This window comes from Antennarius striatus, chromosome 7, assembly GCF_040054535.1.
Source record: "Antennarius striatus isolate MH-2024 chromosome 7, ASM4005453v1, whole genome shotgun sequence".
NCBI classification, from domain to species: Eukaryota; Metazoa; Chordata; class Actinopteri; order Lophiiformes; family Antennariidae; genus Antennarius; species Antennarius striatus.
In genome coordinates this window covers 15,950,132-16,094,310 of record NC_090782.1, presented here as the reverse complement: position 1 = coordinate 16,094,310, position 144,179 = coordinate 15,950,132, and the positions used below count along the sequence as shown (strand labels likewise).

Sequence of the window (144,179 nt, the reverse complement as noted above, 5' to 3'; positions counted from 1 at the left end):
AATTATTAGTCCACTCTCAGTTTATTAGTTGCATGCATATACAGTATAGTGGGTATAGGCCAGTAACACACAGACACGGCGGGGGGGGGGGGGGGGTTAGGATGTAGGGCGGTGGCCAGCTCCTTTGTAGTGGACCCAAATGAGCAGCTTATAAAGGGGATGATGCCTTGCTCAAAGGCATTTCAGCAATGCTTAGGAGGAGAATTGACACCTCCCACCGCCAGTTCACACTCCGAAATTTTTTGCCTGTGACAGTCACAGGTCTTGAACTGGCGACCACCGGTCTACAGTCCAAGACCTCATTGACTGACTTATTGCTGCCCCAACGCTAATTAGATATGATGAATTGTTTGAAAGCTATTGTTTGAAAAGAAACATATTTCCCACTGCATTTTGATTGCTATTTTAGAATAAGGTTGTGCTTATGGTGGTCTCTGTTGTACATTTAATTGCTTACATCTACTTATTTACTTCATGTTTCTTTTTCATGGTGGGGGGGTGAGTAGTGGTCATAAAATTTATATGAGGATAAGGGTAATTCATTGGTAAGAGATGGCAATAAAAATATATTATAATTTGAAACAAGATATGGAATTGCAATTTTCTTTCCAAAGAAATATGAGTTAAGTCTCAAATTATCCCCATGGCTGCCATTTAAGGCACTTACTTTTCTTCTCTTAAGTCCACATAGACACTGATGTGATTTTAAACTCATTTGTGGTGGTCTGAGCTGCATCAGAAGTGATTAAGCATGCGTTTCTTCACCCGGCAGCTCCATGTGTTAAAGGTGTGTAAAGTGTTATTAGCAGTAGCGCTGCTTGACCTCCCTGGCACAGCTGCCTCTCCTTTAACCAACAGGGTCAGGAAGGGTCACAGCTTAGTGAACCATGTGACTGGGAGAGGATCAATGGGGAGAGGTTAAAAGATCAAGTCCACTTCCATAGAGGTCAGAGTTTATGTGTGCCACCTTGGAGAATTCAAGAAAGATATGTAAGTAATGGTTAATGGACATGCTGCTCCACAAACAATAGAAATTAGTTTGTGCATTGTGCATTTGGTTTTTATTATGAATTCAAATGAATGTTTCTCCCACTCTCTGTTCAAAAGTGTGTTCTTCTAGTAACTTATTGCTAAGTTCAGGCCTGTAAATGTACTTGATCCTCCTGAGTAAAGTACAAGACATGCATATACAAGAACACACCACAACATTACAAAGAAACTCTTGTAAGTATATCAACATAAAAACAATTTCGACCTTCCCATTATTCTTTTGGGCAACTTCATAATCACCTATACCCATTTTAAATAGTCATACACACACACACACACACACACACACACACACACACACACACACACACACACACACACACACACACACACACACACACACATATGGGGCACACACTTAAGTACAGTATTACTGTACTGCATTCACATTCATGGGTCGATGTAAATAGTGCATACAAAAAAAAGTGTAATTTTGTGAGACAGATTGATCACTGCCACCTCAATTCTTCAGTCATACAGTCTAACTTATGCATTGATTTCCTGATGTCTGCTTTTGAAATTATATTTCCTGCTCATTTAATTAAGCTTCAGTGATATATCGCAGACAGTCAAACACTGTGCACTCAGATAAGAAGTTTCCAAGATAAATATTGATCATTAGACTTTAGGCTCATTTATACTCAATGTTAAATGTATATGAATGGATATGCAAACAGTTGGAGCTTTCAATCTGTACTCTGCATTCATTGTGTCGTTGTCTGTTATCGGTGGTAATAGTTAAGCCGCAACTCAAATAAGACAGAATTCTGAAAAAAAGGACACAATGGATACTTCTGAAAAAAAAAAAAAAACATCATGTTTCATGATGGATTTTATGGCCTGGCAGACCACACTGTTTGTAATATATTAAAGTCATGGCTTGAAGAGCTGCTGATTTATTCAGGTCCTATGGCTTTGTGAAATAGGCAACAATATACTGTCCATCAGAAGAAAGGTCTTCAGGCTTCATCGCCACATACATAAGTTTCATTCAACATGGTTTTTGTTTGTGGGTAGAGAGCAACATCATTGTAGTCAAAAGTAAGACGCAATGATGATATTCACATGACCTGGTTCTCATCCAAGATAGAGCAAAAGCAGCATTTTATAAATTACTCACTACTGGAACATTTCATACTTCCTAAGTGGATAACATTTATCTTAGTGTAAATAAAAGAAAATTGTTCACTTTTGGAATACTGGAGTATTGGAGGTGATGCATTGTTAGTAATCATGTCAATCTTGTGAGAAATATACTCGGGTTTAATTCAGTGAAAATTGACATATTGGTTTTAGATTCCACCTATCACTTAAGACATAACCACACACACCACTGGTCTTCCTGCAGTCTCATGCTTTACTTTGTTCCCCCTGTCCACCCACTAAACACCCACTCACTAATCTCCATGCCTCATTGATGGCAATCACTTGGTGTGACTTTTGGCTGATGAAGTAGCCCTCAGATCCTCCCCCATTGCTGCACTGCTTCCCTATTCCTTCCTGTTGATTTCATCTCTTCCTGGCCATCCAACCATTGTACATTTAGCAGCCAGCTCACGATGGGAGGCCAAGTGCTTCAACCATGTCAAGATTAAACTGTTATCTAGGGTGTGACAAGTAGGAGAGGTGCTGTCTTTGAAATGCAAAGAAAAAGAAATGTAAGTAATAACCATGGTGTATTTTTTTTTCTCATCTTCATATAAATGTGAATTTGATTATGGCAAGGATTAAATTCACTGCTATATATCAACTCTATTCAGAAGACTGTTCACTAAGTCTCAGAAGCCCTAGGGTCTTTTCTGACTTTGGTGTTGCTCCAAAGAAATCCAGCAGCATTTTTTAAGCCCTGCGAAATAATAAAATGACCATAGCTAGAGAATGAAATTACTTGGCTGTTACATTTCTATTCATCACACTGTATGAAAGGAATGTAATGAATAAAAAAACACAAGGGGATGGAGTTGAATAATCCCTTACCATACTCAAACTCCAGCTAGTTTTTTTTCTCTTTAACTACAAACGAACCAGGTCGCTTTTAAAGGATGGTGGACATGTAAGAAAATTGCTCACATCTTGTCACGTCTAACTTTTTAAAGATTTAACCATACACACAATGCATCTGGTATGTCTCACCTCTTGGGGACAAAAAAACACAGATGGTCAGGGGTGAGAAGTTTTACAATACCATATTACTTTGTGCTGTGAACAAGACTAGTGTAATGGGAAGTGGGCCCTAAAACCAGAGGTGGCAGATGAGGTGGGAGTGTGGGCCACTTGGCTGCCAGGATATCCTGAATGACTCATTTTAAAAGGGATGGTGGCCAAACTGTTTTTGGCTGCCTGGTCATCCTAGGAGTCTGTGTGCAGGTGTCCATTAGCACCCATTACATCTAAAGCAGCCAAATTTCAAGTAGTTACTCTGTAAGACACCAAAAGGCCCCATGCCAATGCAAGACATGACTGAATAAAGCAATTATGAAGTCCACATGCAAAAAACATGAATAATGAATGACTGCATGCTGAATAAAAACATCTCCAATCCTCCAATGTTCACAAATGCACCAATTTTACGTGCTGAAAATCAAAATTTATGTTAATTTCCATCTCTTAGTATACAGCACTGCGAGCAAAATGGTTTGCATTTCAATGAAAAATCCTCATTTAGCTTCCACTCAGACATTTAAATCCAAACTTGGAATATCAATTGGAAAATTTTCCATTCAGGTTCCTTCATCTCCCCCACGCTGTTGGCACCTTACTTTCCATCTGGATGACACCCAGTCTTACTGTCTGTAGTTTACTTGATGAAATGGATGTGCATTTTACTAACATTCACATCATGGGACTGACTGCTGTTTATTTTCAACATGGTGAAATTATTCCAATGCCAGTGGAAATCCCAGATCATCTTTTAGTTGAGATGAGGACCAGCCCTTATTAAGGGCGAAGATGCTGCTGAGAGTCGAACGAGTCAAACATTGTCCCCAGAAAAAAGATAGTTACAATAAAAGCATATTAGAGAGCGATCAAACTTAGCGATAATATGTCTGCTGTAATATATGACCAATGTGTAAGGGAAACTTGGAAGAGACCCTATTTTGTATGTCAATCCTCTTTGTTGCCTTTTCCAAAAATGCTCCATTAACATGTTGTGAGCTTAGGCTCTGCTATACAGTATAAGGATAATAAGGCAGGTTGACCCTTCCAATAACAAGTCAGTGCCAAATGTTTTTTTTTAACTCCTGAGAGTGGTTTTTTATATAATTACATGAGCTCTTTTAGTTCGAAGCCTGAAACTTACTTTTCACATATACAGTACATCAATGCATTTTCAATGCAAATTGTAATTAAATCAAACAATATAGATTTTTTTCCCTAACGCAACATATTCTAGACACTACAAGAAGAAGAGGATAGAGTTATAGACAGAGGAAAGGGAATGAAACTGAAATGAATTCAGAAGGGCAGAGGTCTTGAAGAAATGTCTGCCACAGAGATTTGGAATTACTAGCCATGTTTATTCAGAAGACACTCTGCATTGTGGTCAAAGATAGATGACATTGTAATCCAGCTGGACATAAACCACATTCTCATCAGACATCGTACTGACCTGAAAAAAATATTTGATTTTGTGTCTTATGTGCGAGTGCCAGATGAAGGTTCTTCAGGTTCTGGTTTCCTCAATGCTAGTACTGTAAATACTTAAAGAACTTTAAGGTCTGGCATGCTATTTTATTTATGTCAATTCTTCAGTACTCCATCACAGACTTTTTGCATTGTGTACATGAAAAGTTTGTAAGGTGCGTCTCCCACATTCTGCTTCACTATGCTGTTGTCTGTCTATCGAACATTGTTCATTTTTGTGCAATATATTTTTAGTTTCAGGAGAAAAATAAAGTTTGACTGACAAATTCCATTCAGCCATGAGTCTTGCTGAAACATTGTTGTTTAGAGGATATTCAGTATCACAGCCAGCAAAAGCATTCTGATAATGAAACCTACAGCAAACTAATGCTGTAAAACTTTGTAATATATTTATTTTCTCTGAGCTGTGCCTTTACCACTGGGGAAGGTCTCTGCAGGTTTAAGATCAGTTATGTTCCGACATTGTGTCATCATTAAAAGTGTCTTCTCACATCATGCTTATACCCACCTTTGAAACTCAAGAACATCACTGAATCTCTTCCTGGCAGTCAAACCGACAAACGGATCCAATCCATCAAAGCTTTCCTCAGACCTTAGAGGTAATCCGTCCTCGTCACAGCACAACAACAGCTCGGCTATCTCCTTTCTTATTCATTATCCAGCTACTTGAATGGACACTCATATGTCAAGACTGTCACAATTAAGATTGTGGATTCAATTTGCCAGTCAATCATTTCTTTTCTTTTTTGCCATTATGGTAGAGGAAAAACATCTCTTTCTGATAAGAAGCAAATAATTGTAACTAATTTGACACTGGCCACAGGCAAAGATAAGCCTGTCTTTTTGTTTGGAGCCGTCAGAAATGCAACCAGAATAGATACCTCTCTAGGGCGATAATGAACTTATCAAACAGGTGCCTCATTAAAGATCTTTTTTTTTTTTTTCTGAATGTATCCTCATAGTTTAACCCATAAAAGGGGGTCAACTTTTTATGAAATCAATGCTCATTGTAGTCTTGCAGTTAGTATTCTTTGTCATGTTAAATGCATTTCGACAAATCTATGTCCACAGTCTAAAGATACGGTTAAATCTTTTTTCCCACTTTGCAGTTGGTGGATGTATCGAGACAGTTTTTGAGAGTAACCTATATTTCTTTGAGAGATTTTTCTTAATTTTTTGGGACAGCTTTATAATGTATTTGATGAATTCAGGTAGCTGTAAATCAGGTGGAGATGAGGTTTGCTGAAACTTCGGAAAGCTTTTCATGATGGTCTTCTTTATCTGCCGATAGTAGAGAAAATTTCCATTTCTTATTTCAAATGTGTCAAACAGGTTTGTATATGTCATTAGTCTCTTATCTTTGAAAAGGTGATGGAGGTGGGTGACCCCTTCCTCTGCCCATGTGCTAATATATATATATATATATATATATATATATATATATATATATATATATATATATATATATATATATATATATATATAAGCAAAGCCCGGGTTGTGCCATTGGGGAGAGTATACAACGTTGTAATTGAGACCTTGTAGTATCAAGGGTTTTCCACCAAGCAGACAGGGTGGAGGCAATCAAAGGATTATTGAAGCATGGATGTTGTCCAAGGGTTGAGGTTATAAAGAGAAGATCAGAGAGATTGATGTGATTAATCTCTCTGCAGGTTAGGGTGATTAAGGATAGGGATGGAAGTCCATTGACAGGAGCCAGTAGTGTGATGGGAAGATGGAAAGAGTACTTTGAAGAGTTGATGAATGTGGAAAATGAGAGGGAACAAAGACTAGAAGAGGTGACTGTTGTGGACCAGGAAGTAGCAAATATTAGTCAGGATGAAGTGAGGAGGGCATTGAAGAGGATGAAGAGTGGAAAGGCACTCGGTCCTGATGATATACCTGTGGAGGTATGGAAGGGTCTAGGAGAGGTGGCAGTAGAGTTTCTGACTGGGTTGTTCAACAGGATCTTAGATAGTGAGAAGATGCCTGAGGAATGGAGAAGATGGTGCCCGTTTTCAACAACAAGGGAGATATGCAGAGTTGTGGTAACTACAGAGGAATAAAGCTGATGAGCCATACAATGAAGTTATGAGAAAGAGTAGTGGAAGCTAGACTAAGGGCAGAAGTGAGCATTTGTAAGCAGCATAATGGTTTCATGCGAAAAAAGGGTACTACAGATGCAGTATTTGCTTTGAGGATGTTGACAGAGAAGTACAGTCAGTCAGTCATCTGCAGATTACCACCGCTGTATCCGCCGCAGCGGGTCACGGGGAGCCGGAGCCTATCCCGGGTCGGCCGTGTTGTGAGGCCGCAGCGCTAACCACTGCACCACTGTGCCTCCCAGAGAAGTACAGAGAAGGCCAAATGGAGCTGCATTGTGTTTTTGTAGATCTGGAGAAAGCTTATGACAGGGTGCCCAGAGAGGAACTGTGGTATTGTATGAGGAAGTCTGGAGTGGCAGAGAAGTATGTTAGAGCAGTGCAGGACATGTATGAGGACTGTAAGACAGTGGTGAGGTGTGCTGTAGGTGTGACAGGAGTTCAAGGTGGAGGTGGGACTGCATCAGGGATCAACTCTAAGCCCCTTCTTGTTCGCTATGGTGATGGACAGGCTGACAGATGAGGTTAGACAAGAATCTCCATGGACTATGATGTTTGCAGATGACATTGTGATCTGCAGTGAGAGCAGGGAACAGGTGGAGGAGAAGCTAGAGAGGTGGATGTTTGTCCTGGAAAAGAGAGGAATGAAGGTTAGCCGCAGTAAGACAGAGTACATGTGTGTGAATGAGAGGGACCCAAGTGGAAGAGTGAGGTTACAGGGAGAAGAGATCAAGAGGTTGGAGGATTTTAAGTACTTAGGGTCAACAGTCCAGAGCAATGGAGAGTGTGGAAAAGAGGTGAAGAAGTGTGTACAGGCGGGATGCTACAGGTGGAGGAAAGTGTCAGGTGTACAAAACTGTGGTGAGACCAGCGATGTTGTTTGGTCTAGAGACAGTGTCACTGAGGAAATACAGGAGACAGAGCTGGAGGTAGCAGAGATGAAGATGCTGAGGTTCTCTTTGGGAGTGACCAGGATAGATAGGATCAGGAATGAGTTACATCAGAGGGACAGCACATGTTAGAGGTTTTGGAGATAAAGTCAGAGAGGCCAGACTGAGATGGTTTGGACATGTCCAAAGGAGAAATTAAAAGATTAAGATTAAAGACACTTTATTCATCCACACAATGGGGAAATTATCTTTTCCACTCCAGTTTTGTACATATATGTACACACACACACACACACACACACACACACACACACACACACACACACACACACACACACACACACATATATATATATATATATATATATATATATATATATATATATAGTGTGTGTGTGTGTGTGTGTGTGTGTGTGTGTGTGTGTTAGTCAGAGAACACACAAACATCGTATGCAGGCCCCTGAACAAGCACAACACACACTAGGGGCCTGTAGGCATCCAATTGTTAACAATCAGTACAGGAGAGGTGGAGGGACGGGTCGCAACTTCGGGGTGCGCCCCAATGAGCAGCTTGTGAGGGGGACGGCGCCTTGCTCAAGGGCACCTCGGCAGTGGCTGGGAGGTGAGCTGACACCTCTCACTGTCAGTTCACACTCCGAAGATGTCTGGCAGGAGTGGGAATTGAACCCAGCCGATGGCTGGGCAATGTCTGGTCCCAAGGCATCCCCTCTACCGCTGGGCCACTGCCACTATAGCCACCATATAGTGAATATATTGGTAGAAGGATGCTGAGTTTTGAACTGTCAGGCAGGAGACCTAGTGGAAGACCAAAGAGGAGGTTTATGGATGTAGTGAAAGAGGACATGAAGGTAGTTGGTGTGATTGAAGAGGATGCAGAAGACAGGGTTAGATGGAGGCAACTGATTCGCTGTGGTGACCCCTGAAGGGAAAAGCCGAAAGGAAAAGAAGAAGTCTCTCTATTCTACTTCCGGCCAGGAGTTATAATCCTCATGTGGATGGACCCACTTGATCAGCTACTGTAATTGGTTCTTTAAGTAATACTGCATGAAGTTGCGTGCCTCCATACCACCTTCAGATTTATTTTTTGAAGGGTTGTCAGGCTAATGTCACCAATGGCAGAGTCTAAGGATTGGAACAAATTTGATGTCGGTTTAAATGGGATCATGGAAAAAAAGTTGTTGATTTGAGATAATATTTTCATTTTTACAACAACTATTTGTCCCAGGAGGGTGACAGGAAGGTTATTCCAACATCTTAGATCACAAAATGATAAGCTGCCTTCATAAATGAAACTTTGAGCTTGATAAGTATTGATTATTGTTAAATGACACAGTTATTATGCTTAAAGTTGCAGATTGGGCTTCTGTGGCTATTGGAGCACTTTTTGAATAAACAGCATCTACTGCATTAAGGCTACTTCGACAAAAGGTAAATGTTCTGACCTGGGTTATGGTCGATTTTTCTGCATTTTCTTTACTTATTCCACATATTAAACAAAATGTCACTATTAATGTCACTATGTTGCGGAAATAAACACACTTGAACATAATTTCTCTCTCTTACTCGTGAAATTACACCTTGGTTTGTCCACAAGGCACAAATTCAATCAAAGGAATAAGTGCTGGTGGATGGGGTGCTATTCTGAGGCTTCACAAATTAAATTTGTATTTCTCATTTTAGGGACAGAAGCCCAAGTGCCACTCCCATACCCGCACCCCTCCCAGCAAGCACCTTTCCATTTGCCAGATTAGCACCCCTGTTGTTCCTCTGGCATGTGTCCGAGACATGCTGCAACACAGCAGCCCCCTCCAAAACACTATCAGAGTCCCCACTCCACCACCATAACTTTGAACACGCCCCATCTCCCAAATCGTATTAAGCTAATTAACTATTTCCCCCTCTTCCAAATTCATTCTATCTCGTTTAGTTGCTGCCATTTCAGATCTCTTCATTAATCACATTTAAGGTAAACTTAAACTTACTGCACCTCTTCAAGGAACCTTATTGTAAGGGCATTTGTGTGAGCAGGGAGTGAGCTCGCTATTGTGTGTTCATTCAAACTCTATGTCTTAAAAAGGATTTTTTTAAAAATCAGAATAAAAAAAAAATCTGTTTCCATGGCAATATGGTCTCAGTCAGGCGTCAACTACCATGCCACATGAATGCTTTAGTTTTGACTTTTTCTCAAGCAAGGGGACCAGGGGACAATGCGACTGCCTGATAAAATTAAGTAGTACCTGTAAATTTTGCATGTAATGATACAATTAAATAGTTTTAGATTTCATTCTTTGTAAAATAATTTATACTCCAAAACCTTAACTAAACTGTCAAACTTGTAATATAAAAGCAAATGGTACTCTAAAGAAAAATAAATTTGTTTGTTTCCAGTTTCCAATTCTATGCACATTTTTGTTGAAAACTTTATTTTGCATCACATTTTCCTCTTTTTACAAATGAACCAACTCACTACTCATGGTTATCTGTATAATATATAATTTCCAAAGAAATTATAGCAATTCAGTCATATTGATGCCTGTGAAATCCTTTCTACCCTTAAGATGACAGTGCTGATATACTGTATCTAAACACATGTAGGGCTAATCATTGTGGATCTCTTCCCCCTGTCTGTCCCATGCACGACCCCTCAACTGAACCAAACAAAACCGATAGGTGAGAATGCATGTCAGACATTCATATTTGTTGTACTACTCGGCACAATGGATGAAACTGACCACATGTTGATATCGCATTGATTTAATCTGAAGAAATAGCTTTAGACATACAGTACAACGTTCAGCTGTATACAGTGATTATCATGTTTCATTTTGGAAAATAGCATAAAAGTAGTGCAGCAGTGAAAAATTCTGTATGTTTTACACTGGAAAGACTTTCAAAATTGCTGCACTTTGCTGTTTGAAAGATTTTAGTGTCTATCACAACCCAAAAGAATCAGATCTTGAATTTAACTTACCTTGAAGTCTCTGTTGATCACATCACATATCATTGGTTTCTTCACGAAATTTCAAATAAGCGTCTGTATTTAATTCTCTTAGTCCTTTTGTTTACACTAACACATAAACACACAGAGGAGACACTCCCTCCCTCACAACCCCATATCAACAGAAGGGTGTGACCTTTCTTTTTTTTGAAGTAACACTTATGTGTGATGAGAGACATTTTTTTTTTTTTTTTTTAATTTTATATACTGGTTTGATCCCCGAAGGGAAATTAAGAAAGCACACTCTAGCTACTGATTACAAACGCATGCATACATATTTGTGAGTACAGGCCCCTGTATCACACACACACACACAAAGGGGCCTGTAGGCATGCAGGGGAGGTAGAGTGGCAGGCAGCTCCTTCTTGGTGCGCCTCAAATGAGCAATTTGTAAAGGGGACGGCACCTTGCTCAAGGGTGCCTCGGCAGTGCTCCGGAGATGAGCTGACACCTCCCACTGTTAGCTCACCTCCGGGTATTTTTGGGGGGGCGGGAGCGGGAATCGAACCGCCGATCTTAAATCATAGGACGACCCGCTCTACCGCCTGCTTTACCACTGAGCCACTGCCGCCCCAGACATGTTATGTCAGGACCCATCTACACGATGATGGATTTTTTTGAAAATGCAACTTTTTGAAAACACATCGAAAAAGATTTGCGTCCACAGGACAGCGTTTTCAAAAAAATCTCCGTCCACACGTAAATGCATCAGTGCGTTTTCGAAGACGGCTATAAGCATGCCAAACCATGTGGTGGCAGTATTGAGTCAGATTTTATCCAATAGGAATCCTCCGTGTTTTGTTGTCACAACACACGGGCCCATAAATATGACGTCACAGAGGTTTTCGTCGCAGGCACGACGTCAGCGTTTTTAAAAAGATGCGGATACACCGTCCACATGACAACGCAGACCCAGCGTTTTTAAAAAAAATCCACCTAGGCCAGCGTTTTCAAAAAGTTGCATTTTCGTTCCGGATATTGTCGTGTGGACGGAAAGTGTAAATGCAACAAAAAAGTTGCGTTTTCAAAATGTTCCGGCATCATGTGGACGGGGCCTTAGTCAAGGGATATATGCTGTCTGTCTAGAACAGGGGTTGGCAATCTAAACGTTCAAAGAGCCAAGTTGGACCAAAAAAAATAAAATCAAACCTGTCAGGAGCTGCAAAAAAATTATAAGCCTTATATGAAGGCAACACAGGCTGTGTCTATATTGGCTATATTAGCCTTCTATCAAGTTGACTACCTAGTCTACAAATGCATAATGGGATTCATGATTAAATGTTTATTTTCCATTTAGCGCATCCTGGAGAGAATGACGCACCACATGACTACTCTGTTCTACCATATTTGGTGCTTTAAGTTCAACATCCATTACTACATTAATGTATTATGTTTTTTGTTACATTGATGAAGTCCTTAAATCTGCTCCCAAATAAAGCTCGCATAGCAACGATCACTCTTAAATAATCCCCATTCAGTTTGTGATAGTGATTAATGTATCTGGACTCTTTCAGGTGAGAGAGCCTCGCTGTTCATCCTTGATGAATACAGTCAGCTTGAGCTCCAATGACAAAACAGTGTTTCCGCTCCTGGAGACTTTTTTTGAGCATGCTTAGGTGATGTATTCTAAATGAGCAATGCTATTTATTTGATCATTTTTTCTTGCGGCTCATCAGAGTTTACATTCCTGCACAACAGCACTGTCTGTTCAGTATCGATCACATCACACGAATCATCATGTTTAATTGATAATGCTGGAATTGAATTAATGTTCTTGATTTGTTAATTGGTGATGTTGCGTGTCCTTTCCTTCACTGTCTGCAGAGACAAGCATGGCTTTAAATTTCTGTATTGTCAAAAAAATAAAGAAAACAATACAGAGACAATACAGAAAATTAAAGCCATGCTTGTCTCCTTTGTGTATATACCATATATTGCAGATCTAGTCAAGGGGACTTTGTTTGCTGTGCCACCTTAGCCACAGCAGTAACTCTGGTCAGACAGTAGGCACTACAAAGGGAACAGTTCAGATTTCTAGTATTTAATTAATAACTTGCAGGATTACAAAACTTAACTTTGTGAAGAACTCTATTTTTGTACGGGAAAACAGCCTCCGTAAATCATATTGGTAACTAGCTCTATCGGTAACTCAGCACACATACACAAAAATATCATCTAGGACCCCACGGGGTGTCTGAGGTGTCTTAAAAGGTGCCTGACTAAAAATAAACACGGTAACGTATAAAAAGGGAATTTAAAGCACAGTCTGGGAATGGTTTTGCACGTTTTATTATCTCTTAGGTCCATTCTTCTTTGAATCCTCTGTTCTCATCAGCTTTTGTTCTCTGTTTTCCTTTGGGATCCATGGTCCAGCACACATCCGCGGGTTTTCTTTACAACAGCCACCCACCTAGCAAAGCGTCGCGCTGCAACGTGTGTCACAGGCTATGACACAATCTTGTGTTGACAGAAATGTTGATATGTAGTCCCAACGTACTCATATTCAAGAAAGAATGCCACTACAAAGTGTTTTATAAGTACTGAATATGGACTTGGGGGGACTGCTTTCTGTGTTGTAACCACCTTATCTACAGCGGTAACTTTGGTCAGAGAGCAGGCGCCATACAGGGAACAGTTCAGATTTCTGGTATATAATCAGTAACTTGCAGCATTACTGAACCTAATTTCGTGAATGACTCAGTTTTGTACAGGATGACAGCCTCTGTAAATCATATCGGTAACTAGCTCTATCACTAACTCGCGGCACATACACGAAAATATCGTCTAGGATCCCACGGCGCATCTGAGCTGTCCTAAAAGGAGCCTGACTAAATTTTTAAATGTCACAATAACGTCTTTGCTTGCAATGAGTTTTAGCTATTAGTAGAATATCTGTCTGTTTTTTTTTCTTTTAAGGATTATTTTTTTAATTTGTGATTAATCTCCAGGGAGCCGCAAGGGAGGCACTAAAGGGCCACATGCGGTTCCGGAGCTGCGGGTTGCTGACACCCGGTCTAGAATAACAACTGTGCAGAAAGGATTATTTAGGTATGTTTTATTGCTTTAACAAACACATATAAAAGAGACTAAACTGTGAAAAATTGTCGTTGGACTCTTTGCATTGGACTTATTGGAAAGGCACTTATTGACTCTCTGAAGATTGTCACTTTATACGTCAGTTTTTAGTCAGGAATCTCTAGCTAAAACATAAAAAAACTAACAACTATTATCCTTCCAGTGAATTCTAGCATTCCTGACCTCCAGGGATTTAGCATTTCACCTTGTTTTAGTGATGCCGAGGTTGACTTCAGGGCTCATAACTGCTGGGTGTGGTTGCAAGTGCAACGAAGCATATTTGTAACCACACCTTTCTGTGATCCTAAATTAAATCAGAGGTAATCCAGGTTTAAAGCATTCACACACAAGATGCTTTTACACATGTTGTGGTAAAGTCACTCTAAATATCGTACTATCTCTTCCTAGAAAATCCTACGGTTATTGTCCATGCAATTTTAGATTTCATAGGATCAAGAAAGGAGAGACGCCAAATACTGTTATATACTATTAATGGTGCACAAATTAGTTGTGAATAATTGTAGGCTTTACTAGAAAGATTTAAAATCCTTTTCAGCCATGTTGATTGTTTTCAAAACAAGTTATTTCCTCTCTGTAAAATCATATGACTTCTGATTTTGTCTGTTTTCGACACTAAACAATGTTCTCCTCCAAGTAATTCAGCAGAGCAGCTTGGAAGATAAGCCATGCCCCAACCACACGTTCCAGAAAAATCATTGACCCTTGAATTTAAAGTCCAGATCCTGCACTTTATTTTAACAAGCTGTAAGGCAGAACCCCATTGAAGGATTAAACTAAGGCAGAGAGAGTGAGACAGAAGGGGCAACAAGAGACAGAAGAAAGGATGAGCCCTTGGTAATGGGTGCAGGAGCGGCAGCTGACAGAAGCCACATTGTCAATAGGGTGTGAAATTCCTGCTTGTGATGGGACCTCCGTCTGCTGAATAGTTGAAGGGATGAAGGGTGGGGGGAAATGCGTCAGTCTGTCTGCCCACACTGAACCCATGAGCCTTCCCATCGTGCCCTGGAAGAGAGGAGGATTTGTCTGCGGTTGCCGAAGCCCAACCAATCTCTTCACGGACCTCTTTTGGCAACATGCAGGGGGACTACCAGAAAGGCCAACAACACTGGGTGAAGAGGCCCTTCTGGCTTGGTGGATGCCAGATGGAAATAACCTAGTGTTTGAGTGTTTCGGACCAATCTTTTTTTTAAATTAAGAAAAAGCATCACCTGCACTAAACTAAGCTCACAAAATTCAAATACACGTATTGCCTCAGATCATCCCTTTAATTTCTAAGTTTATGTAATGCAAGAAAACACATCCATTTACACATGGGTGGAATAAGACTTTGCTGTCAAATCAAATGCACAGCTGTTATGGTTTTTCGACAGTTCAGATACTTCACAATTGCCACCATAATACAAAGAAATTCAACGTTGTCATTTAAAAGAAGGAACTATAGGAGTAAAATTATTTCTTGTTTTCTGTCTAAGGTGCCAATAAGGATGACTGATACGAAACATGACGATCATCACCACAAAAGTGGTTTCAAAACTATGATTCGCTAAAGAAATCTGATTTCATTCCCGACCTGATTTCATTCCATCAGCAAAGACCTCGACCTTTATTGGGATGGGGTCTCACAACTCTACACTGCTTTACCTCAAACTCTGTGACACATTTCTTCAATAACAGTCAAGTAATTAATTGAAGGCATTACACTGTTCAGAGGTGGGGCAGTTTGTTGCCTAGAGCTGGCCACTGTCTCCGGTGGATAGACACATGCAAATCTGTTTGTTTCATGGAGTGTGAATTTAATTTGCAAGATTCTTTTTAATCTAGAGCACCTTTGCCCCAAGCGCAAAGGAGGAGAAAAGAGAGCTCCCATTCTGCTGAAGTTTTTAAGGAAAAGGAAGGTCAGAGGGAGGAGAGGAAGATAGAGAGTAGTAATGAAAGGCAAAGGTGGGCTGTTGTGCAGGAGGATGTAAGACAGAGGGTTGTAGGACCTTGGAAAGATCTTTATTTCCTATAAGCCCCGAATGGAATCTGAACATCCACACATAACAAAAGAATACACCTCAAACAAAATGCAATGACAGATACTCATCCCTTTAGTTCTTAATGGAGAAAAAAGAGGACAGATGATGTTATGAGCATTTCTTTACCTGCACTCTATGTTTATAGTCAGATTTGTTTGTGTCCTTTTTATGCTTGTCTGCAGACTGTGTTTCGTTTCCTCAGTGGATGTAGTCACTTGAGAAAAAGAGGGATGTGCTACTGAGGCAAAACACCAGTTTTGTATTAGAATGAAGAGGGAAAAGAGCCTTCGAGTTCCTTGTGAAAAGGTTCCAGAAAACATGAGGGGAGAAGTGTGGCTGATTTGTTCACTGGGATGTGTCAAAATACTAGTATCTGTACAAGAATGCGCGCGCGTGCACACACACACACACACATACACACACACACACACACACACACACACACACACACACACACACACACATACACACTTTCGCTCTCTCTCTCTCTCTCTCTCTCTCTCTCTCTCTCTCTCACACACACACACACACACACACACACACACACACACACACCAAAAAACACATGCTTAAAAACAAACTTTAATCTATGATCTCACAATGAAAACACTGCTCCAACAAAAAGTTTCACATGCAGCTACTCTAGCTAATTTTTTTCACCATCCAGTTGTGTAAAAAAACAAAAAAAAAACAAAAACAAAACATGAATGCACAAATAAATAATACACACACTTATAGTCTAAACTGGTTCCTGTGATTAAGTGCAATGGAATGTGTTTGGTGTAAAAAGTAGACATGTTACTTTCTAGTCATGATGCGTCAGGTATGAGTGGGTGTGGACCAGGACGTATCAGTATAAACTGATGACAGACAGCCAGTGTCTGCTCTATACTGTCAATGTCCGAGCATGCAGCGGCATGACATAGTCTGTTATCACATGAATGTGAATCAGCCCCAAGAGCAACAAACCGCAAATCACATTAGTGAAAGCAACAAGACAATATTTTCCATTTTAGGAAGAAGGAAAGGGAATGAGCACAAGGCTGTTTGTGTATATATTTTTGTGGCAGGCCACAGGGTTGTAAAAAGAATGTTTACATTTTATGAAGCATTGTGGGTGCACAAAATGATATAATTACTCTTCACTCATTTTTCTTCAGCACCAGAGATGCTATACTTGTTATTTGTATTCTATTTTCATATAAGAGCAATTAGGGGGCAGTACAGTGGCACAGTGGGTAGCACTGTTGCCTAATAGCAAGTAGGTTCCATGTTCAATTCCTTTTTGTGCAGAGTTTGTATGGTTTGCGCAGGTTCTGTCTCAGTTCTCTGTCTTCCTCTCACCACCAAAAGGTGAATTGGTCATACCAAATTGTCCGCAGGTGTGAGTGTGAGTGTGCATGGTTGTTTGTCTTACATGTTGTCCCACAATGAGTTGGCATCTCGTCATAGGCGTGCCTAGCCTCTCCAGCAGATCTGTGACGTGTGGATAAGCAGCTGGAGATTAGATGATTGCAATTGTCTTGTCTACATGAATGTCTACATATCTAAAATGAATGAATGTATGATTGAACCAAATGAGTCTCCACAAGAGTCATAACAAAATGTTTAATAAAAGCAATAATAATCTTAATTCTGTATATTATTTTTATATATGAATTCGCTCAAGAATCTACACTTTATCAGCATCAACAATACAAAACACAGTGAGTGAATTACACCAAAGGGGATTGTGTCCTTCATTGTATAACAGGAAACTATCTTCAAGTCAAACACCGCACCTTCTATCAATTTGGACTCTTGAAGATGTCCAGCACCATAGCAAAGATTTAACCAAGTGGAACAAAAGGTAACTACATGAAAAACAGTAGATAGGAGGCTGTCTGGCGAGGAAATATTGTAGCAGGTGTGAAAAAGACTGTATATATGTAAATATATAACTGATATGGTCTCATACATAATGGATTTTAGCTTAGGCTGATATTTTTCAATCATAAACATATGAACAATTTATTCATTTTTCCTCTATTTTTGCTCATTACATTCATTTATCTGGGGGAGCTATGAAATATAATTGTGACATCTTATCATATGAATGGCTGTGGTTTAACAAAATTTGGCTTACTTCACATGAGGTTTTGCAACAGCATGAAGCCGCAAGGACGGACAATCTTGACACATACCATACCACAGTATGCATCACCTCAGAAGGTCAAAGTAATCCTACCATATTCCATTACACTTGGTATAGACTAAACATAATTCCAGGTGAGAGTATGATGGAGTGTAGTGCATGTGATTGTGTGTGAACAAACAGTGTGCAATGTCCAAAGCATGCTTTTTATTAGTTAAAGTAGTTGTGTCACTATGTCTGCATGTGTGTGTGTTTGTGGGGGGGGGGCTGGTCTGTCTCACCCTGTGTCTCCGCTCCCACTATACATTTGTGGTGAACAACAGTGAGTGTGCGTGCAAGCAGGCCTATGTGTATGTCTACATAATGCAGAACAGCCTTACTTCCCACCCTAGCTTGAAAAAAAAGTCACAGCCAGGAGGCCACTTTGAAATACCAGGTGCTCATTTGGCAAATCCAGGCAACTGGGGTGTTTACATTTCAACGACTGAGAAAGGAGAAAGACCAGATGCCCCTTGAGCTCCTCAGCAGCGTCCATACAGAGATCACTCACATCGCCATGGGTGACAGACCTGTGTGTGTGTGTGAGGGCTAGAGGTATAGCGGGAGCACTGGGAAAAGTCACTAAACACCCCCTGATGACTTGCAGCCAGGCGACATGATATAACGCTACAGTGCTGAAAATTAGCTGCTTTGGTGAGGTTTATTTGTTTGTAAAACACCCCTTTTCTGTCCCCACAAACTGCATGCACAGAGGCACGCACACACACACACACACACACACACACACACACACACACACACACACACACACACACACACATACACACATACATAAACACACGCGTTCATGGTTTCCATTCTGTTTCCCTGCCCTTCTCTCCTCCTTATTACCCCATTCTCCTTCTCCGTTGCATTTGAATACCTCTATTGTCCTCAGCCATTGAAACACTGTTTGCACACAGCTCAAGTACTTCCTTATCTGTTAAGAAAACAATGGCAGTTGAAGGAGAGCATATTAAGTGGAGGGTTGGTGAACTACAAGGCACTGAATCTGCCTCTCTCATACACACACCATGTGGAGATATGTATGCATAGATATATGCTAAACCAGAGCACCTTGCCCCAGTAGGCACTGCAAATATGTTTTATTGTTTCATTATGTCTACTATCAATTTACTGGCAGTAAATCCATTCTGTCTTGATACAACATTGCCCATCAATTTCCTTCACAGCACCTGCTCATAACAAATCACCAAGGCACTGTTTATGACTGATTGCTTCTTGGCAGAGCATTCTGTGCTGTCTGTTTGTATCAGCAGCCAGCATAAGGCGGCTGACTGGTGGTTATGGGTTGGTGTGTGGGCAGTCAGTGGCAGTGCAACTTTGTCCTTGTGTGTGTGTGTGTGTGTGTGTGTGTGTGTGTGTGTGTGTGTGTGTGTGTGTGTGTGTGTGTGCGTGTGTGTGTGTGTGTGTGTGTGTGTGTGTGTGTGTGTGTGTGTATGCCATAAAAGTGGGTGGGGCATCTTGAGAAGAAGAAAAAAAAACATTTCTACTCATTCACAATCCATCTCTGTCTATGCATGTGCACGTGCAAGCATACATATTTATCATAGGTTGTAAATGCTGAAATGATTTTTAAATGAGGGACTACATCCATTTAAATATAAAACAAACAAACTGATGTCCGTGCATGTTCTCTGTTCACGCTACAAAGCTCTATAAATCATAAATTACATACCACTATTATGTCAGGTCTAAACATTTCACTAGGCTGCTCTAGTATTTTCATGGAGTCACTCTCTGCGTCATGTAAATGTCACTGGGATTTTTGGAAATGGTTGAACTTGGCCACCTACTGCATGTTGCTGTCTGTCAAATCCTTGCTGGGTACAGTCATGTTTGTGTGTATGTGTATAAATGCCTTCACAACTAGATACATGCATTCCTCCTGCCATGCGCATGCTGTGCAAGCTTGACTGTACATGGGTGGGTGCTCTTGAATTACATATCCGCTTTACTAAATTACCTACTTTGCTAGGGATCTTGTCTTTCTCTTGCTCTACCAGTTGTCTGTCACATGCATGAATAGAAAAAGTGAGAGCAATATGCTGTACTATTATACAAAGCAGTACAGTCCAATACTTTCTCCACCAAGCTTTCATTCATTGTAGAGTAGATAGCAAATATTTTTAGATTTAAGGGAGGCAGAAACATATTCCTGTATGTATAAATATAGATAGATAGATAGATAGATAGATAGATAGATAGATAGATAGATAGATAGATAGATAGATAGATAGATAGATAGATAGATAGATAGATAGATAGATAGATAGATAGAGACAGACAGACAGACAGACAGACAGAGACAGACAGACAGACAGACACACTAACAGACAGACAGACAGACAGACAGACAGACAGACAGATAGGTAGATAGATACTTTAGATACCCACAGTGCATTCAATTGTCTAATCACTAACATACTCTTAGAAAGATGTTTAACCCATATTCAAATGACTAAAAATAATTGAGTAAACCTCAAACAGCATGAGCAATAACACAACTTTGCCACGTCACCTGCAGTCAGTCCGTGCTCAGTGTGACTGCTTTCTCTGACAACAGACTAGACAGTGACTTTGTGTGAAATGCTTCCCGTGTAACTATGGCAGTGTAACTTATTTTGACTCAGGCAGGTGAAATAATGTGAGTTACAGTCCAGCAGTTCTAGTTACATATGTTGCCGCTGAACGATGATGTAATCATGTGCAATTGTTTGGACAAGTCAGACACCAGAGGCAAAACAATAATGTTGTTTGTCTAGGGTGCAGTGGAGGCTGAGAAAAGCACAAAACTACAAGAAAGCAATTTATTTATTTATTTATTCATTTATTTCGACTCCAACTGGACCTTAAAATATTGTCGTACCTATTCTGACAGAATTTTTGAAAAGCAGAAAAAAGCTCCAGTACAATACAGTCATATTTAAATAGAACCACAGGTCTAAATCCTACTCTTGTGTGGAGTTTCTATGCCCCCCCCCCCAATGGGCTTTCTCCGGTTTCCTCCCATCTCCAAAGACATGCACTTAAGTTGTTCATTTTATCCTTGTACTTATTATTATCTGATATTCACATTAGTTTGGCATACATGCCTTAATACTATTTTATACAGCATCATTCAAATAACGTAAATAAAGAGTAAAATTTCTACATGTAAATTGTAATCTGTTAAAATTGTAATTGTAATCTGTTGTTTCAAATGACAGATTAATACCTTTAAACTTCAGTTAAACGTAATTGATAAAAAATTGTCAAAAGAATATTTGGACTAATTTTTACGAAATACTGCTAACCATCAGATGAACAAATAACACCCATAGACTCACACACACACACACACACACACACACACACACACACACACACACACACACACACACACACACACACACACACACACACACACACACACACACACACACACACACACAGTTTCATGGAAATCATATCACAATGAGTTGGTTCTGACTCGGGCTCTTACCCTTCTACCAATTTTGCTAGAATACGTCTGGAAGTTTTTTTATTATATTGCTTGAAAAAAAAAAACCAAGCATACCAACCTTCTATAGGGAAAACATAATATCCTTGTTGGAAGTAAAAAAAAAACATGTTTTATGACTGTGTATCATGACAAATAAGGTAAATTATGCAATAAGGTAAACTATGTATTTTCTTAATATTTGCCACACTCCTGCCAGGTCTGGCTTCCTTCTGTTGCTTTGCATGCTAAGCAGTGCTCAGGGAGTATCTGCTACTGAGGAAGGAACTAATAGGAACAAACACATGCACACACACACGTAATGCCATGCCAAAGTAATGAGTACCTTGGTTACATTACACATATGCTAAGGTAATAAGCGCTTAGAACACATACACACATTCACAGACCACCTCACACTCATCCAAACTGAGGTAATAAGGGCTTGGCATACACATAAACACATTCACTCAGACATACACACTGGATGACTACAGTCATGCAACATCTTTCCTTGTCTGCTTTCTCACCACATGCCCATACCTAACTGGCAAACACAAAGACCAGCCAATCAGGTGACCAGATGCATATTGTGCCAGTACTACCTCTTCAAAACTAGACTGATCCTTTGTACCTTCTTATAAGAAATATTACAAGCATTTACTCTAAGATGTGGATGACATTTCCTATTGGGTGCTCAGATTCGGGGTTGGTTGTGGTTAAAACTCTCTGCTTCCAATAATTCAGCTTTTGGGTCATGGTACTGTATGTCATACTTGAGTGGTGTGATTATGCAGAGAGAAAGCGCGGCTGGATGGTAGCCACGCTGAAGAGTAGCGAGGGCTAAACTGAAACCATGTGCTTTTGTGGTTAGAAACTTTGTCATGACAAACTACCACTGGGAGAGCAGGAACAGAACTGGAGCATGAAGAAAATCCCTTTTCACCTGACTGACAGTAACTAGACTAGTATGATTTGTTGTCATTTGATAGTCATAAAAAGTGGATACCAAAGCTTTTGACCTTTGCTTCACTGAAGTGCGTCAAGTAACTCTTCTCTATGAGCTATGACTGTAGCGGTAACTACACTGTTACTGATCTAGGTTTTCTTTCAATATCCTGGCTTTGCAGGGTGATGTTTGACCTCCAATAGACTATATTCACAACTGTTCAAAACAAATAGGGTCACTGGCTGCACAGAAGATTGTATTTTGCAGCTGGACATACTGAAAAGTCAAGGGTCAACAGCAGGTTTCTGGGTATGTAGGAAGAATTGCGCCAGTGAGGGAGGCACAGTGTTGACATTGCATTTGGACACTTTGAACAATGTTATCTCAGACAGTGTGGTGTTCTGGGCCAATCAATCAGTCTGTTATTGGACCAGCAATGGTGATTATTCACTCTGGACCTTTGATATTGGCCGATGTCAAATGATTTCTGAACGAAACTCACTTTTCTTTTCACTACAAGATGCTGTCCTTGGGAATTCTTCATGGCTATATTTTCTTCAAAATATTTAGTTGTTGAACTAAATTAAGTGTTCTTTTCTCAATCCAACATGAAAGCAATTCGCTGCCGCGATGGAAATGTGCAGAATATTTATGAATCAAAAGTAATTTTTTTGGCACGTATTAAAGTCAAGATATTTCAAGCTCCGCGGTGGACGTAAGGAGACAGCGTATAAATCAGGAATGTATGAGCAAGCATACTTCAGGAGCAGTGAAGGACCAGGTTGTGCATTGGGGAAGGGATGCATTTACAACAGTCATGATAGTACCAATGCTCAGCCCACAGGATTTTTCCACCGTGTTAATGGGAAAAGCTCTGAAGCGTACAGTAGTGTTTCTGCTGTTTTCTGCTCGTGACCTCCCCTACATAGCCAGTCCAGATAAAATGATATATTCAATATGATATTGTAATAGGGGAAAAAAAGACAGGGAAAGAGTGGGCAGAGAGAGAGAGACAAAGAGAGAAATAGAGATATTATTTCATATGTTAGAATTTTTACTTTTACGAGAGTATTTGAATTAAACCATATCTATTTTGGAAAGAGGCTTGACCTCCCTCAACTAAACAGTCGTTAATAGTTAAGATCATGCATCGTTTTAAAAGTGAAATGTTTAAAACCATGAAACGAGTAAATTATTTGTGAGTTAACAGATTTAAAATTCTTGGGATAAAAATTATACTTAGTTTTGGAAAAGAGAATAATATTTTGAGAAGTGTATTTTTTTTAAAATATACAGATTCATCCAGTTGACTAAAGCAGACACAAAAGACAAAAGTGTATGTGTTATTGTCAAGCCATGGTTAGGTTGAAGTTACTAGTGACATTTCTTTGTGCCTTAAGCCATATATTTATAGTTACCAGAATCTCTTGAAATCAGGAACTGAACTTCAGATGCAAGCATGGAAAGAAAAGATAATCACTCAACCACTAACTCGACCTCAATACCTGAAACTGTCTTCTTTACGTCATCCTGTCATATGATATTTCCTTCATTTTTTTCCAGGTGTAATATTCTGTACATGCTTGGGCTGGACGTCATCTATGCATACATGAGCCTGTGTAATGTGGTGATCCTCTTATGAGTGTGACTGCATTTATCTATGACTGCCTGTCTGCCTAAAAGCCTTCCTGTCTGTCTGTCAGCACAAAGACAGCGAGGTCGGGTGATGGGAGATTGAGTCATAAATCTACAGTCAGATGAGACAGGCGTGTATATTTTTTTCCCGGTTTAGTTGATAAGGTGCTGAAAGGTCATAGATACTTACCAGATACAGACGGTAGCTGGTTTAGAGGACGCTGGAGTGTTGATGATGGTAAGGGGAGATGGAAGTGGGGGGTGGGGCGCGGGTGGCAAGGCAACGTTGTGTTGATTTACAATGTCAGGCCCTTAGCTGGAGCTGAGATGGTAGGTGTGGTGTTGGGCACATGTGTTTGTGCTTATTTGTGTAAAGGATGGTCGATGATGGCGGCCTTGATGATGTTTGGTTGGTGCTGCATTTGTGATTGTGTGTTAAGTGCTCGTTCAGTGGTTAAGGCCTTTTGGATTAGATCCCAACCTTCCTCACACCCAAAACTTCGTAACCCCCCCAGCATGCAAACACACGCTCACACACACACACACACACACACACACACACACACACACACACACACACACACACACACACACACACACACACACACACACACACACACACACCTCCTCGCCGCCTGGATTCCAGCTTTGAGCCCCTGTGAGATTGTCCAGAGCCACCCACCAATTCCTCCTCCACCAGCAATACCAGTACTCTTGCCTGTACACTCTTTGACTCACACACACACACACACACACACACACACACACACACACACACACACACACACACACACACACACACACACACACACACACACACACACACACACACACACACACACACACACACACACACTTATGCACAACACACATGTCAAAAAAGACCCTTACATACCAGTTTGCCATTCTCTTGTCCAGAGTAAAGTGATCCCCTCACACTCACATCACATTAGTGCTGCTATTAGACCATACCCAGACAAAGAGTTTGTGTGTGTGTGTGTGTGTGTGTGTGTGTGTGTGTGTGTGTGTGTGTGTGTGTGTGTGTGTGTGTGTGTGTGCGTGCGTGCGTACATGCATGCATGTATGTGCACGTGTATGCTTCTGCCAGCATATTACACATGCAAGAAAATGTGTCTGTTTGTGTTTGTATTTGCATCCAGGCATGTGATTTGTGAGGGAGGAAAGGTTAGAGATGTTGTTTGTGTGTTAGAAAAGTCTGGATGTTTGAGAAAGAATGAAGGGACATTCATATCATGGCACAAGACGAGTGGGAGGAAGGATGGATGAGGTTAACAAAGGTCTGGAGAGGGTGCAGTAGTTTTAAGCATGAGAAATTCACAAATGGTAGTAAAATGTCTACAACTTCAACTTTCTTGTGTTCAAGACGGCTGTCTTGAGTTTCAGTAGACCTTTACTCCATGTCTGCACTGTGTCTGTATTTGTATTTGTTCTAAGTTACATTTGGAACAAATTGTTGAATCCAAACAAGACACTGAATTTTTTTTCTCAAAGCAGCTGAAATATCCTCTCCTCCTAATTTAAGTTAGATTATAGGGCAAATGTAAAGACAGTGGTTAGGATCAGGCTTGTTTTGGTTATGGCTAATGGTTACAGTTTGTCTCCAGGAAAAGAAAAAACGAAAACGAACAAAAAACATCATTGCAGTGTCTCCAGAAATATAAGTTGTGTGTGCATTGGTGGATTTTTGGCATAGAACTTCAGCAGTCATTTTATAAAAGCAAGGCTAAAAGTATCATTTTGCTGCTGCCATCCATAGATCAAAAACAACCAAACTGTCAAACATTATAAAATATAAAAAGGAAACTTTCACCATGCATTTGTGTAAAAAGCGAGTCTCAGCCTTTATGTATGTGAGCATTGATTTATTAAGGTAGACACCCATTCATTGGAAAACACAACCCACCTTCTCCCACCTTCCCCCACCTCCCAGAGTGTCTGAGTATATCAAGACTTTATTTATGGTTTGACACAATTTTTCTAAAATTGGCAAACAGTTTGAGATCCACCCATACAAATTATTTGTTTATCAAGGACCGTTAGATTATAGTCTACTAAACCTTCAAGGTTTAGTAGACTGACCAAAAACCAGGAGAATTCTGTGCTTTCATTTCTTCCAAAAATAGTTTGAAAGTCTGTCTTTGTCTTTTCATTTTCAGGGCAAGTATGAGCGAATAGAAGCAACAGAGTGGCAGTCGAGAACTCGCTGTGCTTCAGGTTGCCCTTTAATGATGACCAGGCAGGAGACCTGGGGCTTCAGTGGCTTTGGCAACAAATGAAACAGTCCTCTTTGAAGCTGCCACAGATCCTCTTACCCACTTTGCTTCACTTGTAAATTGATTTTCCTGTCAATTGGACAATGTCATTGTAAGGTATACAGGGATTCATATGGAAATCTAAAAAAAATTGTGTCCAAGAGACCTACCCACCAAAATACTTTGCCGAAGTATGAGGAGACATTCAACACATTTTTCTTCTCTGGTTTAGGTTTCTGAGTATTCTAACACATTACGTCTAAAAATTATAAAGAAAAACAAGCAATGAGTAATTTTTTGCACAACTATTCCAATTTTTTTCTGAAATACAGTACAGTTAAAATCAATTGCCATCCACGTCCAAAAACAAAATGAATGTTTGTTTTGAATGTGACAGTAAAGAATTGGTAATGACACAGTTGTGTATTTAAAATGTCAGGAAATATGTGCAGTCTGTCAGCCTTCTGTGTACAATATAAATGAAAATTGTTAGTGATACATTTATATTACTGGAAAAAAATAGGACATTCTCTAACCAACCAAGGACTGTGGTAATTAGCTCCTTTCTAAAATAAACATTGTTTCATTATATTTTTATTGTTAGTTTTTGCAGTATAGTTTTAAAGGTTAATATTTTCATTGATTTTTTTTTAATCATTCAAATATCATATTCAGCATTGTATTACACACACACACACACACACACACACACACACACACACACACACACACACACACACACACACACACACACACACACACACACACACACCAAAGGATGTTTTGACTGTGGGGGAACACAAGGCAAAACGTTCCTTTGACAAACTAGCCTTTAACACCTGGTTGGTTTCCCATAGATCCAAACGTTCCAACCTTCCTGAGCCAAATTCAGATAAGTCAAAAAGATTTTTAGTGGTTGTACAAGTGTTGAAACGTTGTTGCCAGACTTAACACACTGAAAGTAAAATTGCAACATATCAACACAACTTCAAAAGTGCAAGTCCGGTTTTACTTGTGTTGTAACGTCTTGACAGCATAATGAGTGTCTAAAAGCATTTAATGCTGTGAAATCATGCTCGAGGTTATAATCATGTTCTGAACACTAAAGGTACAGATACAAGATTTTTCTGCGTTGAACAAAAACATTGCATGCAAATGTACAATATATATATATATATATATATATATATATATATATATATATATATATATATATATATATATATATATATATATATATTACAATTGCAAAATATAATAATACATATGTGAATATGTTGTTTTGTTCAATGACAAAAGGCAACAGCTTTGCTGGTCCCTGAGATGTGAAATAAAGTCAGAGGAGCCAGCCAAGTAGAATGAGATTATAACGTTTAAACTATTTATGACCAGTCAACTCTGTGCAAGTGGTAACACTGACACATAAAACAGAGACACACAACAGACCAAATGGTCACGTCTATGCTGGCACCTCTCAGGAAATGACATCCAATAACCTTTCAACTCCCGTCTTGCAAGCAGGTCATATGGCTTCCCATCGATAGTCCACATGTCTAGTATCACTGTCACTAAATATTCCTTTAAAGACTTAACTTGAACTACAGTTGACAAATTACTACCTCGACATACAACTTGTCACAAAAATCACTCCCGGTCTGTTTCGTATTTTCCATTCAATTTTTAATCATTAAATGGTTCATTCATAATGACTCACTCATTTAAACAAAAGAGAAAGAACAGATGATACTCATCGTTTAAGACTGGGTTTCATTGACGTGCAGTATTCCCCATAATTAGGAGGCACGTAGATCATCTTCCCTGTTACTTTTGTTTAACCAGTCCTCCAGTTCCAGAGTTTATCACGGGATTGCATTTGAGCGATTAAATTCAAACTCGATGACTTAAACCTGAAGAAAGTGAGGCAAACATATTTTTGTTCATAAAAAGTTACTTGTATATGCGTTTGTACATAAACTTTTCTTCGGTAAATTCCTCATCTATAGTTTCTGCTGATTGGAGAAAAGACCATACCATAAAACGAGTGTATAAAAGCAACGATTGAGGAGAAATACTGTAAAAGTTTAGTCGTGACTGACTCTCCATTCTCCAACACACCCAACTAGAGGAAAGTAAATTGGAGTCTATAATCCTGCAGGAAAAAAAAAAAAAAAGGCTTCTGCCTTTTGCCCGGTAGACTGGGTTTAAATGTTTCAATATACTGTATTAGAACCTGAAACGAGCAACTACAAAAAAAAAAAAAAAAAAAAAATCCCAACTCAGAATGTTTCTCAGTTTAATTTGAACTGATTTGTCTGATGGTGGGTGCTTTTCCTGAATTCACATCAAGTGTTGATGTAATCTTTATGAAATTACACGTGTAATTCACCCATTAATAATAATTAATACTTAATCTATTTGCCAGTGAAGAAGAAGATGTCGCTTTCATACTCATAAAAAAAAAAAAAAATCAGCTGGGGGGGGGTTTAAATGGAGTTTAATTCATCGGAGCGTCGAAATGTTTTGGATGTTTTGCAGCTGAAAACGATTTTTTTTTTCAATCAAAGCAAAAACTCAGCAGAAACTTCCCTTCTCCACCACATCGAAACGTGGCGACCCGCAGGGAGGCGCTGTGCGTCCATGTCTGCACATGTACTTGGAAGTCCCAGTGAAGTAAAGACAGGGACACAAAGAACCAAAACAGAGTAATAAAACAAACTTGAAAATTAAACCATCGACTTCAGTCATTTGAATGATTAAAATACAAAATGAGAACGTCGGGATGACGTCCAAAACGCTGTGTCAATTATTCCAAAAATACACATATGCAGATACACTGTTCTATTTTTTGTCTTAGAAATGTGAATCAAGTGTCTGGAGGAGAAAAAAAAAAAGCGTTTGGTATATGCTCCTTTAATTGTCCTGAAAGCAGTTGCGACAAACAAAGACTCGTCCGGGTAAAATGCGAATTTTTCAAAAATCCACCTCTGTTAAAAATATACAATGAATTTATTTCCGATGAAGGTACTTTTTCTATGCAGCTGCTCTAACCATAACCCCTCCTCCTGGTGGTGCCCCCCGGGCGCTCTCTCTCTCTCTCTCTCTCTCTCTCTCTCTCTCTCTCTCTCTCTCTCTCTCTCTCTCTCTCTCTCTCTCTCCTCTCTCTCTCTCTCTCTCCACCTCTCGTCTTTCCTCCACAATCGCATGCTTCATTCCAGTGCACAAGCCTAGCGAAGCAGAAGGTTTAAGCAACGACCGAAGATGATAAATTCGCTCAGGGAATAATAATCTACCAAGCCCTCGGCTGTGTCTTTACAGGAATACCACTTGATCGCAGACGCATGTCGCGCTCACATGCTACACGCTGGGACTGTACACCATTTTTTTGACACAAGTGCGTCTACTTCTGTGTCTCTGGCCACAGAGAAAGTATTTGGATCTCATCGAGAAGGTTTTTGTTTTCCTCCATACTTTCATTGACTCTTAACGAAACACTGCTGGAAATATTTTTGGATGGTGACCACGGACTGGACTACCTGTTTACTGCTGTTTCACTCCATGAGAGGGCAAGGAACTGGGAGAATTGCGCCCGTTGCCTTTTCTCTGATTTAATACGGCACGTTGGAGACCTGTGAAAGGGGAGCAGTGCAGCTATATTCACACACCAAGGGTGTTATTTCTTCCAACCACTCACCTTAACGTGTTTTGGTGAATGGGGGTGCGCTAAATTCTATTCGTGGAGGTTTGACACAGCGAGGAGTGGAACGGGACTCTGTGCGAGGCGCGTCGGATCACCCAGGATTGTATATTCCCTCCTCTCTTTCGTAGGTCTATTTACATGTCCGACCTGACTGCTTTATGACAATGGATTACTTTCTGCTTTTATGCAGCGTCTTGCTGCCTGTGGTGTCCGCTGTTGAAGGTAAGGAATCCAATCTCAGTTGCTGTTTTCATTCTTAAGCGTATTTCTCTCCCCTTCAAATCAAGTGAGCCAGCACCCATTATCTGTGGACTGGGCGCCGCAGCGGGAGAGGCTCCCGCATACCCAAATTCTTACCGTTGTCCCATTCACGAATTAGTCCCTATCTTTGACTTCCAAAGTGGCCACCTGGCTTCATTTTAGGGAGCACTAATATCACTGCTGGCTTTACACAGCCAAGCACGGTGGCCTGCAGGTTTCAGCACCCAACACTATTGTTATGCGCGTCAACGAAAGCTCATCCATTACAATTGCACTTGTGTATTGCTTTTGTTAAATCCGCCAGTGCCGGCTGTTGCTGTTTTCTACCTTGTTTAAATTAAATAATAAACGCCACGTTTCATGTCCTCACGCTGCGAGCTCCGAAAGACACTTCCCGGGTCGACTGCGTTTATTTTAGGGCTGTGGCCTTTTGACATGTAGACTATTAGTTCGGGGTCAACAATTAACTAAACATAAAACGACAAAGGCATACTTTAAAACTCAGTTCAATTGTAAATATATGAAATTTATGTATTTATGTTATACATAATTATTTTGAAATATGCCATTTGTTAGTCTAAATTGAGTTAAATCTGTTTTTTTTAATTTCTAAACGTAGATTGTTCCGCGGCTGATGGTGATTTGAATATACAAGATTATTTAATGTTATTATGTACTGATTATTTACAATCTTTTTTGTTAGCTACTTAGTGAAATCTGTTTAATTGTTGATGAGTGATGATGTTTGCCGTGCGTAAAATCGTTGGGAACGTTCACCTCCCTTGCGCGCCACTAAAAGAGACAGCTTCCAACTCATCTATTCCTTTTCCACGCTTTGTAGTGTTTTGTCCGTTCAATCTGGTGGAAAAGGAGAGAGTAGTAGTGAGAATGATACTGAAAAGGAACAAAGACATGGATGCTACAACCCAGTCGAGGTTTCTGCCTGGGTTGTGACTCTAGCAGGAAAGTAGGACTCAGTAAACGGCTTTCTGTCGCTCAGCTTGTTGCCGGACTTGTCTGAAGGATTCCTTTAAAGGTTCCTTTTTTCAGCAAAGGAAATAAAACACAATTTTCATGGTTTTAAAATGGTTTACGAAATTTTTCTAATCAAGTCAAATTTTGTATACTTTTTGTACCTGGATTCAATCATTTCACGTTGAGAAACTGAATTTTAATAACGTGGAAAGATTGTCTATATATCGTAAACATATAATTTCCACGGGGATTTTTTTTTTTTAAAACACTGACAGTTTGGTCAAATGTTAATTTGACTCACTCTAATGGAAGATTGTTGTTACGTTCTGAACATTTGTAAAAACTTCACAAAGAATGAGTTTTTGTCGTCTGGCTCTTCTGTATTTTGACATGATGTCATGACCCTAATCTGAGACAACTCACTCAGTCCTGTTACAAACGAGGTGAAAAAGATCTCACTGCTGCTTAAAAGTCACTATTTGATGCAATTGGTTTTAAGTTTGTTTCCTCCAAGCAGGCCAGGGACAGAGAAAGGACAGTCAGGGTCCACGGTGAAAATAGCTTATAGACAAACTTATCTGGAATAGTTTGTAGCTGTCACCTCTAAATAACACAAAATCACCAAATTAAGTATGGCAAAACACACACACACACACACACACACACACACACACACACACACACACACACACACACACACACACACACACACACACACACACACACACACACACACACACACACACACTATGTTATTCATTAGATTCATATTAGATTCATCCATCAACCTTAAACGTAGTTTTGACATTTGTTAATTAAATCTTCAATCAATTTTTGTCCTTTACGAATAGGCATGGCTCACATTAGGCTAGGGTTTCAGCATGCCAGTTTCTCCAAAACACAAGTTATTTTGAAATTGTAGTTCTTTATTTTGCTCCCAAGCCCCCTCGGACATATCGCAGTGACCCCTGCAGGTCACCGGACTCCAGTGGGGGACCACTGACTGAAAACACATGGTTTGAACGGATGAGTGGATTCTTATTGTGCAGACGTTACGGCCTTCAGATGTAGATAGAGAAAATGATTGATCAATAGACAGATAGATCAATAGACAGATAGATAGAGAGAGAGAGAGAGAGAGAGAGAGAGAGAGAGAGAGAGAGAGAGAGAGAGAGAGAGAGAGAGAGAGAGATTTGCCAAAATTAAGGAGTTGGCTGCACATAGTGTGATGTATTTAGTCAGAAAAATGTATTCTCTATATTTGTGATAACAGGAATTTTATACAACACCCATGAGCTTTAAAACTTTTAGATGATGTACGGTAGCTGTTGGGATGTTTTTAATCATATCTGTCTTAACAGAAATTTTGGGAGATATAAACGGAGTGGTGGGAAAGTTTTCCTCGGCCACTCGGTCATGTTGTGCGTGTCTCCGGATCTTGGGGGTCAAGCAGTCTGGAGGAAGACTTAATAATTTTTTCTTCTTTATTTCCCTCTCTGTCTTTCTCTTTGTTTTAACACACTCATTAACATTTCTTCTTTAAAATGACATTTTGAAGTTTAACGTATGTGTACGTATGCACTTATTTACACTTCAAAATGTTATTTTCTTTTAATAATTCAATAGTGGACTTCAATTATGAGCCTGATCCAAATCTCCGTTTGTATATTCTCGGCCACAAACATGAGTGCTTAACAATAACCTGAAAATGTTTACACAGCTCAGTTAACTGAATGGGGTTGACTCAAATGAGCTCCTTAAAATAATGACCAGTCTGTTTGCGCATGATTACATATTCCTGTCGTGGCTGTTTTATTGCTTACCATCTAATGAATTCGTGGGGCTCGAGTTGAAATTTGTTTTTTTTTTTTTGCGTTCGATTTCTCACACAAAACCACTTTCTGTCTGAAATTTATTTAGCTTTTTTTTTTCTTTTTGAAAATACATTTTTCTCTTGCATAGCCAAAATCTGACTATTCGGTGGCCTCAGCGGGTAAAAAGGGCACTGACTGATCAACGTACAGCTGCTATCAATGTGCTCAGGAGACAAATTGCGTCGATGACAGTCCTCTGTGGCGCACAGGCGGTGAGGTTACTCCTCGGTGTAAATTACTTGTGATGCAGAGAGGACGCACAAAGTCACTATAATGACACTCAGACCAGACCAATGAATAGTAGCATCCACCAACCTCGATGTTGTTTATCTGGGTTGTCTTATTGTATAGGCTTTTAAATTATGTATTGAGATAAATTACTGTTTGTGGGACCCGTTCAGCACCTAAGCAACATAAAGCAATAAAGTGTTAGAGGTGAGCAAACTTACTGCTGGTCCGATTTTACATAACACAAATTAGGAGATTCGTGTTCATTTAAAATCGTTTGTGTATATCTCTATGGTTCAAGTCCTCTTTCTGCAACTTGCAGTTGAACAACTCTCACCTGGAATCGTTTTCTGTTTAAACTGAGACAAGTGGCTCTTTGTAGCGGCAGCACAAGGTTCCCCATCTAACTCTCAGCGCTTTTCTTTTCTATTTGTGGTGGCGTATATTTCGTGGAGCGATTACGCAAAAACAGGTCCTTTAGTGCACGCATGTTTGTGTTCATTTGAGTGAGATCACACCTCCACATGAGCTATACGTGCCCGTTTGCAGTCGCATTTCTCATCCTACTCTAACTTTTTAGCCCATGATCTTTCTTTTTGTCGACCAGATGTCCTCGTAATCATTATTGTCATTATTGTTAAACATTACCGACAGTGAATCACCTGGGATTATAGAATGTAAGAAGAAAAGAAGTATCTATCTATCTATCTATCTATCTATCTATCTATCTATCTATCTATCTATCTATCTATCTATCTATCTATCTATCTATCTATCTATCTATCTATCTATCTATCTATCTATGCAGCATTTAGTTAATTCGTATTGATGACATTGTTAAACGTGTATTAATTTTGCTTTACCATATAAAATGGGATATTGATGGCTGAGATGTAAATCGCTTAGGCACACACACATCACATGAGCGCACAGGGTGTCAATTGATGCGGTCTTATTGATCGGGTAAGACTGCGCTGCTCGGCCTTTTAAAACCGCAGAATCAGGCTGGATCCGGGAGACTGTCTAGCTGTCTTATTGATAGCAGCAATTACCAATTCATAGGGATACAGTATTTATCAATGCGTGCTGAATCAATTGACTGGCCAAACGATAGTGTCTCGTTTGCAAATGTCAGTGGTGCACTTTGCACAATGAAATAATACAAAACAATTATTATTAATTATTATTATTATTATTATTATTATTATTATTATTATTATTATTAATAATAATAATAATAATAATAATAATAATAATAATAATATAGGTATTTAAGAATTCAGAGAATAAATTACATGAACTATATTTAGGGGAATTCTGAAAAATATTAGGAAATGAAGTATCACTACTGCTCTTATTAATCATTAGTCAGTAAATCATTATTTTAAGTTTATTTTTAGTATTAATATTATTGGAGGTGATATTATTGATATCAGTGTAACATTGCTACCACTGCTCTCGGTTAGTCAACTCAAAACTGAACTAAATTCAGAAAGTTTCCTTATTTCCTATTTTTCTTTTATTTGTTTTTTTATCTAGTTTTTTTTTCTTTCTTTTTTTACTGTGCTCATTCAATTAATAAAAATTTTATCAGGTTGAAAATTTAATCAAGGAGTACAGATAAACCTCAATGCTAACTTGCATAAAATGGTAAACACACCCAGAGAAAACAACAGTATAATTAATTTATTCACAACATAATTGTTATATTGATGTCGATGTAGGCATAATGCATATATGACTTACGGACAGCCAGTCGGTAGGTCATTTGCTTCTCAGCCGCCATGTTGAACAGATGTACAGTGACTTAGGTTGAGATTGGTGTAAGGCGCTCAGGAAGAAGGGGGAGTGGATAACGACATGTTGGGAGCTGGGATGTAGGAACGCATGGGGGAGCAGCGAGGTGGTAGCAAGATTATGGGGTGGTTTTGCAAGAGAGATCCAGGGAGCAGCAGAGTCGACAGACTTTGCAGGTGCAACTGGCCCGCAGGAGTATCGATGGATGGTTCATGACTCAATGGTGGTGTGTAAAGATTCATCGAAGTGGAATTTCACATGCGTGCAAACAACATCCGTGTCAGGTCTACTGGGGCCTTCACACATCAGGAAATGGATGCAGCAGGATGAAGGATGAAAATAGGACTGGGGGATGTTATCAAATCAATTTTGATTTTGTATTATTGCGGTTTTTATTTAATGCTAAATATGACAGTCGTCCATTTTTTATTTATTTTTTGTTTAAATCTTTGCTTTTTGACTTAAGACTTAGCTTTTGGAGCTTATGAAACAGGATCAAGACATACAGACTTTAAACTGTTTGGGATAGACTATTATTTTATTTTTGTAGATTATACTGTTGTTATAAAATATAAAAAAATGTTATTTGTTATTAATTATAATATAAAATAACACCCACATTAATTACATTTCATTCACTTTTTGAAATGGAAATATACTTTCGTTAACTCTTGAGTACTTAGCCTGCAATTCAGCCATTTAAAAAAAACCTAATTCTATAACTGCCATAAATATTTACACCCCATTAATATTATAAATTATGTGTAGTACATATTTAAAAATGTATCTTTAAAATGATGTTTTGAGGGTAGCACATTTTAAGGACTTCTTCTTTGAACCTTTCCAAAGCTGCGTGTGTGTGTGTGAATGTGTGTGTGTGTATGTTCTGTCTGTCTGTCTGTCTGCCTGGCTGTTTGTCTGGCTGTCTGGCTGTGTCTGTGTCTGTGTTTCTCACACGCATGTCATTTTATGGATGACATCTAAATTTTATCCATCCTGGCATCTAACAGTGGAGCATTGTGGGTTGGATCTTTGACACCCACTGTTGAGTTAAACAAAAGAACGGCAAATGTATTGTGTTCTCCCTCCAGCAACAAACATGCTGCCGGTGTCTGTAATCAACTAAAAAGCATAACAGATAATGTACAGTCTCAGAGATATGAGGATAGATAAAGAGCAAGCAAGACCAGGTAGTTTGATTATGTATTTATAAAGTTAAACTGGTCAGGGTGTGCTTGTGTGCATATTGTTGTATGTACAGTATGTACTGTATGTTTACCCTTTCAGTCATTCAAAGGTAGCATGATAGACTGACACTGCTAAACCTAAGGTGCAATTCTAACATGTCACCAAATGTTTCTCTAATAATTGTAAACCACGCAGTTAGAAGATAAAGAAAAATAACCGACAGCCAGCATTGTTCACAGAACCCTTTTATATATTGTCATAGGAAACTTCATCATTTGGAAGTTTTACAGCAGTTGTGCATATATATGTGATCGTGCATATGCAGGATGGGTATTACACAGGGCTTGGCTCACTCAGATATGCCCCCCTTCTTTGGTCCATACTGAACAATATTAATGGATTTCAAAATACTGATGAAAAATTTGACATACCATTAATGGCCAGCAGAGTTTTCTTTTTATGGCTGCTGTCGACACCAGATGTCCATAAAGTGTAGCTGAAATTACCATGTGTCAAAATGTCCAGGTTATAAGCGAGTAAGGCCCTGCTGTGCTTTCCACCCACTCTCAAACCATGTTCCATGATCCCTATCTAGAGGTCACAAGGGGTCTGTTTGCTCTCAGCAATAGTTGTCCTAAACTAATCAATTGCCAGGGGTTATTCTTTTCCAGTGGTGAATTTAAGAAAAAAAACAGTGAAGGAGGATGTGTACATTCCGAGGGTTTGACTGTACAACTTTCCTCAGCTTGATGACCTACATAAACAGTCACACAAACCTCAGAAACAGTTGCAGTGTTTGCATGAGGGATCTGGATCGCATGTGACAGTCATTATGCTTCTCTTCACTTGGCAAGGAGGAGGCAAGGCTATTGAACACATCGTGGAGGTTAGATTTCTCCTTGCAGCAGTTTGATCCACTTCAGAGCCTCCTCCTATTTCTTTGTGAGCTATAGAATCTTGTGATAAATTTTGTTGATGGTGCAGGATTAAAGATCTTTGATATTTTTCTTTAAAAAAAAAAAAAAGAACAGCTACATCTGTGTGGCTAGTGGATGCTGCTGTATAACAGTGTGCCTTGAAGAGGGAGACATACTAAATCATATGGTTTCAGCCTCTTGTGAACTAAGAAGAAAAGAGGAGTGGGGGAAGTTTCTTTACTGAGTTTGTATTTAGTTTGGGAAGTTGATGGTCGGCCTTTCCAAGGTACAAGACCTAAATTGAAAGTTTGTTCTCTTCAAGTGGAGGAAAACAGAGTTTCAGAGTTGACTAAGAATATGCATAATGACAGGAAGGACTGTTCAGGGAAAACCTTGTTCATAGCTGATGTGGGTCCACATTTCTAATTTAAGTCATCATAATATATACTGTATTTGCGAAGAATAATGATGTTAACAGAGTGTATTTTGCCTGGTAAGGGGTCTGTTAAGTGCCGCTACATCAGGCCACCATTACACCTTATTGTAATCCCCTTTCATTCTTGATATAAAAAACAAAACAAAAAACAAAACAGAACACCTCACCTCCTGCACTCCATTTGCCCTATGTGAGAGTGGAGGGCTCCCTACTTCTCTTACTTTTTTGTCATCTGCAAAACAGAAGCAGGTCCAACCAGACCCTTGCTCTGTAATCAACAGAGTCCTGAATCATTCTGAATATCTGAAAGACACTCTACTCTACCACTTACACACCGTGAATCCAACTTATTCCAGTGACAGTAGCGCCAATCACAGGTGACCTTTTGTAGAGATATTTACATAATCCCCATGGTTCCAGAATGCATCTTCTCAGCTCCAGGGAGTATTTATTTAACCTAGGCTCAAGCTCAAATGGAGTTTTGGTGACAATGTGACTCTAATGTCAGAGTGAGTGCAGTATTTAGAAGAGAAGCAAAGAAAGGTCACCAAGTGTAACTGGCTGTTATTAAGACAAACAACTCATAGGGGCAATCTAGCAAATGTGGTGGTGCTGCTTTTGGTCTTTTGTTGTCCAGATGTCCCAAACACCTGTCCATTTGGTAAGACTGTAGATGATAGAGAGCCATAAAATGGTGTATGTGTGAGACACTCACATGAATGCTTTCAGCGGGAGACAGAAGAGAGGAATGGAGGCCACCCTGTGGATTTCCCATTAGCTTCAGTCAGTTTACAGGGCTGTTGTTCCGTGGTTAAAAGAATTGCTGTTCTATGCCAGATTTTATTTATTTCATTAAGGTATTCTTTCTTTCTGTCTTTCTTATTCTTTATTTCTTTATTTATTCTTTATTTTCTTTATTTCTGTCTTTATTACTTAATTTCCCGCTAATTTCCCTGTGGGGATTAAAATCAGCATATATAAAATTATTCTTTTTTTTTCTTCTTCTGCCGCTTCATCCGCCGTAGCGGGTCACGGGGAGCTGGAGCCCATCTCAGCTGGCATAGGGCGTGAGGTAGTTGATACTCCAGGCACGATGCCAGTGTACTGCAGAGCCACACACAATGACAGACAACCATGCACACACACACAATCACTCGTACGGTCAACTTGGGACCAGCCAATCAACCTGAAGCGCATGCTTTTGGAGGTGGGAGGAAGCTGGAGAACCCGGAGAGAACCCACGTAGAGAACATGCAAACTCCACACAGAGCGGGACTCGAAGTCTGAACCGCCGTGTTGTGAGGTGACCACTGCACCACCGTGCCGCCATATAAAATATAGAATTAAATAAAAAATAAACAAAATGAAATCTAGCATACTAATTTTAGTGGTATTTTACATGAAAAATGACAGCTGTTCTTAGCTGAATACCTTACATTTACTACACTTTCCACACTCAATTGTGGATAAAAACATTAACTCAGGAATATTGTGCATTTTGAAATGCACAGACGTGTTTGCATGTCTGTTTGACATGGTGGTTAACTCTGCTTTTAACAGGGATTTGACACTGAGTGCTGTGAAAGACTAATTGCAATGAGCCAGATGAAAGAACCAGGCAATACAGCCTGACCCCCTCCCTCTGTGCTAAGTCAGGCAATATATGGCTACCTATTCCTCTCTCACACCCAATGGAAATCCTTTCTGACCTCTCAACTTTTCAAACACAAACACTTAACACACATGGATGGTGACAGTTGCTTAATAACACTTTCATACATTACCTCTGTCCAACACAGATGCACACAAGCACCCAAAAAATCCCACTCATGCACTCCTCTTCAAGCCACAGCTCTCATCCACATGCACTCACCCCTCTGCTAATGAATCAATCAGCTGGTTCCATTCATTTTAATGCTGTCAGTCCTCATTGATCAGCCCCTTTCTAGCCATCCAAACAGAGCAGCAGGGGAGCTCAGAGAGGAGGGGTCTTGAAACATCCAGACAGTTCAAAGACCCCTAATTTCTTATCCATTTCCGTTCCGTAAAAGTATGGTGTTTTAATGGTGTGTGGTGTTGTATGAAAAGGAGGGGAAGGGGTTTTAAAAAAAAGGATCAAGAAGGTGAGGCATCTTCTCCTGAAGTTTTTACATTGCAGCTGATCTTCCTTTGACATCTGTGAAACTGGCAAAGGTTGCACTATATATTCAAACATCACAGGAAAGATGAACATAGCAGGTGGTGGTTTTCTATCAGTTGAAAGAGGTGTAAATTCCCTTGCTCTACTCTGGCGTTTGAGCATCTACGATAGTTAGCTGACAATGTGTATGTTGAGTCTAACTCTTGCCATGCCCTGCTGCCCCTCAAAGTCAGAGAGGTTATCAGTTATTTAAGCTCCACAAAGTGGGAGTTGTGTGTGTGTGTTTGGTAATGTGTAATAGTAAAGAGAGACAGAAGAAAAGAAAGAGGGATTTCATTTACAAATGACACTTAGTTGTATTTACTGGCCAGTCACTTCATTTCTAAAGATGTTGAAAGAAGCAACTATGCAAGAGGTTGCTGAGAGGATGCTGGGAGCCTTGGACAAATTCTGCTACGACTGCAAGGAAAGAATGGTCAGGTAGGAAGGAAATGACATTTTGGCAGGGGCAAGTAACTAACAGAGACCGTTCTGAGATTCATCTAACTGTAATATGCTTATTTGGATGATTTCCAATAGATAATTGTCTACTTTCAAAACATACAGCTTGCTCTAAGATGCAGGACTATGCCATTGGTTTCAACTTTTCACAATCTTTTTATCTGCTCTATTTCTCTGAGAGATGCAGTCACATTGGTCCCAGATGAGAAGTCCAGGCATTGATTAATTCCAAAAATAATCTGCTAGCATTTTTTTATTACTGAATCTGACAAGCAAACCAGTGTAGATCAATGAAAACTTTGTGTGATGAGTTCAGGATGCAGTCTCCAATAATGTCAGGATGGACGAGACACTAGTGGATGGAATTTAATAATTAGAGTTGGATAAAAGGCCAAGGGAGCAAATTAGTAAACACAAATCTTACATGAGCTATGATTATGATGAGCTAGGATTATGATGAGCTAAGTGACTTGGTTTTGTATAACTCTTCAACACCTGGTTCCTGCTTATATTACTGTTAAATATTTGCGTCAGATGGGCATTGTCTTATAAGGACTAATATATTTTATTTCCTCTTGATTAGAGGATGTCTGAGGTTGTATAACTCAGGAGCAGTGATTAGCTCAAATTTTTCAGGTACTACCAACTTCAAGGTCTCCCTTTATGTTTTGTGCCAGCCAGACAGCATGGCGCTCTGGCTTGCCAAAGAGGGAGACACAAAAGGTTCAAGGCTTTCCACCAAAAAGGTGGGCATTAAGCAAAATCCTCTGCAGACAAAGCATCCCTTTATTTGCTGTTTACCTTTCATTTCTTCAACTCCCTGTCAGTCTTTTTGGCCTTTTCTGTTCTCAGCCTTGTTCTCAGCCTATGATCTTTCCCTCACCTTTCTTAAACTATCATTCTTGTCCTTTCTTCATTCAGTCTACCCTTTTTGTCCAGCATTGTGTCCTCTTCCTGTCTTCAGATCAGTTTTTGTGTGACCACAGCTTCTCACAATTAAATTGGAGTCTAACTGCAGTATTATTTTCCTTCGCCTGTTATCTCACACCCTGAGGGTATCAAAATCCCAACAGTGACAGTAAGGAGCTGGAAGACAGATGTTATTTACTACTCAGAGACCCTTTGTTGTTGGATAGCACTTGATAAGGTCTTGACTGACTAACCCTACCGTGTGATGATAGAGGAATAGCTGCTGTTCAATCCAAGGAAAAATCTCATCGTCTGTCCTGCGTGACAGATCTGACATACACTTCTTTTCAGCATGTCAAATATACCCTTGGCTTTTTAGACAAAACATGTTCCTTCCAGTCAGCCTGGACAATAAAAAGATTAACACAGGAGGAGCAACTACAGAAAATAAAGACACAAGTGCTTCAATGGGTTGTAACGCAATATGTTGCTATAGGTGGCAGAGGGTGTCTAAGTAGAAGCTGTGTGAGGTGTCCGGGCTTTAAATACGCCAGCCAAACAGCTTAGAGTGTGAAAACAATCAGCAGAGACATGGAAGTCTGAGTGAGGACACACACAGAGGTCAGATCACCCCTGGCCAGATGGGGATAGCTAAGTGAGCAGGAGAACGGTTGGGGGGGGGGGGGTTACAATGTGTGTGCCACTAGTGTCAGGAAATGGATACAACAGCAGTACCCTCTGTGCCACTTTTGGCCTCTGTAAATTCCCAGGAGGGTGGATATAAAAGTGTGGTGATGATTGGAGATTCAATTTGGCTTGCCATCAATCAATGCCACCAAGATAGACAGAATTGCTGCCGATAGTCCATCTTTGAAACCAGATTGTTTGTGCCTCATGGGATTCACGCCTTTTTTTCATGCTTTGTTAATTAAGCAACCAAGCTGCCCCTTCACTTACTTATTTATGAATCTTGGCTTCAGCCAATACAGGAGACCACTTGGTCTCCCCTAATTAGTCCTTCACTAATAGCCTTTCTTCCAGACAATCCATAAAGTCTCAATCAAAACTGTTTACCCTTCTGTCAATGCACACAGTACCATAGCACCCGTATGACCTTGACGTTACACTACCCACATTAGCTTTTTTTTTTTTCCCTATGGTACTGGATCAAGTGCCCCAAGTGGGATAATGAGACAACACTTTAAAAAAATCAATCTCCTGCCCTGCCTGTTTTAGCAATTCCTCACCTGCTCATTAACCCAAGAGCATAGGAGTCTGAATGTGTTAAAAACTCAACAGTCATTAGGTATGGAAGAGAGACAAGAGAAACAAAACATAAATGGTTCATGTTGCTGAATATAAGATTTTCCCAGAGCAGCCGAGCTTTACAGATTTAACGCTGCCATGATTTATTGATTTGGATATTGTCAATTTAACAGGGGCTTGTTAAAGTCAGAAAATAACAACATGTATATACTGTTGATTTTATAACACCTTTTCTAATTAGTTATTCCAGTAACCCCAATTTTAATATTTTTCTTGCTATCAATCAGTCTTACAAACAATCTGCCCCATGCACATCTCCCTTCTTTTAAATGAAGTCACTGTTCAGGATCAGTAAACACATCTGCTTTGGCCTTGTGCGGCATGGTTTGAATCCCATAAACACTGGTCTTGAGTCAGATTTACTAGCCAGCAGCCCTGGGGATTCATTTGTATTCAATCCACTTTGGCTGGTTCAGGGTCAGGGCTGATGACTAATCAGGTCAGTGCTGATCCACACCCTGCGGTTGGAGAACTAGCAACCCCACCTAGCTTTCTTGGACCATCAAAAGGCCTGACATGAAGTTTGGTCTGTGAAGGCATTTGGAACACATTTGAGCCGCACGGAAACATACTGTTTTTGTACATTTAATTTCCTCCTGTGTCCACTCGGGGAGGAAAAGCAAGCTCACACCTTCTTTTTGTTTATTCATGTTAGACTGAATTGTCACAGGCCACTAGAGAACTAGCAAATTGATTAGTTTAGGCATAAACATTGAGATTGTTATTTTTTAACTAGCTAAGTTAACCAGAGGCTGTTTTATTAAGGTGAGGCAGGTAGGGAAAGTTTGAGGCAAGGAATGAAAAAGTTTACCATTGCAAGCCTCTGAGCCAGCAGTTACCTGCTAAAAAAAGAGAATCAAAGACAATGAATAGAAAAAAAAATCAGCGTGTGCCATGCATGTATACGGCTATTTTTAACAGCCAGATCTAGTGTTGTTCTGGTTTTGTTACATTACTGTACATATTAATGAGGCAAGGTTTAACAATGTGGATATCAGTAAAATATTCACTTAGATCCAATTAATCAGTTTGAACAGAAAATCAACAATGTTTTTTTTCTAATTTTAGGGTAATTAAAGTACTTTTGTCGTTAACTAACAATCCCAAGAGTAGAGTACTGCACTTTGTATGACAGTCATATATATCTCCCATCACCATGAGAGGAGATACACATCAATGCACACTAAAGTTGTGGCCCACTGCTGCACAACATGTGGTTTGCCTGTTTATTCAAAGTTCATTGAAGCTCGACTCAGTCCACAAAACCATAAACTGAAGCATTTAATGTGTTGGATTTATGTAACAACTCTAGTATGCAGCTAAAATGTTTTTACATAAGTTGGGGTAAAAAAACAACAACTACAATTTAAGTCATTTCCTCATGCAAACAGGACTGTTCAACTAACAAGAACACATAATGTGATACCATGATGTATTTGATGCAATGGGACATTTCCAGTTTACAGAGCTTACAATAAACCACAATGATGGATCCACTTTTTAAACAAAAGTAGAGCAGTCGTACTGCTGTGAAAAAACAAAAACATAACAACAAGGCAGACCATAACAGTTCACTCTCAGTTTAAAATATTCCTGTTCTTAAAATGTTTGAAGATGAGGATTGTTAGCAATGACCTGTCCAAAACCTTTTGTCTTTTTTATCCCTGGTTTTATCAGTTAATTTTATTTTCTAGAAACTTATATATAACAAATGTGTGGACACCCAACCACCAACCTATCCATGCACACACACCCACACACACACACACACACACACACACACACACACACACACACACACACACACACACACACACACACACACACACACACACACACACACACACACACACACACACACACACACAAATACATTTACACGTAAACACACACACACACACACACACTCTTTGCTGGTGGTGATAATATATCACCTCTATGATACGTTTGTGGTCCTGTTGAAATTCCCAGATGAACTGATTGTCTCTGTAAATACACATATGTGCTCACAGATGCACATTAATTCATGCTGGAAATCCATGTTTTCATTTTCCTTCAGCAAAATGCATGTGTGCATATCTGTGTATGTGCAGACATACCCTGTGTGGTATCACATAAATCAATTGGTGTCTGGTGGGCCTTGTGGCTAGAGCAGAGTGGCTACAGTGTTCGTATGTGTGTGAGGTGCACAGTGGTGGTGTGGGGGTAATTGGTGACACCCTGCTCCCTCCCAACTGCCAACTTTAGTTACACATCAATGAAGGGTGAATAATACATTAGCCAGGGTAGCCCATATTCCTCTGACATGTCCTAAGAGAAAGGCACAGGGATGGAGAAGTAAATAACATGACAAAATACAAACTGTCTGTAATATGTATCTAATATATAATATATGAACATAAAATATAGATAACAATATATTTAAAAAAAAGTTTAAAGTGGAAGATATTTAACCCAGAGCTCACTGATTTCTCTCTGGTCTGCAATGTTTCCTCATCAATCAGCCAAGCGGTCAAATTTATTTCCATAGTCCTCCTCTTCTCTTGTCATGATGTATGGCCATGTTCCTTCTTTTAGATTTATACAGCTTTTTCACTGTTTTAATGGCAACTGGGCAACTTCAGAGTCGAGGTATTAATTCTAGGCCAGTCAGCTAGCATCATAGCATAACTTGATAAAGTGCATGTGGGTTCTTGAGTGTGGATCGATGATGCAAGCTGTTCTGTTTTTATGGTGCAATTCTTTACTGATCCATCTTACTAGTACAATGACAGGACAAGTTTCCTTCACCAAATGTGTAAAGAAAGATATGTGGCTGTCTCAACCTCTAAAAGCCCCCTACCATGTGGAGTTCAGCTTTTGGGATGTCCGTAAATTAATTTTAATTGGTCTAAATCATAATTCTGAAACTATTAAGTGTTTCTCTATAGGTTAAATACATTAATGTGTAATAAAGTTTGGGGCCTCACCAATCTCTGACCATGAGTTTGAACAGATAATGTTGAGCCTGGCTGAAAAGAGAAGTGCTGTGGAAAGGCTCTAGTCTGATTTTAACTTTCCCTATCATTTAGTTGTCATTCCCATTTAGATTCGAATTGACTGTACTCAATTTGTACATAAAAGTGACATTTGAAGTTCATAGTGTTTTTCAAAGCCAGAAAACTTTCCTATGTCAACTATGTACTGCTATTTCCTTCTTCCATGGAAGAAATACTGTATATACCAAACACATTCCTTCGTTATTTAAGCCATTCTGTTAAAATTGGTGGACTTATTTTTCTTTTTTGTTTTCTTTTTGCTGTTACACTTTGTTTCTATTTATTGACATATCTTGTGTGCCATAAAGGTATAAAAGTTAGATTGATGGAATCCATATAGAATTAAACCTTTCAAGAAAATTTCGTAAGCTAGGTGCTGTTACCAATATTCACAACCGGTATTCTTTTAAAGCATTCAAAATAACGCCTTTATGAAGAAGCAGTAATGATTTATTGAGGCAATAAAACAACTGATATCTGCAGCAGCCAGAAGTTTTATTGTCTTACTTCTTATTTCCTTTGAATTACATCATACCTCTAGTCACATGAGGACTTTGTTGCATCTGTTTTCAGGATACTAAAGCTGGTAATTGAATTTTCTCACATCAACTTGCAATGCTGGCAATTTACAAATTGGAGCTTGTTTCACGGTACAGATACCCTGACACGATGCCGCTTTGGTGGGATGACAGCTAAGTGGCATCTACATGTAATTTTTAGCTGATAATAGGATTGAACTACCCTGTTTGAACTTTTTTTTTTCAAACTCCTATTGCTTTGTCTCTCTCTGCCTGTCCAGTCCTGTCTATTCATTACTGGTGCTTTTAGCAGCTAAGGAGGCAAAGTCCATTTTCCCACAAGAGGTCTAACAAGTCAAGTTGTTACAGGAGCCTAGTGTGAGATTAATTAAGTCAGTGATGATCAGGAGTGTGTGTCCGACCGGAATCTCTGCAGTGAGAGGAGGAGAGGTTGAGATAGCGGCTCACTGATATAAAGTTCTCTCATAGACATTATTGCTTGGCTTGGCTTCAATAGAGAGGGACTATCGTGGTTTGTCTGCAATCGGTAAAACATCACTAGAACTTGCTTGTATTTGGGGCTCACTCAAGAAGTATTCCATGTTGTGCAATGTCAAATGACTCAGTGCAACAAAACAGGTAATGGAAACTGATATCAGTCCAGCGTTGCTTGATTCCCATTCATATGTAGCCATTTGTGGATACAAGCTATTAATGATTATGTCTATAGTTAATATTGAAATTAATAAAGGCATTTATCTGCCACCACTCATATCAAAAAAGAAGTAATAGCCTTCCTGACTATTACTTCTTTTCAGAATTTTTTCATTTTTTTTCCTGTAATCCATCTGCATGTTTGCCATCTTAGATTTTAACCATAGTTCTCATTGCAAAGACTGTAGACTGACAGTTATTCAGTTGTACCCAACTCTCAGGTGAGAGAGCAATGCTGTTGGTGAAGCTCTGCAAACTTGAACTACTTCATCAGGAATAGAAAATGACAGACAGGAAGGGGAGTGGTTGTTGGACACATGAAGAGGAGACTATCATAAAGGTACAGACAAAAGACAAACAGAAGTGACAGGAAGGAAGGATTTCTGTGGGAAGGAGAAACAACTACATCATCTGACTTGCCAAGTTTACCTTGTCTGGTGTATCATATAAACAGCATCCAGCTTGTGTGCGTACACGAATGTGTGTGTGTGTGTGTGTGTGTGTGTGTGTGTGTGTGTGTGTGTGTGTGTGTGTGTGTGTGTGTGTGTGTGTGTGTGTGTTCCTGTTTCTTGTTCATACAATGTTGCGTACATTGGATATTGAATACTTTTACTAAGCATGGTTTCCAAGCTTCATTTTATGTGAGGGTACAAAGACATGAAAGTTTGCCTTTTTACGTGGTTTTTGTGGTTCTGCCTTTGTGGCTGTAAGTAGTAGGGTGTATTTACATAAGAGTGTCTCAGTCACATAGACCTGAGGAGAACTGACCTGGCAGGTTGCATTCCTGACTTCACCTGCCTAAACTCCCTTTTGTTCTGAGTGTCTCTGGCCTGAATGCTTCAATGCTCCAACAGGTAAACTCTAGCAAAGGCAGGGTCTCTTTAATAAGCTGACGTGAGAAGGACCCACCTGCCCGTAAGGTTTGCACATCATCTGGTCCTCTTTATCCTTCCTTTTAGAAAAGAGAGGTTTGCTGAGTGATGTGTACATGTGGCATTGATGGGGGTAGAGTATAATTACTAATCTACTAAAATTCCCCATCTGCCATTTTTTCCGCCTTTCTCTTCCCTTCCCTTTTTTTCCTTTCCTCATAGGTAAATAAGGGCATACCTGAGAAATTAACATGACTGGAGGTGATAATTGACTGGATAATTACCTTAAACCTCTTCATAAATCATGAATACTTGCTTAATGAGGCAACAGATGGCTTTTAGTATATGTAGCTGGCATCTACACTAATAGGTCACCCCCCCCCCACTCCTCTTTTTTTTAATTCTGTCTCTGGAAGTTCTTGAAAGGAAGCATCAATGAAAAGAGCAAACCTCACACTTTTGGTCTCTACAAACCACTGCCATATCTTTTAAACTGCTTTCAAGTAATTGCCAGCCACCGGTATGCAGAAAATGCATTGAGGCTTTGCCCCCCACTGCAGACACAGAGGCATCCGTTCTGTGTGTAAAAGGGAGTACACATTTTTAATCAGATTCAGAAAAATCAGTTTATTCTTCTCTGGAAGGGAATTGTAAGGTGGTTACATATATTGCATATGATTGTTAAAAAAGATACTATATTAAGGCAAACGGTGGGAGAGAGATTGAAAAAGTGAGCAAAGAACAGAACAGCAAAAGTGGGTGCTAAGCCCTTTTCTTGTGGTCCATTCAAAAAGCCACAGCTTTTATTCAATGCCCAGTTCCAGTTCTTTCTAGGCTTTGCTCTCAGTGAACAAAAATATATATGTGTGTGTGTGAGTATCTGTGTGTGCTCATGTGTGTACAAGTCTTAATAGCGTGTCTCGTTTTCTGTTTGTATGTGTGTTATTATTGTTTAAATAATGTATTATGGAAAATGTGTGTGCATGAGCATTGTGTAAGTGTATGTAAGTATGGGTTTTTGTTCCCATGTGATTGAGCTAACTTTGTTGAGTCAGCCATTGCTGACACACAAAATTTCCTGAGACATGCTATTACAGCTATGAGGTTACTGCTCAGACACAATTCGAATGCACATGCAGCACAATAACCCATCTCTAGATGAACAAAGGAGTGTGTAAGTGGGTGTATTTGTGCATGTTTATGCTTTTAGTGTCTGTGAGACACTCAGATAATAATAAGCTTTCACCCATACAACTAAATATTCATTCATTCACACAGATGAGTGTTAGTGAGGGAGCACAATCGTCGTTCCCAGCACCATTGAAATGTTTTTATTGAAATTCAGAAAAAAAACCTCAAGGACAGGTTGTTGTTATCACATTTTCATATATTTGGTCTACGAATCTGTGCTGCTGTCTTCCACACAGTCTGTAATTTGAGTTATCAAGCCTGGTAAAGGAGCAGAGAAGCGAGACGAGATGAGTTTCTTTTTTTTTAAGGACTAGTAGTGAGAAGAGGATAGCAGTACAGCAGAGGGCAAAAAAACCCAGTCCCCATCAGTGTGAACGCAGACACTTAAAGCAGACACACAAACGTTCCCGGCACATTGTTGATGTTCACACACACATTCACTAACAGTCTCTGAAGGCAGCTTCATGTCAACATGCCAAAAAACAGAGGCAACGGATGAAGTGAAAGCCTGTGGGGAACACATGGGAGTGAATACCAGCCCTCAATCCTGTGCTCCCCCTGTGTTTCTCTTCTGTGTATTCACTTCTACCTCCTGCTCTCCCTTGTTACCTTTGTGGCCTTGCTCTCTCTCTGTTTTTCTCTCTCTCCCTCTCCTTCTCCCTCTTTCCATTTTATCTGTTGGCAGCTCTTTGGGAATCTCTGTTTTTTTGCACTTCCTCCTCTGCCTTACCCATTATCTTACCCATTTTTCTCTGGTTTCTACTATTCCAAAAACTACTAGGAGTACCAGGAGGAACAGTGGTATCAACGAGAAGCCACTTCCAAAGCAAGGAATCTCTTTTTTTCCTGAGCCCCCCACCCATGTAACAAATCCAACTATTTCATTTGTACCTTGGCTGTATGACACTACAATGTAATACATACATTTTGTGTATGTGTGTGTGTGTGTGTCTACACACACACACACACACACACACACACACACACACACACACACACACACACACACACACACACACACACACACACACACACACACACACAGGCAGTCCTCAACATAGGAACATTCAATTTACGATCATTCAGAAATACCAACAAATGTGCGCTGTCATATCGAACTATTGTCCTGCAGTTTCCCTTTCTGCCACAACCCCCACCGAGAAGCACTGCTGCGTTCACGCATTTCCAACACTTGTCTCTCCGGCTTGTTCTTGTCTGTTGTTGTCTCTCTGAGCATCTCAAAGTGCCAGGTGTCATACATCGGATACTTTACTGTTTATCATGAAAGACAAAGTAAAGGCTAGTGAAAATAATGGTAGTGGTGATGATCTCTGATGACAACTCTCCCTCTCACCAACAGAGAGGTAATAAGGCTACTGCAGTTGTAGTTAATACCTGGGGTATAATAAAATTATGTGCTTTCAACAGTTTTGTAGTGATTTTACAAATCCAAATTTTTTGGCACAAACAGATGCCAGCTCACACTCAAAACGTCTTTCGTCCACATGGGCCTTGAACCGGCCACCCTGTAGTCCCCAGCTCAAGATTTAGTGGCGTACCACCCAGGAGTAAAATGACACAAACTAGAGATTCATTTTGTCCATGCATTTTCTTCTTTTCTGTTTTTGTATTTTCTTTTTGAAAACAGATATATAATTGAGAACTAATTTACTCGAAATGACCCACACCTGTATTTTATTTCATTATGTGTTGTTTTTTGTCCTTTTTGTCAATTGTATATATATATATATATATATATATATATATATATATATATGCAATGCGCCCTCGCATATTCATGCATCAACAGTCGCAACTTGACCTCAAGGCGGATTAATGGTAGGCAGTCACGTGATACCGTACGTGTATTCTATTGGCTGATGGCATCCAGAAGTGTGCTACTTTCCATGGGTCTCGGACTTCCGTGAGACAGAGAAGTGCTTTAAACAGTGGGAAAGGGTAATGCAGATATAAGATGGTGTAATATCAGTATGGGGAGGGTTAATAAATGTTTAAATTGTCATAAATAATAAGATAGTTTGTCGCTATATCGCAAATTTGGAATTCACATATGGTACCTGGAACGCATTAATTGTGAGTAATGAGGGCGCACTGTGTGCATATACGTATATATCAGCTGCAAACTATCAGTTTAGGTTGATGCTCTTATTCAGTGATGATCACTCAGGAAAGAGTGGCTAATCTCTGTATCTGAAAGAGGTATTTACCAGTCCACTAATGGACAGACACTGACCTTGGTGCTCTGAATTGCCTCAGTTGCAGGACGGTCCCTCTAACCACAAGGTCAATCTCTCAAGAAGTCTTTGCTACCATAAATGGGTACATGGGATGTGCAGAAAAATGACAGTGGGGAGTTGACTGAAGTGTAATGTCAGAGCAGATTTTCAGGTGCCAAAGCTCACTGGCAGACTCGTGAAGTTGAATGAGACTTGGATAGAGTTAGCAAGTCCTGGCATTCACCTGTCACAATGTTAGCCTGCACTGCTATTACCCCAAATCCCCTGGAGAGGCAGAGGCACCAGGTAAATTTCTGCTCACAGACACAAGTGCAAAGACTACCATAAAGTTAAGAGGCAGGCTTCTTTGAATAAAGAAATAGACAGACAGATAACAACTGATGCTTATTTTGTACACATAATTTGTGTGTTATTTGATTGCAATTAATTAGACTTTTTGAAAACCCTATCATTTAAATGAAACAGTTGGTTGAGAATGTGGCTCATTTCACAACAAAATATAATCATAATTTATTTTTCATGCTTCTCATTTGACCTCTCAGGCGCTTTATTCTTGCAAGAAAGTGAGCTATCTCACATGATCCTTATCAGGTTTGCAGGCTACAGAGTACTACATTTTCATTAACCACATCCACTGAGGAGTCATAAGAGCAGTCTGCGGGTTTGGCTAGACAAAGCAACAAATCAAAGACCATCGGCACTGCTTATCTCAAGAGTAATTATTTCACTGTCTCCCTTTAGTGCCTCCCCCTTTTTAAATGAGCATGTAATGAAGAGGTAGTTGAACATCAAGTTATAAGTACAGGCCATAATTTGAAATAGATACAAATAATAAATATATTTATATTTAATAATTAATATATTGCATTTACAACATTTTTGCTATTCTGACTTCTTGCTGAGTGCTAGTCGCTTTAAATAATAAAAAAAATGTTTCAGCTGAAAGGAAAGCCTGAGAAAATGGTTTAAGGGGATTTTTCGCTTTTTCTCTCTTTCATTATATACGTTAACTTGTCTGTAAAACAACAGAATCTCCTTTTACGTAGCCTGTGTTTTGCACTTTTAAAATATTATTTTTCAGTGCAACAAATATTGTAGTGGGGATCTATTTCTTTATAATTCTGTTTTTGTTTCAGTGCTATCGTGCACTGTCTGAGAAAATAGGGGCTCCAGCTTGTTAACAGAAGAAACAACGAACAAACTGTTCATTGTATTGTTTGTTTGTTTTGTTTTTTTTGTTTTGTTTTTTGCCACAGTGCCCCTGAGCCAGGCTCTAAACTGCCACATACAAACGATGGTTTAGCTTGAAAAGATTACACTTTTGACAACATATGTTGTAGACAGTCATGGTTGAAAGCAGGGTAATGGGGGAGCTGATGTGAGGCGGTGGATCCGTTGTTATCTTTGTATTTCTGGATAAAGCATTTTCCTCAAAGTTGAAGATGCAGAAGTCGAGTGTGGGTTTAAGTATGTGTACTTGATTCATGTTTCCTATGCAAGTCAGACTAGTATATCAATCAGAGCTTGTTGTGTTGCAGTCACAAGGTACCGTGTGAATCATATTCCAGGTATTGCTTCCCCTACCCAGGGGGCGTGAGGTAAAATGGAATGAAATTAACAGCTGTAAACACAAACACTCACCCCTACTCACACACAAGCTTCTAACATAGTCTGTCCCGCTTCCTTTGTGGCTCTGGGACAAACTTCGATGTGCACATATACCCACAATCCTCAATGAGAAGATTTCCATATTCAGATTACTGGGGCAAAAGCAAACCTTCTCCTCATTTGCTTGTTTGCATTTTTCATTCGCAGTTGGCTGAGTCATTTGTCAGGAAATCAGATAATGTTATCGAGGCATCTCACACAGAGGTACACACTGCATAAGTCGCTCCGTGTTTGGATTCAGCAAATGAAATCACAACTTGAGTGTTATGCTTAAACAGTGTTTACTGTCAGCGTATGACATTGAATTTTATTGGAGAAAAAACAAAATCAAAAAACCTGAATCGTAAATGTTCTAAAACACAAACGGAACAGCATGGATAATTTCCAGGAAAGGTTGAAAGTGAAAAATCACTTCATTTATGGTAGAGTCTGAGGCAATAGTTTCCATGTTAGGTGATGTAAACATCTTGTGTTCTGACAAAAATCTGGTTCTGTGCCTATTTCCTGGTGGTGGTTATAGTTGGGGAGACCTGATGCTTTTAACATAATCATTTGCAAATGAACAACATGCCTCTCAAAATGAACTGTAAATGGCAAATGTGACACTAAACCCTTTGAAATAAGTGATATAAAGAAACAGTACATGGTGAACTATTACTGTGACTGATTTTGTGTGATTATTCAACTAATTAAAAAAGAATAGCGGGAGCTGGTGATGACAATATAGTCATTTTCTTTTTGAGTTAGATGTTCATTTCATATGACATCAGGATCAAATGTCTGACCCTGTATTTGGTTTCCAATTAGAACTGAGGTAAAACATGGGCAGCCTTAATTCAATTTCAACTGACAAGGCCAAACATCTCAGTGACATAAATAAGTAAAGTCTGGAGTGAATCAGAGAAATATTTTAGTGGGTACTAGGAAACCTAATAAACTGAAAGTGAGGCAGGAAGGTTGGCCTATTTAAACAAACAAGCAAACAAACAAACAAAATAGGCGTGGACAAAGCCCCACAACCTTGTGAATACATCAACAGAGTTGGCACAGACACAGCACACACGGTGATGTGTCCATGTTGTGTAAAGGTAAATGGACAGAAATAAAGGTGAGTGTGAAATGTTATGTAGGGTAAACAAAAGTTTCCTTTTGGAGCAACTGAATAAAGCTCTTGCAAAATGGAAAATGTAGCGATACCTAAATGTTTGGAGGTTAAGCAACATCAAGTGCTGGCTGGAAATACATCAGTCAGCTGTAAGTTAAACTGCATGGTTTGGAAAATCTGTATTCTCATTTAAAAGAGAACAAAGAAAAACAAAATGCTGATTAGTCAGAGGTGCACTAACAGGAGCAAAGATAGCAGACACAGACACACTGTGGACGATTCCCGTTGAACCTTTTCGGAATTGGATTTTGAATGTATTCTAAAGTTCTTGTGTCAGAGAGCAAGTACCCAATAAAACAAGTGGTAACGGCACATCCCTGACTGTGAATATGTGTGTTTGTGTGTGCATGTTCTGTATTGTCAGCACTGTTGATGAAGGGGCTGTGACTTTTTCAATAGCAACCGAGCACGGAGCCATTCAGTGAACCCATGGGACAATGTAGAGAGGTATGAATGCCTAGGTCTGGGAGTGAGGGGTTGGCTGATTAAGTGGAAATAGTAACAAAGCAGATGCTGTACTTTCAGCAGTTGATCATTTATGTATGTATCAGTGCCTTTAACAGGCATACGCACAATCATTCATGCAGCTCATTAAATACACCAGTTCCATAAAGCTGAACATGCACACACACAGCCAGTAAATACGCACACGCTGACGCACATGTATTCATTCTTACACACAGGCACACCTGGTTTTGTGGAGAGCTGCCCTCAGGGCTACCTGTTCAGATGCTATGTGCTTTGTAATTAGTGGAGTTAGTGAGAGAAGGGGATGGAGAGAGAGAGAGAAAGAAAGGGAGGGGTTCAAGACAAAGAGGCCCAGTCGATCAGCAGTACAGGAACTGGACGAGACTTCATGAGCCCTTGAAAAAAGGCAATAGACTCCTTGGTTGCGGCACAAGCTCACAATGATCCTTCTGTGATCAAAGATCTTTCTCCAGTTCAGCTCTTCTGCTCCCTCAAAACCTCAGAAGAGATTGTGGCATTTGTTGTTATTATTTATCCCACCCTCGGTGTCATCTGGTGAAGGCTACTTGTTAGAGATAACTTCTACAAAAGCAATGACCCAAGCAATCAATAATTGGCATGTGGTCATAATTCAAAGGCTTGTATTCATTAGGCCTCCTTGTGGGGAAAGATGAATTAAAAGTAAGACTGAAGAAAAACTGCTGCAAAAGTATAGAGAAAGAGGGAGATGGAGATGCAGAAAGAGTGAACTTTCTAAGTGTTGAAGATAAACCCAGTTTAAGTACCAACAGGACAAACCTCTTGTTTGACAGCCATTGTGGGATGACTGACAGTGAGTGGTAGCAGGGTAAAGTGTGTTTGTGAGCGCGCCCGCGTGTGTGTGTGCGTCTGTGTGTGTGTGTGTGTGTCTGTGTGTGTGTGTGTGTGTGTGTGTGTGTGTGTGTGTGTGTGTGTGTGTGTGTGTACATGTGCATGTACAACGACTGGAGACAGGGGTGTGTGTGAATTGCAGGGTGGTTGTCATGGGAGGCAAGCTAGCTCAGGATTTCCACAGGGGAATCACTTCCTTGGACTGTCCATGTCGCAGTGGCCAATTACTGTGACTGTGTGTGTGTGTGTGTGTGTGTGTGTGTGTGTGTGTGTGTGTGTGTGTGTGTGTGTGTGTGTGTGTGTGTGTGTGTGTGTGTGTGTGTGTGTGTGTGTCTGTGTGTCTGTGTGTCTCTGTGTGTGTGTGTGTGTGTGTGTGTGTGTGTGTGTGTGTGTGTTTAGGGGGTGCATAAAATGGAAGAGACTTCTAATCGTCGCACTCTGGCCCCAGACAAAAGCGAAAAGGCTGCTTGAACAATTTGAATTTGAATAGAATCTCCCTTCCTGCTCTCTTTTTCTGCATCTCTCTCTCTCTCTCTCTCTCTCTCTCTCTCTCTCTCTCTCTCTCTCTCTGCTTCTCATTGGAGGACAAAAGCTGAGCCAACAAAGATAGCACACAAAGAAATCAGGCTAATAGCACTAATAAGTTGAGCGTGGGGCCCTCGCTCTTAATGTTGACACATTTCACTGTTTCTGTGGCTAAACAGAATCTCAAGTGTTTGGCAACTAGGCATCATAGTGTTTTAGTGGAGTAGCAACTGCATGCCAGGTTGCCATGTACTTGGTCTGTTTGACTGTAGACGCACACCACAAAAGCAAGGGGATAAGAGGTGGGGAGAAGATAATTAACTATTGTGGAAAAGCCTAAGGGGCAGAAGTTAGGGGAAGGAGTCATTAGAACGTTTGAAGTTTTTATTTTCAGGTTGACAACAAAATCCTGCTGTCATCATGTTTCAATAATACAGCAGTTAATGCTATCGAGAGAAGCCATTTTGTTTTGCCCCTGAAGCAGGAAACAGGAAGTTGTTTCATCAACAAATAGCTCAGGGTTCATATTTCAAACGTTTCTGTAATACCTGTATTTTCAAAGTTGTCGAGACATCTTGTCTGCTTCACCACCCGAGGGCTTGGTTCAGTTATCTTTCAGTTGTCATCTAACAGGGTCACGCCAGCAAAGATGTGCATGCTAAAACGTTCAGAGTAGCTGCAGCAAGTTCCAAGTTAAATCCCTCACCTGTCTGCTCCATGCATCTCAGGGACTTAGCCCTTGAAAACAACCCCACATTCCTATCTCTCAATTATAGCCATTCTTCCCCTTTCCTCTTTATGTCCTTCTGTTTTTTTCTTGTTATAATGTGTGCTTGTTTAAAAAAAGAAATATTTTAAGAGGCTTGTAACTCAGGGCACTGCGTGTGCTTGTGTGTGCGTGTGAATGCGGCCAGGGGGACGAATGCTTCATTGCCCTCCCCTGTTATTAGGTCTGCCCTGTCATTACAGGATTAGACTGTAGGGCCTGGCTTTGCATATGTGTATGAATGTGCGTGCATGTGCGCACTGATTCAACTGTTTGCTATTTGATCTCTTTAAGACGGTTTATATTTCTGTAAATTTTCTCACACAGGTTAGCAGGGAAAAACAAAATATCATTGCTATTCATCCTCATGTTTCCGCTTTGGTACATCTGACCTCTATCATAAATAACACTTTGAGAAAGTGATCCTTGACATATTCAGTTACTCCTTAATGATCGGTCTTCGTAAACAATGTGAGGCTTAAGAAAATTCCCCTGCGCGCAGCAGGTTGCATCTATGACAGCACAACATGACGCAACATGAAAAGGAAGGAAGTGAAAAATGCAAAATGACAAGGGACACAAGGTCAAACCTATCACTTTCCAATGAGAGCGAGAAAAAGTTACATGACTGGGTGGAGATGACAATGACATGGATACAGGGAAACAATAGGGTGTTATATAGGTCATTCCATAAGGATCATGAGAGAGAATTTGAAACATAATGAGAAAAAGTGAGAGTACACGCAATGAAGATGGATTAAGCAACCTCGTACATTTGCCTATCATGATCCGACCGCACCTCCCTCCTCTGCATGCTTCATTCTTACTGTGTTTTAAGACACCATATGTGAACATTCATTTGCCCAATTTACAATGTTTGTTTTTCCCACTCTCTCTCTCTCTCTCTCTCTCTCTCTCTCTCTCTCTCTCTCTCTCTCTCTCTCTCTCTCTCTCTCTCTCTCTCTCTCTCTCTCTCTCTCTCTCTCTCGCTCTCTTTCTCTCTCTCTCTCTGAACTCATCCTTCAGGTTTTCCTTTTTTTTCTTCTGTCTCGACCAGCCCCATTAGGCAAGCAGTCAGCTTGGTCTAAGAAACTTTCAGAGGTTGTTTCAAGAAATACCTTTCTTTCACTAATTTTTATACTCTACCTCTCTCTCATCCTTTATTATCCATGAAGCAAGGGTCTGTCAGTTTCATTCATTTTTTTGATTTTGTATTGTATTGTTTTTTGTACAAGAGCAAACTGGTGTTTGTATGCATTTGTGTTTTCTGTGGTTGTACAGGTGCCCAAATTTGCTTTAGACTGCATTGTAATTCTATTGCCTGGTGCATTATTCTCTCACCCACAAAAACATGCACAGAGTCAAATTAACTAACCACATACACATGCGTACTGACAAAGAGTCCAGGTTAGTTTGGGGTCATTCAGGGTCTGTTCTCTGGCCCATTGACTCAGGATTGGTGCTCCACTTTGAGCACAATACATGGCTTTTCACCAAACACACACACACACACACACACACACACACACACACACACACACACACACACACACACACACACACACACACACACACACACACACACACACACACGCACAGAGAGATACACAATTGCCATCTCATCTACATATACCTATTCATACAGGCAAGCACAAAAGGTTAAACAATGCAGATGCATCGAGATAGGAAAGGTTAGTGCTGCAGATGCACTCCAGAACAACCCACTGTCTGATCTAGTATGAATGCACAGCTGTGTGTGTATGTGTATGTGTGTTTTGGATATCACTCTTTTTGCTCAATCATTCTTTCTTTCTCTCTCTCTCTCTCTCTGTCTCTCACCTCTGTCTACGCTTCTTCTCACGTCTGGCCTGTCATTGTGTTTCAACCTGTTGTTATTTTCAGCAAGGTCATCTTTAATGACAAGCCAATGTACCGTACACACGGCCCAGTCATAACAATAAACACCAGGCACTGTAGGTGTATCATTTCCTCCACACTGGCTTACTATGTGTGTAAGACATCCCGAATCACACACTCTCACAACTGGAATTGGGGAAGTCCCACAGCTAATATTCGCTGACACAGATACAGAGATGAAAATACTAGTAGGCCCTTGTTTCCTTGAGTGAAACAAATGTGGCTCATTGGATGTATTTAAAAAGCAGACTGTATGTTAATATTTGTTTTATGTCTTTCCCATTATAAGGATAGAAAAAAAAAAAGAAAACTGATAGGAGCGAAAAGGTTAGGATTGCTTGACAAAGTTTGTGAGCTGGATTTGGCCCTCTGCCGCAATGAATACACGATATTCACTTCCTTTGGCACTCTCGGAGTCTGTTCTCATTGTGAGAACTGCCTCACTGTGAATATTCAATTTTTTGCACAAGGCAAACAAGTCAAAATTACAATTGAAATTTGATTATATATATATGTCTTACTCTGGCAAGAACCCTCTTTAAAGTCATGCTTCCTCACTGGCGCAACAGGCACATCTACTGTATATGTCAAAGACGCTGTCATTCAAAGCATGATGGGTGGAATGTAACAAAGGAATTTCCAGTTTTACAATGTTGTCGTTATAGAGTAAGACATAATTCACTATGGATGGTTCACACAAGTGTCACTGCTGGGAGTCTTTAATGCAGTGGATGTAGTTATTTGGAGAAAGAACAGTAAAATTCTGAAGTTTACTTTTTATAATTCCCAAATTCTATTTCCTGTGAGCTTATGTGACTTTTTTGTTTGTTGTTGTTTTTTTGTTTTTTGGCACAATAGAATAAGCCAAGGGATGTCTTCAGGTTCATCCTCTGCAACTGAGGCAGGAAAATTGAAACATCTTGCACTTCCGTCTAGGGATAGTGCATGCTCAGTTTCTAGCAGTGTCGTTTCATCATCTTTTACTATCTTGTAGAACAGCACAGCGGTTGAGATAATAACTGGGGCTGCATACTGCGCCTTGAGCACCAGGTAGTAAAAGATTCAACATTTATAGTCTTCCTTTCCTGCTCTCACAAAGCTGACGTGTGTGCCAGTTGAAACAAGAGAGTGGAAAGTGGTGAGGAGAAAAGGGCTTTGCAGGAGACACCATTTTGTGTGCATCGTGCATATTGTGCGTGTGACAAGAGACCGGTGTAAAAGTAAGGTAACCTTGAAGGTTTTGACAGAAAGGGAATCCAATTGAAGTGTATTGACCTCCATTCTCCTCTTTTGTGATGCCTATCTTTTTAAGCTCCCTCTCTATTCTAACTTTTTGTCAGGTTTTATATCTTGTAGACTAGTATTACAAGCAATTACTTATAGCATGTGTGTGCATGTCGTCAAGTGTTTGTGTCATGCAGCACCATGTAGAAAGCAGACTTGTTGCTCAGGGAGACTTGCCATTGTTTCCTTTCCAGTATATAAAATTAAATGTCTAATTGAGACTTATCAGCCACAGCAAGCAGCCACAGTAAACTGTCACACAGTCCTCACAGATCATCTGCCCCAATCTCTGTTTCGCTCTCGTCACATAGTCTTCTGTCACCCAGGGGAAAACACTGTTTCTTTGTCTAATTGTAACCAATATTGCTGTTACCCCACGCAGTCACTGATTTATTTGCCTGTTATCTGACACACATTAGGACAAAGCATCTTATCTCTCCCACATAGGAACTTTTATGACATGGTTATAAAACTATTGAAAGTTTCTTCTGATTTATTTTGTTACCCAATTCCCTCTCTTCTGACCTGGGTGTTTTCTTTCTGCTTCTGTTTACAGAAACGTTGATGGACACAAAGTGGGCCACGACAGAATTAGCCTGGACTGCACACCCTGTGACTGGGGTGAGTTTACTCGACGCTGTGTGTGTGTGTGTGTGTGTGTGTGTGTGTGTGTGTGTGTGTGTGTGTGTGTGTGTGTGTGTGTGTGTGTAATACAATGCTGAATATGATATTTGAATGATTAAAAAAAAATCAATGAAAATAGTAACCTTTAAAACTATACTGCAAAAACTGTGTGTGTGTGTGTGTGTGTGTGTGTGTGTGTGTGTGTGTGTGTGTGTGTGTGTGTGTGTGTGTGTGTGTGTGTGTGAGTGTGTGTGTGTGTGTGTGTGTGTGTGTGTGGGTATGTGTGTGAGTGTGTGTGTGTGTGTGTGTGTGTGTGTGTGTGTGTGTGTGTGTGTGTGTGTGTGTGTGTGTGTGTGTGTGTAAATGGAGATCTAGATGGTGAAAGATAAGAAATAATTACATCTGTTATTCCTGCTGCAGAATTTAGTCTTTGTTTTTTTTTCAATTATGTTATATAGATGTCCTTTTGTTAATGGATGGACGGTTCATTTCATTATATTTATATGTAAGGAACTAACGGGAACCCGTGGAAATTCCACGATAAAACAAAAATATCAGACTTCATTTTTCTTTTTATTCTTCGCCATCACAAGAAAATAAACCACTGTGTCCGACTAAGCCATAACGGCTCCGTGTGTGGGGGACGGACGAACGTTAAGACGGAAGGTAGACTCCGGCTTTGTTAGTTCGGTCCTAGTGAATAAAGCATCGGGGCTCCCTACACAACAATACGAGGTCCATCATGATCAAAGAATATAAACCGCTATGTATCTTCTTCTTTTCCTTTCGGCTTTTCCCTTCAGGGGTCGCCACAGCAATCAATTTCCTCCATCTAGCCCTGTCCTTTGAATCCTCTTCTCTCACACCAACTACCTTCATGTCTTCCCTCATTACATCCATAAACCTCCTCTTTGGTCTTCCTCTAGGCCTTCTGCCTGGCGGTTCAAAACTCATAAACCGCTATGTATGATGAAGCCAAAAGGGCTTCCGGTTAGACGCCGGAAGCGTGACAGCGTGATGTTTTCAAGTGAGCTTATTCAAATATGTCGGTGGGGATGATTTCAACATGTCAGACATTTGAATACCTTTAGAAATAGTTCCCCCTCTTTTTATCTTCATATCGCTCAAAAGGATATGCTTGAGGATCCAACATTATGTGCCTAGTAGTATGCAGGAAATCCATTTTCACCAATTTAATTTATTGCAGCTGTTTCATTCCCTTGCCTCAGTGAACTTAAAACATGTGAAAAATGCCAGTTTTCCAATGAACTAACCTTATAAACACAAACATATTTCTTGGCATTGACCCATGGCAAGGTCAGGCATCCAAATCATCAACACAAAAAGTGCCAGTGACAGCCTCATCTTGCTTTCCCATGTGGTCTTCACAATGACTTAAGAAGAGCAAAAAGAGTCTAGACCCCTCCTCGGCTATACTTCAAAGACCTCCCGCACTCCTCCCCTTGATTTTGTGTGGCCCCCTGACTTGGCGCTTGTGTTTTTTAAAGATGGGCCACCATTTTTTATGCTTTGTCTTCACCCCAAAGCTTTCACAGGGACATTCCACCCCAGCTACTGGCAGTCGTGCACCATTTGTATTCTCCCCCTCCTTTACTTCCAGGTAACTAAGCACTAATAATACCAGGCATACTATCCACTGCTGCTGCAACAATCAGTGAGACAAACCCTTTACAGCCTTTTCTCGCAACCTTCCTCTCATCCAACTTCTTTTGCATCCCAATGCCCCACTATCAGCATTAGGCAATAATACAGTGATGTTCCAAGTGGTCCAATAGCACTGGAACAGATGTTCCTTTGTAGGGATAGTCATTATGTATATTTTCCACATTGTCAACCAAAAGTGTAGTATATCTGTCCTTTCTTGTTTTGGAGCAAACTGTGTTAGAGATGGTTGATGCCCTGTATTATCTTTCTACCCCCTTAAGTTTTCAGAAAGTACAAGAAGTTTGACATGACTGATATTACCTTTTTGTTTTTGTTTTGTGTGTGTGTGTGTGTGTGTGTGTGTGTGTGTGTGTGTGTGTGTGTGTGTGTGTGTGTGTGTGTGTGTCTGTGTGTGTGTGTGTGTGTGTGTGTGTTTGTGTGTGTGTGTGTGTGTGTACATAAGTGTATGCTTGTATGTGTGTGTGTGTGTGTGTGTGTGTGTCTTGTATTTATACATTTCCTCAGCTGCATATGTGTATCAGTAGGCCTACTGCCTTGTGTTTCCTTATTTTAAAAAAATTGAATTGATAATAAGGAAATGTCACATTTGATATACCGTATACAGCATAATCAGTAAACACCAAAACCTTACATTAGAAACAAGATTCAGGATGAAATAAATATTTTTAAGGAATTAATTCTTGAAATTACGATTAGCACAACTTTTGTTGTGAGAACTAAGTTAATGAATTTGTATCTGTAGATTAAATACAGTTGTTGATTTGTGCTAATCTTTCCATGTTAAGTATGTGCACATCCTTTCATATTTTCCATGCCTGTGGTATATAATTTTTTTTATATATTGTTGCTAGGATTTTATTTCACAGCATGTCTCCTAGTCCCATATGTGTATTTGTACATCAACCTTAGCATATATCTTTTAAACCAGATGGGTAATGGATGGGAAATTCCACTTTATTGCAAGGCTCCTTGAGAACTGGAATGACTCCCACATAGTTTTCCATAACCATATACTTATAACTATTTTCCAAGTTTGTCAGCATATGGAGATGATAACAATTGTTAGTGTAGTCTGTTTCAAAGACACCCCCCCCCCATATAAAGGGGGTACTTTAGCTATAAAGGACAGCTAAAATATTCTTAAAATTACCCTTGGAAAGCCTATTCAAATCAACAACAAACTAATTTAAAAAAAAAAATCAAACTCATTGGTTGTATTTAAGAAATTGTTATCTAATTATACTTTCAAGTTGCTATCATGGTTGCTAATTTTCCTCTGAAATTCAAGGTGAACAAATAGAAAAAAAGAGTCAAAATTTATTTTTAAAAAAATCTGGTAGCACAAGCCTTTCATTTGTGATTTGTATTTTTAGTTTTTCTCAAAGTTTTCTGAAATGTATGAATGTACAATAATTCGTAAACCAAAATATTGTCAGATACATATTTTAGTGTGCGTCGCCCTTAAAAAAACGTTATTATGAGCTAAGCACATTTATCTCTTCTGAAGGTTAAGTTTACATATCTGATTGGAAAGGACAAGAACAAAATAAGGGGAATCGTAAATTTTGTGTATCGATTCCTTTTCTTGGAAATCAATTCTAAGAAACTTTTCACATGACCTCCTTCTTTTATTCAGGCTCACTAAGCAGATGTACAGAGTGTGGCTATTGGTGTGGCAGTAGCTCTGTCCACTAGGTCTTGTGCTGGGACCTGAGGGTGGCTGGTTCAAGGCCCGTGTGGATCAAAAACTTGATCCATACGAGTGTGAGCTGGCAGTGGGAGGAGTCAGTTCACCTCCTGAGCACTGCTGAGGTGCCCCTGAGAAAGGCACTGCCCCCCCCCAAAAAAAAAACAAAAAACAAAAAACAAACTGCTGTTTTAGGGGTGCATCAGGTCAGACCTGCCTGCCACTCTTCCTCCCATTGTATATATTGCATGTCCACAGGTCCCATGAGTGTGTTTGTGTTTGTTTCAGTGGCCTGAACACCACATGTATGCATGTGAAAAATGTATCAGTAACAAAATCGGATAAGTAATCATGAAAATGATCTCTCACAAAGCACATGCACATAAAAACCAGACATGCAGTTCCATAGTAATACGCTAAAATAAACAAAATAAACACACAAACACCTCACTTACACGGTTGGCTGTACACCTCATGCTTTTTGGTATCTCATTGATTTGGGTGATAATAATTGATTATCTCTTATCACTTTTGTCTCCCTTCCATTCAGTGAACCACAGTTTAAACTTCACAACCAAGCCTCGGCCATTCTCCCTGTATCTGTCATCTGCTCCCAAGTCTTGGATGAATATCCTTGTCTCCACCACATCCATAACACAGCCTTAATTAAAATGCTCAGATGCTCATAGCTCAGAGGAAAAGGCCTTTGTGCCAGAGTTTCTAAACAATCAAACATTTTACAGCAAACGTAATTCTCAAAATGAGAGCCAAAGACACATATTTTTTTTATAGATGTGTCTTGGCATTTAAAGTGACAGGAGGGCAGACCAATATTAAAGTCAATCTAGTAATCACGAGGCCGCAGACTTAATATGATAGATTAGATACAAATTCCAATGGCACCAAGGCAGAATAGTGCAGTCTGCTTTCACTTTGTCTAGATTTTCTACTCTATTTAATTCCCTTCCTCATTATTTTTAAAATGCTTTAATATCTTGCCTTATGTGAAACACTTTGAATTGCATTTTCAATAAAAAAAACAAAAAAAACAACGCAAATTAAGTTTCTAGGCCTGTGCTTAAAAGTAACATGCTTTCTCTGAAAACAAAACAGGAGCAGATCCCTCAGCACACAACACACGCACAAAGATACATGATACACAAAGGAATTGCTATTTGAAATGAAAATATTTAATGCTACTGTCCTCATTGGAGATTAGAATTTGTATTAAATCACAATATCTCACAGCAAAGTATCAATAGTCTTGTTTGCTTGCGCTCATTTCATCAAGATAGTAATCAAAGTTTAGAAACTGTGATCCCATTTTATCTGCAGTAATTCATCTCCTTGGTATTGTAATAGCCTTGAAATACTTAAATGAGTGCACAGAAACAGGAATGCATGAGGGTTAACTAGCACCTTTTCCCTGTCTTTATTAGACATGTTGTGATCTTGCTCTGAAATTTAACTGGAATTGGTTGCAAAGCAGTGTGGCTGCTACTTCCCAACAGACATGAGATAAACATGCAGTGGTGGCTCTGTGTTGAGGTCAGGTGACAGGTAGCTGTAATTGTGATGAATCTGCAGTCCTTGTCCCTGGGTTTTTGCAACACTAACTAGAGATGAAATGTGTAGTAGTGTAAAGGGAAGACAGTGTAATTGAAAACACTCTAAAAAATGACACAAAGGACAATTGCATATTTATATTTAGACCTTAACCTCTCCCCTGCTTCTGTCACTTGTACATAATAACTGAATGTAGCAAGGTGTGGTGAATCAGACCATGTGGCATCACATTTGTCAAACATATCTGTCCAATATGACTCCCGATTCCTTTAGCTTCTAACCTATTGATGTTTCTCTTCTATTTTTTAGTGGGAAGAAGTTAGTGGCTACGATGATGCCATGAACCCCATCAGGACATACCAAGTCTGCAATGTACGTGAACTCAACCAGAATAACTGGCTACGCAGTGACTTCATCCCACGGAAGGATGTGCTTCGTGTGTATGTGGAGATGAAATTCACAGTGCGTGATTGTAACAGCATTCCTAACATCCCAGGCTCCTGCAAAGAGACATTCAACCTCTTCTACTATGAATCTGACTCAGACTCAGCCACAGCCACTAGCCCTTTCTGGATGGAGAACCCCTACGTGAAGGTGGACACTATTGCCCCAGATGCAAGTTTTTCCATGCTTGAATCTGGAAGCATCAACACAAAAGTTAGAAGTTTTGGGCCACTGTCAAAAGCCGGGTTCTATTTGGCCTTCCAGGACCTTGGAGCTTGCATGTCACTCATCTCAGTTAGAGTCTTTTACAAGAAGTGCTCTACTACCATCGGCAACTTTGCTGTTTTCCCAGAGACAGCTACTGGGGCTGAGGCCACGTCACTGGTCATCGCGCCAGGAACTTGTGTCCCCAATGCTGTGGAAGTGTCAGTGCCTCTGAAGCTTTACTGCAATGGCGATGGGGAGTGGATGGTTCCAGTAGGAGCTTGCACCTGTTCTGCCGGTTTTGAACCAGCCATGCAGGACACCCAATGTCAGGGTGAGTGCTTTCAAAACCGACATCTAAGGCCAGTACAGGATTTTATTACCCAATATGATGATGGATTAAAAAGAATTATTTCAATATTGTTCACGAAGTTCAAGCTCTGTGTTAGCAACAGAACTGACTCAGGGCAAGCAGATGAATTTTTAAAAATCTACAGGCAAGTGTGCTATTTTTTAGCTCTCCCAGCCTCACTCAACCATGCTGGAAGATGATTGTGGGGTTGGGGTTATTTCCCTGTGGCGATCAATAATGTATTGCATTATTACTGGTGAGAAAAGTGACATTTGCATTTTAGGCACATGGATTCTGATGCTTCTATGCTGTGTGAATTACAATGACCAAATTGTAGGGAGTAAATTCTTCTTGAAAGACACTTCATCAGAATACAAAGGATTGCCAGTAAAATCTTTGTTGGTCACAGCCCATGTCACTCTCCCGACACCTGATTATCATCCATTCATGTGAAGAGTGTTTTGACACATTGATCCAACAAACTACAAGGTCAAATAATACAAACTCAATGATGCAGTCAGCTGGGGGTTGTTTGCCCCCTCACCTCACTTTTACCTGCCAGCTGGTTTCCCTATTAATGGGAAGTTGTCAGCTCTCTCTGACAGCAGGAGGTCCTATGATGATTTCAGGTCTCATGAAAAACATGATGGGGTTGTAGAGGTGAAGTTAAACAATATCTTGGTTGAAATAGAGTTTGGGTGGCAATAAGAGGTAGTAATAATTGATTTTTTTTTTTCATATTAAGTGGTGTGGGATCATAAAATTAGGAAGCTTATGTAAAATGTAGACAGCAGAATAAGAGCAAGAGAGATGGAAGCTTGCAAGGATATTGATCAGTAGCATTGACTTTGAAGCATCTGGACACAATATGTTCATGTTGTTTCCCAATTGATCTTGCCTGCCCGAGTCAAAAGGACTGATTCTGCTTCTAAATGAGACTGAGAAGACCTTCTGTTCAGCACCAGTACTAGAGATCAGTAGAAGTGGATGATGGCTTACACTTTCAGGTTTCACTAGACTCCAAAAGTGAATGTATGCTGTTTCTGTGTATGTGTGTGTGTGTGTGTGTGTGTGTGTGTGTGTGTGTGTGTGTGTCGAGGGGGGGTGGGTTGGGGGGGGGGGCAAAACCCATTTGTTTGTTGTTGGCAGCTCAAGGTTAAAGTCGTGGTGACTGGGCCCTGATAAAATGTTCTCTAATGAATCTTCACTTGAGAACCACAAGGGATAGACCTCCATCTCTTCCACTGTTCTCATGCCATCTCTCCACAAGTTCACTCTCCTTTTCTCTCCTCTCATTATTTTATTCCAAAGCTTGTTAGCTTTTTTGACTTGACTCATCTCTTTTCTGCTTTTCCTTACTCGAAAACACACAGTATCTCCTCCAGCCACCTCTCTCGTCTTTACCTCACCTTCTCCCATACCTTTCTAATAAAGCTTTATTTAATACCCCACCAGCATACACTAAGGATGTCTGCATTAATATTAATTGACAAGCTTTTTTTCCCACCTTTCCTCTCATTTGCTGCAAATTTCTCACCCTTGAAATTCTTTACTTTTTCTTCATGCTCTACACTTTCCAATTTCAGCGTAAATTCTAATCAGTCCCTTAAACTCTATGTTCTGCATGACAGGATAAAACACGGGGGGTTGGGGAAGAGGGGGGAAAATCTCTTGCAGGATTAGCATTTTCAATGCTTCCACCTCTTCCACCATTCCCTTCCTTTTTCTCTAGGCTCTTGTCTTTCTCATTTTTTTTCATCGTTGCTCATTGGGGAAATGGATGAAAGGAAGAGGATGACCCTCATACTCGCTGGAAGTTATTCATCAGCACTTTTACCTCATCCCTGTTAATTTAATGGGAATGCTTCTATCAACATAATTGGTTGGGCTAGCATTTAAAAAAACAAAAAAAAACAACAATACTCCTGGGAGTTCGGAAGTTGTTTGTAGTTTACGTTACTTAAGTGAACTGGCATGAACCTGGAAGGGTCTCATTATAAAGTTGAAGAAGCTGTTCACCCACCTGTTAAACCTCTACATCATTTCTTATCTGTTTATCGAACAGTGCTTCCTGTTCGTCAGTGGTGTGGACGACTGATTAATGACGACTAAGCAAATACCTTCAATGCTAATGTACTCAGTCCAGTCAACTGGTGGCTTTGTGCTAACATTAGACTTTCAGAAAAGCGGAAATAGCAGGAAGTAGTCTGCTGTATATTTGACCTCTAACCTTAATCTAAACACAGGCACTATGGTGATGATCATTATTCTGAGGGACTAACACTGCAGTATGTCCTCAACATTGATGAGCTAATGTACAAGCAGGTCAGCTAATCAACTGGACCCCGTAAAGTTTCCCTGTCTTACCTGCTGTTCTCCTTTTTATTAAGCTCTGCGGCAAACTCATTCATCTTTTAACAAGACTGTTTATCAGAGATATGGAGTCTGCCAAAGTGTTCTGGATCAGCGCCGCTGCTAGTGTTTCTCTGTACATCTGTAACTTATCACCTGAGCTATAAACGTCCAAACAGCTCCTATAAATGGAGATTGTGCATTTACAAAGACTAGCAGTGTTTTCATATGATGGAATACACATAATGAATCAAGAATAAGTTCTGGTAAAGGTTCAGAATTTCTGAAGATCTTAACAGAGACTGATCCTAAAGACAGAAAGAAACAGACATACTGCTCTTACCTTTGATTGGCTTGTGTGTGTGTGTGTGTGTGTGTGTGTGTGTGTGTGTGTGTGTGTGTGTGTGTGTGTGTGTGTGTGTGTGTGTGTGTGTGTGTGTGTGTGTGTGTGTGTGTGTGTATGTGTTAGTGCTTGTGTGTGTGTGTCCATGTAGACCAATACCCGTTCAATAGCAGCATTTGTCGCGTATGTATTTCTATTTTTGTGTGTGTTTCTATCTCGAAGCCTGAATTCAAATTAATGAAACATGCCAGCATTTTGGATCCACTGGTTTTGTATGTAAATTTGGTTGACAATTGACATGTCATTTCATGTGAGCATGGGCTTTTACAAATAGCTAAATGGTGTAACAAAAGACCTCCCCCTTCCTGATGCATATTATTATTATGCTACATAAGTGCTATATAACAGAGAAGAGCACATAGGATGTTGACTATATAAAAAACAATCATATGTAAATCAATAAACACAACTTTAATATGTTTTTGCATGAAAAATGTTTGATTACCAGGTTATGAAGTGCAGGGAATGTTTAGACTCAGTATCACGAGCTGTTATTGTCGTTAAGTTTTCTTTCTGTTGCCATCAGCGTGCAGCCCTGGCACCTTCAAATCCAAGCAGGGAGAAGGTTTCTGCCTGCCCTGTCCAGCCAACAGCCGCGCCAGCTCAGGAGCGTCAAGCGTCTGCTCTTGTCGAAATGGTTACTATCGCTCAGACACTGATTCTCCTGATTCCCCCTGCACCAGTGAGTAAAGGCTGCTATTGCTCGCCTGTATCATGACAAGTTAAACAGTTATATTGAAAGCAAGAAATGCTTTTCTTGTAATACTTATGCAAATTATTTGTGTTTATCTTCCCATTCTCAATAAATACATTGGTTTATGCCAGATGTCAGACAACTGACCGAATATATGAGCAGTCATAAAATAATAATCTTAACTATTGGTGTTCTCCCTAACTTCCCTCTTTGAATTACCTCAGTTGAGAAAGTGTTCCCACATGGCAAATAATTCTGCTTGCTTTCCCATCGTTATCCAAAACTTATCATGAAAACCCCTCCCACTCACCACCCTCTGAAGTTTATCTGTTCTCACTGCTGCTGCTCCTTTATGAGCAGACAGTAGACTTTTTTTTCCCCCATTGTCTTTGTTAGGAGCTAAAACACACATGTAGGAGTTAATTCAATCCCTATTAAATAGACAAAAAGACCGTCTTTTCTGTTGCTGGGGTGGGGACTGATTCTCCAGCAGTGCAGAAAGAGAGAGAGAGAGATAAGGTTCCAGTAATTGGATAAGAATTGCTAAGACTCTGCCAATAGTTTGACTTCAAGCTCACTACTACTCTCTCTCTCTTTCTCTCTCTCACACACACACACACACACACACACACACACACACACACACACACACACACACACACACACACACACACACACACACACACATACACACACACACTGATAATGAGAATAGGATTCAAATTTGCACTCCTGTCCTGCTTTTTCTGAAGAACTGCTGGAACAATGTGTCGCTGTGGAATAAGAAAATTTTCTCAATGTAAGAAAATGTTTTAGTACCAGAGCACAAGAAAAAGTTTTTGGCTTGTGGATTTTCTCAATAGCAGCTGTGGAATAATGCATGTTTGTTTTTATAATGATATGTAAACTGCATTTTGCAATAAGAGTCTTCCTATTGTCAGGATGTCTCTGTACTGCCACAGAGGCAAATGTATTTATGCCTATTGTGCATGGAGATTAACTTCTTTGTCATTCCAAACCTATTTCCCTCATCTATGCCTTAACTCCCTTTCACAGCTGTTCCTTCGGCACCACGAAATGTCATCTCGAGTGTGAATGAGACCTCCCTCTTGCTGGAATGGAGTGATCCACGTGATTTGGGCGGCCGTGAGGACATTTTTTATAATGTGATATGTAAGAAGTGTCTGCCTGAACGGGGAATGTGCTCGCGCTGTGATGACAATGTTGACATCTCGCCACGTCATCTCGGCCTGACCCAGCGCCGCGTGGCTGTCCGTAATCTTCAAGCCCACACGCAGTACAGCTTTGAGATCCAGGCAGTCAATGGTGTTTCCAACAAGAGCCCCTATACGCCTCAGTACTCAACAGTCAACATCACAACAAATCAGGCCGGTAAGTACAACTGCCGCCTTGTGTATTTCTGTCGAAGATCAATATTGAACATGAAGGAGCTGCCAGCTTTAAAGACTGAAATAAAAAGGATTTTAAAGAATACATTCTGTACTTATGAAGTGAAGATCAATTTTTTGTATGCATGTAGGAGTATATTATGTACGTATGTTGCCTTTGAATATGGATTGAAAACGAAGACGTTCTTCTGAATGAGCTTAGAAATGGACCTTTTTCACACACCCACACCAGCTCTATGGTAACACCACTGCAAATGGCAATAGCGAGGCAGTGTGTATTCAAAGCGTTGAACCCTCAATATTCTAGCTGCCCACTGCTTCCAACCCACTGCTCCTTCAGCCCAAGGCAACAATGGTAACTAGGCCAATGTTGTAATCAGTGCAACAAGAAATTTTGAAATTCTGGGTTCTGGGTTTAGAAGAAACTAAGAAGATACATATCCAATTTATTTTAGGATAATAGTTAGATGCTAGTGAATGTGTTCTTATTGTTTACATAAGGATTCATTAATTTGAAATAAAACCAGTTGACGAAATGACCTTTGGAAATTTTAATGTCGTTGAATATACTGAAAACATTTGTACTGGTGAGTTAGGCTCTTTGCTGAGGTTCTCCCAAGTTATTTCTTGGATGTGTTTAATTACAGTGATAAATTACAGCAGGCTTAGACAACATCAAGGATTATCTCCCTGGTCCTTCACCCATCATCTCTCTCTTTGCTCTATGGTCTTATCCTTCTGACCTTTGTCAGAAGGATAAGACCATGCTTTAGTGCTGTGTTTTTTAGTGGGTGTGAGACCCAAAAGCCCCACAGGGAACCAAGTGAGGGCCATATTGCTTTATTGGGGCCTAACAGTAACTAGCGTTCATCGTGTCACTTGGGCGCACGCACACACACACAACACACACACACACACACACACACACACACACACACACACACACACACACACACACACACACACACACACACACACACACAGAAAGAGAGAGAAATTGTTGATTTTAATTTTTAACATCATGTTAATTCAGAAAAGTCAAATTACAAAGTAATTACGTTGAGAGAGAGAGAGAGAGAGAGAGAGAGAGAGAGAGAGAGAGAGAGAGAGAGAGAGAGAGAGAGAGAGAGAGATAGAGATTAAGGGAAAGGAGGAGCCGAGAGCACATCAACTGTGATCAGATTACCCCCTGGTGTAGTCCCCAAGCCCATCATGACATCTGCATTCACCTTTTAAGAAGCAAAATAAATACTAGGGCCAGAGAGGCCACCTCCATAGTTACTGAAAAGTCTTCTGCCAGGAGAGGGCCCCTAATCCCCTGGCTGGAGTTACCAGGGATCTGCCCAGAAAAGCATTGTTTTTTGGGGGGGGAAAGATATATGTTGAACTGGCACGGGGTGAAAAAACATAGAAAGGAAAGTTTGGGGTGCAAAGAGAGAGATGCAAACACAATGATGTATGACCACAAACACACACAGTGGAGGGAGACAGGAAATGCAAGGATGATCAAAGAACTAAAAACTAGGGATTAAAAAGCCTGAAGGAAGAGGGAGAATGGAAGACAGAGAAGGGATGAGACTTCAGTGGTAAAAAGTAAGATGAAAAGAAATGAGTGGAAGAGGACAAAGAGATTGGAAAACAGTAATATTTTGAGTATATGAGAAGGTAAGGAAATAATTCTTTGAGAAGACATCAGAGATACAATTGAAATCTTTGAAACACAGAGATGGAGAGGAATTGAAGGAGGAGATGAATCAGGAGTAAAGAACCTGTCTGGATTTACATGCAAGAAAATAGACACAGAGACTTTGATGTTAATATGCTCACAAACAAGGAATGTTTTAGGTGGGGGGACAACTTGTGTCTTTTATACTTTTCCGTGAGCATGTATACTTGATACTTGTGTGTTATGTGGTAACTTAAGATGTAAACACTGTACACATGTGCATAGTTAATTGCAAATCCATGTAGAAGGAATACTACAAACAGAAAAAAATCAATCCCAAAACTGAAGAAAAAGAACAGCAATTGTTTAAGCAAGTGGGCAATGTCTTCATCTGCATGTGTACTCGTTTGTAGTTCGCTTACAAATGGTTTGTGGCTGAGAGAACTACATGTACCAGAAAATTATCCATCAGTCTTTCAGTTTTACTCTCTTGTCAGAGGAGAATTGGATATCCCCTCTTTCTCCCAGATTCCTCAGGGAGGGAGAATTTGAGCATTAGTGGGGAATGGTTCTGCATACTAACTATTGGCCAAATCTTTTCACAAAGCCCGCAGTCTAAGAATTTGTGTTTTGGGTTCTGTGGACACACAAAGAGCATGGAATTTGAAAAGACATAATGCACAAATGCATCAATGAAGTAGATTTTGTTGTATTTCCTTTGGCCTGTGTAGCTCCATCTGCAGTTCCCACAGTACACCTGATGGCGGCCACAGCGAGCACCATGAGTTTGTCCTGGCTACCTCCAGAGAAACCCAACGGAATTATTCTGGATTACGAGATTAAATACCATGAGAAGGTTAGCAGTGATGTAACTCAGCCCCTTCTAATTCAGTCCAATTTTTCTGACTTGCATGGTCTTTGTTTCACCTGTAAATTCTGCAAATGTGGAAAACCATCTCACATTGTCACAGTGAAGAAAATTAATGTGTCTAATCATATGCAACTATCCTCCTTCACTTATTTCATTTTTTACGTTCCTTTATTTTTCTCTCATTCTCCCTCAATCCTTTCCTGTTTTTAAGTTAAGTTCTGCTCAGTTACTACATCACAGCAGATTGATGATGAATGCAAATGTACAGAAGCTTCCTATGTGATATTGATGTCATCACTGACTGTCTTTGTACAGGATCAGGGTGAGGCCATTGCCCATACCATGACTGCCCAACGAAGCAATGCCCGCATTGAAGGTCTCAAGGCTGGTACCCCTTATGTGGTACAGGTTCGTGCCCGAACAGTGGCTGGTTATGGCCGTTACAGCAGCCCAGCTGACTTCAGCACAAACCTGCAAAGTATGTTCTACTACTTACATCAATAGCTATAGATATATTAAGATCTGTGGAACAGCAGCAGTAGTGCTATAATACTGAGGATATGCTTATGAAAACAATGGAGGCTTAAAATCTTATAGGGCATGAGTTCTGATGAGTTCTGTTTTCTGAACAGAAGAAGCCATTTGGATGACTGGTTGAAACATGAAGCTTTTCTTCCAGGCCCAGTTGACTGAGCTTGGAAGAATAATAATGTTCCTGCAATTCATTACAAAAACAAACAAAACAAAACAATAATCCATAAATTCTTTGTGGGATCATCAATTTATGATCTTTTTAAAATGTACAATTTCACTACTTGACATAAACTAATCAGGAGGAAGAAAAATAAATAAATAATCAATATGATCAAGTAGGAATGAGGCATAGGAGCTTACTGTTGGAGCAATTGTAGGTGTATGTCTTGTGATTATTTTTTCATTGAATCACTGTCTCTTTTTGATCCCTAAAGCTGATGCTCCTAAGTCATGGCAGGAGCAGCTGCCACTCATTGTGGGATCAGCCACCGCCACCTTGGTCTTCATCATTGCAGTTGTGGTCATTGCCATTGTCTGCCTCAGGTTAGAATATAACTACAATGACAAATTATCAATAAGTCAGCGCATGGAAATCATCAGAATTAGCAGCTTTTGAATGATAAGTACCAATACTTAAAATCACTTCTATTCATTTTACAGAATATGTTCCGATAATTGTGGATTATTTCAACATTTTTTTTTCAAGTTGAGAAAGATTACATCAAAACACCACTTTGTTTGCATGCCCTCTAAACCACCTCAGAACAGACTCAGCAGATTGCTATGCCACCTGTGAGGACACTGAATTCCTGATTAACCTCTAGGATCTGTGACTAGAAAACAGTGTCTGGCCAAAATGATATTTTGCTTACTGGACACAGCATGCTGGACCAGCTGGTGGACCTGGTAGGCCTAGCCTCATGGCCCAGTATTCATAATCAACCTTGATTTTTTCCCTACACAAAAAAACAGATAAACCCCTGTCTGACGGGTCCAATTTTTTAAAATGCTATTTTATATACAGTACTTATTATGATCCCCAAAGGGAAATTAAGACAGCACACTCGAGTGTATATATATATATATATATATATATATATATATATATATATATGTATGTATATATATGTGTATATATATATACACACACACACTATATATATACAGTATATATATACAGTATATGTATATATATATATACAGTATATATATATATATATATATATATATATATATATATATATATATATATATATATATATTAGTGTGTACAGGCCCCTGTAATACACACAAACACACACAAGGGGCCTGTAAACATGCAACAGGAGGTAGGAGAGGTGGGTAGCCCCTTTGTGGAGTGCCCCAAATGAGCAACTTGTGAGGGGGATGGCGCCTTGCTCAAGGGTGCCTCGGCAGTGCTCCGGAGGTGAGGTGACACCTCCCACTGTCAGCTCACACTCCGGGTGTTTTTGGGCACGACCGGGAATCGAACCGCCAACCTTAGAGCATTGCACGGCCCGCTCTACCACTGACTTACTCGAAGGTTGTGACAGATTGCTTTCAAAATCTTCATATTTGATTTTATGGATACTGCACATACAGGTAGTCGTCGACCTTCGACCTATGCAACTTACGATTGACCGACTTTACAACCACAATGTCCGGGAAACGCGGGCATTCCCTCCTGCCACAGTACTCACGCTCTGAGACTTTCTTCAGTCACCACGCTGCACACACACTGTTCAGTCACACTGTGAGATCAGTAGCCCAGCCCACTACTGATGGGCTGGGCTGCTTCGGAGGCTGTGACGGAGAAAAACTGTCAAGCGTTATGTGAACTCTTCTGCTGGATTTGAAAGTGACGAAGAACTTGATCAGATTCAGGAGAAAATAGTGAAACTGGCAAAAAACCTCTCCTTGGAGAACTTACGAATGAAGAACTGATCGCGCTGGAAGAAGAAAGAGTGGAAGAATAGAGAAGAGAAGCAGAGAAAGAAGAGGAGGAAACAGAAAAAAATGTTCACCACCAAAGGCTTGTCAGAAGGCTTTTCCCTGTTAAACTCCTTGCACACTTTGAAGAAATTGACCCAAACATAGACAGATTTGCAAGGATTGAACGGATGGCAAACGACGCTTTCCGTCCATATTGTGAAATTTATGAGGAGAATAAGAAAAAAACAATTCAGACAAAGCTCACAATGATTATGAAAAAATCGTCTCCCGCTCCCACCAACCCACGCGCTGCCCCAGCTGATGATCCAGACGACCCACAGCCAAGCACCAGCACCAGTGATGCAGGATTGAATTTTTACTTAAGAGTCGATTTACGACCAAGTCGAATTACGACCGATCTTTCGGGACCAATCGCGGTCATAAGTCGACGACTACCTGTATATGACTATTGAGAGCCTACCATGTCCACTCAAGAAGCCAATTCAGCAAGTCACTGACAACTGTGGACATCAATCACACTACACTGATTGAACTCCGTAACTTTCTTTACACTCCTTCAGTCTCCTCCCTTTCATTTGCTTTGATTTTCACACCACTATAGCACTTACATCTGTGTCAGTGTTTTGGCTTAGTTGTATTCTGATTGACACAGACAGCGAAGTAGCAATAATACAAAACACAAACCATTGACATATTTCCGGACTAAATTAGAAGTTGAAATATGATGCAAATCCACATTGGCTGGTATTGCCCTTGCTACTGGTTAGATAACAAAGGAAGCATATTAACATGTAATTCAACAAGCCAGATCCCAACTATCACCCCACCCCCCAACACCCACATCATTGGAAGTGACAGACAGGAAAATAGGAGTTTCAAAACTGAGATGAATGCATGAAAGGGAAAGAGAAGAAACATTGATAAAATGGAAAGAAATAATGACATCAAGAGCAAGAATTCAGAGGATAACCAGTGTGACATATGCAGGGTGAGGACAATAGCTTAGTTTTGTATTGGATTCTGCTTTTGTGTTTGCTGCTTTCGGGTATACCAAGAGTAATTGCCTTCATGTCCTGCTTTATACAACAGTATGATATTCTTTTGTTTATACGTGCATAACAGTCGCAAAGTATGGATAGTATTGTCAGCAAGCATTGATCCAATCTTTGTAAACTGTATATTCCCTGCTTCCAGTGCAAATAGAGAAGACTGTTCACCTAGCCATGCTATACAGTGGCTAAACCATTCTAGTATTTGGCTTGTTTGACTTATTTTATGTTTTCATATTTCTCACAGGATGCAGAGAAATGGTTCCGAGTCTGAATATACGGAGAAACTGCAACAGTACAGTAAGTCTTTATGCTGACATGCCCCACCTCTGTTTCCTTTGTTTTATGTCAAATATTCACTTTCCTGTTCTTGCTATTGAATCCCCAATAGTAACACCCGGCATGAAAGTCTACATTGACCCCTTCACCTATGAGGACCCCAATGAGGCAGTGCGAGAGTTTGCCAAGGAGATTGATGTCTCCTGTGTGAAGATCGAGGAGGTCATTGGCGCAGGTAACCCACCAAAGCTCCTGAGCTACAGGGGGAAGACTGGTAGTCACCTCCAGGCCATACCGTTAGAGGACTTCACACCAAGCGGTACTTTCACTCAATTCATCGCTTGCCCTCTCCTTGTTCTCTCCCCTCCCATTCTTGTTATCTCATAGGAAATCAATATATCAGCAGTTTCCCTTGTTTTATGCATTACTAGCTAAATTAGGTCCTCTTAAGTTAGTCACAAACCTAACACCTTTTTTCTTTGACAATGCCATGCACATTTAGACTAGCTGCATACTGTATGTTTTGTAGGGTGGAGTATAATCTCATGTATCCTAAAAACATAGCCCAATCCTGGACCAAGGGGAATACTGTATAAAGACATGTATTTTGTTGAATTGACTATGCAGCAGTAGTTAATTTCTGATTGATTTAATAAATTTCCATAAATCCAAAAAGTAGCAGATTTTGAACAATGCAAACCCCATTAACAAGGAATTAATTTCTCTGCTGGACATTTTAGTCCTGTGCAACTGTGTGTGTGTTTATTCTATTTTAATCCTTCAGATATTAATTGCATTTATATTGCTTTTGGCACATTTTATAGCGACCCCTTTCTAAAGATCCTCTATTGCTAAAGAAATTGTGCCATAAGGGTTACCCCTTTTTAAACCTCTTTTGATGGGTTACAGTGACATTTTATATTGCTTTCTTTTCTTGTTCACGATTGGCTATGTCTTACCTTGCCCATGATTCAATGTCTTGACAACCTCTTTATTGAGAGGGCTTTGATTTCACCACAAATATTGACCCTTGTTCCAGAAGTGGTTATGCCTTTCCTGTAGAAACCCTCCCTTTGATGTTGTAGATAGTAGAATATGTAATATCATGTATTTCATATATTTGATAGTAATATCTCTGCTCAAAAGCTGCAGGACTGTACCGAGTGAGATTGAATTTCTTAGCATTCTATCTGAGTGAAAATGGAGCTGTTGTGATGGCAGAGATGGGAGTCCCTACTACTGCTTCTGCTACTACCATTACTACTGATACTACTACTACAGCACTTCAACTACTGAGGCTCCTACTTGAAACCCGTCACTTCAACATTTGGCTTTAAAGTGACAATCCCCCAACCCCTGTCTTCCCTGTCCCCCTCCTTTCCTCTACCCCTTCCTCAATCCATCCCTCCATCCCCTGACCTCTTCCCCTGACCCCCTTCACTTAATCACCTTTTGATGACACACATATCACTTTCATTGCTTAATTTGTCTTGCATTCTTGCACACGCTTGGTGTAGACTCTAAACGTAAAGCGTCCCAAACCCCAAGAACCCCCAAGCTTCTGTCTCCACCCATCTCTTCCTCCCATTTCCGCTTTTCTAGTCACTCTGAAGCATAGAACCATTCCCCTTTCTTCTGTCTTCCTGAGCGTTTCTTGTCCTATTACTATAGTTTTCTTTTCTTTTTTTTGTCATTACATGCGTTTCTTTTTTTAATCTACATCTTTTCACATTCCATTATTATGCCTTACAGTCATCACGCTGTTTCCTTTAATCCATAACAATAGCACAAAGTCTATATGCCTCACTTATCATCAACATACTTTGACATTGGCCTGGAGTCATGGCTTCTCTTGCAGTCCCCCTGTCCATCCCCTCATGCTACCCTTCCCTTGCTCCTTGGACCTAACCAGTTAACTGTCCCCTCTCCCTCTTTTCCCCCACTGTCCTCCACTTTTCCATCATTCTTCTCTCCCTCCTCTTTTCTCTTGCTCTTCTTTTGCTGTTCTCTGGCTGTCTCACCTGGACTCTCACAGGAGAGTTTGGGGAGGTGTGTCGTGGTCGCCTCAAACTTCCTGGGCGGCGGGAGATCATTGTGGCAATCAAGACTCTGAAGGTGGGCTACACTGACCGTCAGAGACGAGACTTCCTGTCGGAGGCTTCCATTATGGGCCAGTTCGACCATCCCAATATTATTCGTTTGGAAGGTGTTGTTACCAAGAGCCGGCCAGTGATGATTGTGACTGAGTTCATGGAGAATGGAGCACTGGATTCTTTTTTAAGGGTGAGGAAAAAAACAGGCATAAAACGTTTTACATTATTAGCTACCATGCACAACTGCGTTTATGACTTTGACAGTAAATTAGCACTTGGCAGCAAAAAACAAACAAACATAAAAACATCTAAATCTGTTTGGTGTTGCTTTGATTTATCTCACTTTCTCTAAAATCACATGTCTTCTTAAACACCTCTGTAAACCATACAATGAACCATTAGCAAGTGCTGCATTCATGCAATTTGTGACATTTACAAAGGGCTCATTTTCCAGTGAATTACTGCCTCAAAGTCAGTGACACCCATTGTCTGTCAGAGAAAGAGAAGTGTTAGAAGGAAAAAGAAAGGAAATGGAAATAGTGGATAAATAGGAGAACCTGATAAGAACAATGATACATGGTAAAATGATGGAAGAAAGATGCAACTAGTGGACAAGTGCAAAAAGAATGAAAACAAAATATGTAGAAAATGAAATGAGACAAATATACATTGATGTGAAAATGTTTGTGTGATGTGCAATGTATTTCTCATTATTCTCTCTCTACCTTTGTCAGCTCAATGATGGGCAGTTCACAGTTATCCAGCTGGTTGGAATGTTGCGTGGCATTGCAGCAGGCATGAAGTATCTGTCAGACATGAATTATGTGCACAGAGACCTGGCTGCTCGCAACATCTTGGTCAACAGTAATTTGGTGTGTAAGGTGTCTGACTTTGGCCTATCCCGCTTCCTGGAGGATGATGCCACAGATCCCACTTACACCAGTTCCCTGGTGAGTCCAAATATAAAGGCTTGTATGTATTTGTGAAAGGGTATTCATGTATACATGTGACATTTTAACATCAATACCTCACTATTGAGATTAATTTAACCCACTGTAGAAACAAATGCATAGAAATTAGTGGATTCAAAAGAGAGTCATGCCAAATCTGACAGAGCCATTTATTTTCTTCACATCATGAATGATAAGCCCAGCTTTCAAAATGTGTTTCTATAGTGGATCAGAAAACAGACAAATGCAGACACAAACATCCACATCTTGTTTATGTAAGCAAAATAATTCTTAGAATAACAAGATGATGTTAATTTGGAAGAGTATTATTACCTTAAGAGACAGTATGTATTAGATTATAACTGTCATCTATATCTAAACTTAAATCCTATTCATATTGGTGTAATGATAATGATATATTGATGTTGAAAAAATGCTTTGTAGCATTTTAAATGTTAAAGCTTCATATGTTTGTACATATCATTTTCTGTAACCGTTTACTAACAATGTGTGTATGAGGCATTTAATAGCATGCACCCATGTGTTTTGCATCAACATTCCCCCTCGGACTGGGCTTTTCTCACCCTCTCTCTTCCTCTTGTATGTTTGTGATTCTGTGTTTGTGCTCCATCCTCCCAGTATTTCATGCTCACCTACTCATTCGCATATCCACAGGGAGGCAAAATCCCTATTCGTTGGACGGCTCCAGAGGCGATTGCGTACAGAAAGTTCACCTCAGCCAGTGATGTATGGAGCTACGGCATTGTGATGTGGGAAGTGATGTCGTATGGCGAGCGACCATACTGGGATATGAGCAATCAAGATGTAAGCTGATTAAAATTCACCCTTAATGTGATATGTGCATACTTCATATTGATAGGTAGGTCAGTATAGATACCTGGAAAGTCAGTCAGTTAGTCAATCAGTCTGTCTATATCTTTAACACGCCCCTCATTTGTCACATCCTCCGTGACTTTTTATTGACCCATTTTTCCCCCATGTGTTGCCTCTCACCACTCAGAAGTGACTATGCATTCTCTGTTTCCCTTCTGTAGGTAATAAATGCTGTGGAGCAGGACTATCGACTGCCCCCACCCATGGACTGCCCCACAGCACTGCATCAGCTCATGTTGGACTGCTGGGTGAAAGAGAGGAACCTGCGACCCAAATTTGCCCAGATTGTGGCCACACTGGATAAGCTTATCCGCAATGCTGCCAGCCTAAAGGTGGTCTCCAACAGCACACAGTCTACAGGGTAAGATATAATATTAAGCCATAAAAACTATCCTGTTTGCAATAATTTCAGACTGCTAAGCAATCCGGAAAAAAATGCTGATCATTTTCTGACAATTTTATTTGGTATTTACAACTCAGGACCTGCTGGACTGTAACAGTTTACAGTGACAGGTTATTTTTGTTTCTTATTCATACATTCCATTTGTACAGCAATAATTTCCGTTGGGCAAATATGCCTCATTTAAGTTTATATGGTATACATGAGTCACTTCGACTCAGAAAAGATTGCTACAAAATGCGCACTTATTTCCTTACAACTCTAGTACTCACAAATACAGCATGGGTCATTATGTAAATCGAAGTTACCACAGCTCAATAAAGTCCTTAAAGCAACTCCCCCGCCAAATGAGAGTTCAATCAATGATGTCACATCTACATTCAGCTGCACTAACACTCTTCACAACTTTTTTCTTGGAAAGGATAGGGAAGATAGAAGGTGGGAGGGCAAGAACAAATGTGAATGGTATGACCTACCTATCTGTCCCCACATCGGAGTCTTCATGTTTTCAGGGAAGGCAGCGGACAATCTTGATTCAGTCTCATGGGGGAAACCATGTTTGCCACCAGAGTGACTTTCTTGGAATATTGAGCTTGATGTTTTTTTTTTATTTTTTATTTATGTATTTTTTTGATCATGGTGATAATTAGGAAGTAGAAGTACCTTTTAATTTGCCAATAACAAGATTTTAAACTGGCCAGAGGAGGTGGTCTCCTGCTCATAGAGAAACGAGAGATGATCCCCTCACTCTGTTCACTTTTGAAAAATGGCTAGAGGTTGTCTAACACTGTGACAAGAGTCCTTTGGTTGTGTTTGCTCTTTATGTGGCATGAGTATTGTGCTGTAAGTTTAAGTGTAATGCATGTGAGTGTTGGGCTTCCAGCACTGTGAGCCTTACCATTATTTTATCATTTTATCCTTCTTCTGTTGAGTCTCTGTTCTAAATTCATAATAAATAATTCACTTAAGCGTATTTTTAATTAAAAAATAAAATTGTCTGACAGATAACCCCTCTCTCACTACATTATTGCCCTGCCTTCCTGCTGCATGTCTGCTTGTGGCTTACATGTGGCCAGCAACTGTCTGGACCCTTTTGAAGCAGACTTTAAAGAAGGAAGACTAACAATACTCCATTAAGAGTAGACTGACTCTGGCGTTAACAACGGCCTGAGGCCTTGGTCTCTAAAGCACATGCCTTATTAAAAATCGCTCCATCTACACCACTCAATGGGGCCCCTGTATCACTGTTATTAACTCTCCTCCAGTGCCTTTTCTCTTTTTTCTCTTATTCTTTCTCCATTACTCTTTTAATTGTTAATGAATCTAATGCCATCAAAAAAGTTGGCAGGGATCAACAGAGCAGAGAGGAGACAGTAGCGCCCTTTCAGTTTGCTTACTGCCTCATTTGTTTCTCCTCATTCACTTCTCTTCACCTCCCTGTCTCCCCCTCCATCTCCTCTCTTCTTCATCTGCTCTTTTTTACTTCAAGTTGTTGCACCGTTTTATTAAAACTCCCAAGGTGGCCTCTTTATCTACAGATGTGATCAACGTGCACTTTCTTCTTTAGAAAGGCTCTTTGGGGCTGTCAGCAGGTGTGCAAGAACATGCAAAAACTCACTAAAGCACATTTAAGGGACACACACACACACACACACACACACACACACACACACACACACACACTATGACATAACAAGATACACTGATATACAGACTGATGTTCACACGCTCGTCCCATGTATATTATGAGCCAGTCTTACCACATAACCACAAATTATATATTTCATAATTATGTAGTATACATGTGCTTACTTTCAGTAGATTTTTCTCCATCATAGTGAAGTTTTTACATGATGGGAAGCAACATATTTTAAATGCAATAACAGTAAAATAAAGAATCTAGCTTACATCCAATTTACCAAGGTAGTATTCATACAGGCATCCCAAATCTGATTTGAGCTCTCCAGCAAAACTGGTTGTATTCAATCATTCTAGATTACATATAAACCAGAAATAAGTTGTTTGAAAATGGAACCCAGCACACCACTCAGATTGGATTTCATGTGATATTGCTTTTATTTTGTTTTTATTTGATTGTTTTGTCAGTTCTCTTGCAACTAAGTAATATATCAATGCAAAAAAGAGCCAACTCCCTTTTTTTTTTACTATGACACATGTTGCTGTAACGATAACATTTTTAATTTCTGAATCTAAATCTGATTTAGTTTCTTGTAAATTACAGTTTAGCCAGTCATCACTTAAAAACTTGTTTGACATCTGCTCTTCTGACACAAACAAACTCGCCTCACCAGCTGCATCTCCAGTATCCACCACCCAAGCCTCCAGCCAGGCTCTCCACAGTCATAAAGTGTCCCCTTACCCCCACCCCCACCCAACTACACGCTCCACTCCTACCACTCAGCACACATCTCCTTACATTTGGAGGAGAGGAGAGGAGAGGGGAGAAGAGAGGAGAGGTGGAGAGATGGAGAGGTGGTGGGGCGTTTTGGGGTGAGGTTGGCCGGTAGAGGCAGTAGAGTGACGACCTTAACCCTCTCTCTCTCTCTGTTTCTCTTTCTCAACTCTCCCCCAACTTCCACAATGTAGGATATCCCAACCCTTGCTTGACCGATGTGTGCCAGACTATACTACTTTCACCACTGTGGGGGACTGGCTGGATGCCATCAAGATGAGCCGCTACCGTGACAACTTCGTCAATGCTGGATTTGCTTCATTCGACCTGGTGGCCCAGATGACAGCAGAGTGAGTGGAGAGGAAGTGGATTCAGCTTACCGGGCCTAATGTGATTACTGAGATGAGTTTGAGAGTCAAATTAGTGTTATGCATATGACCTTGAGGGAATAAAAAGAGATTCATATCTAAATTAAACATAATATAGAGATATGGAGAAAGGGTTCCGGCTAGACTCAAATGTAAAATGAATAAAAAAAACATTGCATAGATTATGAAAAACACATTATGCACATATTTTACTAAAAGTATATTGTACATTTAGCTGGCAATTCAAATTTCTTGCAACATGATGACAAATAGCGCTTCAACAACTGAACTAGAACTTATAGAATTTAAGCATCTAAAGAATATTGTATTTTTAAAAATGTGACTTTTGTTGGAAACACCACTTGGGCATGACCAAGATCACAGAGGGTATGGCATCCAAATTAATAATCAATAGATGAACAGTTGAACATGAATGTACAATTGTACAGCACATTTATATCACTATGATGATTACCACAAAATTCAGATGACCTTGACAACTACCTTCTGTTGTGTTTACAAATAGGAAATTATGTAATGGAAGTCATGGAAATTGGAGGCCAGTGATGAAATAAATGAATTAGGATTATAATGATAAATAAATTATCCTCATTAGCTGCATCATAGACAATAGAGGTGGGGGTGATTTGTTTCAATTTCGCTAGGTTGACAGGTGTGGTGTAATGTGTGTCTCTGTTGCCCTTAATGGCCAGTAATTCCTCTAATGGTGCCCATTTATTATCATTTCATCCTCCACTGCTGCTCTGATAAGGATGGAAAAATATGAAAATACAATATATGGCTGCTTGATGCCTTACGCCATATTGTTCACGTGGTTCCTTCTGGCAGATGTGCCGTGATTGGTTGGGCACTGTGATTGGTTGGGTGCTTGATTGACAGGTAGTGGGCGGTGTTTAAAGCCTGACAGCGTGAGGTTTTTAAAGTGAGCTTATTCAAATATATAGATGGGGAGATATATTTGTGTGGAATTGCAGAAATCTCCTATTATTTGGCTGTGTAGAGCATGGATGTACTAAAGATTCATGGGTGTATGTGCACATGCATATATTAGAAGTGTTTTCTCTTTCGTGCAAGTGCACACTTATGTACTACAATCGATGGTGCCACAAAGTCATTTAAACAAGTAGAGTCTATGATGTCTGTAGATATTACTGTACTGTACTGTACTGCATTTGACTGAATGGAGATGACGAAGACATGTGACGGAGCCCAAACAGTCAGATAATCGCTGTTCCAAACGCCGTCCACTCTTTCCCTCGCTATCAGCTGAGGAAATCAAACATAGTGAGCGGAAAGGAAAGGTTCTTGCGATATTATTCTACAATGTTAAACCAACATGGCCATGATGATTAGATTATGCCTTTGACTAATGACCGCCAAGGCAGGCTTGCTCTCCCAGGCCTTTTAGATGGCATTGCATTGTCAACTGTATGTCAGAATTTTCACATTTTCCCACTGATTTATGGCACTCTACTTACTGCAAGGATCAAACCATAGCTTGGGTGAGCTCTTGGTTGAAAGACTAGTTCCATTCTTATGTGCTTATTTCTTGGATATTTTTAATACATAGGGATGCTAAAGTTGATTTATCAACACCCGCAGCCTCTAAAAACTGGTTACAAAGAGTAATATGTGAACTATCTACAATATCTTTTCTGTTTCTATAGCTAAATAACGTGACCTCTGTGAAGTCTGCCAGCTGCCAAGCAGTAGCCAACTTTGCTGTTTAATCATTAACCATCACATTAAGGTCCTTTAAGGCCCTTTGACTATCTTTTTCTTACCTATCTGCCAAGCAAAATAACTATGTTGGACTCACTACAGTCAATGGGCCAGTTTCACAAATGCAAGATTTACAAACCGTGAGGTAAACTTGTGGTTCTGGGTTCATTTACCCTGAACTTGGAAAACCAGGGATTTCGGTTTCACAAACGCTTATCAGGGTTAGTTTTGTCAACCCAGAGTAAGTTGACCTGCTGTTCTAACAGGCGCGAAAAATCTAAAAAAAAAAAAGCCATCATCAATGGAGCCCCGATTCGACGATTCACCGTGACGACGGACGAGACGTGCACTGCAACGCTTTACGGCAGTTGGAGTACAGATTTTTATTTATGCATACAAAGACTTTGAGGACATTTTCAGAAGAAAGAGAAACAGCGTTGTAGATGCAAAGAAGAGGGAAGTGGCGTGGGACGAAATCCCTGCTCGAGTCAGTAAGTTTAAACGTAGTCCGCTAAAACGCTCACGTCCACTCACGTCCACTCACGCTAAAAACAGTAAAGAAAACAGTTGAAAAAAAGAATATTCAAACCATTGCATATACCTATATTATCTATGAACTGAAATCAAGAGCTGGCATCTGGCTCCTTTGCATGGTTTCCTTGATACAGTAATAGCCAAAACTGAAACTCTATGGCATCAAACGGACATGCCATGTTGGCCTCTAAAATACGGATTTATTTATAAAACTGAACGTTGGTCAAACTCTGTCTGACAGAACCAGGAAATGAAGCCGCGCAAGAGAAGAGAACGGTGTCAGAAGAAACCCTGGGTTTGTGGAATAAAGCCTGCTCCCGACCAGGTTAGCTTCAGAGGGTCTGTTACTGCGGTAACAAACCCGGAGGTTATGGTTAGGGTTAGGGTTAGGGTTTTCCCTTATTCCAGATTTTCCACTAAACCTGCTTTGTGAAACGGGCCCAATGTCTGTCCCTATTTTGTTGACATACCCTTTTGTTGTCCATTGTATGGCTACTGGCTGATGTCTCTTTGGAAGAGCATGTGTATGCTTGTGGGTGAAAAGTGAAATCTCAAGCCCAGACGAGATGTTTGTCTATCTTTATTTATTTCTTTATTGTTTTAATGAGTGAGCCCCCTGTTCTTAATTTCTTTTTCTTTTTTTATCACTCCACAGGGATTTGCTGCGGATAGGGGTAACATTGGCTGGCCATCAGAAGAAGATTCTCGGTAGCATTCAGGACATGAGACTACAGATGAACCAAACACTTCCTGTCCAGGTGTGAGTGACAGGAGACACAGACCGACGCAGTCGAAGGACAGCCAGACAGGAAAACAGGAGAGGAACGGTGCCAGAGAAAGTCACTGGAAACCCTAGCTGCCTGACCTATCTCTGCCAATTACATGCTATGAAACTGGCTTGCAGTGCCTCTATTTTTGTCTTTATTTCACTACCACTTCCATTACCTATTCCTGCTTTGTCATTAATTGTAATTGTTTTTATTTTCCCATCCAATCAGGACTAGTGTGTTTTTGAAAGAGGACGAATACTGAAGTTCATTATATCCCATGCGTGTCTCACCAGCTCTGCTGTGGGTTGACGTTTGCATGCATGTGTGTTTTAGTCAGGTTGACCTTCACCCTGTAACGGAAGAAACTCACTCTGATCCCTCCTCTCTCAGCCCAATTTTCATGGGTGTAATACGCCATTAAAAATGAACATCCTGTTTGGAAAAGTGAGCAAAAGTTCACACATCAAAAAATGAAACAGAAAGAAGAAAACCCAGGACCCACAGGGGAACAGTTCTTTTCCTGATAGATTTTTTTTTTTTTTCTGGTGCATGTGTGTTGTTCTCTATCTTCATATTGAAGGTGTGTTATCTGAAGGGGCACTTGCTGTAGAAATGGTGTAAGAGGAATAATGGGGTCAAAGGCCAAGAGGATGACAGAGGTCAAAGGAGGTCAGTCACATTTTTGGACACTAGTTTTGACTGTTGAATCCCCAAAGACCTCTTTACCCTGACCTTAAGTGACTCAGGATAGTTCCACAGCTTGGGATCACCTACTCGTTTTTTACACATAAAAATGTTAGATTTTGTTTTATCCACACATAATTTCTTTTCTTTTCTTCTCTTTCTCACTCATTTTTGGTAGATATGTTGCTACAAAGTGGCCGGTCAAACCTAAGTAACCCCACTGGACACTCAATGTGAATAAGGGGAGACAAAGGCTGTGGCAACACTATAGAGAGACCACTTGGCCTTCTGTGCGCATTTTTTGTATGTGTGTGTGTATGTGTGATAAAGTGAGGATGCGCAGGTCTTTGGAGTTGAAGACACAATTATACTGTACAATACAGCTTCTGCTATTTGCCACCGTGGAGAATTAACGCATGAAATGAACTGTGACAAGAGCAAATATATCTGAAACACTTGCGCTATAATCTGTGGAGAACTGTTAAATTTTTCTTTTATTTTACTGAGTCCAAAAGAATGAACTTAAGACATACATACACACACATATATATATATATATATATATATATATATATATATATACACACACACACACACACACACACACACACACACACACACACACACACACACACACACACACACACACACACACACTGTATGCATAATACAGAAACTGAGAAACCATGACGGACACCTTACTTTCTACTTACTATTATATGGATTTAGAAGTAATTAAATCCTTGTTTTAATTTGTTGACATCCTGACCTATGTATTTATTTGTACCCCACATGCCCCCAGAACCCAGATGGACTTCAAGCCATTTGAGGCAGTGAACATGAAACAATCAGAACGAACAGAAACTCCAAAATGGTTCAGATAATGAATTGCTGATCATTAAATGTGACAAATTGCATATAAATTGGATATTGTATTTTTGTTGTTGTTCTAAACAGCCTGTACAAATTTTGTAACAAAAATATGATAAATAACAAGAAAAATGGTGTTTTGACAAAATTGATTTGCTGTTGTGTAATGTTTGATTCAGAGTGAAAACATCAGGAAGCAAAGGAAGATGAGAGATCAGAAGATCTGTATGTAGAGACAAAAGGGTGAACAACCATGAACAGACCATCTTTACTTTCTGACCAGTGTTCTGTGTGTGTCACCTGAACCAGCATCCTATTCCATTCTCATTCTTAGCATTAAGAACATTTGTGAAGCACTGAGCTGTTATTAAATGTCTTCCAGGCACACTGCTTCCAACTTAAAACCTCCTACAAAGCGCTACAACACATTTTTGAGATTTATCAATATTTGGATTTTGTTTTTGTTTTTTTAACATCGCCTCTAACAATTACATCCTCATCAGGACTGTTATATCATTAGGAGGAAGGCCCTGAGATGATGCAGCATATCTGCCAATCGTCTGAATTGCCTCTGAGCTGCAGCTCTAGGATGAGAACAGCTTATAGCTTGCAACATGATAATCTTGAGAAACCACAGAGCTGTAAAAACAGAAACCTGTTGGTTTTTGTCTTTCGGGTCGATTATTGCAGAAGGCCAATCTTGTATCATGAGGATATGAGCATGCAGGAGGGGCAGACATAGGATGGGCTGACCTATCATTATCTCTCTTCATTTCCTGTCTGGCCTGCAATCATCCTGTCTCGGTCCAGGGTGCTGCGTGATTAGTACGGTGCAGAATCAACAGCAGACAGGGAAAATCTGTAGGACCAGTCATGCTAAATAAGAGCAGATGCATTATGGAGGCCATTCAATGTACTCACATTGGGATGAAGCTAGTGTATACAGGGATTGGCTCCATTATTGGTGTGATCTTAGATTGTCTATATTATTTGGGTTGGAAGTGATCGAGGCAATATGTGAATATTATTAGTTAGGTACTGTATGTAATAATAATGTTATTTTAGTGACCATACATCATGTCTTTCCATATTGCTATTGTCAGCCTCTCCTAAGTCCCTTCAAATTCATTAAGAATGTTATGCAAACAATGAGCTTCCCGTTGTATATTGTTTCATATAAGTTCACTTCCAGATGTTTTCAATACTGCTATTATACTATAAAGAAACACTGTAAAGGGCTCACAAAGCTGTAGCAGATACGGTAACAATCAAATGGTGATAAGTAGTTGTGTACTCTATACAGTGTACTTTATATTATATAGGAAATACATTTTATGTCATTTACATTTTTTGTATATGAACTGATGCCTTGATTTAAAAAAAACAGGTCAAAGTTCATATTTGGTGTAAAATACCTTCGGGTCTAAATGTGTCACAGCGATACCACATTTGAAGTACCTGTTGGATAAGCAAAATAATAATAATTTGATCCCAATTTTTTTTTTTCTGTCCAGGTCAGATCAGTACAAAATAGAGAAACATTTTAACATTGACATGGGAGCAAAGTTGTTGCAATCGTAATATCACTTTTATTGAGTCACCGAGTAAGAGTCATAATAATTAATCTTTCTGCACTAGGATCAATTATTCAACCAAAAAAGCCCCAGTTTTGCTAAGTCATGTGTTGCCAAAAAAATACAGTTGATGAGTATAAAAAAAGAGGAAGCCATATGGACGCTAAGCACAATGAGATGGCAGACATGCCCACTCATGAAAAATGGCAGTGCTTTGGAAATTTCATGAACTATAGATGAGCTTCACATGGAGCATTCAGTCAACTGTCTGTGAGTGATCAGCACAACTGGCATTTGTTGTGCATCTTAAAATAATTAAAATGACACTACATTAACTGCTCACAATTAATCTTATAGTGGTTTTCTCACATATCCATTGTAGTTGTTAATTTTCACCATTTCCAATGGGTGAAAAAAGTTTTTGTTTTACATTCTGACTGTGCAATTATAGTTGAACTGTTATGTTTTAGTGTGTGCAAGTGTGTGTATGTGTATAAGGAAGTGAGTGACATAAAAGATATTTCCATTTTATACAGATCATGTTCTAATGTGTTGGGTTCAGGCTTTTCATATGTGGTCATCTCTATGTGTGCCAATGGGATTCAAATGAGACACTATTCTGACAATTCTAACACCTCTCTTTTCTAGATTACATCCTCAATAGACAATTTATCAAACATTTTCACATTGCCCAAAAATGTCTTGCCAGTTTCCTCCGTTGTTTGCTTTAAATAAGTACAAGCATTTATTTTTTCCTGTCTTCCTCGTCATTTCTCTTTTGGTCGGTCACAAAATCACAATCATCACACAAAGAAGTAAGTTTTGGAGCGCACTGTCCATGTTTAGTGAACTGTTGGGTGGGAGGTGAGAAGGGAGTGGGGAAGATGGGGATGAAGTGATGAGAAATGCAATTTATAAATCTTTGAAAAGCATTAAGTTGTATTTAATGGTGCATACACAGCAAATTACTAAAAACAGTGATGAAGCGACCTTGTAGAAATATTTTTAAAAGACCTTTTTGCTATTAAATTATTTAAGAAATGTGACCTGATCTCCTGACTGAGTCTTTATGTTGCTCTTTCAATCTATGTAGATTTACATATTATTCAATGAAACAAAATGTGAACACATTCCTAGACACTTCCTCCAGTCAAGACCCCTGATGAATGGATAGACATGTAGGTCCTTTGGAGAAATTAACCAGAGTTTGTCAATTTGTTCCTTTTCTTGTATGCCTTTGCCAAATTCAGCTGACATAGAGTACTATATATCCAAAGAAAATTAAAACTTACTTGCATTCCCAAATCAGATAATTTTTAAGTCGCCATTACAATTGTATCAGTTTGCATGTAGGTCATACAGGGTTGTAAAAGTTATTAAAGTACACCCAAGAAATAAAATAATAAATAAAATACTTTGTTATCCACATTATATTTGCATGAATAGCATACAAGAAAACTCTGTGTTGTTTTCCAATCCCATTGATGTATATAAGTTAATTTCTCCAGACATTTAGCCAAGATCCTTGCTTTCCATAAAACAGTTTAAATATTTTCAGATCATAAATCCATTTTTATTCATTTTCTTAAACAGAGGTTGCTGTGATCAGTTTACAGGTTCTATATGACCTCCCAATATTGTTCCATCTCAGCTCTTGTTGGATCTGCTATTCTTTCCCTGTCACCGAGAGAACACCTTGGTTTGTTCAACGGTGAACATTTATTTCATATAAATTATTCTGCTGGCCTCTACCTCCCTATTATATCTCTTCAGATTGGTGACCATAGCCTTGTTTGGTAGTTTTAAGTGCTTTTGTAATTATTCCTTATTATATTTCCTTTATTTCCCATACTGCGATTCTGGAGCTCATCTAGCTAGCTGACCTGTTTCCTTTTTGCCTTTATCTTGGCTTTTAGTGCTCTCTTCCATAGATGGTATTGCTTCTTATGCACCATGTCTATTTTGTTGCCCTGGGATCCCAAGGATTACTGTTACTATACTATGTATCAGTATCAAGTGATTGGTCTCTGAGATGGTCCTTGTAGAGACTGTCCTCAGCTTCATCTTGCTGTTGACCTGTCACCCTAGCTTCCTCTGGCTGTACCCTTGTCAACATACTCCAACAATGTCTATCTGTAAAAGCAACCTATAGTTACAAATGTTGCACAAATTAATTAATAGCTGTTTGTTTGTTAACGTCGATTGTGGTTTTTAAAGCGTCCATGAGGTGTACTTTATGTAAATATATCCATCCAACCAGATAAGTTGGTGAGCGAACATGATTATAATCAGCCTTGCAATTTTATATGTAAAAATAGTCATATGAAATCTTGCCTGAACTTTTCACAAAGGCAAGTAGAACACACCAATGTCATTTAGAAGATGGTTACTTTTAGGCTATCAGACTACATGCTGTTTTCGGCAAACAATAAACACTACACATCACCACAAACACACCATCTCCACCGCGAAGCATGACACTTTGAAAATGCTTCTCAGCAGCAGGTCTTGGCAGACTTGTCAAGGCAGAGGTGAACATGAATGCAAAAACATATCAAATCCAGACTCAGTCTGCGGGAGAAATGGTTCAAAAACATGAAGGTGAATGCTCTGAAATGGTATATATGTTTTTCAGTTTAAAACATATATACAGAACGTACTTTTTTTTTCTATTTTACTTTGTCAAATGCTTCCAAAGTCTGCAGATCAATTCTTTTATTCAGAACATCACAAAAGATTATCCTGACACAAAACCCCTGAAATATTTGACTACCTGCTCACATCACCCCCTTCCCTAAAAAGGGATCCTAACCTATTCTATTCCAGAACAAGCATCCTTTTGTTGGGTGTTTGGGTACAGCTGCACAGTATTTCTGTCTGATGAGCTGAGACTGCCTGGAAAACAATATTTGACAAGAAGCACCCTGGGACCCAGGGGTGACCGGGAGTTCATGGTCGAAACTAAACAGTTGGTGGGAATCTATCACATGTGAGAAGTATGGCTGCCTTCAGGTACGTCAAGGCCATAGAACAAACACATCAAAATGCCAGTATGTGAAGATAAGATGTCCTCATAGCTGCAGTTTTCACAATCGTTTAAGTGCAAAGAGAGCACCAGCGCTTTAATGCATCAATAACATGGCCTAGCAGGAAACTGGATTGAGTTCAACCCACCACTTTGGGGATTAGTGATAGTTACATTAAGCAATGAAAACACAATAGTGGGATACAGAATTTAGATCTGTTTAGCCCCCAACTGTTGGTGTCTTCAAAGTTCAGCAGACATCCAGCAGACTTGTCTGTGTAGGTTCTTAGTCATCCAGGTCATGGTCATCCAAAAGCTGTTGAGTCGATCCACTGGACGTTAAGAAAGTTCTTGAAGACGTTTCGTCTCTCATCCAAGAGACTTCTTCAGTTCAGAGTGGCTGATAATGTCCCAGCTTATAAACCCTGTGCAGACTTGTGTCCAGAACTGTATTTAAACAGGTTTACAGTTGACAAGTGATGTATCATACTAGACACTGATCATGATAGAAATAAAACCTATTTGAATTATATTTGATAAGAATCCATCAATCCATCCAACGTATAGTAAATTTTCTTTTTCCGTGTTATGTCTGTGTTATGTCTGTGTTTCAGTGGCTCCATGGCGCACTGTCGTTGTGGCTGGAGTGTACCCGCCTCACGCCCAGTCAGCTGATATGGGATCCAGCAACCATGCGACAGTGGATGAAGTGGGTACTGAAGATGAATGAATGAATGAATGGAGAAAAAAAAAAAACATAGTAATGTGTTATTTTGAGTGGTCAGGGCATCGAAGATTAAAAAGATATCATTGGATCTTCTATTTGGCTAATGGCTCACCTGCCTGCTGTGGCAATTGGTTGCTGCGTGTCTCTCAACCTAGTGATCACCATTCTGAATGAAGAATAAACTGTCAGATCAGTAAATACATTTATTCTGACAAACATCTGCTGGCCACTATTTCTATAATGTGAAAAATCCAGTTGCACCATTGACAATCTTGCCCTCCAACTAAAAATAATTGATGGGTTGTGCTTTGCATTTATGAAAGACAGTCATGACATTGGCTAGGTCATTTTCCTCTCTATTGGTGTCATCGGTAGGGATAAAGGGAAGGGCCTTGTTGCTGTCTGACATCTCATTAACTGCTTGTCGATATTTATCAGTCTTAATCAGAGCTGTGGCAGGTCTGGTGTGATTACTTCCTGGGTGTGAAAGCAATCACACTTTGTCCTCCCCACTGTCCTTGAATTACAGAGGGGAAAATAGTCCAGCATTTTTGAGGAAGTTTTAGAGGGTTGTGTAAATCAAATATAGGATTGAAAAAGAGGACATTTCCAGCTTCTTTCACATCTCTTCTTATTGCAAACACACAGCACAAGATAACATTTATTACCTCCCATCCTTGATAATTATAATTTGTTGAATTATTAAGAAAAAAAAACAGTTTTTTATTACTTTACATACACAATAGATGAAGGGGGTTTAGACAAGTGCCAAGATTTTACATCTCAGAAAATTATCTCATTAGTTGGCCACAAAAAAATATAAAAAATCCTGGAGAGAAAATGAGAATATTCCCATTACAAATTACCCTAATTGCTACATGTTTAATTTGTAAGAGAAATTAACATATGTTTTACCATGAGGGACTTCTAAAATGATTATATGTGTATATTTACGATTGAATGAACAAGTCTAAGTGATGTGACCACATTAAGGGTCTTTGACAAGACGAAACAGAGGCAATCTAGTGGCAGGCAAATAAAAGTGAGCCTTCGGGGGTGTTATATAATACCCTAACATTTTGAGAGGTTCACAGCTGTTTTAGTTGATGGCAACTGAGGTGCCTTTAAATAACCCTGAGTGTTAGCTCATTACAAATTCATGGTCACATCACGACAGTCACAGACAGTTGAAAGTTGTAGATTTCAATAGTAACATTCTTTCCAATAAAATAAGATGGGGATGTTGCAGACTAATCTAACCCTAACTATAGCAGAATAGTACATTGCCATGGTATTTCATATTAATTAATTATTTTGGTTTCAAAGTTAGATTTTGATGTCTCTACAGTGCTACTAATCATGTCACTAGACTCTTCACAAGTCAAAGCTACTTTGCCATGGCACATGTTTCTGATTGGACAGAAATGACCCATACATGACCGAGCCCATGAGACGACATTGGCATCATGGTGGACGAGGTCATACAAAGGACAGATCGCGATGCATCTAGGGTAACTTGTGCCCTCCTTTTTGAAGGAGGAGGAAAGGGGTTTGCACAAAATAAAAATGTAGGACAGCTGGTAAATAGAGGAGCCATAATTCAGTTAAACTAGACAGACATTTGAATAGAGTAATCAGAGATTCATGCTTTGCCCACAACAATGAGGGTTGTCTTTAATTGCTGTACTGAGACAAGCCTAAACACACAGAGCTCACATATCGCTAATTGACAAAGATTTGCATCAAGCCTAATTTAACAGAATGTGCTATGAGTGTGTTAATGAAGCCCAATAAAGAACAATAAAGGATTTCGATACAGGCGTATTTAGTACTGGCAAATACCTCTCATTACATTTTAGATGGTTGCAGCTGTCATATTAAACATGTAAAATGTGAAATAAAAGCTATAGTTCATGCATCAAAGGCTGTGTGCATATTTGGTATCTTGAATGAACTTAGAATTTGCCAATTCCACAAGTATCATGTGCCACCAAGTAGTACTTTGTAAATGCCCGTTCTTCTCATCCGTTCTATTGGTCCCTTTGAATCCAAACCTGGTTGTACACTGAATATTTTATTATGGATTAAGGAGAACGCTTTCATCTCATGGGAAATGATTTTACATCAATATGGGTTACTGAAGGGAAATTTTGATGCTTGATTTTTAATGTTGACGTGAAACTTTTCAATGCAAGTACTCAGTGACGTGCGGTGAGGTTCATGGGTGGTGAAACACCGACATCATCATGATCACATGATCATGATGACAAAAATATGAACCTAAAGTGTAGCTTATTCACCATTTAATTAGCAACAGTGAGTTATGTTAAAGTCTCATTGCAGAATTATTTACATCTACAAACTGTAACACACAAATAAGCATATTTGATTAAAAACACTTAATGCTGTTACCTACCTGTTAATATGTCAGGTTTACTTGTAAATGAAGTCCATGCGCCGCTCCCTCTGAACAAACACATCAATAACTTATTTGTACAAATTGTCTGTATCTTCCTTCAGTTAGTAATATTTAATCCTCCATTTGAATAGGTTCACTAGTAATCAGCTCATTCCCTTCACCTGACTTCTCTCCACACACCTGCAGCCACTCCCCAATCAGCATCCAGCCTTCATATATCCAGTTCAACCCTCAGCTCTCTGCCAGATTGTATAGTGTTTGCCCTGACTCTCCAGCTTACATATCCTGCCTGTCTATGACCTTGTTCTGATCCTGCCTGTTGCCAACCCCTCGTCTGACCTGTTTGCCTGGTTTTTGATTACTCCGTGCCTGACCCTGCCTGGTTTCTGAGTTCTACCTATTCGCCTGTCATTTGTCTGATTCATTTGTCTGTTGGACCGATTACCTGATACCTGAACCCTGCATGTCCGATTAAACCCTTTTGAGACTTGACCCACCTGCTACTCCGTCGTGATTTTGGGTTCTCCACCAGTCTTGGTCTAGTCCTGACAGAACAATCTGGCCACTATGAACCCAGCCAACAGACACCCGGCTCAGTTGAATCCACCAACACAAGCTAGCATGATACGGCTCGACCAATCGCTTACCTGGTTGTTTGAGACTATGCGGTCTACAGCTGCCCGCCAGGAGTGTAGTATGGAGGTCCTCCGTAAACGTCTTGCTATGCTTTCTGCAGCGCTTCCAAACTATCCGGGTTCTACTGCTGACCCTGACCCACCTGTGCGACTGTCAACCTTTTCTGAAGCTCAGATTCCGCCTCCGGAATGCTGTTCTGGGGCCCCAGGGGCCTGTCGTCCTTTTCTGGTTCAGTGCTCCTTCAACTTCGAGCAGCAGCCCTCGGCTTTTCCCACAGAACAATACAGTGGTGTACATCGTCTCCCTCCTCACAGGGAGGGCACAAGACTGGGGAACCGCTGAGTGGAAGCGACAGTCACCTGTTCTTCCGTCCAGTCCTTCTCCTCCGATTTACGGAAGGGTTTTGATCATGTGACTCCTGGAAAGAGGCTGCCAGGAGCCTGTTGAACTTGTCTCAAGGGAAAAGATCGGTGGCTGAGTAGTCCATCGACTTCCGCACCATCGCGGCTGACAGCGATTGGAACCCCGCTTCCGTTTTTGACGCTTTTTAAAATGGTTTGGCTGACCGAAATAAGGACGAACTAGCAATGCGGGATCTCAATTCTCTTTTGGCCTTGGCTATCCACATCGATGACCGCCTGTGCGAGCGTAGAAAGGAAAGGATTTGCCTTCCTGAGGCTGTCCAGATGCTGCATTCCTCACCGACGGCTCAGGTACTTCCACCAACTACGGAGGAGGACGTCCCTAGAGTTCAGGAGGGATCCTTGCAACCTGGTTGCTCTCACTTATACCCAGCTGAGAGAGTGTCATCTGTGCATGAACAGGCTGGTCATTTTGTGTCTTCTTGTTTGGTGAGGTGAGTGTCTTGATTGACTCTGGGGCTGACACCAACCTACTGGACTTGTCTTTGGCTACTCAGGGATGGGTAGAGAACTCCTACCCAAGCCTCTCCATGCCACCACCCTTGATAGTCGACTTCGCTGCCGGGTCACCCATCAACAGTTCATCTGCTGATGAGCATGTCAGGTAATCATTGAGAAACACTCACCTTTCATCTCGTTTACACTCCCCAGCAGCCAGTGATTTTGGGTTATCCTTGGTTAAGAAAACACAATCCACACATAGACTGGGCTTCCGGAACAATCCTGCAAACGAGTTCACATTGTCACTCCATCTGTCTAAAATCTGTCTCGTCAACTCTTAACCCCTTTCGGTCATCCAAGGTGTCAGATTTAACTGGAGTTCCTGAGGAGTACGCTAATCTGAAGGTGGTATTTAGTAAGCCGCAGGCCACGTCGTTTCCTACTTGTCGACCTTATGACTGAGCGATCAATTTTCTCCCCGGTACAATCCCCCATAGGGGGGGCAGACTGTATTCTCTATCGGCCCCCGAGATGAAGGCCATGGACAGATACATTCAGGACTCGTTGGCTGCTGGCCTCATTTGTCCCTCTTCCTCCCCTGCTGGAGCAGGATTCTTCTTTGTTGAGAAGAGTAAGACTTTACGACCATACATTGACTACAGAGGTCTAAGTGAGATGATCATCAAGAACCGGTATCCACTTTCACTCATCTCATCCATCTTTGAGGTATTGCAGGAGGCAAACGTTTTCACAAAACTGGACTTAAGGAATGCATACCATCTTGTTCACATCAGAGAGGGGGATGAGTGGAAGACTGCCTCCAATACTCCAAGCGGACATTACGAATATTTGGTTATGCCTTTTGTTCTTATTAATGCCCCTGCTGTGTTGAATGTCTAGTTAATGATGTGCTGCGAGATTATGTTATTGTCTGTGTATTTGTTTACCTTGATGACATTCTCATTTTTTCCAAGTCCCGACAGGATCACGTTATTCACATACGGCAGGTATTGCAGCGACTGGTGGACAGTTAGCTTTTTTGTAAAGACAGAGAAGTGCGAGTTCCACGTCTGTACATGGTGAAGGTGGATGCCTCAATCTCTGGAGTGGGAGCTGTTCTTTCACAGTGTTCAGCCAAGAGCCACAATGTACATCCCTGTTCCTTCTTCTCTCGCAAGTTGTCATTCGCAGAGCTGAATTACGATGTTAACCGGGAACTACTTGCTGTGAAATTGGCACTCAAGGAGTGGAGGCACTGGTTGGAGGGGGCAGAACAGTCAGATGGAGACAGCATTGTGCTGTCTGGCATCTTGCAACCACTTCTCTTGGCCAAGACAATTACTCTTGGTTGAGTACGCCCACAACACCCTGCCCAGCTCTGCCACCGGTGTCTCGGCCTTCCAGTGCTTGAAGGGCTTTCAACCCCCACTTTTTCTGGAGCAGGAATGGGAGGTCGGTGTGCCTTCAGTCCAGATGTTCATTCCACGATGCCGCCGCACCTGGATGCAGGCCCAGGCCACCTTACTCCGTTCATCCAATCATTACAGGCAGTCCGCCAACCGGAGGCACACCTGCTCCACAATATACACTGGGTCAATGGGTCTGGTTGTCAGCACGAGATCTTCTTTGTGTTGAATTAAGGAAGCTGGCTCCTCAGTTCGTGGGGCCATTTCCCATTGCCAAGAGTGTCAACCCAGTAGCCATACATCTCCGATTTCCCTATTCCATGACAATACACCCCACGTTTCATGTGTCCAGCATTACGTTGGTGAGAGAAAGTCCGTTGCAGCCCCCTCTAGACCCCCACTGCCCCCCCCGGCTCATTGATGGTGCCCCGGCCTACATGGTCCATCACCTCCACAGGTCTCAGCTTCATGGCATGGGCGTCCAGTACCTGGTTGACTAGAGGGGTATGATCCGGAGGAACGTTCTTCGGTCCCAGCTCTGATCAGGGACTTTCATCGGGACCATTCCTACCAGCCTGGAGGGACCTCAAGGGACGTCCATAGAGAGGGGGATTCTGTCATGTCCGGACTATTAAGCTTTCTATTTTATTTTGCTTGGATGTGGTTATTCTAACATATCATGTCTTTTCAGATCCTGCCTTATTCCGGTTCACTAGTAATCAGCTTATTCCCTTCAGGTGACTTCTCTCCACACACCTGCAGCCACTCCCCAATCAGCCTCCATCATTAATATGTCTGGTTCAGACCTCTGCCAGATTGTTTAATGTTTGCCCTGACTCTCTAGCCTACGTATCCTGCCTGCCTTTGACCTTGTTCTGATCCTGCCTGTTTCCCGGACCCTGCCTGTTGCTAACCCCTCATTTGATCTGTCTGCCTGGTTTTTGATTGCTCTGTACCTGAATCTGCCTGGTTTCCAGATTCTACCTATTCGCCTATCATTTGTCTTATTCATCTTCATGTTGGACTGATTACCTGATAACTGAACCCTTCCTGTCCGATTAAAAGCTTTTGAGACTTGACCTGCCTGCTACTCTGTCGTGCTTTTGGGTTTTCCACTAGTCTTGTTCTAGTCCTGACAGAACAATCTGTCAGATACTGGAACAGACCTTTGACCACAATGTCTTTATAAGACAGACTAACATGAATAGTTCAGGCTATTCATGGTGTCTTCATATTCAGATGCAAAATGGCAATGTTTTGATGTATGGACAGTAATATTCTCTGACAGCAGCAGAAATAAGGATTAGCATGAGGTTTAAAAACATTGAGACATGCTTGACAACAATACAAGAACACCCCTTGCCACACATGGTTGAATGTACCATGATAAACAAAACAACAAAAAGAAACCCACATATCACATATGCTGAGAGACATGGCAGACAGTTGGAAAACGTGCAGAAGCACAACATAATCCAATATCCGTCATTCTCCTGGCATGTACTGTTAAACTGAAAAGCATCAGTGCTTGCACCATTCAAAATGGTTTCAAAAACATATGGTATTGGGTTCATCATTTAATTCAAAAGATTGAAATTTATATTTTACTTTGGCGTTATAATTACCATGTTATAAGGGCTTAACATGAATATATTGTATTTACAGAACTGTCTTTAAATTCCCTTTTGCAGAAAGAAAATAAATCATCCACCTTTGGGTTCCTTCAGGACTGACTAAATGAATGTTTGATTTAATTTTATTTAACCTAATTACATTGTTTGATGTACACTCTTTCCCTAAACCAGCCATCCGGGGCTTCTACCTCAAGCGGTGGGACAGTCTGATATCAACAATAATAAAGTCCTTTCTCAAAAGATTGTGAAAGCAAACAATAAAAAGCAAACATTGAAAAGTTTACTATTTATTTTAATAAGCAGTTTTCATTTCAGTGTTAGATGCAATAGATTTTCTGTACTGCAATAAGAACGGAGTCAACAAAGATCACTCAAGTCAGTTTGTTTTAATTTCTGAATGAATGTGCCACTGGATAGAAACCAGGAACCTGCAAGAACATATTTATAAGCAGGCTGCATTACTTTAAAGTCTTGTGATACAAGTCCCAGTACATGAACATGCAGTAGCCTTGTTTACATCATATGAGCATACTGTATTAGATCATTAGCGAACACATTTGACATTTATTGGTATTGCTTAAAGCAGCATATCCAAGTAGGTGCAACTTTCACATAAAAGCTTAGAGAACAGTAAATCAGTAATGTTTCTGCTACATCTGTAAGAGCTGTCACATCATTTGTGTGCAACTGGATTCTAAATTGCCCCTACAAAGGACTTACAGCAGATGTATAGCTGTGACAGAGTGAGTTAGAGAGTCAAGCAGATGTCTGATGCCCCTACTTGTTTAGATTTCCCAAATAGCTTTGGACTGCTGATCCTCATCTCAAAAGCTAATTTTTGTCGCCTTTAACATACCACTGTGTGTAGTTAAACTAATATGGCTGTGCTCACTGGTTGTGCAGATTTTTCTGTAAGACACACTTAAAGACACCTTACTGGACAAGTTTTAAGAGAACATTTTCTGCATGCTACATTAGTGCTCTTAAATATCCTGATAGATTGTAATAGTGATTTTGAACTTTATCAAACACAGTGTCCAACTCCAACTACGACATGGACCCAAGATCATCACTGATCTGGGGACATTACTGACATTTCAGTCTAGACTTCATGCAAGTTGATTCTGTGCTTATCTACCCTTCATCCTCCAGACCTTGATTTTCAAAGTAAATGCACTATTACTGTATTTTGATTAGTAAAGAGAACTTTGGACCACTGAGCAATGGTGCAGTTCTTGTTCTCCTTAGGCCAGAAAATATGCTTCTGATGTTGCCTTTGGTTCAGGAAAGGTCTGCTTCTTCGAATTCTGTGTATTTCTTTGTTTCATTCCCTTACCATATTGATGTCAAGCTAGTCATTTATACATTTGTCATGCTGTTACTTTTGTTATACTGTTTTGTTGAAAACAGTAAGAAAAGAAACAGAAAATATATTTTAAAATAGTTTTGTACTACATTACAATCAGAAAAGACTGCAACTTCATATTTAATGGGCATGACCAAAGGCAGAGTTCCAACAAATTCCAAAATACCAAAAAATACCAAAAGGATGAATTTATTGCCAGAGTGGTGCATGTAGACACCATGAAAGCTGAGGTTTTTTTTGTTTTTAAAAAAAATGTACCTTTAGTAGGAAGTACTAAAGGGTGCTCTTTATTCAAGGCTGTTCTCTTTTGAAAAGTAAAACCAATTTTGCATAGAACTGAGGTGGCACGTGTGTGCTTGGTGTGGAAGTGAGGTGACTGGCAATTGTGATGACTAGCTTTCAATTAAACCACAAAATGGGTTCACACACCTTTTGTTGGAGTTTTACCCATATAATTGCTGTTCTGAAAAAGGCTACATGACAGGAAATTCATTACAGTCTGAAAGTGTCACATGTCAGGTCTAATAGTTTGTTTGTTTTCTTTCTGCTAACGTATCATGTCATTTCAGATTCTACCTTCATTTGCAATCAGCTCATTCTAGTCACCTGTCCTCTCTCCACACACCTGCAGCCACTACCCAAACTGCCTCTACCCTTCAAATGTCAGCCCTGCCTTCTGTTCCCTGCCAGATTGTTTAGTGATCGCCCTGACTCTCCAGCCTTTGATTCCTGCCTGTTGTTCTGATTCCTGTGATTAACCCAGCCTCTTTCTCGGACCCTGCCTTTCGTCAACCCCTCTTCGGATTTGTCTGCCTGGTTTTTGGACTGCCTTCTTTTGTATGATCCCGCCTGGTTTTTGGACTCTGCCCGTTCGTCTGTCGTTTTTGTTTTTTGTTTTTTTATCTGCTTGTTGGACTGATTACTTGGTACCTGACCCCTGCCTGTATTATTTAACCTGTTCTGACACTTTACTCGCCCGCTACTCTGTCGTGCTTTTGGGTTCCTCTTGCCAGTCGTGTTCGACCCCCTCGACAGAGAGAGGCTAATCAGCAGTAGCAATAAAAACACATTTAACCTTGCAAGACCTGTAATGCCTTTTAAATCACTTTTAAGATCATTTGTATTCGGAAAAATTGTTGGGTGAGATCTCAACATTGTTGAAGTGAGTAAGCTCTTTGCTGGAAGGTGATTATCATCAATCTGCAAAATATAATCAAGCTGATGGGAAAATGTATTTGAATGTTTTAATAGCTTTGCTTGGTTTGTTTTGTTTCTTTTATTACTGACTATGAATTACTGACTAAAATATAACATTGGTTCATTGCATAAAGGTAAGCGGCGAGCAGGAAATTGCCTGCAATGCGGGGGGTGGGGGGGTCAGCGAAACATTAATTAATCAATCAATCATTGATTACCTTATCAATGACTGTTTTAGCGTTATTATTGTCCATATTTTGTCTTACATATGAGATAATGACTGAATCTTCAACAGAAAAGTTTAACCAAATATCCAAGAATCAAGTGATCATATTCCATCACTGGAGTTCTAGCCCCCAATCAGCAATTCTGAGGAGTTATCTTTGTTGTATTTGCACATAAATCTGGAGAAGAGCATAACCTAAACAATACAAATACGACACAACTAGTATATGCCCAATCCGGGTTGCCATTGTAAATTGTTTCTGATAAATTTGCAATATTAAGAGGCAATTTTTGGGACATGCCTAGCCTACTATTTCATCATGCAGTGAAGATAGTTTGAAACCAAACCAATCATGTGAAACCACAAACTGTCTCATCAACAGAAAAGTGAAACTGCCCTCCAGAAGTAACTCACTCTCTCTTTCTCTCTCACACACACTTTTGCTATTAGTCTCTCCGCTGTGTGTCAGTGACTGAGCATGATTCTACCAGTTAACCTGATAAGGACAGGTGTACCAGCTGGCATGAGAAGAGGGAAAGCAATCCTTTTCTATCTCAAGTTAAAGCTTTGAGCTGCTCAATCATGCCCTATAGTGTCAGCATGCAGACAAGCTTTGCACTTTCCTGAGACAAAGAAAACTGCCTTGCTTTGGCAAAGGAGGAAGGAACCACTTACTTCTTAGTCCTCAAACCAATGAATCATGCACACCCAAAATCACCACAGAGAATATGTTTCACATGTAACAATACATTATGTTAAAAGGGAAGACTAAAGTTTTTTTTAAAAATAAAAACACATTTTTCAGGTCTCTACACATACATGTTCCTGGTGTCTCACCAATAGTAGAGACACCAGGAACCTGTGGCTACATACTGAATGGGGATTCAGTCCATTACGGACTACAAGCCCCTTCCGCAGTCCTGCGACAGCTCCACCACTCCACTGAATCAGCTAAATGGCTTCTTTGTACGCTTTGAACAACAGCATCCTGGCACAGAAGACTCCACCCCCTCCTGGCGACCAGGCATTGACATTTTCTCCGGATAGCGTGAGGCAAGTCCTCAGAAGGCAGTTTGAGTCGGTAGCAATACCTCCAGTAACATCATGCTGAACACGGGGGTTCCCCAAGGATGTATACTTAGCCTCCTCCTCTTCGATCTGCTGACCCACGACTGCACACCAAATTCCAGCTCCAACCTCCTCATAATGTTTGCAGATGACCCGACTATAGTGGGTCTCATCGCATATGCGCCCAAATTTTTATCAGTGCGACTATTAAATATATTTGGGAGCACCGGTGCGACTAGGGAAAAAAATCTGGTGCCCTACGGTCCTGCCAGGAAACAATGCACCCTAGCCTGTCTCTGTGCCCGGAGCCCAGTCTGTCTGTGCGCTCGGTTCCCAGCCTGTCTCTGCGCTCCGTTCCCGGCCTTTTCCCACGCCTGGATCCCAGCCGGTCCCTCAACTCATGTGGTGTTCTGATAGTTTTACGTAAATATATTAACTTCTAGAGTATTCACTATGGTGGACTATGATGCAGATGACATTGTGATCTGCAGTGAGAGCAGGAAAGAGGTGGAGGAGAAGCTAGAGAGGTGGAGGTTTGTCCTGGAAAGGAGAGGAATGAAGGTTAGCTGCAGTAAGAGAGTGCATGTGTGTGAATATGAGGGACCCAAGTGGAAGAGTGAGGTTACAGGGAGAAGAGATCAAGAAGGTGGAGGATTTTAAGTACTTAAGGTCAACAGTCCAGAGCAATGGAGAGTCTGGAAAAGAGGTGAAGAAGCGTGTACAGGCAGGATGGAACGGGTGGAGAAAAGTGTCAGGTGTGATGTGTGATAGAAGAGTTTCAGCTAAAATGAAAGGAAAGGTGTACAAAACTGTGGTGAGACCAGCAATGTTGTTTGGTCTAGAGACAGTGTCACTGAGGAAAAGACAGGAGACAGAGCTGGAGGTAGCAGAGATGAAGATGCTGAGGTTCTCTCTGGGAGTGACCAGGAAGGACAGGATCAGGAATGAGTACATCAGAGGGTGAGCACATGTTAGAGGTTTTGGAGATAAAGTCAGAGAGGCCAGACTGAGATGGTTTGGACATGTTCAGAGGAAAGATAGTGAATATATTGGTAGAAGGATGCTGAGTTTTGAACTGCCAGGCAGGAGGCCTAGAGGAAGACCAAAGAGGAGGTTTATGGATGTAGTGAAAGAGGATATGAAGGTAGTTGGTGTGAGTGAAGAGGATGCAAAGGACAGGTTTAGATCGAGGCAATTGATTCGCTGTGGAGACCCCTGAAGGGAAAAGCCGAAAGGAAAAGAAGAAGAAGAGTATTCAATATGGACCCCAAGAGAGTGATGGAGAAAAGAGGACAAGAAAAGAAGAGGAGTTTTCTTATCCATACAAACAAAGCAAGAGATAATAGAAAAGCATGAAAAAGGGATTTGTTTGGTTGACCTCGCCAAAGAATATGTCCGTAATGCATCTACAATCACCATCTTATAAAAACAAAAGGACGCCATATAACACCGGAAGTTTAAGGCATCGCATCGGTGGTTTGAGAAGTTCAAAAGGAGGACTGGAATTCACTCTGTTGTTCAGCATGGTGAGGCAAGTAGCGCATGAACCAAAGAGAGCAAAAAACGAGGACAGCAGTTAAAAGACAAATGACTATCATTATTATTCTTTACTCTATTTTTTGTTTAATAACATTATGCACAACTCTCATTTACTGTGTAATAATCTAATTGTAACATGTATTTGTTACATGTTTTGATGCATTTTTTATGCTTTATAAAACATTTATATCTGAATTTTGGGGGGCTTGGAAGGATTAGGCATTTGCATGGAAAACACGTCTCTACTTAGAAAATGTTCTACTTCAGAAATTTCTTCCAGAACCAATTAATTTCGTAAGTAGAGGTGTTAAAAACTGATTGTGAACCTTCAACTATGTTATCCTTTACTGTGCAGTTTTCTTTGATAACAACATTCCAAGTTGTAGGTCAGTATGCGAGACGGTGATTTAGCTCTAACCTTTTAATGTCTTTTTACCTTCAAATAAATTTGATACATACAATATGAGATTAATTCAATAAGTTAACGGTCTTATACCCTTCTGATAATTCATGATCCACAACCATTCCAGCTTTGGAACTCAATAGTGTGTAGTACTCAATACTGTTTCATTTGCTTCCCTCAAAAACTGCTTTTTTATCCAAAGTCATTATCTACCTCTTTCCAAATCAAGCCCAGTTTGCCCCTAAGTGGAATAAAACCCGATTAATGATTTCAATTACTGTGACCCTGCTTGCCATTTACAGTGCCTGAAGTCTGAAGTGAGGGAGCTTTGCTGCATTAAAGCTGATGTTGAAGGACATGTACTAGGGGAATGATTCAATGATGGGGACCTGCAGTTTATGCTGGCTTGTCAGCAGAACAGATCCTTTTTTTTTGTGCCAGAGTCTTCGTTTTACTCAGCTTGTCATATGAATTATCATATGAATTATCAAAATATCAGAAATTGCAATTAGTAAAAATAAACTACAACAATGACCACAACACACAATGACATTACTCTCTACCTGTGAAAGTTCTGTATATTTTTCTAATGACAAAGATCATCACCGATTAGACACACTCGCTATCTTCTTAACAGAAAGAAAATTCTGAGTAAGTAAATGACCTTTGTGAGTGGCGAGGGAAGTTTGCCATGTGCACGTTATTCAAGTCAATGCAGATGATTCTTGTTGCTACAAATGACTTTGCATGTAAAGGCTGTTTCCGGGCTTTTCATGCAAAATGCATGTAAAGGCTGCAAAACAAGTCTTCCCTCACAATTCGCTGTATCGCATACAGCCCAACAAACACAGACTGCCTAGTTGTAGCTGATTTCTTGTTTCTCATTTGACCTTTATGCATACTTGCAGCTGAGAACCTGCAATGATTCAATGAAACTATACAAACATAACTTAAGCATGACATGTAATTGTTAAAATAAAAATATGGCTGTTATTGAACCAGAAAGTTGTTTCATTTTAGTGAAAAATAAATGAGAATTATAATGCCAAACTCTTCAGGTTTTAAATTCAAAATGATAATTACAACAATGATTACCTTATATCTGTGTCCTTTTTCAGTCTATCACCCAAAAATGTATGATACAGTATTTGTACTGTAAAGTACTTTGAATAAAAGCATACATGGCATGAAAAGATGAAGCAAGGAGATAGAAGGAAGGTGACAAATTCTTTGAGAGCTTTCACTTGAGAAGGCTGAGGGTTTGCGGCTGTAGGTCAGAAACACAATACCTTATTTTCATGTTTATAGGTGAGGCTGAGAAGTCACAGGTATGACTGAAGATTAACTGGGACAACCCCACACTGCTGGATCTTTCTGCGATAATTTTCACATAAAAAAACAAAACAAAAAACCTTTCAAATGTGGGTCTGCTTCCAAATGTCTGGAATAGTTGAAGAGTGAAGACCCAGAATCCATGCTCATACAACAGCGATGACAACTGGCAGTAAAACACCATCTGATGTATATGTGGCCGATGAAACTCTATTTTTGATTTACATTAAAGTAATTAGAAGCTAGTGTGTTAAGGCTGACTGGAGACTGTTGTGGACCCAAGTTGCAGGGGACAGGCGGATCAATGTTCAGAAAGTTTATTATAAAACCGAGCAAGAACACAAAAGCTGCAGGTAGCCTGGTGGGGGCAAGAGGTTGGGGCACCAAACTGCATTCAACTAAAAAAACAAGAATTAGTTCTGCTGTTGACTGGAAACAACAACAGGTAGTGATGTGACGCTGGGGATCGAAGCTCCGAAGCGTGTGCCGAGTAGGGGAGGGGCGTTCCCGCGAAGCGCGTATCGAGGCTTGCTCCATCTAAGGGAGGAGCTGAAAAGGATGACGTCCAAAGCATCGCCGGGTAGTGACTAAAATATACTGTAAATGTTTGCATACTTTATTTTTCTGACAGTTTTATTCACAGGCTTTCTGCAAAATGCCACACACTTCAAAGTCTTGCCACCTGATATTTTACCATCCAGTAGATGTCGTACTAGAGCAAATGAAGCCTCATGAAGCTTCGAACCAGCGTGAACCGATTGGGATGAAAAGCTTCAATGCTTCGTGGGGCTTCATCTGCCCATCACTAAGAAAAGGTACTCACGAGGTCACAAATATTCTGGCTAGCTCTACCAAACAAGACGGAATTATCTGGCACTGTAGTGAGAGTCAGTACCAGCTTTATAGTAAGGTTGATGAAGGTTGATTGCAACATGGTGTTCCTCACTGTCACGCCTCCTCCACACACAAGCCCTGCGGGTCCTGGAAGGACAAGAAAAACAAAAGGAGGAAATGGGGAAAAACACAAAAGCAGCTACACAGCATGCATAGAAAAACCCAAAACCATAACATAGTGAATCTAACAATGGAAGTCTTAAATTACAGTTGATTTCAAAGTTGAAAGTAACCTACATTGTCCAGTGCTTGGGTAGTGCTCGAGGGTTGCTATCTGAAATTGTCATGGTAGGTTTTCATTTGTGGTACCAAGTGTTCCTGGTGTTCTCCTCTATCAAGTAACTGGATGTGAGGAATTTGTGCTGCAGACTCATGGTCATGTTCACAAAATCAAAGTCTGTCATTCAGTTGAGTGTTAAGTATCAGTGTGCTGAACAATGATTGTAACGGGGGGAAAAAAGAAGGTGTCTATCTTTAAGTTACACTTCAAAGAGCTACAGTAGCTTTTGAAGTCAATGGCATACCAGCACCTGGTTGTAACAGATAGACAGCAATCCCATTTATGTATAATTTCTCCCTTTCACTCATTCACTGCTGAGCAAATAGGAGGAGAAAAAAAGATTAAAATACCAAACAAAACGTGTTAAGTGGATTTCTTCATCAAAAAATGTCTTTTTCAGAGGGTGATGAAAGAATTTCAAGTAATCCCTTATTCTTTATGGGCCCTTGTGTGCCTTATTCGCTTATTCAAATCGGGAATTCTGGAAATGTGTCATATTAGCAATCTAGGCAAAAGAACCAAAAAAATGCTTTGATATGCACGGAATCAACAGTGAAAAGATTCGAGGATAACACACAGGGCAGATGCCCTTATCTTCTCTATGCTGCTTTGTAAGCATCCTGCTCTGGTAGAGGTTAAAAAGAGTCAATGTCTGTGTGTCTGTGTGTCTGTGCTTATGAACGTGTACTTATGTATACGTGCACTAAAGAGCAATGGATTTAGAATCAAGGCTTTTTTGTATGCCAAATACAATACCATCCTCACACACAGACACATCCCTTCATATAGAAGGAGAGGAATTCTGAGCGTATCAGTAAGGCAGACTGGGGCCCAGATTTGCACAGTCGACTAAGACTGACTATGTGAGAAAAGAAGGGGAGGTACCACAAGGAGCATCGGAAGGCTGGAGATGTCAACACCATATCCATCATCCCAGCATATTAGCAAATGCTAGAACTATGAAGTATAATCGTTAATTAGCTGGGGCATGAACTTTCCTTGAAAGAAAACCTGCACATTCCAGTGTCTTCCCACCCTCCCTCATGCTTTCATTCTAAAACCCCGTCCCTTTCCCATTGACCCTATCTCTTCTTTGACACAAGTGAGGATAACTGTGGCCCCTCTTCACCCAGCCGTCCCTTTTTATCATTTGAAAAAACAAAAGAGGAGGGGATAGAGAAAAGACGAAGGGGAGGGGAGGGGGACAGTCCATTCAGAGTCCTGAGAATGTTGCTAAACAGGATTAGAATTGGTTAGAATAGGGGTAAACAGTAGCATACTGCATGGGGGGCCAGTAGGATGGAAGCTTGCTGAAAGCGGCCGGGTGGTGAAGACAATAGTTAGATTAGCCATCTGTGGGGCTTCTGGTGCCCAGCGTCATTAACCGGCTTAGGGCCCCATAGTAACACCAGACACCCTCCTTTCCCCATGCATTAAGCATCAACCCTTGTGAGACCTGTCCATGGTTGGGTGACAGGGGAAGATAGCTCTAGCAAGACAATGTCAGATGAAGCTGCTATTTACATTCAGAACACATATACAGAAGTTAGCCGCAGTAAGACAGAGTATAAGTGGTATTGTATGAGGAAATCTGGAGTGGCCGAGAAGTATGTTAGAGCGGTGCAGGACATGTATGTGGACTGTAAGACAGTGGTGAGGTGTGCTGTAGGTGTGACGGAGGAGTTCAAGGTGGAGGTGGGACTGCATCAGGGATCAGCTCTTAGCCCCTTCTTGTTCGCTTTGGTGATGGACAGGCTGACAGACGAGGTTAGACAGGAATCTCCATGGACTATGATGTTTGCAGATTACATTGTGATCTGTAGTGAGAGCAGGAAAGAGGTGGAGGAGAAGCTAGAGAGGTGGAGGTTTGTCCTGGAAAGGAGAGGAATGAAGGTTAGCTGCAGTAAGAGAGTGCATGTGTGTGAATGAGAGAGACCCAGGTGGAAGAATGAGGATACAGGGAGAAGAGATCAAGAAGGTGGAGGATTTTAAGTACTTAGGCTCAACAGTCCAGAGCAATGGAGAGGGTGGAAAAGAGGTGAAGAAGCGTGTACAGGCAGGATGGAACGGCTGGAGGAAAGTGTCAGGTGTGATGTGTGATAGAAGAGTTTCAGCTAAAATGAAAATAAAAGTGTACAAAACTGTGGTGAGACCACAGTGAGCGATGTTATTTGGTCTAGAGACAGTATCACTGAGGAAAAGACAGGAGACAGAGCTGGAGGTAGCAGAGATGAAGATACTGAGGTTCTCTCTGGGAGTGACCAGGAAGGACAGGATCAGGAATGAGTACATCAGAGGGTGAGCACATGTTAGAGGTTTTGGAGATAAAGTCAGAGAGGCCAGACTGAGATGGTTTGAACATGTCCAGAGGAGAGATAGAATATATTGGTATAAGGATACTGAGTTTTGAACTGCCAGGCAGGAGGCCTACAGGAAGACCAAAGAGGATGCAGGATGTAGTGTATGTAGTGATGTAGTGTATGGATGTAGTGAAAGAGGACATGAAGGTAGTTGGTCTGAGGGAAGAGGATTCAGAAGACAGGGTTAGATGGAGGCAACTGATTCGCTGTGGAGACCCCTGAAGGGAAAAGCCAAAAGGAGAAGAAGAACACACATACAGAAGTACTCTGATGTGTGTTTGGGCACATCTGCTTGCACACTTAAGCTCTTGCCAGTGCACAGAAATGCATAAATTTAGCATAACCTTCCTGTGACACCAACAGCCCCCATCCCTGCACCCGCAGTCAGCCCCAGTTCAGAGGAACACCATTTGACATTTGCTTTGTTTTCTTTTTTTTGTCTCTTGAGTATAGTTTTGCCATTTTGCATATCACTGCACATTAATTACAGGGGACACATGACTAACATGGAGACCTTATTCAAGAATTAATCACAGAAAAAAAGGAGGGGGGAATACAGTTAAGTGGAAAATCTGTCTGTTCACAGTAGGCATTGATGCTGTTTTATTTTCAAAATGGTAAAATTTGATGAGAATTCACTGCCTGCCACATGCACATCCATTTTCTGAATCATGTCTTCACCGTCATAATCATTTATTCTGGCTGACAGTAATATTAAAATGTTGCATATATTTATTGCATGATGTGTATGCTGTCGGTTTACTGTAATGACGCAATGCACATACAATGAATTATGAATGTATATTTTAAATGTAATATCAAGGGGAAAAAGTGGGTTAAAATGTGATAGTAAAATACATAATGGGCAAACATCCCATGAGAATGCAATTAGACAATTTTTTTGTCTCAAGAAATATTTTAACTTAAGTGGTTGTTATCTCACACAAGAGTATAAATCTTTCAGGACTGCAGAGTTAACAACTCTCCCTGTTGACTCATTAAACCTAACCCCATGCCAAGTGTTTGTATTATGACTCTGACATAAATATATGCCTCACTCTAGGAGGTGGAAATGCATGCAGCGCACAATAACTGCAGTGCAATTACAGTGATAACCTGGCATAGTCAACCTAATTTGTAAATCTCAACAAATGTTGATGTCATTTTGTTTTAATAGGCAGCAATATAATCAGTTTTCAGCATTGAATAGCACCTGCTATGTTTTGAAATTATGGCATTGTTAATTTTACTAACACATAAACCTTGAAGGAGTTTATAAAAAGGCCTACTACTGAATGCGATTAAATATATCTACATTGTTTGGTGATCTCTAGTGCCCTTTGGGGTGAGAAGTTTTGCTTAATTAGTTGCTTTAGAGAATGTGATAATGTAAAAGACATGAGACATGGAACAGTTGGTGGGTAAAAGTGCCGTGTGAGGGAGCCTACTGTGTCAAACAGCTTCCCGTTAATCATTGAAATGTCATCCATGTCTATGTACATAATGAGCAGATGGAACTTCCTCCTATACTAATGTTCACATTATTTGGATTATATGTATGTTTACAGATATAAGAACTTTAATAAAAAATGACAACTTTTGTCATAGTAATAATGTACTGGGTTTTTAGAGATGGGTTTCACACATCTATAGTCACCACCTTTTTTGCACCAGTTGCTTTCTACTTCACCTCGTGCCATCTGTCTTTTGACTAAAGCATTCCTAACAAGGCAGTCAGAGACTGCAACATCCCGCGACACACCTGAATTCAAAATTTTTCCCTGACCTTCTTTCACAATGGTCGCAGCAATTAATTCTATATTGTACTATCAAGTATGACATTGACCTGGTTTTCCATCATCACATTTTTGTCTCTGCCCTCCTGAAAATGTTGCTTTTTGTATTTTGTGATTATAGCTCATCAGGTTTCAGTAATGTGTATCTAAAAAGGTATAAAAGTGATAATTTGACTTTGACCTGGTTTTTCAAGGTCAAGGTTGAGATCTAATTTTCATCCCCTTGCCTCCCTCAATATAACTCCTTTTGTTTCGTCTTTCTATCTCATCCAGTTCTCAAGAAATGTGCAGAAAAATTTACAAAATTTAAAATTTGACCGTGACCTAGTTTTCTCAAGATCAAGGTCATCATCTCATTTTCATCCCCTTTGCCACCCGAGTAATGTGCTATTTCTTTCATCTTTCTATCTGCAACGGTTGTGAAGATATGGATGAACACACAATCACTGACAATTACAATACACCACTGCTTTTCGGGATGTAATAAAGTCAAAGATGGGTCATCATGTAGTTGCATTTTCCCTTTGTATTTAGCAACAAAACACCTGCTTAGGCATGTACTGTTGTCAATGCACCTTGCAATCATCCGTGACATTTCAATACTGATCAAAAGCCGGCCTACATACTGCACAAAGCAGAGATTAGATGTTGTTTGGTTTAAGGGACAATGTGCCATCTCAGAGAAGTCAGACAAGGAACTGGCAGATTGAACAAGTTCCCATCCCAGCTTGTCACATACTGAACATTTTTTCATCTTATCCAGATAAACAAGGTACCCTTTGGCACTAACCGTCTCTCGGGATTCCCCTGTGTGCAGTTGCTCTGATAGTGTCATACTGACATAAATGTGTTTTCATTGGAGGTACATTAAAGCCTTGTGTATGGGAATCAGAGAGATATGCCGAGACAGAATTACTTGATGCTCTGGGAATGAGATGCTCTCAGTCTATTATGTAATACAGGATGAATGTAATGGGCTACATTGGTTTACATATGACGGACAGGGATTGGGGAAGAGTGCCCTGAGGTTTGACTGTGTTTTTAGAGGACAATGATGCAACACTGTTCCTCAATTTAGCCGCAATAAGGCACAGGCCGGTGTCTTATTGTGACATTCCCAAATCTGGATAAATACAGAGAGTTTTGTAAGGAAGGGCATCCGATGTAAAACTTTTGCCAAATCAAATATGCAAACCAAATCTATGACTTCCATACCTGAGTTAACAACAACCACCATCGGTGCTGTTCACCTACAGGGTGCCAGTGGAAATTGGATTACTGCTGGTCAAAGAAGGAGAGGAGGAAAGTGTATTCGAAGGAAGAGAGAGAAGAGAAACACCAAGAGTATAGGACTGAAAGTAGGGACGATGAATGTTGGAGCTATGACAGGAAAAGGTAGAGTTGGTTGACATGATGCAGAAGAGGAAGGTATATAATAGGTATATAATACTGTATGTCCAGGAGACTAAGTGGAAAGTTAGCAATGTTAAAAGTTTAGGAGCAGGGTTCAAGTTGTTCTATCAAGGAGTAGATAGGAAGCAAAATGGAGTAGGAGTTATCTTGAAGTAGGAGGTGTTAGGAATGTCCCGGAGGTAAAAAAAAGAGTTTCAGACAGAGTGTTGAGTCTGAAGCTAGAAATCGAAGGTGTGATGTCCAATGCTGTTACTGGGTATGCTCCACAGGTAGGATGTGAGCTGGAGGAGAAGGAGAAATTCTGGTTGGACTTTGATGAAGTGATGCAGAGCATACCTGGAAGTGAGAGAATTGTCATTGGTGCAGACTTCAATGGACATGTTGGTGCAGGAAACTGAGGTGATGAGGAGGTAATGGGCAGGTTTGGTATCCAGGAGAGGAATGCAGAAGGACAGATGGTGGTTGACTTTGCAGAAAGGATGGAAACGGCTACAGTGAATACCTTCTTCCAGAAGAGGCAGGGCCATAGGGTGACCTATAGGAGTGGAGATATGAGCACACATGTAGACTATATCTCGTGTAGACGGTGTACTCTGAAGATCAATGACTGCAAAGTAGCGGTAGGTGAGAGTGCAGCCAAACAGCATAGGATGGTGGTGTGCAGGATGACTCTGGTGGTGAGGAAGATGAAGAGGCAAAGGCAGAGCAGAAGACAAAATGGTGGAAGCTGAAAAAGGAAGTGTTGCATGACTTTTAGGAAAGAGTTAAGACAGGCTCTGGGTGGTCAGGAGGTGCTTCCAGATGACTGTACAACTACAGCTAATGTGATCAGGGAGACAGGTAGGAGAGTACTTGGTGTGTCATCTTGAAGGAAAGTAGGTAAGGACACTTGGTGGTGGGATGAGGAGGTACAGGAGTGTATACAGAGAAGGAGGTTAGCTAAGAAGAAGTGGGACACTGAGAGGACTCTGGACAGTAGACTGGAGTACAGGGATATGCAGCGTAAGGTGAAAGTAGAGGTAGCAAAGGCCAAACAAGGGGCTTATGATGACTTGTATGCTAGGTTGGACAGTAAGGAGTGAGAGACTGATCTATACAGGTTGGCAAGACAAAGAGACAGAGATGGGAAGGAAGTACAGCAGGTAATGGTGATTAATAATAGGGATTGAAGTGTATTGACAGGTGCCAGTAATATGATGGGAAGGTGGAAAGAGTACTTTGAAGAGTTGATGAACGAGTAAAATGAGAGAGAACAAAAGCTAGAAGAGGTGATTGTTGTGGACCAGGACGTAGCAAAAATTAGTCAGGATGAAGTGAGGAGGGCATTGAAGAGGAGGAAGAGTGGAAAGGCACTTGGTCCTGATGATATACCTGTGGAGGTATGGAAGTGTCCAGGAGAGGTGGCAATAGAGTTTCTGTCTGGGTTGTTCAAAAGGATCTCAAATAGTGAGAAGATGCCTGAGGAATGGAGAAGTGTGCTGGTGCCCATTTTTAAGAACAAGGGAGATGTGCAGAGTCGTGACAACTACAGAGGAATAAAGCTGATGAGCCATACAATAAAGTTATGGGAAAGAGTAGTGGAAGCTAGACTAAGGGCAGAAGTGTGCATTTGTGAGCAGCAGTATGGTTTCATGCCAAAAAAGAGTACTACAGATGCAGTATCCACTTTGAGGATGTTGATAGAGAAGTACAGAGAAAGCCAAACGGAGCTGCATTGTGTTTTTGTACATCTGGAGAAAGCTTATGACAGGGTGCCCAGAGAGGAACTGTGGTATTGTATGATGAAGTCTGGAGTGGCAGAGAAGTATGTTAGAATGGTGCAGGACATGTATGAGGACTGTAAGACAGTGGTGAGGTGTGCTGTAGGTGTGACAGAGGAGTTCAAGGTGGAGGTGGGACTGCATCAGGGATCAGATCTGAGCCCCCTCTTGTTCGCTATGGTGATGGACAGACGAGGTTAGACAGGAATTTCAATGTACCATGATGTTCGCAGATGACATTGTGATCTGTAGTGAGAGCAGGGAACAGGTGGACGAGAAGCTAGAGAGGTGGAGGTTTTTCCTGGAAAGGAGAGGAATGACGGTTAACCGCAGTAAGACAGAGTACATGTGTGTGAATGAGAGAGACCCAAGTGGAAGAGTGAGGTTACCGGAAAGAGAGATCAATGAAGGTGGAGAATTTTAAGTACTCAGGGTCAACAGTCCAGAGCAATGGCGAGTGTGGAAAAGAGTTGAAGAAGTGTGTTCAGGCAAGATGAAACATGTTGAGAAAAGTATCAGCTGTGATAAGTGATAGAAGAATTTCAGCTAAAGTGAAAGGAAAGGTGTACAAAACTGTGGTGAGACCAGCAATGTTGTTTGATCTAGAGACGGTGTCATTGACGGATCAGGAATGAGTACATCAGAAGGACAGTAAATCTTAGAGGTTTTGGAGATACAGTCAGAGAGGCCAGACTGACATGGTTTGGTCATGTCCAGAGGTCTGACAGTGAATATATTGGTAGAAGGAGTTTTGAATTGCTAGGCAGGAGGCCTAGAGGAAGACCAAAGAGGTTTATGGATGTAGTGAAAGAGGACATGAAGGTAGTTGGTGTGAGAGAAGAGGATTCAGAAGACAGGGTTAAATGGAGGCAATTGATTCGCTGTGGTTCTCCCTGAAGAGGAAAGCCGAAGGCAAAAGAAGAGGATTGCGATCTCAATCACAGATTCCTCAATCGCGTGTGGTTTCTGGAATGCATTAACCGCAAAACGAGCTCGTAACTATAGACACAAGAATTTCAGTGTATCTGTACTGCAACATAACTGCAACTGGGAATAAATTACATTATGTGTCTTGATTACTCCATTTTGAACTTATCAGATAAAATATTTCACACAAAGGTTTCAATTTGCTGAGGACCTACACCTGATTGGATGTTTAAATATAACTGAAAGTGAGAAATTGCCGATTTGAAATGTGTATGGAAAATAAACTAGAATAAAATTGATCTAAATTACTAAAATGACAATTTTTTTAGACCTGATTTTGGTTTATTTGGTGAGATGCACAAATATATAACAAAGTTTAATGAATCATGATGATATTTTTCGCTGCAACCAAATGTTTTACATCACTGATTTATGTAGCTCTCCACAAGATGAGAGTCATCACAATGTCGTGTGTAGTGACAGTCGCACTTAATCAATCCTCAAATCTGGTCTTTGATGCCTGCTGCAGTACAGACTATTTTCTATTCTCCACAGTAACACTGCCATGGTGTTCCTTCACATACAATTTTCATCCATCTGGGAGTGATGGAGAAGACTCGCTGAGAGATTGTGGAGATTAGTTGTCTGCATAGATTAGGGTGTCATGACATGGTGTCATGGTTCATCCCCCTCTCCCATTGCTATTTGTACAGAATTTGGTTTGCCCACAGGTGGCCAATATGTGAATATATGTAATGACCTCTAATCACCTATGTTTGCTTACAGACAAGGTGCTGTAGTACGGAGAACCAATATCTATCTAAATGATAGATGATCTAAATGAAAAATAATCAGCTCCTGGGGAATTTTTAAAATACAGATATCAAAAAACTTGGTTCTCTCCTGTCATGAAAGCATCATATTTATGTACACTCCTCTGTATGTGTAGTTCAAACACTGACAGACAATGCTTTCTGCTGCTCAAAAACTTTGGTCCAAGGTCTTTTAAAGCCCTCTTTGCATAAAATGATGGATAGATATAACATTATGCAGTGAGGGGTATTTGTTGCCAAAAATGTACTCTCTGGTCTAGTGAGGTTTCAGTCTTGTCAGAATTGTTTTAAAAACAGCTAAATCTGTTTGTAAAACGATCAGACAAGTTGAGTTTATAAATTGCAGAAACACAGACAGTGTTTACAAATATGACTAAAACCCATCCAACATTTTCTTTTAAACATTTCTATTTTTATTTCAGAATTACAATTTTAAGTTCATTAGAAATTGGTGTTTGTGGATTTTTTGACCAAAGTTGGCAGGAAAAGAGTTCCAATGGACATTTACATGTCCCACTAGAATAGGTTTTAGCATTAATTGTCTAAATGAGCTAGAGACTGTGCTTGTGTGCTTTTACGTTTAACCAGCTCAAACCAAACCTGTGTTCCATATTGTGGCCACTAATTGTTTTTGTGTCATTTGGGAGCTTGTTTGTACTAGAGATTGATTTTATGTTTTTATGTCAAGTAAAATGAACTGTTATTCATCATCCAGAGTAAGCACCTTCTGGTCCACTTGCCATTTTAATCCATTACAAAGTGGGGCTGACTGTAAAGAGAATGTAGCAATGAGAAAGGAGAGTTGTAAAGTCTTTGTATCACAAAAGGCAAAAAGGACTGATGTTGAATTTGAAAGTTGTTAAAAGTTTAGATATAACAGAAACAATGTAATCAATCTTAACTTTAAAGTTAAAGTTAAAGTTTGAACTAGTGAGGAAGCAGGTTTGTTCAAGTCAAACCCTAACCCTAACAAATCAAACACTACATGAAAATGTGGAGCAGTGTTCAACATATATCATATATCATAACATATCACTTCAACATTTAACTAAATGTTGACAATTCCAACTACCAAACTTATTGATTATTAAATGTGTCCTTGCACTCTGTTTGCAGTCTGTAAGAGTTAACCTTCTGACAGACTGTGTGTACTGAATCCTGGTCATTTAGTGCAACCTTTTTTACTTCCGGATATTTAACACTTTAAACAAAATGAAAAAAAATAATCCTATTAAAGTCCATATGTCTACTAAGCACTAGCCTCTGCAGAAGTGTTGTGTTTCGCTTTCGGCACAATAAAACTTCTGTGCATGATTGCAACATCCCAGCAGATGTTATAAAAGTAATAATAAAAAATGTGTGTCAATATAAAAGGCCTTTCCTTTGTTTTTATGATCCTAATGCCTCATTGTGTATTATTTCATTCCCTATATCTAATACAGTATACACAGTATTAACATTTGACATGGGGGTGTTATGTACACATGATAGAATTTTCCACAGTGTGCTTTCTGTGTTAATTAAATTACAGTAAATTAGGTGATTAAGGTGGTGTTTAAGCAAAATTTGAAAAAGGGTTAATAATGACTGCACTTTTTGACAGACCAGCTGTGAAGTTAGTTTTGGGCATTGAATATTATTTGGAAAAAAGGCAAAACAATCAACAGATGATTTAGTGAAGACGTAAAATTGAAGTTAACTATCTATGCCTTCACAAATACTGAGGTGAGTCATGGCAATTTTTTACACATAAATAACTCATAAATGCTGATAAATATCAGACTACTGAGAAGAACAGTCTTCATTCAGAAGCTTTCAAGTGTAACAAGCAACCCTTTTGAAGAGGTGTAACAAGGATATTCAGGGGGGAGGGGCATTATATGATATATTCACATAATTCCCACCAAGGAGAGCCCTAAGTGGCAAATACATTCTCTGTGTACAATTCTATGACATCTACCTCTTGCAGGGGAATTCATGACCTTATGTATCTAGGCTAAAACAAAAATTGATCAAACAAGAAGTTCATGAGTAATGTAAACTTCACCTACAGGCTTGTTGTCTTTGTTGAAACACAAACTCTACTGGCATCCACAACCCCAAAACCCTTGCATGAAGTTGTTATACACTCAGATTACACAACTGGCACAACTGTATACTAGTATACTACCACAGATATCTTGTCAAGTAGGATGCTGCTCGATACATTATTTGGACAATATTTGATAGTTCAACTTGAAACCTCCGATTCACAGCAGTGGTGCCTTGCAAGCAGATGTACTTGCGACATAAATCAAGACGGGTGTTGTGGCACCGATGTCATGCTCAAGATGGGCCTAAGCGTAGAAAGAGCAATGATGGCAATAACCATTACTGTGCCATGTGATAGGAACCTTGTTGATATGTGTTTACAGTTATTAGTCCACACACCACTCCATACATCACTGCAGGCATTAATATTGTGTCTGTGACAGAGAAAAAGTGAGATGTAGTGTTACAAGTCTGCACCTGAGTGTCTGTTTAGTGTGTTTATGATGGTATTCACATGTATGGTTGAGCTTAAGGTTGAGTTTTAATAAAGGTATTGTTGCATATGTGAGCCTACATGTGTGATGAAGTGTGTTTCACTGCTCTGTTCCTGTACAGTGTCCATCTGTAGTGAAGCTATCCATCAATCTGTCGACTCCCCAGCCCACCATATCACCTTTCCTCTTCCCTTTTACATTCCTCCATCCTTCTCTTTTATCTCACACCTCACTCGCTTGCTCACCAAGCCCTCTTATCCCACTTCATCCCTGTCACCTACTCAAAATACCATTTTAGGAATTACCATATCATGTTTCAGCTGTTGGATAAAAACGCGTGTGCTCTCTGTGTGTTTTTCAGAAATTTAAGCAGTCCATACTTTTTAAAAATGTTTTACGAGTCAAAGATCTATGAACCTTGTTCTGGAAGCTGAAAATGTTTGATTTAAACATGGTAACGATGAAACAAAAGTCCAGTTTCAAGTTACAGTCTTCCCCCAATAGCTATAAAAACACATGCCAAGACCTTTTCATTCAGCTAGGACCATTTCCTCCAGTCTTGGGGGCACTCAGCATAAGGTAATAGCTGAGATCAGTGTAATTGAAGCATTCTTGATCAATGCTCATTTGCTTCTTTGGCTACTGTCTCTATCTCTCTCTTGCCGCATTTCTTCAGACGCAGTCTCTCAAAACTGTTTATGAAAAGCTCTGAGACAAGCTGACTTCTGGCCTGACTCTCATTCCCAAATGTACTTTTAAGATGTTATCTCAACCAAAACACAATAAAATTACAAATGTAGAATGACAAGCTCAAGAATGACAGGAACACCACTGTCACCATGGAAGTGGTTTCAAACTACAGACTGCTATTGTGGGTTGTGAACTACTGAAGCTATGCATTTTTAATCCACTGTTCCTCTGGGGTTATGTGGTAAGACCACTTTATTTGAAAATATTTTTTAAATGACCCAGCTAAAAAAAATATATATTTTGCCACCTCAGAAATAATATTTTGCAGCATTTAGTGGAACAAGACATATTCTATATGCATCAGCTTGTATTATAGATGTTTATTTTGTATTGTCCAATTCTCTTAAAGCTCGAGGAATTGCTTTACCCTTTTTAATGTTCTTAGGTCAACTTTTTATTCATAATATTATGCACACATTTGGAGATACACCAGCACTGGAGAGATGCTAGCACAGCAACTTCAGAAAATATTTGACAAAATTCATATCAAATGTACACTTTCTAAAATTAAGATTAAAGACCCTTTATTAGTACCCCTAGGGGAAATTATTTTTCTGCTCTTGTTAGTAATCATTATTACTCATGTATATATTTGGTACAGACCCAAATGTGCACACACACGCACACACACACACACACACACACACACACACACACACACACACACACACACACACACACACACACACAAGGGGCCTGTAGGGCATACAAATGATGGTGAGAGGTAGAATGACGGGCAGCTCCCTCGTGAGATGACCCAATGAGGAGCTTATAAAGGAAATGGTGTCTTACTCAGGGGCATCTTGACATGCTCAGGAGGTGAACTGAAACCTCTCCACTGCCAGTTCACAGTCCTAAATTTTTTGCCCGACATGGGCCTTAAACTGGTCACCCTTCAGATCTCAAGCCTAAGACTTGGCGGACTGAGTCACTGCTGACCCCAAGTTGAAAGGAATGTGGTAATTTAATTTAAAGCAAAACTCTGCAACTATCTGTATATTCCTACATGTTGATGTTGTAAGAAGATAATTTTTGTTTAGATAAGCAGTTCTTTCCCTGCATTAGAAGTAGCCAATTTTTGCTCAAAGAACTTGAAATATATAATATCCACTCTGTTACAATATTTATATTTATAGAAATTCCACATCTCTTACATCTAAGAAAAATCTTTTCCATATGAGCTATGTGTCCCCAGGCAACAGCCGAGGTTGCAAATTAATAGCTCAGCCATTAGCACCACAACACAAGAAATCATAATCTTGTCCATGTTTTGTTTGTTTGTTTCCTTCTTTCTTTCTTTCTGAGCTCTCTGCTGAACATCCAGTCCACCAGGGTGGCTCAGAGGGTGCTACAACTGTGGAGGCAAAGACTCTCCGGGAAGGAAAGAAGCCTCCTCCTGGACAATAGTACAGGGACTGTACCGGACAGCAAAGATCCTTTCCCTGAGGTCCACATCAGTCCCCTGTTTGGAGAACTGGAGGGTCCTCTCCTCGGAGATGAACGACAGATCAGCCTGCACACGGCCAACAAAAAAATACTGTACAAACAATGTGCAAAAGTAATCAACAAGAAAGGCCTGTGTGACAGAGCACCTACTACCTGGGCCAACAGGATGACGGGAAATGGACCTGACCCACAGTGGAGACTTCTATACAAACCTCCCCTCAAGAAAAAAACAGCCGACCTCCAGTGGAGAATTTTACATGGTGCCATCGGTTCCAATGCTTTTATCTCTGTTTTTAACCCTGCCGTGTCCAGCCAGTGTCCCTTCTGTCCCCTTCGTGAGACAGTCTTTCATGCTTTTAGTGAGTGTGGGAGACTTGCAGTGCTCTTCACTCTTCTAACAAATGTTTTTAATCTGTTCAGTGAAAATTTTAGTATCAGGAAATTTATCTACGGTGCTGGGTACAATAAATTGAATCAAAGAAAGTGGCAGCTTTTAAATTTTATCTCTGGAGAGGCAAAACTCGCAATTTATGTAAAGAAGAGAATTGAAAACAATACTGTTGAAGAAGCAGCTGTTTTTTGCTGTAACATCAGATGTCGCTTAAAACTAGAATTTGGTTTCTATAAAATGGCAAAAGACCTGAATAACTTTAGGAACATCTGGTGTCACAAAAATGTCCTATGCACTTTAGCTGATGATCAACTCACTTTTGCAAACTTCCTGTTATAATGCACTAATTTTTAAATTGTATTTCCTTTCATTTATTGTTTTTTAGTGTTTTTGAAGCACTTGAGTGCTTTCATCTAATGTAAAATTGTAAAATGCTTGAATGTGATTAAAGTGTTTTTGCAAAAATAAAAAAAATCTCTTTTTTTCTTTCTTTTCTCATTCCATCTCTCTTTCTCTCTTTTCTCATTCTTTCTCTTTTTTTCTTCTTCCCACCTTACAAAAAAGAAGTTAAAGTGTAAACATTAAGTGAGATGGGTAATCAGGGAGGCATGACTTTTATAACTTCCTTTGCTGCTGTGTGGGAACCATGTGTATTTAAATTTCCCTGCTGTTCTCTTGCTTCTGTCTGCAAAGAGTTTTGGCAAGTTTGACAAATAAGGTAATGCAGTAAAGGTGGTGTAGCATCAGTGATATCAGCCATTATTCTGACTGTGCCTATTCTACAATGTGTAACAAAGCATAGCCATGAGAATCAGAACTGCCCACATATTTTATATGGTTTTGCTACTTTCTTTGTAGGCTCTGCAAAGGACCTACAAAGGTCCTTGCAAAACTGCTATGAACAGTTGTGACACCTAATTGTGGTTGGTGGGTGGGTGCATTCTATGCAAAAAGAGGAAGAGAGGATGATTAAAATAATTAGTTTTCAATATTTGAAATGACCTTGTGGATTAGACTATACTGCCTAGTTTTCTCTGTCTCTCCCTCTCACTTCATCATCTCATCTCTTCTTTGATCACTTTCCTGTCTTTTTACAGGCCAAACTCCATATATGCAAAGTACATGTGTGTGTGTGTGTGTGTGTGTGTGTGTGTGTGTGTGTGTGTGTGTGTGTGTGTGTGATATCACCTAGACTTTGATCTGTATCACAAACTTGCACATCTCTTACCCTTTCTTGTTCCTCCTTTGGTGTCCTCCCATATTGTTCTCAAATGCATCCCCTGTCTTCATATTCCATACATCTTTTGAGCCCATGCCTCAGTTTCTCCCATTATTTACCACACTGATACTAACAACTCCTTGCATACATATATCCAACTGAGATCACCTTTTATTATCTTGCTCATTAAAAACTCAAAACACAGACCCATAGCCACAATAGAATTCAAAATAATTTTCAAACTGAAAAAGTCTAGCCTGAATTAACGACACCATCAAACACCAGCGACTTTTTCTAAGTCTTTGAACTAAAGCAATTACTGTACAAACAGGACAGCAAGAAGGCATGTAACTGGCACTCGTTCAGCATGACTTTCCTCTAGCAGTGGTTAATTGAAGACTTGAAAGAGATAAAGATTTAAGAGGGAGAGAGAGAAGGACAATGATGAATGGCAAGAGTATCATAGGTCCATCTATCTCCCATCAGCACTCTTGCCTCTCCATTTCATTCAAAGCAAGCAGTAGCCATGGTAACAAGGGCAGAGAAGGGCAACAAGAAAATTAAGTATAAAAGAGAAGAATGTAGAAGACAGAAACAGGAAGGGAAAGGCAGAAGGAACAAGGTATTACAGGTATATAGAAAGAAGAAAAAGATGGAGAAATAAAGTTAAAGAGGGAAGGAATGACATGAGCAGAGGAACGACAGACATGGGTCATGTTTTTCTACGTATGACCCTGCATCAATGGCAGGTCCTTCCTGCTGAGAGAGGATGTGAGCTCCACGATGACAGTGACATTTACTGGCATCACGTCTCAAGGGAAGCAATTTCACAGACGTGTATCTCTGCAAGAGCCTCCTTTTAGCAAATTTAGCCTTGTGGGATCATAAAACATCAGAGTCATCCACTACTTTCCAAGCCTTTGTTTTCTGCAGATTTCTATCTGTGTTCATCACCATGACTTCTGCTCATTTTTTGGTCCGCTCACTTTCTCTCTATTTATTGCAAAGACTTACCAAGCTCTCTGAAGATATTATCATGTGACTGAGGATCTTTGACATTTCTCCTTCTTCATGAACAGAGTCCATTTCACAAGGCAGTACAGCCAACTGATTCTATGCATGGCAGTCTCAGGGGGGGATTTTCCTCCGGTTTCGCAGAGGAATGACGCGGGGAACCACAATCTTCTAGAAAGCCAGACTAAGTCATGCAATCCATAGCTAGTTCTTATCAGAGCCAAATTCTACTGTTTGCTCAACACTGACCCACTGACAAGATAGTGCTGCAAAGTTGGCAATATAAGTTGTCCTCATTATATGAACTACTAATGTTTAAAGACACAAAAAACGTGTGCCACCATATTTAACTATTGTATTTAAGTTCCCCTTTCAGCCAACAACAGCTGCGTTCGTACAGCTCCTACACTTGTCTCCCACTCTAGTTCTTGTTTGTAATCTCTGTGAGCATCTCATCATGCCAGGCTTTGTAGCTTGGATACTTTACTATTAATCATGGTGGTACCGGTGATGATCTCTTTGATGACAACGCTACCTCTCACCAACAATAAGTCCCCCTCTTTATCCTTCCCTCTAAAGGTAAATCACATTCTACATACTTCAGTACCGTACATGGGATTGTCAACATCAACAGCTGAACTTGGTTGTTGTTGGTGGATGTACCTTTTGTACTTTTACAGTCAATAAGAGTGTGGGAAAAGGTAATGCAGATAGAAGCTGGTTTAATATCAGTATGAGGAGGCTTCATAAACATTTAAATTACCATAAATAATAAGATAAATAGTTTGTCGCTATATTGCAGAATTTGTGATTCACGTGTGGTTCCTGGAACACATTAACCACGAAGAATGGGGGCACACTGTATGTGCACGCACACACACACACACACACACACACACACACACACACACACACACACACACACACACACACACACACACACACACACACACACATATATATATACAGAGAGAGCAAAAGAGAGAGAGAAATAGAGTGAGAGAGAGAGAGAGAGTGAGAGAGATGTGGTTCCCCTAGAATCTATCCTTATCTCCTTTCCACCCCCTATAAAATGGTTTAATTAGCCCAACCTACAAGTTCAAAAACATACCTGTGAATCTGCCCATCTGTTCCAGCCATAGCTTGTAAAAATTATAAATAAGCATGGGTGTGTGTCAATGGGTGTGTGTCACATGTTTGTCCTGCGGAGTATGGCCTTATTAAGATCTGGTTTTAGTATTCATCATGTGTGATCTGATCATAAGTGGACCGCTCTACAAGTTTGAACACACCTGTTGGAATACAATCTGTCAACCATATTTGGAGATGGGCTTGGTTTAACCTCTAAAATGCAACTAATAATCCAGAAACTAGTTCAACTAAAAATGTATTACTTGGTCATTAACTTCATTCAATGTCTTTGTATTTATTTTCAGTGTACATAATTTAGGCTTTTTATTGAGCAATAAAATAATAATGGAAACTGCTTTTACATTAGTCATTGTATTAACTGACTAATCAAAAGGTAGATGAAACCATAAAAAGATTATTAGGTGCTGCCCTACAATGCTTATAGCCAGAGCTAAGACAAAAGAGTATGTACTCAATGGCACTGGTTATAAATATCTTTACAACATGTAATCAACGGCCTATTCGCAACAGGCACATTTTGAGCACCTCAATTGCATTTAAAATGCAAAAAAGAGAATATCGCTCTTTCAAAGAAGTTTGGTTGAACACTGAGATTAAGGCATAGACCTATTTGTAACTAAGAATCCCTGTGTCTAGAACTTCAGACATATACATGATTCAGCATGAAGTCTAAAAATAAACTGCCATATACAGTAAATATCTGTATAAATAGTATACAAAAGCATAAACTGCAATTTAATTTTAAAAAAAACTTATCTCAATTTAGAGAAATCTATTATCTCATTATTCCTTTCAACAGTCAGTGTTTGACAGACACTTTAGTTTACAGTGACGGAGATAGGGGCAGTTTTCATCCAACTGTTACATTCACACACACACACACACACACACACACACACACACACACACACACACACACACACACACACACACACACACACACAAACACAAAGTTGCACGCCCTATGCCGGTCAGTTTTAGGATGATTATGTGAAGATCTTGTCAGCCGCTTGCTTTACCACTTCACTCCTACCTAATTCTTAATCCTATACTCCTCATTTTGATGTAGCAGGACTTTGGGTTATTCCTACAACTGCACAGCTCTGGTTGTCAGCAAAAAAGTGTCAGCTTGTAAGAGTGTGTGCATGACAGTGTCTCTGTGTGTTTGATTATCTCTGAGGCATTAGTTCATACTACAGTATCTGTGGTTTTCTTGCCGGATAAATCACAGCAGGTTGTAAAGTGGTCTGGCTTCAGAAAGTCATGGTAGGTTAGCCCACATGGCACTGCACAAGTTTCTCCACTGTCACAAATATGCAATATTCCACTGTCATAAACTGACAAAACTGCAGTGAGAACAAATGAACCCACAACACCACAAAAGCAAACAACAAAGAGCTCAACATCACTGAAAGCCACAGCAAAAACAAACAAAACATCTTTTGGGGATATGCATCCATTCTATGACAACAATCTCTGAGAAAAGCCCACAGAAACTCTGGCTATTATCTATACCAATCATCCAGCAGAAAAATGTCCAATTCATGGACCATTGCCTCAAGGTATGATTAAAAATGCTTTTAGTCCCAAAAGTTGAGGGCTCATTTGAAGAGAATGGTAGCACAGAGAATTGTCCTGTTTCACTTGGACGGGCAGCAAAGCTGAAAGCTCTTTTTCCAAATTCAGTTCTTACCACGGTGGAGCAGGGCACTCGTTTCAGACAAGTATCCGGTACGGATTACGCATTTTTGACAAGTACGAGCATGCTACTGGTAAAACTCAATATTCGTGCTCGTTCGTTCATTCATTCATTTTCCTGACAGCTTCATCTGCTTGTGCAGGTCACTTGGACCTGGAGCCTATCCCAGCTGGCATAGCTGGAGGAAAACCTTCAGAACTGACAGTCTTCACGCTCTGTGATTGGCCAGTCACACACAGCACCTGCCCCTCCGTACAGACACACATCACTGCAGCCACACACATCACTGGTGCTGCCCCACTCTTGCACACACGCACACACACACACACACACACACACACACACACACACACACACACACACACACACACACACACACACAGACATTGACTGATCTGGTCACAAATTTCCCCACTGTGGGACAATAAAGGTCTATTATTATTATTATTATTATTATTATTATCTCTCTGTTCGTGGCTTCACTGTGGCTCATGTTGCTTTCCTTAGGTTTTCTTCAGCTTGCCTCTATTTTAGTCTATCTAAGGTTACTTGATGAACTTATTTCTTGTTTTGTTTTGTTGTATGTACGCGGTGTATTTAATTGGACAGAACTGAAAACTGCTCGTGTTGCATCGGTAACTGCCTCTAGTCTAGTCGTTTTGTTTTTGTTTTTGTTTTGTTTTTTTACCTCTTTGCTCTTCGTTTGACAATTTTCCCACTTCAGTTCAAATTAATAATTTATATACTGTATAGATATCTCAACTGTATATACTGTTATCTATATATACTGTATAGATATGTCAACACACACACACACACACACACACACACACACACACACACACACACACACACAATTATATATACTAGGGATGAGCGAGTACATCACTATCTGTATCTGTTCAACCATCTAAATTATCTGTATCTCTCTCTATCTCTCTTACTCCCTCACACAGTCACTCAGTCACACACACATGCACAAACAGACATGCACACAAAAACAAGCACACACACCTTAATAAACTTTGCTTAACTTTGTGTGAGAAAAAAGAAATAAATATTAGGTGGTGAAAATAAAAAAAAACATTTTTTTTAATTATTAAAAAACAGTTTGATTATAAAAATATTTTTTTTAAAACTTCAAAAGAAAAAATTAGAAAAGTTGTGTCAGTGAGAGCAGGGAACAGGTGGAGGAGAAGCTAAAGAGGTGGAGGTTTGTCCTGGAAAGGAGAGGAATGAAGGTTAGCCGCAGTAAGACAGAGTACATGTGTGTGAATGAGAGGGACCCAAGTGGAAGAGTGAGGTTACAGGGAGAAGAGATCAAGAAGGTGGAGGATTTTAAGTACTTAGGGTCAACAGTCCAGAGCAATGGAGAGTGTGGGAAAGAGGTGAAGAAGCGTGTACAAGCAGGATGGAACGGATGGAGGAAAGTGTCAGGTGTGATGTGTGGTAGAAGAGTTTCAGCTAAAATGAAAGGAAAGGTGTACAAAACTGTGGTGATGTTGTTTGGTCTAGAGACAGTGTCACTGAGGAAATACAGGAGACATTGCTGGAGGTAGCAGAGATGAAGATGCTAAGGTTCTCTTTGGGAGTGACCGGGAAGGATAGGATCAGGAATGAGTGTGAATGAATGAATGAAATTTATTTTGGTTGTTCATATTTCACATTTAAAAAACAAAACATATTTCAATTGTATTAATAGTAACCAAAAAACTACTGGGCCGAAGCAAATTGCCCAACCAATTAGCATATCTGCAAACGGAGAAGACAAGTTTGATTTCATATACAAATCATAATGGTGGAAGAAACAACTGCAACCAGTGACAAATCTCAGTGCTGGATGAAAAACAGTTTCTAAAGGATTGGAGACATTTAGACGACACACTCAAATAAAGCACATCCCCATAGTCAAGAATGAGCAAGACGGACATTGTCACTGATTTGTTTCTGACCTTGAGAGAAGAGCAGGTTCTATTTCTGAAACGGAACCCAAACACATTTATTTATGTGCTATAAATAAATTCTGTTATAGGATAAAAGCCAAGTACTTGTAATTTTAAACCTGCTCTACTGGTTTTCCTTTGGATATTATAATATTTGTCATGTTTTGTGATAGCACCTTTGTGTGAGGGATTAGCATGAGCTTGGTTTTATCTGTGTTTAAAACCAGTTTAAGATCATATAAGTGAAGCTGTTTAACATTTAAAGCAGCTTGTAAAAATGTAGAATTGTGAAAATGCAGAAGTTTGAGTGAGTGAGGTCATCCATGAATAAGTAATGGTGATTTTTGCATGAAAATGATGCATTTGCAAGTTGTTATAGAGACTGTTTATATAGGTTGAAATTAATATGGCTCCCAGCATTGAATTCTTTTTTCAAATCATTAAAAATCATAGCAGATAATATTTCATAATTGATTACTATAATTTTATGTTTCTTTTTGGTTGTCAGTGACTAAACTTCAGTTTCTAATACAATGTGAATTCTATGAAACCAGCTTCAGCAACTATTGTGACTTTCCAAGATGGACAACATAAGCACCTGCATGGACAGGAATTCTCTGTCAGTCTGACAGATATACTTGCTTTTGCCATCACAGAGAGGCATTATTGAACAGAGACAGTCACTCAAGCCAAAACTTACTGGTTCACACCCTTTAGGCAATCTCACAGAAATGCTGTCAGTCAGTGTCAGTCTGCAGGTGTCACATTATACAAAGAAAGGCAAACACTTGTACCTGCAATTATCATCTACTTACCAAAGATATAATCTTATGAAATGATATTGTTGATCTTTAAAACAATTATTTGGTTAATAGATAAAGTAATAACATATACTGTAAACTAAATTAACAAGTGAGCATTGTGTCTCCTCAGTTTAGATGTAACTAAACTTGAATGTGTTGTAAGTTGAATTTAAGACTGAATATGCAGTAGAGACAATATGACAAATAATAGTAAGAAAGGTGTTACTATCTGATAACCAAATATGTCTAAGGCTTTAATCATGGACTTTGTACTGTTGGTAGCATGGGACTTCTTAAACAGAGAAGTTCAAATGAAGAAGAGATAAATTCATGACGTCAAACTTAAATTATAGTGGATGAAAATTAATGTTTCTTGTGATGGCAGTTTCCCATTGCACATGACTTTATTTGGATGAAATGCTGGCATAGAAAGATACCAATTACTTTAAAAAGTATAGTATACCATACTCATAATATTTATGTCTGGAACATGAAATCCAAGAGCAGATGCTTCCAACAGATGTTAAGGCAGCATTCCATCCACTGTGAAATTCAGAAATTTTGCATTAATTTTCCCATCGAGGACTTTTTATGAATAACCATGCCTGGTACAAGGTGTTACCCAAAGTCAGCTCGTAATGCAGCAGATGCCAGTGATTTTGCACTTATATTAAGATGACTGCATGATGTGAAATGTCTATGTGTTACATGCTGTCATCCTTTCCTCCCATTTTTTCCATACCTTTCATGCCTGTAGTAGGTGATTTATTTTCTGATATCTTCTCTATTCTTGCATTAATTTCTCTCTCCTGCTCTCTTTCTCTTTATGTCTTATTGCCAGTGATATTCTCTCTCGGGATATGTATTGCTTAAGGCGGTACATGAGGCTATGTGTTGTACTCTCTCACTTTCTCCGACAAGTGTTTCTGTGACTGTCACTTTTCCACTCAAAGGAAACAGATGATAAGAGACACACAAACCTTATCTAGTATAACTTACAATTAATTATATTTTATTGATGCAGTTTAATAAATTTGGTACAGCTAAAAATAAGTTTGAACATGCTGCTATTGCTGCAGACATGTCTGATGGGACAAAAAATTAAAGCGCAACAATTTTAGCACATTTTAAATAAGTTCAGCCTGATTTTACGGAGCACCTGTACATGATGCAAATAGTTCATCATTACACAGGAAAAATAGTGCACATGCAGTCTGTAGCTAAGCAGTCTGTGAACTGTGGTAGACCATTTGCTTTTTTTTTCTTCTAAAATTGCTTTTTCTCTCTCAGTCTCCATGTTCAGTCTGACAAATAGAAGTAATGGTCAAAACCATAACAACAATCACAATTTACCTTAAAAATGCATGGAACATTAAGTTAATATTTTGCTTCAAGCAAAGCAGGATACTTTGTTTACAAACTATAAACACACACACACACATCAATGTCACTGTGTTTGTGGGTGTACTGGACTAACAGTTATATACAGTACATCAAGACATTCTCATATTGAAACAAAATGGTTATCCCATGGCCTTAAATACAAAGTAGCAAAACTGAACATTTAAACTGCAGCAAAAGACAAGTTAGTCTTATAAACAGTCAGCACTGTGGTCTAATCTGCTCGAGTTAACAAAATTACATTTATCTTACTATTTAACCAGCTGTGTGAAAACCTTAGAACAAATCATCTGCTAAACAAGCCTATCACGAATGGATAAATGTCTTTGCATTCACATTGTGCAATGTTTAATTCTGCTATGTGCAGCAACTTTGCTGCAATGCGACATGAAGAAAATACAAGTCAACCACAATAGATTGATTTGTCAGAGCTGGAATAGAAGTAAATGAGTAAAGTACAGTAAGTTGTAGCATATCAAATCCATTGGCTTTCAACTATTCTTCTGTAAACCAGACCCTGGATATTTTTATATAGATGTCAAGCAACATCTTTCACATAGTGGCTGATCTCTTCTTCTATAGTTCCTTTTCTGCTTTCTGATTTAGATGGTAAATGCTGCTAGCTTATTTTTAAACATGCTGATTTGAGCCATGACTATAATATATGACCAACAGTTTACACTCGTGTTTCCCATTTCATCTTTTTTATACAAATGTCTGACTCAGCTGTTACTAACTTCACAATCATTTCATAAAGGAAACAACAAGGACCATCATAATGGCTTCATTGTTTAAAGAGAATTGTGGTGTGCAGTAGTTCTGCCTTGAACAGCCTGTTCAGAAACACTTGTGCAATCACTCCTTTTGTTTTTTTGTTTTCAAAATAAACAATTGCAATTACAATAAGCTGTCCTACAATAAACTGCTGGTGTATGTGGCCTCTGCCAGTAGTCGACTGGGACCAACTCCAGCTGAAAGCCTGTGATCCATTTCCAGATAATTGACTGAAGATGAGGTGATAACTGATTGTCTTGTCTTCAAGAAAATGAATGACTGAATGTAGGTTGCAGGTTAAGTGTTGTCTTATTATTTGTATAGGTTGGTTTGAATACATACTCTCCATCACATTAAAAACAATGTGTCTGTTTGACTAGTTTTTCACTGAGTATGAACTGAACCTAAAATGTGATACTTTATATTCATACAGTTTCACCAAATTGTTGTGAAATTATTTTTGTTCATAACAAGTTAATACTGACAATAATGTATTACCATCAGAAGAAGAATATGTCATATTTTGTATATTGATTTGGCAAAAGTTGCGTCGGATGTCTTCGACGCAAAACTTGTGTCGGAAGGGCATACAACCCTCTGTATTTATCCGGGCTTGGGACTAGCACAATAAGACACTGGCTTGTGCCTCTTGCAGGAAGAATACTTCAACAAACCACCAAAATGAATTTTTGTGGTTTGCACAATTATTTCACCCACATATAATGGAGAGAAAGTGGAGCGATCAAGTTAAAGGGTAGCCACATAGCAGCACCCTCGGATCAGTTTCGGAGTTTGATGCCTTGCTCAAGGGCACCTCAGCAGTGCCCAGGGGGTGATCTGGCACTTCTCCAATCACCACTGCACAGTCTATGCTGCTGTCTGCACCGGCCTTTAACTGACCACCCTTCGTTCCCAAAGCCAAGTCCCCTACAAACTGAGCAACCATAGTCTTATTTTTCACGTGGGGCGGGGTATGGACCCAAATGCAGGACACCAAAGGCAAAACTGCGATCCATGATTTAATCAGAAACTCAAAATTTAACCAGACAGACATGAACTAGAAAAAAACAAGACTGATTACCAGGAACCAAACATGAGCAATGAACCGGCTCTGAGCTCTCATTGAGCCAGGCTTAAAAAGCCTTAGAGTCATTAGCTCAAAACAAGTTCAGGTGAGATGATCACCACGGTGAGTGGATGAGCTTCAGGTGGGGAGCCGTGGCTCCACCAGCTTGGCCTCTCCTTGCTACGCACCAGCACTGCCATGCTGAACCTTGACATTATTATTATTATTATTATTAGTAGTAGTAGTAGTAGTAGTAGTAGTAATAGTAGTAGTAGGGCGTAGCAGTAGTAGTATTAATGATCATAATAATAATAGCAATATAATAATCCAAATGTACAACATAATCTAAAAATATTGTTGCGTTCATGTTTATGTAACATTTATAACCACATTTACATATTTCCAAACTTATGTTTTTGTACGAAAAGATTGTCATAGGTCGTCTTTGATAAATGCTTTTTTTGATACAACACTAAAGAGAGTGCATGTCAGCAAGGAAGGAACGGTGTTCGTTTTTGTTTGATGTTTGTTTTCTTAGCTTGCTCATCATGGATGATGGACAGACACATTCTAGGGTGAGACAACATAATATAAAGAAGTTACTGTCAGAAACTGTGCCTTTTCAAAATGCTAATGTAACAATGTTTGAACCACAAATTTGAACAGCAAGTTAAACAGGTTTCCTGCAAACATGACAGTTGTTGTCCCAGACAGGTGTGGACAGCCATCATCACTCGCATAGACCTCTGAGCTTTTGCTCCATTCATCCTTCCTCCTCCTTTCAACTTTGCCATCCATTGTTCATTCACTTTACGACTGTATTCCAGGGTGATGAGAGATTTACAGACCGATGCGGGTCAATGAAGAAATGCATTTAGGAATGGGGGGGGGGGGTGCATAATAAAGCGGCTGGATGATAGAGATCTGGAAAACGTGCAGTATGCACTCTAGCATTACTCAGGCGATAAGACAAACAGCTTCATAATGTAAAACCACCAACAGATTAAGACTTAGATTGTGGGGCAGGAGGATTTGAGAGGAAAAGTTCTACTTTTTTCAGAACTTGTATGGCATTTAAAGCATTTCAACCACAGCGTCAATTTTATTTTCTGAACTTTTTTTTTGTAAAATTGTAGCACATCCATTGCCTAGCACACACTAGATTTCTCAGATAACGTGAGAGAATAAAAAAAATCAGTGACACCTTTTATGAATGCAATGGTAAATGGTTTTCTACAGAATAAATGGGAATCATGACCATGACAGAGGCGTTTCATTCATGGGTCCCCACAAATGTGTCTACTAAATGTGAAGGGACTTCATCAACATTATTGATGACATGAGTAAATATGAATGATAATAGAATAGGTAGGTGCATTTAATGAATATACTGGATTTTGAGCTAGTTTATCAGGAATATGTTGACATTTCTCTGAATATGTGTATACTTTAATATTCATGATGTATAAGTAAAGTATCTTTTGGAAGCACTGTAGGCATTTTACTCTGCACCAAATACTTTTTAATCCATTGATATTTGCACAGTGCATCCATTCTGCTGATGTGGCTTCAAGTCACAAGACATTCAACATGACAATTTAGTTGGTGCAAACACAATGGACATATTTATATTGTAGGATCATTGTGAATGATCTAATAAAGTTCATAAAGGGTTGTCTAATTTTCTTTCATATTCCATTTGTTCAAATAAATCATCTATTTACAGATGCTTGTTAATTGATTAATGAATCTTCTAGTGAGGCATCCTTTGTTGTTCTGTTTACTTTCTCTCTGCTTTCTGCTGTCTTTGACATTTCAACCTGTCTGTATATACACAGTGTTTTGTTCTCGTTTAATGAGATAATGAAGGGTCCTCCCTACTGCCTTTACACTGTCTTCAGGACACATACTCATTAATATCAGGAGGTCTAAGGTTTACCGGGAGTATATTTTGGGAAATCATTGCTGCTAAATTATCTGCTATAAAACCTAGCATAATGTGGGTGTAATAGGGCAAGTGAAAATGTGTTCTCTTCAATGTGTCTTTATTCACACAAAAACTCTAAAATTGCTGAAAATGCGGAAGCCTGATTAGAAATGTTTAACCTTAAAAGGGCTAAAAACTATCCACACAATGTAATCTATCCTCATCATGCCAGTGTGTTACTGAATATCAAGGCATACAGCAGAGCACAATGTGTACTTAAAAAGACTGAAACCTGTGTAGACATGTACACGTCTATTCTTTAGCCGTGCCCAAAGAATAGACGTGAACAAAGTTTGATCATGCAGTTTTATTGAGAGATTTTAATGTTTAATTTATACACATTTACAGTTTATTTCCATCAGTATATTCCATTCATTTCAGTTCTGCTCCTCTAAGTTGTCATTCATAAATTTGAATCTCTATTCCATTCCAATTTTGTGCTGTCTCCTGGTGAGAAATCTGCCCAAAGCTTTAATAATTGCAAGTGATTCCTTTCTGCTGTTGAAACAACTAGGGACAGTGTTGCTGATTATTGATTTTACCATGTTGGGTCTATTCTTAGACATGCCTGAGCATTCCCTACTTGCCTAGTTGCCCATGTGATAATTTTTACCATAAACTGTGACATTTCAATGAGGGAGCTAGAAATAACTGGCACACAACATAGCATATTATTCTTCATTTATTCATTACAGTTTTATGGTTTGGATTTTGTTTTAATCTGATCTTTTTTTTGTTGTTGTAATGTGCCATTGCTGGAGGGGAAGAAATTAACGCTGACATAATGCATTAAAACATATGCATGACCAGACATGACATGGCATTTTGTTGGAACTGTAACTCATAGCTGTACAAAAGTGTCATTGTACTGTTTATAATGGGGGAATAAAGGAGGATGGATGCTCTCTTCAAATGATAAGCTGTGGTAGATTAATGTTTGTTTTTACTATGGAGCCTAGCAGCGGAAGGGATTTCAAGATATTACATTTTTGTCTGTGGTTACTATTTTATCTCGGTTTTACCTTTGTGATTCAAGTGAAAGGGACAAAATTGTTCATCTTTATGTGTGACAGCTGCTTAGCTTTCATTTCCGAGTACTAGTGGCACTATTTATCTGACAATCCATACTAGTTTCTCCGGAAATTACATTGATTGGGTCTACGTGAAGACTGTTTTTTTATGTAGCGTTTTGTCAACATCATGGTGCCATTACTCAAATGCAGTTTAATTGCAGTAGGATAGCACTCAAGGCCAATGTGTAAAATACGTGCTGATAACCATGTATAGTAATAAATGTATCAATGAACCTTTCAACCTTTTTTATGGATTTAAGTTCAACATCCAGTAACTTATAACAAACAGTAAACCCCTCAACATTATGACTGCTGTAATATATCTGGACTGATCAAGTCAATAGGAGTAGATACAAACTACCAAACTAATATTGAGAGATGAAGTCCATGAGGGCACAAGAGAAAACCAGACAGTGTGGCATTATTAAATAATGAACTATATGACTTTATGATTACAAAAGAACAGGACTGGTTGATCCAGATGGCCAGCCACTGGACAGAATTCAGCTTTATGTACATTTTAAAAATACTCATTGTTGTAACCACAGCTAGCAAACAGTGATATTACCAGATATTTTGCTTGCATTACTTACATTGCTTTTCAGATGAACATAATCTCATAATTTGGCATGCATCATCCCATTTGCACATGAAATCATATTTTTTTTATCAGATAGTTTTTCAGCTTTCTATTAAGAGAACATCTTAGTAAGAATATGGTGCTTTGACATCTTTGTTGTTCTGAACAATTGAAGTTCATGTCACCAGCAGAAATTCTAGCCTTAATGTTAGATCTTTGCCATTGTATGGCACATCAGAATTCAGTCATTCGGTCTGTCAAGTTAAAGTGATTTTTCTTTCTTGGGTGTATTTCATCGCTCTTGAGTAGTATTTAATAACACTCTTCTTTTGAAGCATATGACATCAAAATGGCTGAATATAATCAACTGATTTAGGTCAAACTATGTAATGGCAACTAATACATGAGTTATGTCCCCATTTGTACATGCACAAAACTACAAAAATATAATGGCAAGGAATTAAAATTGATTTGGAACAAAAGTGATAGCCTGATAAGCATGAATTCAAATCAAGACAAATATTTTCAAAAATGCTGGGCAAGATGGGACACGGTGGTTGTACCAAACAAAGAATTTATAAAAACTAAACAAAGCTGAAACAATTTTCCCTTACACGAGGAAGACCTGACATAATTACCTAAACAAAAGTGGTACGAACAAATATACTCTCTACAAATTTGCCCCAAAAAATTACAACAGAGATGGCTCTGAAGGCCGGCCCCTTTTTTAGAAACCTGGAGGTTGATTTGCCAGCTCCACATTGGAGGAAACCTATTGGCTTCATGATCTGAACACACAGGTGGAAAACAATCATGTAGTTGACACCTGTAGAAAGGTAAGGGGAGGGACAGAGAGAAAACCAAAAACTCTTTGGCTCTGCCTGGCACTTTAAATAACTGACAGAAATATACTGCCATCTAACAACAAAGTTCTTGGTCTGAGAACTATGACTCAAGATGGGAAAAAAGCCACAAATTCTTGGGTATTTTAGAAAGAGCATGAGTTAGTGACCGTAATTACACTTAAGACTGAAAGTAATAAATACATTATCAATCGAACACTCTCTTACACAGTTTAATAAGCACTTGTTATTTTGAGCTAACTGTTATGGACAGCTTAAACGGGTTTTGAGTTTGCGTATGCTTTTAATTTAAACCCTTTGAGTTCAATGCCCCAGGGAGGTTTGGGGTGTGTTCAAATTGTTGTGTACATAACCATGTAATTTTTTGGGAACCTATACATGTAATGAATCCTTTGGTTTTCAAAATGGCCTTATGGCAGCATTTTAAAAAGACTTTTGCCAAATAAAACAAGTGAATTGTTCCTGGGAATAATGGATAATCCAGGAGACTCTGCAAAAGATCTCTATCTGTGCTTCTCACATGAAATGACAGTCTGTCTAAAGTTGTTCCTACAGTTCACTGCAAGTAAGGAATTACAGAAAAGCACATCGAGGCAGTCTAACAGTAGTCATCAAGATAATTCTTTCTGACAGTCATGTGTGCTCTTAACAGAAAAATTCATAACTTCACCTGTCAGAGCGATTCATTTTCATTTCTTAAAATGCATGCGGAGGACTACAGGAGGAACTTCGCATAGAATGACATGCATCATGTTTTATAAACACAGTGATGGGCTGATTTATGACATGAACAAAAGCTCGAGACGGTAAGAGTTAAGACGGGCACCACACAGGCAACAGCGATAGAGATAACAATCTGTATGTGCAACAATGGATGTTTCCCTGTTTACCAAATGAAGTAAACGAGTTTTTCTACATGTGTTGTACTGTATTCTATGGCAATTAAAATTTATGTAATATGGTGTAGGGATTAGAAAGATATGTTATGTGTTAAACCATAACTTTCAAAGTGTCTTCTGGCTAGATCAGGAGGAAACTGGAAAATCCAGGTAGAACCCATGAAGTCGCAACAAACACATACAAACTCTGTATAGAAAGCAGTCAAAGTGACAATCCTACTCATTGTGCCGCCATGCCCCCCCCCCCACACACACACACAGTCACTCCAACCACCACGCCGTTTTTTCAAATCCATTTAGCTTAAATGTAATTCTTAACAGCTAACATTTTACAGATTTTCTTAAATTTAGCTTTCTAATTTTGATGCAATCAATTTAGTTAACATTAAGTCACATGGTCATTTATTTCAAATAAATAAACAAACACACACACATGCACACTCACACACACACACACACACACACACACACACAAACACACACACGCACGCACGCACGCACACACACACACACACACACACACACACACACACACACACACACACACACACACACAAATTCATCAGGCAAGAAAATCTGAAGTCAAGAAAACATGGTCCTTAAAGTTCAGTACATCCCAAATGGAAGTGGAAAATTCAAATTAGATAAAAGAGAGGGACTTTGGAAATTATTTAAACTGCTGTTTATGTTTGTTTTTGTCAGTTTGTGAGATGTTGAGATACAGTAATCCCTTGCTTAGTCGCACTTCAAGATGCACAGCTTCACTACATCAGAAAATTTTAGTAGGTAATCACATGATACTGTACGTACATGCTATTGGCTGATGGCATCTGCGTTTGCACTGCGATCCGAGACTCACGGAACGCAGTGCACTTCTGTGCATTATAGAAACACTTTTCATTCTTACAGAAGTGTTTTAAACAGTCTATAAGTGTGGGGAAAGATCATAAAGATATATGGTGTTTTAATATCAGTATGGGGAGGGTTTATAAACGTTTAAATTACCATAAACAATAAAAGAAATAGTTCATCGCTATATTGGGGAATTTCGTTTTCCTTTGGCGGTCCTGGAATGCATTAACTGTGAGTTACAAGAGATTACTGTATTGTAATTTATATTTTCAGTTTCTAAAAATACTCTGGTTATGAGGATCTTGTGTCATAGTATAGTTCTTAGCATTTCTGATGTTACAAATTACGAGGTAAATGTATTTAATTGTTTGTCAACGCAAGAGTGTAAAGACATCGGATTAGACAACGTTCCTCTCAGAATTACTGACAAGTCTATTTTTACATTTTGTCTCTATGTCTCTCAGATTCAGATTCGCTTCTGAGTCTGAAATTGGTTCCCGTGCAGAAATCACTGCAGGGTGTAAGATCATCATAAATCTAGTATACTAACAAGACAGGTCTGTTTCTCTAGAATACAGTGATTCTCTTGCCAGACACATATATAACATTTTTCCACAATCAGATAGGGGTGGCTTGCCTAATTTTTCATTTACCAAAGTGTTTTTCACTTTAGGAGAATTGGTACATGATCACAAAACAGCTCACGTAAAATAGTGTATATACCATAAGACTGAGTTGAACTCTGTATTCCTTCTTGTCATACAGCTGGTTGACCCAGTGGGAGAAACCATAGTATAAAAGCTTTGCTTATTAAAGCTGCTAGTGTAACACTGCATGTGACAGAGACTGTCTTTGTTGTTTAAGATGCATCGGGAAAGTGCTTAAGCTCGACCCATTCTGCCCACACTTATGTCAGGTTCAGGGACAGGTTTTTAAACGCAGAACACATTTTCAACGCTCCACAAACAATGTTGCTTTTAGGAAGAGTGAGGACATGCCAGCTGGTGGTGTCGCCTATTCAAAAGGGAGCAGGGCTTAAGCTGCCAGCAGGGACACATAAATTAGCATCCTGAAAGACACCACCTAGATTTACTTTCCAAGTGGGTGAGTAAACCTCGACAGGGGTCACAGTTCTATAAATGAGCAACCTCAAATGAAGACCCCACCAATTGCATTTGAAACACATCAGGGGCCCCTCTAGTAGGACATAATTGTTTGATTTAAATAAAAAGCTCAATGGGTGCATGTAGAATTATTCTAATTTATCTGATTCACCCAATAATATTAATGAAAGCCGTGTGATCCTAAGTGAACCCTAAAGCAAAGAATCAGTTGTCAAAATTAAACTGAAAAAAAAAGTCCTCTTAGATCAGTTGATGCATCTATTAAGCTGGAAGACTAATGAATTCAGTTTGCTCCTGTAAAGAAGCAAACATTCGTTGACATGAATGACATATAGTTGGACAAATAGAGTGTTTGGAGGGTCCTGCAGCTCCACATAGTGTAATGCTAACAACCTCCCCTTCCCTCACATGAGAGACTCAAGTCATATCTCAGCCTTATTCTCTTCTAAACTTAAAGGAATCAATACAACTCTGTGACCCTGTGTTTGAATAGGGATCAATCAACTGATTCAGAACATTATGTATACAGTTTTCAGCTCTAAGGAAAGGAACTAAGTTTTGGCTGCCCAAAATAACACATGATACAGCATCTCTATCGTGTTTACAATTCCACTGTAAAAGCGAAACGTGACCACTGACTTCCCAAAATATTTGTGGTTATTCTCAAGTACATCGACAACAGTAGTTCAACAGCGGTTACACATATGTACATTTAAAATCTTTAAAATCAACATTTTCTTTTTCCTATCTTTGATAACATAGACTTTGATATTCTAGTGCAACCCTACCGCTTGAGAAATTCAGGAGCCCATTAAAATTATTGGCCTCTTGCCAGGGTGTGTAATTTTTTTTTTTTTTTTTTTGTCCAATAAGGTAGCCTGTCGATGGTGTTTGTTCTGTTATGGAATCTAACACAAAAGACCATGTGTCTGGACATGTTTCTGTATGAGACTGAAAGGTTGTGTGTGTGTGTGTGTGTGTGTGTGTGTGTGTGTGTGTGTGTGTGTGTGTGTGTGTGTGTGTGTGTGTGTGTGTGTGTGTGTGTGTGTGTGTGTGTGTGCGTGCGTGTGTGCGTGTGTGTGTGTGTGTGTGTGTGCGTGTGTGCGTGTGTGTGTCTGTGTGTTTGTTTGGGTACTGGGAGTATGTTTTCATAGCAACTGCATGCTTTTATGTCGACTGTCTATTGCAGGTCTTTGTGTGTATGTGTGAGTGTGTGTGTATGTGTGTATGTGTGTGTGAGAGAGAGAGGGAGAGAGAAAGCGATAGAGAAAGAGAGAGAAACAGAAAGAAAGAGTGAGAGAATGTGTTATCACTGCATATCAACAGTGATCTAGCATATGGTCTATTCATGCTTCCACTGAAAATGATGCTTGTTCTGAAGAGGTTTGACTTACCTCCTTCTTTAAACACAGCTGGATTCAGAAAATACAACAGCTTTGCATCGGAGCCACTCCTCAGGTTCACTTTTGTCTCTTTTGTGTGCCTGCTGTGAAAACCATGACAGCCATACCAAGTTCTGATTTAGACCTAGAGCTAATACTATCATCTCAGAATTTCCAATGCTACCCAGGAATGTTCAGTTAATCCCATTGC

The 144,179-nt window shown here is 39.8% G+C and overlaps 1 protein-coding gene across 6 annotated transcripts; it reads left to right on the top strand.

The window, feature by feature from the left end:
* The first annotated feature begins 29,577 nt into the window (after positions 1 to 29,577).
* On the top strand, positions 29,578 to 89,499 carry LOC137598415 (ephrin type-B receptor 3-like). 6 transcript variants are annotated; one of them, XM_068318502.1, is made up of 16 exons: positions 29,578 to 30,271; positions 60,412 to 60,476; positions 65,728 to 66,400; positions 69,700 to 69,855; positions 70,924 to 71,259; positions 73,674 to 73,798; positions 74,129 to 74,291; positions 74,782 to 74,890; positions 77,597 to 77,649; positions 77,741 to 77,863; positions 79,664 to 79,911; positions 80,456 to 80,671; positions 81,347 to 81,496; positions 81,727 to 81,926; positions 84,573 to 84,728; positions 87,679 to 89,499. In XM_068318502.1, the coding sequence occupies exons 1-16, from the start codon at positions 30,208 to 30,210 to the stop codon at positions 87,785 to 87,787; spliced, it is 2,946 nt and encodes a 981-aa protein (XP_068174603.1). In that variant the 5' UTR covers positions 29,578 to 30,207; the 3' UTR covers positions 87,788 to 89,499. The 6 variants fall into 6 exon arrangements, with proteins under 6 accessions (XP_068174603.1, XP_068174601.1, XP_068174602.1 ...); XM_068318500.1 differs by having other exon boundaries at positions 77,741 to 77,947; XM_068318501.1 differs by having other exon boundaries at positions 77,729 to 77,863.
* Positions 89,500 to 144,179: the final 54,680 nt, after the last annotated feature.

What these genes read in the sequence shown, in the direction of transcription:
- LOC137598415 (XM_068318498.1), top strand. Translation starts at nt 30,208, where the DNA reads ATGACAATGGATTACTTTCTGCTTTTATGCAGCGTCTTGCTGCCTGTG. An exon ending in CTGCACACCCTGTGACTGGG is followed by an intron (nt 60,477 to 65,727) that starts GTGAGTTTACTC and finishes TCTATTTTTTAG; the next exon opens with TGGGAAGAAGTTAGTGGCTA. An exon ending in GTGGCCCAGATGACAGCAGA is followed by an intron (nt 84,729 to 87,678) that starts GTGAGTGGAGAG and finishes ATCACTCCACAG; the next exon opens with GGATTTGCTGCGGATAGGGG.